The sequence below is a fragment of the Lepus europaeus genome, chromosome 10 (genome assembly GCF_033115175.1).
Source record: "Lepus europaeus isolate LE1 chromosome 10, mLepTim1.pri, whole genome shotgun sequence".
Classification (NCBI taxonomy): domain Eukaryota; kingdom Metazoa; phylum Chordata; class Mammalia; order Lagomorpha; family Leporidae; genus Lepus; species Lepus europaeus.
Window position 1 is genome coordinate 49,139,482 of NC_084836.1, and position 144,179 is coordinate 49,283,660.

Consider the following 144,179-nt stretch of genomic DNA (forward strand, 5'->3'; position numbering starts at 1 on the left):
ACCATGCCACCACTAGGCATAGAGGTCTGAACACTTCTTCCCCTCTAGGTTGGACTGCAGTTTTACCAACTGCCTGAATCTGGTGGGACAGAATACACTCACATGCAATCAGGCATATGAAATGGGTTTATGACTTGTAAACAAGCAGCAAGGGACAAAGAAGCCTAGGATTTGTTCTTTTACAAATGCTTGCACAATTGTCCACTGGCAGGAAAGACTGGGTCATTCTTGTTGGTGACAGAACAGGGTCTGGTATAGTAAACCCAACACTGTCACATTTCCCATAGTGGCCACAGCTAGGAAAAAAAATAACAAAGGTGTTAGGTTTCCAGGTCTTTGCTGCCATGACCCTGCAGAAAGAACAGATGGACAGGTTATTGTTTCTCTTACCCTCTTTTGGGGTCTTGGATGCTATCTACCTTTCAGACAGGAGTTGGGCCAAATTTATGTAATGACCAGCTTTGTCTTTGGCCCAAGATTATTACCTGTGCAGGTGCCCACTGGCATTGTTGCTTGACTCAGATATTTTGGCCTGAGTCATACAGTCCAGGAAGGAAAGTCACATCCTACAGAAACTGTACATGGCTGATAACATTGTCCATCCCTGTGGAATCCCACAGAATAGCGGTACCTCAGGAAGCATCACATACAGATTAGAGTTATAGTGACTTGGCTAAAGGATAGTGGGGTCCCAAACAACACACCAACCTCAGGATATGGACTTTCTAAGGGAATCCAAAGGGAAAAAAGGAAACATAAAGGTTGAGAACACTGAAGTTGGCATTCCATAAATACAGCCTAATCAGTTGGCTTCTTGGTCCACTTCCACCCTCGCCAAGTTTTTCTTAACATTCACAATAGTGCCATGTCTCTCTTGTACTGGAGTACAGTGTCCAGTGTCCATACTGCCATAGTGAGAAAGTCAGACATTGCTTAGTTCAATAGCTCTATTGCTCTACAGATGACAGGATGCATGGAAAGTCCAGCATATTTCCTGGGGGGTTCTCACTGTTATATTATTGGAGCAGGGAAGGATGCTCTTTGGTCAGAATAAGGTCCTAGTGGGTATCCAAAAACATGACATCAGTTACTCTCAAAAGTGGTTATGTGTCCTGTTGTCCATAAGAGCAACATGTACTTGTCCCTTCCAGGTATCAAGCTGCTGCCATAGTCCTTGTCCCAACACAGCAGATCATTTAGTAGTCTACTTAGTTGCCATTCTCTTGACCAGATGGCTATGGGGCTGTGAGTAGCCCATGACCCAGTAAAAATGTGGCATGATCTGGTGGTTGGGAAGGCCTGCATGGCCATCACCACTGCATGTAATTTGGCATATTAAATAGAATGTCTGTGTTCGGTCTGTCAAAAGATGGCCATATATTGACCAGATGGCAGCCATGGCCCAGTGGATGCCATCTGCTTGTTGTTTTGCAGTTATTAACAAATGATGAAACCATGTTATGCTTTCAGTGGGCCTATCTCTGAATGGTTCTGGCTGGCTATACAAGGAGATAAAGCATCCCTTATGAGTTGGTCCCTTCTGGTAAGCTAACCATTTGTACATGAAGCCAAGTAGTCCACTGGGTTTCTAGGGGGTACAATCTTGAATGTACCATTTCCATTTGATAATTGAGATCGAAGCCTGTACAATTGTATTGGTGGGGTTTGTGAGTGCCCAAGTGAGAATGGGTACTTTAAGGTTACAGTGTCACATGTGGCACCCTGGGCATAGATGCTATCTTTTTCAGGGCCAAATAATAAGCAGAGTTACATTCAAGAGAGAACTATTTGGCAGCTGCCTTATGTGTCTGCAATCTGAGGGCCTGGCATATCCCAGTGGCAGTTTTCTATTCCAAAAGACTGCAGTAAATATTCATGAGGTTGCAAACACCTGTAATTTCATCATGTTAGCAGGTTGTAAAGGATTTAAAAGGCCAAAGCTTGTTGAGAAGCTTCAAAACCTGCTGCTGCAAAGGGTCCCATTCAATGTAGGCAGCTTTGTTGCTCATCTGGCGGCTTTGCTGATTTAAGAAATTTAAAAGAACACCTTGCTAGGCTAAGTGCTATTTCTAGTACTCAAAGAAGCTCAAGTTGTTGGGGTCTCCTTTTTTTCAATATTTACTTATTTAGTTGAAAGGCAGAGTGACAGAGCAAAAGCAAGAACAAGAGAGAGACAGATTTCTGATCCTCTGGTTCACTCTGCAAATGTCTGCAATAGCTAGAGCTGGCTCTGAACCAGTGCCATGGCTCACTTGGTTAATCCTCTGCCTGCGGCGCCGGCATCCCATATGGGCGCCAGGTTCTAGTCCCATTTGCTCCTCTTCCAGTCCAGCTCTCTGCTGTGGCCCAGGAGTGCAGTGGAGGATGGCCCAAGTGCTTAGGCCCTGCACCCGCATGGGAGACCAGGAGAAGCACCTGGCTCCTGGCTTCAGACTGGCGCACTGCTGGCCGTTGCGGCCATTTTGGGGGTGAACCAATGGAAGGAAGACCTTTCTCTCTGCCTCTCTCTCTCACTGTCTAACTCTGCCTGTCAAATTAAAAAAAAAAAAAAATAAAGCCAGAAGGCAGGAACTCTATCCAGGTCTCCCACATGGGTGGCAGAGACCCAAAAACGTGGGCCATCAGATGCAGCCTCCCAGAGTATGCATTAACAGAAAACTGAATCTGAAGAAGAGGTGAGACTTGATTCCAAGGCACTCCTACATGGGATGTGGGCATCCCAAGTGGTGGCTTAACCTGTTGCACCACAATCTCTGCTCCAGGTCTTCTTCTTTTTTTTTTTTTAAAACAAAACAAAATAAAAGATTTATTATTTTATTTATTTTATGTATTTGAAAGGCCGGCACCACGGCTCACTAGGCTAATCCTCCGCCTGTGGCACCAGCACTCCAGGTTGGAGCGCCAGTTCTGTCCTGGTTGCTCCTTTTCCAGTCCAGCTCTCTGCTGTGGCCCGAAAGTGCAGTGGAGGATGGCCCAAGTGTTTGGGCCCTGCACCCGCCTGGGAGACCGGAAGGAGGCGCCTGGCTCCCGGCTTCAGATCAGCATGGCGCAGTGTGCCGGCTGTGGCGGCCATTTGGGGGGTGAACCAACAGAAGGAAGACCTTTCTCTCTGTGTCTCCCTCTGTTTAACTCTGCCTGTCAAAACAAAAACAACAACAAAAAATCCAAAAGATTTATTATTTTATGTATTTGAAAGGCAGAGTGATAAAGAGATCGAGAGAATGTGTGTGTCTTCCATCCACTGGTTCACTCCTCAAAGGCCAGGGCTGGTCCAGGATGAAGCCAGGGGCTTGGAACTTCATCGGAGTCTCTGACATGAGTGGCAGGGACACAAGCACCCAGCTCACCCAGGTCTCCTTTTTATTAGCGGGCGCTGCCAGGGTTAAAGCTTTTGCTAGACTGTAACTGGAATACTTTTTTTTTTTTTTGTCTTCCTATTCAAGTGGCCTTGGCATTCAGCCTGTGACAATCCATTGTTAACTTCATGCCCTAGAGGTCTTTTCTACCAAACTGAGTTGAACCAGTTTTGCTTTGTTAAGCTCTGAATTGACTCAGTAATGTGCTGTTGTCTGCTTAGGACTATTTTGTTCAATAGCCCATTGGATCTCAAGTGGTTTAAGCAGCAGGCGGTACTGCTGTCGAGCTCAAATTCGGGTCATCACATTCTCCCCATAGCTCCAAATATAATGTTTAAGTTTTTTCCCTTTTATCTTGACAGATAGACAGGGACACTGCCTTCTGGTGGGGACCTGGAGACCTTGGCTTCATCTCTTTGGGGGCAGAAAAATGTTCTTCCCTGCCTCACCAACTATCCAGGATAGCCGAATATCACCTATTAGAGGAAAATAAGGTTATAGAAGATTCTATATCTAACTTTTAAAAATGTTTATTTACTTGAAATGCAGAGGTACAGAGAGAGAGGGAGAGATAGAAACAAAGAGACTCTGCTGGTGCTGCTGCTCACTTGGCTAATCTTCCATCTGCGGCACCGACACCCCGCGTTCTAGTCCTGGTTGGGGTGATGGATTCTGTCCTGGTTGCTCCTCTTCCAGTCCAGCTCTCTGCTGTGGCCCGGGAGTGCGGTGGAGGATGGACCAAGTGCTTAGGCCCTGAACCCGCATGGGAGACCAAGAGAAAGTACCTGGCTCTTGGCTTTGGATCAGTGCAGCGTGCTGGCTGTGGCGACCACTTAGGGGGTGAACCAATGGAAGGAAGACCTTTCTCTCAGTCTCTCTCTCTCTCACTGTCTAACTCTGCCTGTGGGAAAAAAAAGGAAAAGAAAAGAAACAAAGAGACTCTTCCAGCTGCTTGTTCACTCCCCAGATGGCTGCAATGACTAGGGCTGGGCCAGGAGCCAGGACCCTGGAACTCTATCGGAGATCATCTCCACAGGTAGCTGGCAGGAGCCCGAGCTCTGGGGCCACCTTCTGTTTTCCTAGGTGTATTAGCAGACAGCTGGATCAGAAATGGAGCAGCCAGGACTCAAACTGGCTCTCATATGGGATGTCACCATCGTAAGCAGAGACTTCACTCACTGTGCTATAATGCCAGCCCTTATATAAAACTTTTTAACCAAGCTAATTTATGGTTTAGTCCCATTAGAATTCAATTTAAACATGGATATTTCAGGCATGCACTTCTAATTTTTTTTTTTTTTGACAGGCAGAGTTGGACAGTGAGAGAGAGAGAGAGAGAGAGAGAGAGAAAGGTCTTCCTTTGCCGTTGGTTCACCCTCCAATGGCCGCCGCGGCTGGCGCGCTGCAGCTGGTGAACCGCAGCCGGCGCACTGCGCTGATCTGAAGCCAGGAGCCAGGTGCTTCTCCTGGTCTCCCATGCGAGTGCAGGCCCCAAGCACTTGGGCCATCCTCCACTGCACTCCGGGCCACAGCAGAGAGCTGGCCTGGAAGAGGGGCAACCGGGACAGAATCCGGCGCCCTGACTGGGACTAGAACCCAGTGTGCCGGCACCATAAGGCGGAGGATTAGCCTGTTGAGCCATGGCGCCGGCGGCTTTCATCTTTAAATTTAGTGGAATGACTCCTGTATCAGTACTAGATCTTACTTCTTCCTTCATATTTAATACATAATGTTTATATTTTACTTTCATATTTAGCTAATTTGATCATGTTACTATTTCACTTTCCCCTCTTCTACAGTTCTATTAAAACTTTACATGATGTTTCAAAAACAGGCATATGTTATTCTACAATTGTTTTGAAAACAAAATTCTAGGGGCCAGCACTGCAGCACAGCAGGTTAAGACACTGCCTGTAGCAATGGCACCCCACATGAGCACCAGTTCAAGTCCACACTGTTCCATTTTCAATCCAGCTCCCTGCTTATGCACCTGGGAAAGCAGCAGAAGATGGCCCACATGTTTGGGCTCCTGCCATCTACAAGGGAAACCTGGAGAAGCTCTTGGCTACCCACTGTGGCCACTTGTGGGGTATACCAGCAGATGGAAGCTCTAACTCTGCCTTTCAAATAAATAAATCTTTAAAAAATAAGAAAACAAAATACCAAATATTGCTCTCATCTAGACACTATTTTACCCACTGAGATTTTCTGTTTCTCCTTTATCTCTTTTTTTTTTAATTTAAACATGTGTGTTTTTTTTTAGAAAACTTTTATTTAATAAATATGAATTTCCAAAGTACAACTTTTGGATTATAGCAGTTTTTCATCCCATAACCACTCTCCCACCCACAAACCATCCCATCCCCCATTCCCTCTCCCATCCCATTCTTCATCACGATTTTCAATTATCTTTATACACATAGGATCAACTTAGTATATACTAAGTAAAGATTTCAACAGATTGCACCCACAGACACACAAAGTGTAAAGTACTGTTTGAGTACTAGTTATAGCATTAATTCACATAGTACAACACATTAAGGACAGAGACCCTACATGAGGAGTAAGTGCACAGTTGATTTAACAACTGACCCTCTTATTTATGACATCAGTAATCACCTGAGGCTCTTGTCATGAGCTGCCAAGGCTATGGAAGCCTTTTGATCTTATTTAGACAAGGTCATAATCAAAGTGGAAGTTCTCTCCTCCCTTCAGAGAAAGGTACCTCCTTCTTTTATGGCCCATTCTTTCCACTGGGATCTCACTCACAGAGATCTTTCATTTAGGTCATATTTTTTTTGGCACAGTGTCTTGGCTTTCCATGCCTGAGAAACTCTCATGGGCTCTTCAGCCAGATCCAAATGCCTTAAGGACTGATTCCAAGGCCAGAGTGCTGTTTAGGGCATTTGCCATTCAATGAGTCTGCTGTGTATCCTGCTTCCCATACTAGATCATTCTCTCCTTTTTAATTCTATCAATTATTATTAGCAGACACTGGTCTTATTTATGTGATCCCTTTAACACTTAATCCTATCTTTATGGTCAATTATGAACTTAAACTGATCACTTTAACTAGTAAGATGGCATTGGTACATGCCAACTTAATGGGATTTGGAGTCCCATGGCATGTTTCTAGCTCTACCATTAGGGGTAAGTCTGAGAGTGTGCCAAACTGTACATATCCTCACTCTCTTATTCCCACTCTTATTTTTAACAGGGATCATTTTTCAGTTAAATTTAAACACCTAAGAATAATTGTGTGTTAATTAAAGAGTTCAATCAGCGGTATTAAGTAGAAAAAAAATACTAAAAAGAATAAAATAGTAAGCTATTCCTCGACAGTCAGGACAAGGGCTGATCAAGACATTGTTTCTCATAGTGTCAGTTTCACTTCTACAGGTTTCCTTTTAGGTGCTCAGTTAGTTGTCACAGATCAGGGAGAACATATATTTGTCCCTTTGGGGGGACAAATGAACATGATGTTTTCCAGATTCCTCCACTTTGTTGCAAATGACAATTTTTTTTTTTTTTACCGCTGTGTAGTATTCTATAGAGTACATATCCCATAATTTCCTTATCCAGTCTTCTGTTGATGGGCATTTAGGTTGATTCCATGTCTTAGCTATTGTGTCCTCTACCTCTTGTTGTTATTGTTTGGCTTTTAAAAAATATTTATTTGAAAGGCAGGGAGAGGGGGATAGAAACAGTGAGATATCTTTCATCTACTGGTTCATTTCCCAAATGGCCACAACAGCCAGGACTGGGCCAGGCTGAAGTCAGAATCCAGGATATCTATCCAGTATTCAACTCAATGCTGCACTATGGGATGCTGGTTTTGCAAGCATCAAATTAATTCACTGCATCACAACACCAGCCTCTGTTTCTCTTCTGCTTCTCTTCACCAATGTTAAAATCATTGGAATAAGTCCATTCTCCTCTTCCATCCACTCACTGGGCCTTAGGAACTTTTTCTTTCTTAAAAAATTTATTTATTTATTTGAAAGGCAGAGTTACAGAGGAAGAGGCAGAGACAGACAGAGAGAGAAATCTTCCATCCACTGGTTCACTTCCCACATGGTCGAAACATCCAGAGCTGGGCTGATCAGAAGCCAAGAGCCAGGAGCTTCTTCCAGTTCTCCCACGTGGGTGCAGGGGCCCAAGGACTTGAGCCATCTTCTACTGAATTTCCAGGTCATAGCAAAGAGCTGGGTTGAAAATGGAGCAGCCAGGAGTTGAACCAGCGCCCATATGGGATGCCGGCTCTGCAGGCCAGGGCTTTAACCTACCGCACCACAGTGCTGGTCCCCTTAGGAACTTTTGATTCCCCTCTTCACCATTCTCTTAGATTTTGAGAGTTCCATACCTTCAGTTCTACACTGTGAGGACTGTTTGTTCTTTTGAGTTTCCTTATATATATACTCCACGCGCCCAATTGATACTTATCCCTTAACATATAACTATACATATGCATTGGAAAATGTTTTGTTCATTCTGTTTCTTCTATCTTCATTGTTCATTATTTCAAGGTGCTTGGACAGAATTTGTTTTAATATTTTTCTCAGGTGAACCATGTGAGTGATATACCCTCTGAATTATTGCACACTCTCAAAGATCTTTCTCTCCCAAGACAAATTAATTATATAATAAGTAACAAATCCTGCCTTTTGTCTCTACAGTTGCCAGTCTATTAGATGCTTCCAGCATTAAAGACATGAAGCCCAACGCAAATCTGATGTTTTTCTTGCAACTTGTTCTAAATGGTATCAAACAATATTTGCTCTTCATTCTTAAAATTCTGGTAGTTTACCTGATTGTGTATATACTTTTTCACATGAACTTACTCTATCATGGAATTCTGGGAGCTCCATTAGTTTACAAAACTAGGTCTTATATCTCTCCTGAAATGTATTTTTCCTACCTAGAATGCTTGTTGTTCATGAGATCTCTTGCATTTTTCCTCCCTATTATCTTCCTCCTGTCCTGATTTCCATCTCCTTTTTTAAAAATGCATTTATTTATTTGAAAGACAGAGTTAGAGAGATGGAGAGACAGAGAGAGAGGTGTCTTTCACCCGCTCGTTCACTTCCCAAATGTCTACAATGGCTGGAGCTGGGCTAGGCAGAGGCCAGGAGCTTCTTATGGGTCTCCCATGTGGCTGGTAGGTGCCCAAGCACTTGGGTTATCCTCTGCTGCTTTCTCAAGCATATTAACAGGGAGCTGGATCAGCTGGGATTCAAACTGGCGCATATGGGATGCCAGCACTGCAAGTGGAGACTTAACCTGCTGTGCCACAGAACCGCTGTATCTCCTTGTGTGCTTAAGAAGTTCTTGCTTTATCTTCTAGGCCACTATAGTAAATAATCTCTTTTTAAATTTTTCTACCAAATTATTTGGGGATTATAATGTTTTTACTTTCTGGTAATTTTTCTTTATAGAACCTTGACTGTATTAAGTGGCATTTTTTAAAGTGTGATTTTTTTCCCCTCTTTTTGAAAAAATAATTTCATTTATGATTTCCTACATACCATCTCAGTGTATCAATACCCCCCCCCTTTTTTTTTAAATTAGGGCTAAGGTCTGGTTTTTGGAGGACCTGAAGTACAAACTAAGACCCTTATGCTGGCAATGGAGCAGGCAGGTTGTCACCTTCCTTTTAACTCCATAAACATAAGTTTTGTAATAAAATACATGAGAATTAGGACTTTGGATTTCAAATACCAGCTCTTCTGTTTACTTGGGGTGTGGCCTTGGCAAATTTTGTAACTATCTTAATTTTCGCAACTATCCAATTAAGAAATTAAGAAAATTCTTATGGGGTTATTGTGAGAATTATAATTCAAACTTTGTGAAGTACTGAGAATAGTTCCTGGCAAACACACTGGCTGTTTTTAAAAATTCTTCTTTTTATGGATGCATACATGTTGGAATAAAAGCTGTTAAAACTCTGAGCTTTCTAGCTTCCCTTCCTAAGGACTCTCAACCTTGGCTACACACTTGAATCATTGAGAAGCCTTTAGAAATTCTTCTACATTATCTCAGGCAAGTGAGATCGAGTCTCTCAATCAAGGGGCCAATGTGGTATGAGTTTACAAAACTTATCAGGAAATTCCACTGTGAAGCCAATGTTGCAAATCACTGCTTTAATCTCTCTTCCAAAGAAAATTCAATGTTTGCCTGTGGATCTACTCTTGTACTAATCACTCCAAATGAGTTTCCTCAGGCCCTTTTGCTTTGTAGAATATGTATCTTACAGAGAGGACTTCAGATTCAAGGCAATCTGGACCATCCTTCAGTGACTTCCAGCTGCCCTGAGACAGAATCCTTAATTTCAATAAGGCAAGGTTTTCTTGGGCTCCCACCACCTGGAATCGCCATTCTCCTTGCCCTGCAGGCTCCAGCCTGGGCAGCCACCTTTCCTCTTCTGCCCTCAGGGCTTTTGTACTGGCTGTTTCTAGTTCCAGGAATGTTCTACTTTTTGCCCTCCTCCACCATCCTTTTTCTGACTACTGCATACTGTCATTTCCTCAGAAAAAAACTCCTTAACTTTCCAATAAAATCAGGGACCCCTAAGTCTCTCTATTGTATTCATTCACCAACACCAAAGCTTCCTTCACAACACCTATCACAATGTAAAATTATTTATTCACTTGATTGGCCTAATGCCTAACTCCTAGCTAGACTGTAACTTTATGTTTACTTTATTCAACTTCTTTATCTTAGTACCTTATGCCTAATTCTATGAGTATGCCAAACAGCTCATGAATAAATACTTAATGAATGGAGATTTATTAGTTGTTAATCTTGGTCAGTGATTAAACAATTAAAATATAGTCTTCAAAAGAATTATTTTTGGATGACTGGATTCAGATTGTTTGATATTGATGTAGAAACTGACCCTTGAGTATTTAAGTAATTTGTCCCAAATCATTCAGCTATTAATTAGTGATAGAATTAGACTGCTAGTTTATTTCTATAGATTTGCTACTGCAGATATAACAGAAGAGGATCAAGAAAGTAACTCAGACATATAAACAATACATAAAATGAATGAAGGTTTAATATAGTCATCATTCAGAAAAATAATTTTTACTGCACAGTGATATAAAATGAATGTCAGAGGCATTAGAAACTGACCTGAAATTCAGTTTTCAATTGAAAATCTAAATGTTTGGTTTAACTATTGTGAAAGGTTGCTAATCCTCAGTCCCAGGTCCTCAGAAAACTATGCCATGAAGCAATAATAGAGCTACCGCTCACTGAATTCCTATATCATGTTGAGTGATTATATACACAAAGCCTAAATCTTTGCAAATTTGCAAGTTGGTATTAACTACTGACAGATGAGAAAATGAGACTTTGTCACACAATTCATCAACCTTAACACCAGGATTCAAAACCACATTGGTGACTTCCAGTTTCTTATCTGATATGTAAAGAGCTTGAAGTCATCATTATACTTTTTAAAAAGCTGGACAAACTGAAAATCAATAAGTCTTATTAGACCCCTCAAAGGAACTAAGGTCACAAGGCAAACTGCTGCCTACAAAATTGGAGAAACAGGTAGACAGAGAGAACTGCTGTTTACATGGAGGTGAAGCACATGAATAGACGCCAGCAGATCGAGCCAATGTCAATAGGAACACTGTAACCTACAATTAACAAATCACCGCCAGTTCAGTGTAGACGAGCTTCAAGATTAAAAACCCCTTGAGGGCCCAGAATTAAAGGAGTTCCAAAGGTTACAGAATTTTACTTTCAGAGGTCATTTCAAATTTTCATTGAGAAGATCAGAAAAACAATTCCTCCAAGGGTAGGGGAAAAGCAAACACTTTTCTTTTCTTTTTTAAAGATTGTTTATGTCTTTGAAAGGCCGGGATACAGAGAGAGGGAGAAAGACACACAGAAATTTTCCATCTGTTGGTTCACTCTCCAAATAGCTGCAATAGCCAAGATTTGGGCCAGGCCAAAGCTAGGAGCCAGGAACTTCATCTGGGTCTCGCATATGGGTGGCAGGGGCCCAGGCACTTGGGCCATCTTCTGCTGCCTTTCCTGGCACATTAGCAGGAAGCTAGGTCAAAAGTGGAGCAGCCAGGACTAGAACCAGTACCAATATGGGATGCTGGTATTGCAGGTGGCAGCCACAATGCTGGCCCCAAGAGTAAACACTTTGAAATAGGCCCACAGCTCTCTGCTCTCCTTGATAAGTCTTTCTCTCAAAATAAATTATTTTACCAGAGTGTAACAGATGGAGTTTTTCTGAAGTCTAACTGACCCAGGAAAAGGAACATACTTACCTCCAACCACATCTATCCTTTGAAATGTGGAAAGAGAAATATCCAATTCAGGCTCACTAAAAGACTCAGACCTAATTACAGGATGATAGAATACTCCTCCTTACCATACCACCAAATCAGTAAGTCCATGCCTATGGGGCCAGTGCTGTGGCATAGAGTGTAGAGCCACCACCTGCTGGCATCCTATATGGGCACTGGTTCAATACCCAGCTCTTTGCTGTGGCCTGGGAAAGCAGTAGAAGATGGCCCATATTCTTGGGCCCCTGCATCCATATGGGAGACCTGGAAGAAGCTTCTTCCTGGTTTCAGATCGGCACAGTTCTGGCCATTGCGGCCATCTCGGGAGTGAACCAGCAGATGGAGGGCCTCTCTCTCTCTCTCTCTCTCTCTCTCTCTCTCTCATTTTGCCTCTGCCCCTCTGTTACTCTACCTTTCAAATAAATAAATAAATTTTTTTTAAAATAAAATAAGTTCATGCCTAATATCACAGAATTGCAGCTAAAAGAATTGCGAGCTTTAGGAAACCCAAGACAACAGAGAAGACAGAAACAATACCAGAGGAAATTTTATCCTTTCACATCACATCACAGCAAACAGGAAACAGAGCTTAACTCTTAGCCAGATAACACTTCACACCAAAAGCCTCAATTTCTGTTTCTCAATGCATCAAGTCTGGCTTTTAACAAAAAAATTTTGAGACATACAAATAATTATCAGAACCAGACTTAAATATGGCAGATATTTTAGAACTATAAAACCAAGAATTGAAAATAACAAGGACCGGGGCCAGTGCAAGTGGTGCAGTGGGTTAACGCCCTGGCCTGAAGCGCCAGCATCCCATATGGGCGCCAGTTCTAGTCCCGGCTGCTCCTCTTCTGATCCAGCTCTCTGCTATGGCCTGGGAAAGCAGTAGAAGATGGCCTCTGCACCCGTGCAGGAGACCCAGAAGAAGCTCCTGGCTCCTGGCTTCGGATCAGCACAGCTCCGGCCACTGTGGCCAATTGGGGAGTGAACCATCAGATGGGAGATCTCTCTTTCTCTCTCTGCCTTTCCTCTTTCTGTGTAACTCTGATTTTCAAATAAATAAATAAATCTTAAAAAAAAAAAAAAAGAACAAGGACCAGTATGCTGAGATCCAATGGAAAACACGAACAAAATGGAAGGATTGGCAGAATAGGCCGAGAGATGGGAACTCTAAAGGATCAACAGGAAATGCCAGCAATAAAAACCGCTAATATAAAGTATGCCTTTTATGGGCTCATTAGTAGACTGGATATGGCTGAGCAAACATCACTGACCTCACAGATATGTGAGGCAAAAATGGATAGAATTGCAAGGAGAAACAGATAAACACAACATTATAGTTGCAGACTTCAACATCTCTCTAAATGCAACTCACAGATCCAGCAAGCAGACCACTACCCATCTAATTCTTTGCTATGGCCTGGGAAAGCAGCAGAAGATGGCCCAAGTCCTTGGGCCCCTGTACCCGCATGGAAGACCCAGAAGAAGCTCCTGGTTTCAGATGGGCCCAGCTCCGGCCATTGCGGCCTACCGGGGAGTGAACCAGTGGATGGAAGACTCTCTCTCTCTACCTCTCCTTCTCTGTATAACTCTTTTTTTTTTTTCAGCCCTGATCCATAATTTAATAGCTGTGCAGGTCCTGGTCCCTCATTTCGGATGTTCCTGGGCCCACTGCTCTGGGGTCAGAGTTTTCTGCTCAAACGCGTGGATGTGCGGGAGCTCTTCCGCTAGGCACTCGTTCACCAGCCGGTGTCTCTGAAGCAATGGCTTCCCCTTGAACTTGGTTGACACCACCAGGACTCAGAAGCTGGTGGTGCAACGGTTTAGAGTCGTGTCCTCCACCTCCATGTGCTCCGCCTCCAGGTCGCACTGCAGCTTCTCTCGGAGGTAGTGAGAGCTCAGCTCCATTGCCGTAGCCCAGAGCAGGCAACAGCCCAGCGGGGACAGAAGCCCCCTTTCAAATAAATAAATAAATAAATCTTTCTATATTTTATTTAATTTTTTTTGGACAGGCAGAGTGGACAGTAAGAGAGAGAGAGACAGAAAGGTCTTCCTTTACCATTGGTTCACCCCCCAAATGGCCGCAATGGCCAGCAGTGTGCTGATCCGAAGCCAGGAGACAGGTGCTTCTCCTGATCTCCCATGCAGGTACAGGGCCCAAAGACTTGGGCCATCTACCATTGCACTCCCGGGCCACAGCAGAGAGCTGGCCTGGAAGAGGAGCAACCGGGACACAATCTGGTGCCCCGACTGGGACTAGAACCTGGTGTGCCAGCGCCGCAAGCGGAGGATTAGCCTATTGAGCCACGGTGCCGGCCCAAATAAATAAATAAATAAATATTAAAAACAAAAAACAAAAGAAGAGATATGGATCAGAAATCTGAATCACTCGGACAACGAGGTTGGTGAGAACTTCAATGATGAGGAGCTGCAGAAAATGACTGAGGAACTTGATGATGGCAGAGAATTCATGGTCAAGAGTTCCAGAACAACTTGAAAGTGATCAGCCTTTATTAAGATCACCATCTTCTTTTCTATTGCAAGTATATATGTTAGATTTAGTTCTTCTATTCTACAGAATTTAGTTATTCTATTGCAAGCATATATGTTTAGATTTAGCCACCACTGTGAAATTGGCTTTTGAAAACACAAACTATATTTTGCTTCACTGCTCACCTATAGAACTTTAGGAGTAACCTGAATCTATTTTAGACTTTTGGACATGTTCCTTGGTATTAAAATCTTTATAGAATGACCCACTGATTAATTATCCAAAGCAGGAGAATACATTGTAGTGTAGAAAGAGTCTTAAAGTTTTGACTACCTGCTACCTTCCTTGTATTTCTCCACTCCTATCATGTTTTCACATAGATGAAAACATACAACAACCTCTTAGACAAGCACACACTGCATACATGTCACCACAATCAATGGTCATTCCTTCAGAAGCTCCAATTTATAGTTTGATCCACGTGCAGTTTTCTTTTTCATAAAACCCACTGAACTCTGTTCTTTGGACATGTATCAGTATTACATGTTTTACCTTAAAAGTAAAACCTTTATTAGTTTGAAAAAATACTTTAAAAATATAAGTGGCAAATATTAAGGAATCAATGATATTCAGTGTTTCTGGGGTTGCTGTGAGATGAGTACTCTCATCCACCAGTGGTAGTTCTAGAAACTGTTAAAATCTTCCCAAAGAACAAATGCCTTTGACTCAGTAATTTCTTTTTATTCTTTTTTTTTTTTGACAGGCAGAATGGACAGTGAGAGAGAGAGACAGAGAGAAAGGTCTTCGCTGATCCGAAGGCAGGAGCCAGGTGCTTCTCCTGGTCTCCCATGGGGTGCAGGGCCCAAGCACTTGGGCCATCCTCCACTGCACTCCCTGGCCACAGCAGAGAGCTGGACTGGAAGAGGGGCAACCAGGACAGAACTGGCGCCCCAACCGGGACTAGAACCCGGGGTGGGCGCCGCAGGCAGAGGATTAGCCTATTGAGCTGTGGCGCCAGCCATGACTCAGTAATTTCACAAACCACTCAGACTTTTTTACTATTGGGGGAAAAATGTAAAAGCCTCAAGTAAGAAATTGGTGATCTCCAAGCTGGATAGCCTAGTCATTAGAAATATATTCAAATTGTTTTGAATGGCAGGAAAAAAGGTTATACCACAGGTTAATTAATGAAAGCAGATGTAAAACTGTTTATAGTAATTACATAGCATATAAATTATTATTTTTTTTTTTACAGGCAGAGTGGACAGAGAGAGAGAAACAGAGAAAAAGGTCTTCCTTTATGGTTGGTTCACCCTCCAATGGCCGCTGCGGCAAATGTTCAGACCTAAGAGACAGAAAGAATATATATACTAAAGCATAAACCTTGAATTATCTCTGGTCTCTGAGTAGCACTATGAATCTTTTCTCCCCTTCTACATTCTTCCTATTTCCTATATATAATCAGAGTATTACTTTAAAAATCTGAAAATGGCAGGTATTGTGGCACAGTGGGTTAAGCCATTAGTTGGAATGCCTCTATCCCATATCAGAGTGCCTGGGTTCTCATTACTTCACACTTTGTATTTAGCTTCCTGCTAATGTGCCTGGGAGACAGCAGATGATGGCCCAAGGTCACCCACTGGGAGACCTTAATCGAGTTCCTGGCTCTTAGCTTTGGCTTGGCTTAGTCCTGGCTGTTGTAGGCATTTAGGGAGTAAACAGCAGATGAAAGCTCTCTCTCTTGGGGTCGGCACCATGGTGCAGTTTAATTCTCTGCCTGCGGTGCTGGCATCCCATATGGGCACCAGTTCTGGTCCCGGCTGCTCCTCTTCTAATCCAGTTCTCTGCTGTGGCCTGAGAGGGCAGTGGAGGACTGCCCAAGTCCTTGGGCCCCTGTACCCACGTGGGAGACCAGGAAGAAGCACCTGGCTCCTGGTTTCCGATGGGTGCAGCTCTGGCTGTTGCAGCCACCTGGGGAGTGAACCAGCAGAAAGAAGACCTTTCTCCCTGTCTCTCCCTCTCACTGTCTGTAACGCTCTCTCTCAAAAAAAAAAAAAAAAAAAAAAAAAAAAAAAAAAAGATCTCTCTGTGTCTCTCCCTCTCTCTGACACTCTTTCAAACCGATAAAGAGTTTTTTAAAAAATCTGAAAAGATTATCTTAAAATCTATTTCTATGTATGACAAGGCACGGGGTGTGAAATTCAAGAAGCAATTTTTGCCAGTAATTGAAAAAATACACTTGTGAATGGTCAGTATTTGAATATAATTTGGTGCATCATTTTTAGATAAAAAATGAAGTAATTAACCTTGTTAAAAGAATTCCAGGCATAATGGACACTGCATGCAAAGATAAGGAAGCATGAAAGAGAAAAGACTACACTGACTCATAAGATGGTATATGTCCTTCTTAGTTTCAAGTCTGGGCAATGGAGTGAGGAGATTCCTTAAAGTTCTTTGTTCTAGAATTCTCTTACAATGCATTGAGAATTTTGACATGCAATCAGATGTTTGCCCTGTACAATTCCAAATGTAAATTACTAAGCAAGGTCAGAAGAATTTGAAATGTAAGCAAAAGCTCAGTATCAAACAAGATTCACTACTCAGACATGAAGATATGTGATACTTGTGTGAATTTCTAAAATGATCTGAAACTCAAGGTATCAAAAGATTCTCGAGTATCCATTGTTCTTTTCATTATGTTATACTAAAACTCCATTTTATCACTATTAAGGTACTTTATAGGCCGGCGCCGTGGCTTAACAGGCTAATCCTCCGCCTTGCGGCGCCGGCACACTGGGTTCTAGTCCTGGTTGGGGCACCAGATTCTATCCCGGTTGCCCCTCTTCCAGGCCAGCTCTCTGCTATGGCCCGGGAAGGCAGTAGAGGATGGCCCAAGTCCTTGGGCGCTGCACCCGCATGGGAGACCAGGAGAAGCACCTGGCTCCTGGCTTCGGATCAGCGAGATGTGCTGGCCGCAGCGGCCATTGGAGGGTGAACCAACGGCAAAGGAAGACCTTTCTCTCTGTCTCTCTCTCTCTCTCACTATCCACTATGCCTGTAAAAAAAAAAAAAAAAAAAAGATACTTTATAAATAGAAGGACTATCATTTAAAATAATGATGGAGAGGGGCCAGCACTGTGGCACAGTGGGTAAAGTTGCCGCCTGCAGTGCCAGCATCCCATATGGGTGCCGGTTAGAGACTTGGCTGCTCCACTTCCAATCCAACTCTCTGCTTTGGCCTGGGAAAGCAGAAGATGGCCCAAGTCCTTGGGCCCCTGCATCCATGTGAAAGACCCAAAAGAAGCTACAGGATCCTGGTTTCAGATTGGCCCAGCTCCAGCTGTTGCAGTCATCTGGGAAATGAACCAATGGATGGAAGACACCTCTCTCTCTCTCTCTCTCCCCCTGCCTCTGCCTCTATGTAACTCTGTTTCAAATAAATAAATAAATCTTTGAAAAATATAATGATGGAGAGAGGTGGATAGGAAGAGTAATTCTCAGAAATTATTTTAATTACTTTGAGCATTTCTTATTCACAGAAGAAATATATTTGTAGACATTTTAGAATATTTAAAATTAACTGTATATATTTTAATGTTTATTGAGAAATAATTCATACTACTTAAAATACTTAAATTATTTCATTAAAAATTGAAAACATTAACATTCTGGTGTATATCCCTCTTTTTCTTAGATGTAAGCAACTAACTTGAAGCAACAAGAATATAGTATTAATAATAAAAATTTCATTGATGTAGAAAAATGTGCATTAAAACATACTCAAAACACAGGTGGGTACTAGGGTACAGTGGGTTAAGCTGCAGTTTGTCATGCCCTTGTCTCATACTGGAATATCTGGTCGAGTTCCAGTTACTCCATGCTTCTGATACAGATACAGCTTTCTGCTAATGTGTCTGGGAGGCAGCAGATGATGACCCAAGTCAAGTAGTGAGGTTCCTGGCAGCCATGGAGGAGACTGGCTTTGGTCTGGCCCAGCCCTGGCTGTTGTGATGGAAGAGCTGTCTCGCTAGCTTTCAAATAAATGAATATATCTTTTTATACACACACACACTCAAAACAAATACTATGTAAAAAATATCCCAAATTTCTTTCAGTACCTATCTTTTAGAATATAAGAAGGGGTCAGGGTTATTGAGTGGCAATGAGGGAAAAAGAATAATTTAGCTTTCATCTGTAATATTATAAATTAAAATTATTACTTAAAAGCTTTAAAATTTTGAGAGGCAGAGAAAGAGAGAGGAAGAGAGAGAGAAAGTGAGCATTCCCATCTGCTGTTTCACTCCCCAAATACCCACAAACGCCAAGGGTGAATCATGGCAAAACCAGGAGTCAGGAACTCAACCCTGATCTCCCCCAGAGGTAGCAGGAACCCAACTATCTGAGCTATTATTGCTGCCTCCCAGAGTCTGCACTGGAAGAAGTTGGACTCAGGAGGCAGATCCAGGAATTGAACCTAAGTACATGAATATGTGACATAGGTGTCTTAACCACTAGGAAAAACAGTAACTCCCTGCAATGTTCTAATTCTTAAAAAGAATCGACTCCATGAATTACCTAAGTAATTAAACATTTTAATAAAATGGAAAAACACAAACATAAAAAAATTGCCACATTGCAAAACACATTTTTAAGTGCAGTTAATGATAAACAGAAGAGAACTGATGCTTAGTCTTGGAGGGAAAATAATTTCAGGGACTATTCCTTCTACAATAATTTCCTGACTCAATTTATTCCAAAACCATTAATATTGTTTCACATGACTGAGAAAAGTTGTAATCATCACAGTCCTCAGAAAGGTAGGTAGCCAAATCGTTTTTTTTGTTTGTTAGTTTCCTTTCAGGAATATGCTCCAGATTATTAACTTTTGGAGACTTGTAAGGGAAATCCTGATTAGAGTTGAACAACTTAATTCAACAAACATGTATTGAACACATTTAAAAAGCAAACTCGCCGGTGCCGCGGCTCACTAGGCTAATCCTCCGCCTTGCGGCACCGGCACACCGGGTTCTAGTCCCGGTCAGGGCACCGATCCTGTCCCGGTTGCCCCTCTTCCAGGCCAGCTCTCTGCTGTGGCCAGGGAGTGCAGTGGAGGATGGCCCAAGTGCTTGGGGCCTGCACTCGCATGGGAGACCAGGAGAAGCACCTGGCTCCTGCCATCGGATCAGCGCGGTGTGCCGGCCACAGCACGCCAGCCGCGGCGGCCATTGGAGGGTGAACCAACGGCAAAAAGGAAGACCTTTCTCTCTGTCTCTCTCTCACTGTCCACTCTGCCTGTCCAAAAAAAAAAAAAAAAAAAAAAAAAGCAAACTCATGACAGCATGGAATTACAGCTACAAATACTCCATAGAAGATTAAATAATTCAGTTGCATTACTTCCCTTGCATTTTTAACGCACACACAATTCACCTGGGTTTGGCGGCTAGTATAGTTCATTCCCATTGTGATGGCACTAGGAACATCAGCTGAAACTTCAGGAATTTGAATGGGCCCTCACCTAAGTGCTGGGCCAAAATGGCAGGAGCTGTTCATACTGCAGGCATGTATTAAAGACTAAAACTTCTCATTCCACATGATGTTTCTCTATACTAGGTCTTTATGAAATTGAGGTGAAGTTGGCATTGCTGTGGCCAGCATCCTACATATATAGCAACTAGGAATCAATACCTAGGCTCTACCCAAGATCAAATAAAACAAAATTTTGGAGTGTGAAGCCCAGATACAAATTAAAAAAAAAAAAAAAACACAAACAAAAAACAAAAAAACCTGTCCAGGTGCTTCCAACATATATCCAAAATTCAAAAGCAATGGTTGTGATCCAACACAGACTGGCTTAAAGATTAAGGGTGTGAACTGTTTTTTCTTCTTGAACCAATTCAGCTCTAGATTATGAACTACTTGGTGGTGCCTTATTCATGGAATCCTTTCCAAATCTCTTAAGAATACAGAAAGTATTGGGGGCAGGGGGAAGGAAGGTATGGAGAAAGAAACATTTTAAAGTATGTTTAGCAGAAAAATCTGTACCATGTCAAAACTCGTTTAGTACACAGGAAATCAGTGAAGAACAAAACAGAAAAGCAGAATTCACCTTAGTTGAGGTTATAACATAAAGGAGAGCATACTGTAGAGGAGGTATAACAAAATCACAGTATTTTCCCACAACTTACAGAACAGTAAATAAAAAAATTTAAAGTAATTTTCCAGTGACGTTCAACTGTTTAGGATGCCAATGTTATATCAGATTCCTACACATTTTTAAAAGAAAGCAAAAAATAATGAACTCAAGATAGTTTCTATTCAGAAAACAACTGTAATTTATAATAAGGTGCACATTTTTAGAGATAAATTTTTAAATTTCTAGTCAAAAATAATTTTATGCTTCCTAATGGTCATATGAAAAAGATATTTACTTTTTCTTTTAAAAAAAAATCACTTACCCTGAGAAAGAAAAAAAAAATGTGCAGTAGGCCACATAATTCATAATCTCCACACTTTTCACAATTGTGAATGGCAAGGTAATAGAAGTCCGGTATACTACACTTACTGAGGTTTCCATACACCTTACCTTGAATCATTTAAAACAGGTATTGCACTGGACTAGTGGCATTTCTCCACTACAACTGAAAACAGTTTTAAAATATCATTTTCAGTTCTTATACTCATTTACACAAGCAAAATAAAACTTACATTGACTTTGTAGGATCTTTGAGTTCAATTTACAGCAATATATAGGGTAAATATACTCTATTGTTGAAGAAGTTCCATTCAGCAGGAAAAAAATATGTGAAAATTCTCTGCATTCTTCTCTTGTTAGCTGTGACAAGATACTTGATGAAAGGAAAATGTGGAATTCCATCACAGTGGAATATGGAAGGAGCTAGCATTTCAAATCTCTTCCATTACAATTACTCTTTGGATGAAATTTGGAATTACAAGGTTAGCTGAACTCACTAGTGGAAATGAAATGAAGTTCATTCCCTGGGCCAAAAACCCCAAGCAACTGTTGGGAGCAAGAGGGCAATAAGTACAGAAGAAAACAGGTTCACTGCATTGTTATCAAGAATAGGTTTTCCTGATATGTGCTTTGCCTCATTCGTTGGGCTGTTGACCACCATGCCAGTGGTTTCATCCAAACCTGGAGTGGAAAAGAAGCAAAAGAAGTAGAAAATCCAAATGACTTGATTTTAAAAAATCAGTTTTCCTCTCAAAGAGACAATCTTTGAAAAATTCTCAGTGACTTATAAAATGACTTTAGTGGGTAATTTATATGATAGGGAACTGTTGATTATAAGAGGTCCCTCTGAACAAATAAGTTTGAACACACTCTCGTGCTATTCTCTCAATGTCTCTGAATTTGCTTCAGAAGTAGAACAGAACACATGGAAAGCAGGGATGGCTTGAAACAGGCAGGCTAGGCCCTCCTACTGGTTTCCCTCCAGGATCAACTACAAGGCCTCTTAGAGTAGGCATTGTGTCTGAGCCCTCAGCACTGGATTCAAAGGGTCCAGCATAGTGTTGGCATAAAGGAAGCTCCCATGGTTTGAAAGTTTGTGTCTCTCCAGAATTCATGCGGGAATGTAAAGCCCAACAGAGCCCTCTGGGGAAGTGATTAAATCAAGAGAGCAGAGCCCTCATGAATGTTAACGCCTTTAAATAAAAGGACTGAGCGAGCTGCCTTGGCCTCTGCCTTCCTGCCCTGTGAGGATGCAGAGACAAGGTGCTATCCTGGAAGCAGACAATGTGCCTTCAGGAGAATTCATCCTGCTGGTGCCTGGATCTTGGGCTTCTCAGCCTTCAGAACTGAGAGAAATAAATTTCTATTCTTTACAGCAGCATAAATGGCCTAAGACAGTGGCACACAAAGATTCACTAAATGAATTCACTGAATGAATTAATTTCGTCCATTGCCCACTTTCTTTTTTTCAATGCACTGTGTGTGAATATAAAGTTCCCTAGTTGGACTACAACTTAGAGTAAAACCTAGGCTCCTTAAAAAACACAAACACTGTATGTGTGTGTGTAGTCATTAATCCGTTAATGTGAATTAAAATCAGATTACTTCCTCCTTAGCAGATAGATGACATTAATGAAACTTAGGTGACAAGCATTCTGATTGGTGGGCAGGGTAGTGAAAGGGCAAGTGGATTAGCTTGGAGCATGAAGAGCACTGGGAGGACTGTCCTTAAGAGACCTTTCCCTAGCCTCTTCATTATGTCAATCAAAGGAGAAAACAAAGTTGGTGAGAGTGTGGGGCAAAGACACTTAACATAATATGTCAGGAGAGCCTCAGAAATAAAGCAAAGATTATTCTGAAAAAATGTGAGTTGGCTTGAGTGGGGTTAAATACTCAAAGGGCAAGAACAGCAAGTGAGATTATCACAGAAGGAGAAAAAGATGTGTGTATGTGGTCAGATTAGTATAACAACTATCTCCCCAAATGCCTTAAAAAAACAAATGGATGGAAGGAGATACATTAAAATGAACCAATCCCAAATGCCCTGTTTTCCTGGGATGACTTGTTGGCAAAAGCATCTGTTCCCTGTGCTATCACAGCCTTCCCACACAGCTTCTAATTATTGCTCCACAGGGTTAATTCTCTTTCACTTATTGTAATACAAAAGAATAAGCAAACAAAACTGTAGAAGAAACTTTGGCCTATCATTTCTGCTTTCTCAACAACATGTGTCTTTGGGTTTGTTTCATTATCAGAACTTTTTCCCCCTTTCCTGTATTTCCCCATTTCTTTAAAAAACCAGAAAGTGCTCTTACCAGAAAACTGCATTGTCGCTCCTAAATACGAGTCCACAATTGATCCTAGTAACCCAGCTATACCCCCAAATGCAATAATTGGCCACTGGGGAGCAGATAAGTCCAAATCATTCACAAAAATCAACTGCGTGAGGAAGTATGCAATGCCCACAAAGGTACCACCAAGGAGACTGGAAGCAAGGCCCACCATGGTGACTCCTCCATTTGTCCCTACGGAAGAAACAAGCATAAAATCAACAATCAGTAAACACACACAGTCAAGAAAAGCAACAAAATTTGGAGCTACCTAATCAAGACTAGGGAAAGGACTCCCTTTAATGCAATCTGCAGACAACAGACTATTGAGAAAATGGTCTTTTCTGCTCAGTAATTCCTATGTCTAAGTCTGGGGAACCTTTTCTTCTGCCAAGGACCATTTGGGTATTCATAAAATCATTCGTGGGGCAGACACAATTATTAACTTAAAAATTAGCCTTGGCCGGTGTTGCGGCTCACTTGGCTAATCCTCTGCCTGCGGCACTGGCACCCCAGGTTCTAGTCCCAGTTGGGGCGCCGGATTCTGTCCTGGTTGCTCCTCTTCCAGTCCAGCTCTTTGCTGTGGCCCGGGAGTACAGTGGAGGATGGGTGCTTGGGCCCTGCACCCCCATGGGAGACCAGGAGGAAGCGCCTGGCTCCTGGCTTTGGATCAGCATAGCACAGTGTCTGCAGTGCTGCGGCAGTGCGGCGGCCGTAGTGGCCATTTGGGGGGTGAACCAACGGAAGGAAGACCTTTCTCTTTGTCTCTCTCTCTATCTAACTATGCCTGTCAAGAAAAAAAGTTAGCCTGCTATAGATTTACTGAATTTCACTTCTCACCTGCAGTTGCCTTGGCAGGGCCAGACCAAATGATTTTGCGAGCCAGATGTTTCCCACTCAACTTTTGTTATCTCTTGTGATGAAATAAATGATAAACTAAACCACTACTCAAGTTAGTTCTCACATAAAATTAATGTTTTGACAGTCTAAACAACAGATTTTCATTAAAAGCTTTTGGTAGGATGAAACAAAATTTCCATTTGGAGCATTGTAGGCTTTTTTTTTTTTTTTTTTTTTTTTTTGACAGGCAGAGTGGACAGTGAGAGAAAGAGACAGAGAGAAAGGTCTTCTTTTTTCCGTTGGTTCACTCTCCAATGGCCGCTGCAGCCACTGCGGCTGGCGCACAGCGCTGATCCGAACCCAGGAGCCAGGTGCTTCTCCTGGTCTCCCATGCGGGTGCAGGGCCCAAACACTTGGGCCATCCTCCTCTGCATTCCCGGGCCACAGCAGAGAGCTGAACTGGAAGAGGGGCAACCAGGACAGAATCCAGCACCCCGACCGGGACTAGAACCCAGTGTGCTGGCGCCGCAGGCAAAGGATTAGCCAATTGAGCCCTGGAGCATTATAGGCTATTAAGAAGTATTTTATTGTTCCCCTTCATTTACTTTCCCACTGATATGTCTGTGAGTCATTCTCTACATTCCTGTATTGTTTATCTAGGTCTTGTTCACATTTCTTGCAAATATTATTTATGATTACCAATTTCATAGTCAAATGCAATTTGCCAATTAAGGAGGCAGAATTCTTAAAAAGATTCTTACATAAGAAAAGCTTAATATTCAGAGCTTTTGTTTTTGCTTTTTGAAGAAACTAAGACTCACCAACGGGAACTTTCTTCCAGGTTGTTATCAGCCTTGGCGGGCTTTTACTCAGAACCGGGCCAACTTCGGAAGCCCACGTGTCTCCAGCAGAGCAGGCCAGTGCAGCCAAGAGAGACAAACACATCCAGGAAGCAGTGTACTGCTTGGAGAAATCAATTGGGATTTCCCCGGGCCCATTTTCTATCATGAATAGTAGGGCCAGCTCTGTAGGCACGGCTCCATTACAGAACACCTGAACCCAATTCCTTTGCCCTCCTAGAAACAAAGAGATGAAAAGGACACGCTTGAAAAGGACATGTATTCTCTTCAGAAGGAAAATCATATACTTATATTTGAAAGTTTAAAAAAAGAAAAAACATGACTTAAAAAATATTAAGAAAACTAAAAGTGGTATGGCACTTTTGCTCACATTCTAAATTGTTATTAATAAATCTAGAATAATTAAGGATAGATTCTAGTACTTCTATAATTCTGCTGTTACTTCCTCTTGTGATGAAATAAATGATAAACTAAATTGGGCTACTCAAGTTAGTTCTCACATAAAATGAATGTTTTGACAGTCGAAACAACAGATTTTCATTAAAAGCTTTTGATAGGATGAAACAAAATTTCCATTTTGAGCAATGTCATAGATAATTCATTTACCTTCCTTATATTCTGAATCTAGACGCTTCTTTGTTTCTCCTTTCCATTTGGTGAGTTTCGAAGAAGAAAGGAAAAACATCAGCAAAGAGGTAAAGAAACTGAAATTTGCAATGGTTAAGATAAATCCAACCACTAGCCCTGGAAGAAACACACATAAACACAGAATTATACTTAACCCATATATTAACACTGTTAAAAAAGAATTAATTTTTCCATTTATTTTCTCACTATAACTGGAAATGTAAATTTCTTTCTTTCTTTCTTTTTTTTTTTTTTTTTGATAGTCAGAGTGGATAGTGAGAGAGAGAGACAGAGAGAAAGGTCTTCCTTTGCCGTTGGTTTACCCTCCAATGGCCGCCGCAGCCGGCGCGCTGCAGCTGGCGTACCGCACTGATCCGATGGCAGGAGCCAGGTGCTTCCCCTGGTCTCCCATGGGGTGCAGGGCCCAAGGACTTGGGCCATCCTCCACTGCACTCCCTGGCCACAGCAGAGAGCTGTCCTGGAAGAGGGGCAACCGGGACAGAATCCGGCGCCCCGACCAGGACTAGAACCCAGTGTGCCGGCGCCGCAAGGTGGAGTTTGCATTTTTATTAAATCATTACCAAGCAGGAAAGTGAATGACATTTTAACCAAATGGATACTTTTAAGTCATATTTTGATCTTTCAAACAATGCTATATGAAAGTAGGAAATTACTTTAGATACACTTTTTATAATCAAGTTACAGAATAGTAGTGATTTCATTATTACTGAACAAAATGAAACTGTATATATAGAACAAGCAAGATTAGTCTTTCCTTACTGTAACAATCAAGTAAACAAAAATTATTCATTATGTGTATGGACTCAGTAATTCATATATTTTTAAATATTTATTTATTTATTTGGAAGGCAGAGTTACAGAGAAAAGGAGAGGCAGAGACAGAGAGAGAGGTCTTCCATCCACTGGTTCACTCCCCAGATGGCCGCAATGGCCAAAGCTGTGCTGATCCAAAGCCAGGAGCCAGAAGCTTCTACTGGGTCTCCTACAAGGGTGCAGTGGCCCAAGGACCTGGGCCATCTTCTACTGCTTTCCCAGGCCACAGCAGAGAGTTGGATCAGAAGTGGAGCAGCCGGGACTTGAACCAGCACCCATATGGGATGCTGGCATTGCAAGCAGAGGCTTTACCCTCTATGCCACAGTGCTGGCTCCTGTTTTTTTTTCTTTCCCCAAATAGCCTATGTTATTGAACTTAGTTGTTAGCACTTAAATTGTCCCAGATCTAGACAAAGGAGTGGGAAACCCAGAAGAAGCTCCTGGCTTCAGATCATCCCAGCTCCAGCCATTGTAGCTATTTGGGGAGTGAACCAGCAGATGGAAGACCTCTCTCTCTGTATCTGCCTCCCCGTAACTCTTTCAAATAAACAAATCTTTATATGTATACATAAAAAAACTTAGCTTATGGCCGGTGCCATGGCTTAATAGGCTAATCCTCCGCCTTGCAGCGCTGGCACACCGGGTTCTAGTCCCGGTCGGGGCACCGGATTCTGTCCCGGTTGCCCCTCTTCCAGGCCAGCTCTCTGCTGTGGCCCGGGAGTGCAGTGGAGGATGGCCCAAGTCCTTGGGCCCTGCACCCGCATGGGAGACCAGGAGAAGCACCTGGCTCCTGGCTTTGGATCAGTGCGGTGCGCGCGCAGGCCATGGCGGCCATTGGAGGGTGAACCAACGGAAAGGAAGACCTTTCTCTCTGTCTCTCTCTCTCACTGTCCACTCTGCCTGACAAAAAAACCCAAAAAAACAAAACAAACAAAAAAAAACCCTAGCTTTTCTGCCCTTGTGACACAACCCTACCACTTTCTGGGTGTATGGGGGAGCATTTCCTTTCTGTTCTGTGTCACTGTCCACATTGCCTGCTGTTATCCTTAGTTGTTTTTTTTTTTTTTTTCAAAGACTTATTTATTTTACTTGAAAGTCAGAGTTACAGAGAGAGAGAAGGAGAGGCAGAAACAGAGAGGTCTTCCATCTGCTGGTTCACTTCCCAATTGGCCGCAAAGGCCGGAGCTGCGCCGATCTGAAGAAAGGAGCCAGGAGCTACTTCTAGGTCTCCTACGTGGGTGCAGGGGCCCAAGGACTTGGGCCATCTTCCACTGCTTTCCCAGGCCACAGCAGAGAGCCGGATCGGAAGTGGAGCCGCTGGGATGGGAACCAGTGCCCACATGGGATGATGGCACTGCAGGCGGTGGCTTTACCTGCTACGCCACGGCGCTGGCCCCAGTTTTTCTCTTTTACTTACTAGTACAAGCTATTTCACCTGACTTACTACTATGTGGTTGACAATTTTTCTCTGTTAACTCTCAACATATATATATTCTGTTCTGCTAAATAATTTCATTAAATAAGAATCTTTTAAATAAAAATTGATATTAAATAATATAATCAATATTAAATAATGATTTCAGATAGTTTAAAAAAATCTTGGATTTTCTGGCTATCTCAGCCATGTCTAACTTTTTAGATTAGTAACTGCTATTTCCTGTTCATATCTATTCTATCTCTCCACTCTACCCTGTGAACCTCTAATGACCACTGATAAGAGGTTCATATATAAGAAATAGGTGCTCCCAAAAGAGGTTGAAGACTTAAAAGATTATGGCTGCCTTCAAAGCCTAGAACAGGTAAATTCCATCCCACACAGATGTGATCTGGTGAGAAAAATACAATTCACAAATGTCTGATAGTAAAAGATGAGTTATACCCTAAATTCCAACTAAGGTCTCCTTAGTAATCTCTGGGAGTCAACAAAGAGGAAGGTAGGGATAGAATTTCATAGTAATAAACAAATCTATGTTTCACACATAACAAAACTACAAAAAAACTATGGGAATAAAAAGAAGGGTGGTTAGCCCAAAATGTAGACAGTGAAGGCCAAGAGAACCAGAGGCTGAAAGACATGTTGAACCCTGTCCAAGGGAGGAGACGCTTTGACCTGTGCACTTGCGTTACTGTTTCTCTCAGACTTTGTACTCAACAAAGCAACCATCTAATTATAGCTAGATTTCTCAAGCGGCCCGACTACAGGAACAGGGCATGCCCGAAGAATGAGTTTCTATTCCAGTCTTCCTGGTAGTTCCACATTAAATCAGACCAATAAAGTGCCATCCTGGCTCATACATTAACCCCTTATGACAATGAGCAACACTAAGCCAGTTTTCTTGGCTCTCATCAGCTCTGGGTATCTGACCAGGTGAGGTTTCTACTTCAGGAGACTAACACCAGATGTGAACTGTGGCGGCTAAAAAGAAGTCAGGCAATCTGTGAGAATTTGAAGAGCCCACCAACCACTGGCCTTTTCTGGCAACACCTTCTTTTCCTAGGCTCCTCTCTTATCCTTACAGCATAGTCCTACAGTCCTTCTGGGGGGATCACATGAATTCACACTTGCTTATTATGTCTCCCCTGATTAGAAATATAAGCTCTGGGGCCAGAGCTTTGGCATAGTGGGTAAAGCCACCACCTGCCAGTGCCGGCATTCCATACAGACACCTGTTCGAGTCCCGGCTCCTCCACTTCCCAACCAGCTATCTGCGATGGCCTGGGAAAGCAGTGGAAGATGGCCCAGGTCCTTGGGCATCTGCACCAGTGTGGGAGACCCAGAAGAAGCTCCTGGCTTCGGATCAGCACAGCTCCAGCCATTATGGCCAATTGGGGAGTGAACCAACAGATGTAAGACCTCTCTCTCTGCCTCTCCTTCTCTATGTAACTCTGACTTTCAAATAAAATAATTCTTCAGGCCGGCGCCGTGGCTTAACAGGTAATCCTCCGCCTTGCGGCGCCGGCACACCGGGTTCTAGTCCCGGTCGGGGCGCCGGATTCTATCCCGGTTGCCCCTCTTCCAGGCCAGCTCTCTGCTGTGGCCCGGGAGTGCAGTGGAGGATGGCCCAAGTGCTTGGGCCCTGCACCCGCATGGGAGACCAGAAGCACCTGGCTCCTGGCTTCTGATCAGTGCGATGAGCCGGCCGCAACGGCCATTGGAGGGTGAACCAACGACAAAAAGGAAGACCTTTCTCTCTGTCTCTCTCTCTCACTCTCACTATCCACTCTGCCTGTAAAAAAAAAAAAAAAAAAAACAAAAAAAAAAAAAACAAAAAAAACACACAAAGTCTTCAAAAAAAAAAAAGAAATATAAGCTCTATGACAGCAAGATTTCTACTGCATTTACTATTAAAATCCTATGTGCACAGGACAGTGCCAGCACATAGGAGACCCTCAGTAAATATGTATTAAAAATGAACATGGGGCTGGTGTTCTGGCATAGCTAGTAAAGCCACTACCTGTAATGCTGGCATCCTATATGGATACTGCCTGGTTTGTGGCTGCTCCACTTCATTTTTTTTTTTTTTAAGATTTTATTTACTTATTTGAAAGGCAGAACTAGAGATAGAGAGGGGGAGAGACAGAAAGGTCTTCCATCCACTGGTTCACTCCCCAAATGGCTGTAACATCTAGAGCTGAAGCCAGGAGCCAGGTCTCCCATGAGAGGGCAGGGGCCTAAGGACTTGGGCCATCTTCTATTGCTTTCCCAGGCCATAGCAGAGAGCTGGTCAGAAGTGGAGCAGCTGGGACACCAATGCACCCATATGGGATGCCAGCACCGCAGGCCAGGGCTTTAACCTACTGCACCACAGCTCAGGCCCCCTGCTCCACTTCTAATCCAGCTCCCTGCTGACAGCCTGGGAAAGCAGTGGAGATGGTCCAAGTACTTGGGCTCTTGCACCCATATGGAAGACCTGAATGAAGCTCCTGGCTCCTGGCTCAGTTCTGGCCATGCAGTTGGTGAGTGAAGCGGAGGATAGAAGATGTTCATTCGTTCATTTTCCTTCCCTCCCTCCCTCCCACCTTCTCTATAACTCTGACTTGCAAGTAAATAAATCTTTTTTAAAAGAGAAATGAAAAAAATGGTGAAACAGTAAACCTATGGGTCTTAGTAAATAAAATTAAATTTAAATTTGCCAGTGACAACTAACCAACCACAAAAAAGGAAACCTGTTGAAGTGAAAGGGACACTATGAGAAACAGTGACTTGATCAGCCCTTGTCCTGACTGTTGATGTACAATTTAATACTTTATCCCTTTTAGTATTTTTTTGTTCTAGTTAATACTATTGGTTGAACTCTGTAATCAACACACATTTATTCTTAGGTGTTGAAATTTAACTGAAAAGTGATCCCTGTTAAATATAAGAGTAGGAATAAGAGAGGGAGGAGATGCACAATTTGGGACATGCTCAATTGGACTTGCCCCAAATGGTGGAGTTAAAAATGTGCCAGGGGATTCCGATAGAATCCCATCAAGGTGGCATGTACCAATGCCATCTCTCTAGTCCAAGTGATCAATTTCAGTTCACAATTGATCACTCTGATAGGTCTAAGAGTCAAAGGGATCACACAAATCAGACTAGTCTCTGCAAATACTAACTGATAGAATCAAAAAGGGAGAGAACGATCCAACATGGGAAGCAGGATACACAGCAGACTCATAGAATGGCAGATGTCCTAAACAGCACTCTGGCCTCAGAATCAGCCCTTAAGGCATTCGGATCTGGCTGAAGAGCCCATGAGAGTATTGTAGGCATGGAAAGCCAAGACACTCTGGCAAAAAAAAAAAAAAAAAAAAAAAAAAAAAAAAAAAAAAAAACACCTAAATGAAAGATCTCTGTGAGTGAGATCCCAGTAGAAAGAATGGGCCATCAAAGAAGGAGGTACCTTTCTCTGAAGGGAGGACAGAACTTCCACTTTGACTATGACCTTGTCTAAATAAGATTGGAGTTGGCAAACTCAAGAGGCTTCCATAGCCTTGGCAACTCATGACAAGAGTCTTGGGTGATTACTGACGCCATAAACAAGAGTGTCAAATTGTTAAGTCAACAACAGGAGTCACTGTGTATTTACTCCTCATGTGGGATCTCTGTCCTTAATGTGTTGTCCAATGTGAATGAATGCTATAACTAGTACTCAAACAGTATTTCACACTTTATGTTCTGTGTGGGTGCAAACTGATGAAATCTTTACTTAACATATACTAAATCGATCTTCTGTATATAAAGATAATTGATAATGAATCTTGATGTGAATGGAATGGGAGAGGGAGTGGGAGATGGGAGGGGTGCGAGTGGGAGGGAAGTTATGAGGGGGAAAAAGCCATTGTAATCCATAAACTGTACTTTGGAAAATTATATTTACTAAATAAAAGTTTTTAAAAAAAAATTTGCCTTGGCCGGCGCCGTGGCTTAACAGGCTAATCCTCTGCCTTGCGGCGCCGGCACACCAGGTTCTAGTCCCGGTCAGGGTGCCTGATTCTATCCCGGTTACCCCTCTTCCAGGCCAGCTCTCTGCTATGGCCTGGGAAGGCAGTGGAGGATGGCCCAAGTGCTTGGGCCCTGCACCCGCATGGGAGACCAGGAGAAGCACCTGGCTCCTGGCTTCGGATCAGCGAGATGCGCTGTCCGCAGCGGCCATTGGAGGGTGAACCAACGGCAAAAAGGAAGATCTTTCTCTCTGTCTCTCTCTCACTATCCACTCTGCCTGTCAAAAAAAAAAAAAAAAAGAAAAAAAAAAGAAAAAAAAAGTGCCAAGTCAAAAGGTTGATAATGAATTGTGCACATTTAACAGGTTTTCAGGAAAACTTCCAGTGACTAGATAGGACAATGTATTAAATAATGAGGAGACAACATGCCTTGGAATACATTATCTACACAGTGCTTCAGTTTACAAGCACTTTGCCCACATACTCCCTTGTGTAACTTCTCCTTATTTTAGCATTATTCTGTCTGCAGGAGACCAGAGTCCTCCCTTTCGGGGTATACATTAAGCAATGCTTCATCCCCTCCCCTCTCTTTCAACACAGAAGGAAGTGTTTCTGCAACATGGAGGGCTCTAAACGCTGAAAACCAAAGGGAGCTCTGTAACTCGTACCTCTCCTCACAATCCTAAACCAAGATGTGGGAAACAGTAGAAAAACTACTTTTGACTGTGAGCAGTAGTGAAAGAAAAACATTAGTGATAACTACATTTATAAAATACTTGTTATTATGTGCCAGGCATGGATGATGCCTTAGGGTCTCTCCATTCTCAGATTTACACTATTATGCCTTTCCATTTTACTGATGGGAAAAGTACAACATGGAGAGTTGAAACAATTTGCGGTCATACTCCAGGACAGTATTTCCAAGTACAGTGATATACTCTGATATCACTATATGTGCACTATAATGTTTTATCTTAAAGGGAAGAAAGTTCTAAACAGCAAAATACTAAGATTTCATAGAATGAAATGATAAGTAGGTGCCATATGGGCACCAGTTCGGATCCTGGCTGCTCCATTTCTGATCCAGCTCCCTGCTGATGGCCTGGTAAAGCAGTAGATGGCCTGAGTGTTTGGACTTCTGTACCCACATGGGAGACCCAAAATAATCTCCTGGCTCCTGGCTGCTGGCTTCATATCAGCTCAGCTTCAGCTGCTGAGGCCATTTAGGAAGTGAATCAGCAGATGGAGGACCTTTCTGTCTCTCCCTCTCTGTCTGTAACACTGCCTCTTAAGTAAATAAACAAATCTTAGAAAAAAAAAAAAAAAAGAGAGAGAGAGGCAAAAGTATAGGATATACTTTGGCCCTCAAGGGGTTTTATAATCAAATGGGGGTCCTTTAGTCTCAAGCAGGTCAAGAGGCATATTACAGTATCTGGATACTTTTGAGATACATGTATAGTTTTTTAAAAGATTGATTGATTGGGCTGGCGCCGCGGCTCACTAGGCTAATCCTCCGCCTTGTGGCGCCGGCACACCAGGTTCTAGTCCCGGTCAGGGCACTGATCCTGTCCCGGGTGCCCCTCTTCCAGGCCAGCTCTCTGCTGTGGCCAGGGAGGGCAGTGGAGGATGGCCCAAGTCCTTGGGCCCTGCACCCCATGGGAGACCAGGATAAGCGCCTGGCTCCTGCCATCGGATCAACGCGGTGCGCCAGACGCAGCGCGCCTACCGCGGCGGCCATTGGAGGGTGAACCAACGGCAAAGGAAGACCTTTCTCTCTGTCTCTCTCTCACTGTCCACTCTGCCTGTCAAAAAAAAAAAAAAAAAAAAAGATTGATTGATTGATTTAAAAGGCAGAGTTACAAAGAGGCAGAGGCTGAGAGAGAGAGAAGTCCTCCATCCACTGGTTCACTCCCTAAATGGCCACAATGGCAAGGGCTGGTCTAGACTGAAGCCAGTAGCCAGGAGCTTCCTCCAGGTCTCCCGCATGGATGCAGGGGCCCAAGGACTTCGGCCATCTTCCACTGCTTTCCCAAGCCATAGCAGAGAGCTGGATCAGAGTGAAGCAGCTGGGACTCCAACCGGCACCCACATGGGATGCCGGCACTGCAGGCAGCGGCTTTACCTGCTATCCACAGCACGGGCCCCGAGATACATGGGCTTTTGCTACCTGACTCTAGAACTATCAGTTACTACAGAAAATAGGAAGTTAACAACATACATCTACACACTGCCATTTGATTATGTCCACCTTTTTAGGACTGACTGCAAAGTAATAAGTTTATCAGGTCGAATCATATTCAGTGTGAGTGTCTCATTAGGTCCTAAACCACATAATCTTTCTGAGTGGAAATGCTTCATTCAACCTTACTCTAGAAGAGATACTTTTAGTATTTTGCAACTTACAATTTTTTAAAATTATTTTCATTTTATTCAAAAGGTAGAGAGAGAGAGAGAGAGAGATCTCCCTCCCACTGATTCAGTCTCTAAATGCCCACAATAGCCAAGCTGGGGCAGGGTGAAACCAGGAGCCGGGAATCCAATCTAGGTCTTCCAAGTGGATGGGGCAGAGATGTGAACCATCACCTGCTACTTCCCAGAAAGAACACTTACTTTGGAATAAAATACTTACTGTGGTCTATAAACTAACATGTATGAGGTGCCCTTTGCCTACTTCAACAACTTATCTCTCACTGCTTTGCTTGTATTTTCCATTCAAGTGAGCTTTATGCTCACTCTCCAACAAGCCAGGCTTGTTTTTTCAGAGTTTTTGTCCTTGTTATTCTACAGAAGAATGCTCAACATCTTCCAACATACCCATTTCATTATCTTTTATTTTTTTCTCATAAACTTCGTTATCTGAAAAAGTTTTACATATTTTAGTTATTATTGATTTGCCTTAAAAAACGAATGCTCCTTGAGAAATGAAACATTGTCCTTCCTCACAGCTATATTGCTAGCTTCTAAAACAGTGGCATTGGGCCGTCACTGCAGCATAGTGGGTAAAGCCGCCACCCGCAGTGTCAGCATACCATATGGGTGCCAGTTCGAGTCCCAGCTACACCACTTCTGATCCAGTTCTCTGCTGTGGCCTGGGAAAGCAGCAGAAGATGGCCCAAGTTGTGGCCATCTGGGGAGTAAACCAGCAGATGGAATATCTCTCTCTCTCTCTGCCTCTGCCTCTCTGTAATTCTGCCTTTCAAATAAATAATCTATAAAAAAACAGTAAGTACTCAACAAATAGTTACTGCATAAATGAATAAACAGCCTCGCCCAACTCAGATCTTAAGCTAGTTCACAAAAGACAAATGGCATATTTTCTCTGATACGCGGTTAGTTAATATAGAATACAAAAAAAAATGTATAGGAACGAAACAGACATCTTGTGATTTCATTGTTGGTTTTAGTTCTTGTTTATACTCCTGTGGAATTGTTGTCTACTTGTTACTTGATGAATATTATGATTAGTGGTACATTAAGCTTGTTATTATAGAGCGAAATTATGTTTTTGCAAAAATTTAAAATAAATTAAAAAGGAAGGAAGGAAAGGGATTGAGGGAGGGGGAAGGATACAATGATCTTAGAATTGTACCTATGAAATGCAAGACATCTGTTCTCTTTATATGAATAAAAAAATTTAAGACCTTTCTCTCTGTCTCTCTCTCTCTCTCACTGTCCACTCTGCCTGTCAAAAAAAAAAAATTAAAAAACTAATCTAGCACACTAACTTTTCACTGCTCTGGTTGAGATTACTAACATAAGTTCCAGAAATTATTCTTTCCAACCACTCTTCTGTTTTATACCTAAGAGAAGTGCTCCAATGTTTCTGCTAGCACAAGACTAATAAATCCCACAAAAAGAATAGAGTAGTCAATGTTCTCAAAAGCTTATCTGATTAATATAGTTTATATTAATGGTAAACAAATTTGTATGCTACATTAGAAATGTTTCTTAGTTTTTGAAATTTTGAGAGAACACAAATGCAAGGCAATGTACAACCTTATGATTATCTAGTACATACAACATGATTTGTAGTCTCATATATCATAGTCCCCCTCAACCAAGGAGAATATGTTCCAACACTCCCAATGGATTCCTGAAAAGACTGATCATAACAAATCCTACTTTTTCCTCCTATACTTAGGATAAAGTTTAATTTATAAATTAAGTGCAGTGGGAGTGGATGTTTAGCCTAGCAGTTAAGATGCTCAAATTCCACAATGGAGGATCTGGGTTCAATTCCTGGTTCCAGCTTCTGATTCCAGGTTCCTTCTAATGCAGACATTGGAAGGTAGAGGGGATGTCTCAAATAATTGGGTTCCTGCCACCCACATGAGAGACCTGCATTGAATTCCTGCCTCCTAGCTCTGGCTCCAGCCAAGACTGAATAGCTGCAGATATCTGGGGAGTGAACTAGTGAATGGAAGCTCTCTCTCTCTCTCCCTCTCTCTGTCTCCCTCTTTAATACATTTTTTTTAAAAACAGAACAATTATGTCAATATACTGTAATAAAAGTTACATGAATGTGGTCTTTCTTCCTCTCTGGAATTTTCCACTTAATATTTTGAAACTGTAAATACAGGTAACAAAGAGTAGGAAAGCATATCTGTGGATTGGGGGCTGGGGATTTTTACTGCATTCAGAATTTAGAAAGCATGAGTGAGACCTGCACTGTGGCTTAGCAGGTGAAGCCATTGCCTGCAAGAAAACTTGCATAACAAAAATGATTATTTTAGAATCCGGCTGTGGTGCTGTGGCATAGTAGGCTAAGCCTCTGCCTGCAGCGCTGGCATCTCATATTGGTGCCAACTAGGGTCCTGGTTGCTCCATTTCCAATCCAACTTCTGGCTAACTGGCATGGAAAAAGCAGCAGAGGATGGCTCAAGTACCTGGGCCCCTGAACCCATGTGGGAGACCTGGATGAAGCTCCTGGCTCCTGGCTTGAGATCGGCCCAGCTCTGGCCATTGCAGCCAATTGGAAAGTGAACCACTGGATTGGAGATCTCTCTCCCCGGCCCTCCCACCCCCATCTCTAACTCTGCTTCTCAAATAAATCAATCTTAAAAAAAAAAAAAAAAAAAAGGGCCGGCACTGCAGCTCAATAGGCTAATCCTCCGCCTAGTGGCGCCGGCACACCGGGTTCTAGTCCCGGTTGGGGCACCGGATTCTGTCCCGGTTGCCCCTCTTCCAGGCCAGCTCTCTGCTGTGGCCAGGGAGTGCAGTGGAGGATGGCCCAAGTGCTTGGGCCCTGCACCCCATGGGAGACCAGGAGAAGCACCTGACTCCTGCCATCGGATCAGCGCGGTGCGCCGGTCGCAGCGCGCCGGCCACGGCGGCCATTGGAGGGTGAACCAACGGCAAAAGGAAGACCTTTCTCTCTGTCTCTCTCTCTCTCACTGTCCACTCTGCCTGTCAAAAATTTAAAAAAAAAAAAAAAAAGTGTGAGCTTAAATTGTGTAAGCAAACGTTTATTATACAGCTATTTTAAACATTCAAATGAAAACATACCTCCGAGAGCCCCGCTGTGATCCAGACTTTTCTTTTTAATGCCATTAGAGACTATCAGAACAGGAACAACAACAGAAAACAGCCAACGCCAAGGAGAAATAGGCCGCAAATTACCTGTAGGATTAGAAAGGTGGAGCACAAATTGTGTGAAGTCTGGATAGATTAGTCCTAGCAGTAGACTTTGATAACTGCTTTTCGGATTAAAACAGTACCATAAATACTGAAACCAAATTAGTCACCACAGTCAAATACTGAGGCTGAGAAGTATATTTTCAGAAGGGGCAATCTTACTGAGAAACAGTAACATACATTATGTTCAAGTTTTAAGAACAATTTAGGGGCTGGTGCTGTGGCGTAGCAGGTAAAGCCGCCGCCTGCAGTACCGGCATCCCACGTGCGTGCCGGTCTGAGTCCTGGCTGCTCCACTTCTGATCCAGCTCTCTGCTATGGCCTGGGAAAGCAGTGGAAGATAGCCCAAGTGTTTGGGCCCCTGCACCCACATGGGAGACCTGGAAGAAGCTCCTGGCTCCTGGCTTCGGATCGGCACAGCTCCAGCCGTTGCAGCCAACTGGGGAGCGAACCAGTGAATGGAAGAGCTCTCTCTCTGCCTCTTCCTCTCTTGGTGTAACTCTGACTTTCAAATAAATAAATAAACCTTAAAAAAAAAAAAACAATTTACAGCTAATTATAATGATGGGTATTTCAAATTGGGTATTTGGAGATTTTAAATGAACCTGTGCTTCCTCCTTTCCTGGGAAGGAGGCACGTATTAAGTTTCAAGGACTACAGCGAACAAACTCGTTTCTTAAGAAAATCTAATTACTAGATTTCTGTCTTTGCCTTTCAGATAGGCTTTTCTAAATCAAGTAACATGTCTTGATACACACCTGATTTAATGGTTAGATGCAGGTTTTTTTCAATTGTTCTATCTAGCTCACAGATGTTTGGTTTGGCTGGCACAGTGTTTCCAAACAATTTAAAGATTAGCCTATTTCATATAAAAATCTAGGCTCTTGGTTTGTTTTAAAAACTGAAAGCTCTAGTAGAACTAACTAAAAGTGAAGAGAGCCACCTTCTCCAGACTCCACAGCTTTCCTGTTTGAAGTCCCTGCCACTCACAGCAAAGACAAACGTGAACTGTTGCATGTGTCCATGTTTCTATCAAAAACATGAAAACAGCACACAAAAAGGGCCGAATGTCCAATACAAATGGGAAAAATCCCATTTCTGAAAGTGAAAACCACTGCTGAGTTTCATATGCAAAAACCTGTATCCCCTGCATTCTTTTATATCAGGGGCCTGGCCCCAGGGGCACATTTCTGTTTACTGGCTTATTCTGTTTAGGTCAAGTTAATACTGACACCAGCAAGAATCTTCTCTCATCCCCATGATCCCATCCCTTACTGCAAAGCACTCTGAATGAACGGCCCCGAGGGCTTCTGGAACCTGGAAAACACCAACTGGATTACTCACTCACATCTCTCTGCAAAAGGACTCAGGTCTGAAAAAATCACTTCTGAAAGTTTGCTTTTTACTTTCTTTTTTACCTTTTCCTTTGTTGTGAACTGACGGGTACTGTTTTCAGAGAGGTACCACAGCAGTGTGCACAGGCTTATGCTCTGAGAGCACCCTAAATTTATGCAAAGTGCTTCAGGTTTTAAAAGAAGTCTATTCTTCTGAAGTGACCAAAACCAAAAGTCATTCAAAGTCCCAAATGTAAACATTATACTGTCTTTTTGTAGTTTTTATAGGGTACGTGAAACTGATATATTTTTATTCATAATTAAAATCTCACTGTAATTACTTTACAAAACTGCATTGCACCTCACTTGTTAAGGACATAAAACATTAAGACAATTTGTATAGGTGTAAGTATTCTAACAAAAAAAACATTTATTCAAAGCTTTAAAATGTTCAAGGCACCGTCTCTATGTCACCAAGCTAGGGAAGCCTCATTCAGGTTGTGGAAGTTCACACAACCATTCAGGACAAAGTGAGTTTTGGATTTTACAGTCATACCATTTCAAATTCCACCAGATTACAGAAAAACACAGAACATTCACACTTACCATAGTAGGTGCTTGCCGTCATTGACATAATCCAGAAAGCCAAAGAAATGCAAATGATCAGGCTCAATATAACTATATTTGTTATCATCCTGACGTATCTTTCGCATATATTGTCGTCAAGATCTGTCATGGAAAACAAGATACGAGCACCTGAGGGAGAAAACAGACGGCGTTTCTGAAAGAAAGAGTCATTGGAGTTGCTGGCGAAACACTCGTTTAGAAGCAAACACAGACGCCGTCTTCCACCGACCGAACGCGAAGAGAACAGTACCAGGTTAAACTCGGCTGGTGGTGGTTAAGGCATCGCCGGAAAAGCAGAGCGCATCCCGCGCGCAGCCCAAGGCCGATCGCTCCACACCTGAACCTCGAGACCAGGAAGCAGACAGGAGGAGCCGCGGCAGCCAATCGGCGCGCCCGAGGCCCGCGAGCTCCGCCCCCAGCGTCCCCGGCCTGCCGCCCCACCCCAGCTACCGGCCGGCAGAGCGCCACGCGCTGACGGGCCGCGTGGGCCTTCGAACCTGGGCAAGTCTTGGGAGACTCCCCGCCTGGCCGAGCGTGGTCCCGTCCGGAGAGCCACCCCCTGCCACCCGGGGCCCGGGGCTGAGACCCCCCTGGAGCCCAGTACGCGACCCGCAGGGCCGCCACCGCTCGCGCGCATGCGCCGCGGCCGCCCGCGCTCCGGGCGCAGCTTACGTCACCATTTAAAGGGCAAGCTGGCGACGCTGGGTCCACCGCCGGACTGCGGGCACGCGGGCGGGCAGCGCTGGCGGTAATGCCCTCCGTAGTCCAGGCTTCTGGAAGCCTAGGACCTTGCGGTTGTGGGACGTCCTAAGTGCCAAGAAATGAAACCACCACCAGGGTAGTAACAGGATAACGAAATAAAGTGAGTTTAGACTGAGTTAAGTCCGTTACGTGCATATTTGAATACTTTTTAATCTATGAGGGGTTCATACCAAATGGTGTAGTGGATTTGGGGAGGAAGGTAGGGGATAAATTGTAATTTAAAACAGCTTAGTGGCCGGCGCCGTGGCTTAACAGGCTAATCCTCCGCCTAGCGGTGCCGGCACACCGGGTTCTAGTCCCGGTCGGGGCGCCGGATTCTATCCCGGTTGCCCCTCTTCCAGGCCAGCTCTCTGCTGTGGCCCGGGAGTGCAGTGGAGGATGGCCCAAGTGCTTGGGCCCTGCACCCCATGGGAGACCAGGAGAAGCACCTGGCTCCTGCCTTCGGATCAGCGCGGTGCGCCGGCCACAGCGGCCATTGGAGGGTGAACCAACGGCAAAAGGAAGACCTTTCTCTCTCTCTCTCTCTCTCTCTCTCTCTCTCACTGTCCACTCTGCCTGTCAAAAAAAAAAAAAAAAAAACCCCAACAGCTTAGTACCTATAATGGGCCAGATTTTGCTGGCTGCTGGAAAACAGATAAAGCTAAATATAGTTACTGCTATGGAGCCCTCACATAATTGTCATTTGTCCATCTCTTACATCTTACATGGCAGATATCTGTTGCCACATCCCTCATGTTTAAAGTCTATGCATTCAGCGGTGCGTCGGCCGCGGCGGCCATTGGAGGGTGAACCAACGGCTCTGTCTCTCTCTCTCTCTCTCACTGTCCACTCTGCCTGTCCAAATAATAATAATAATAAAGTCTATGCATTCAAGCAATTGAGTTAGAAAGCCAAACGTCTTGTTACCATTAACAGTCCAAGCATTGTGACTGCATGCTTTATTTGAAATTTGTGCGCTTGATTAACAGTAAATAAACGATATTATCTTGTATTTCTGGAAATTTTCAGTCAATTGCTGACAGCGTTAAGTGTTTCAGGGGCCCACGCTGTGGAGTAGTGGGTAAAGCCAAAGCCTGCAGTGCCGGCATCCCATATGGACAGTCCCAGCTGCTTCACTTCCGATCCAGCTCTCTGGAATGGTCTGGGAAAGCAGGGGAAGATGCCCAAAGTCCTTGGGCCCCTGCCGCAGCATGGGAGACCGTGAAGAAGCTCCTGGCTCCTCATTTCGGAAGGGCTCGATTCCAGCTGTGGCGGCCATCTGGGAAGTGATCCAGTGGATGGAAGACCTCTCTCTGCCTCTGGATCTCTGTAACTCTGCCTTTCAAAATCAATCAATCTTGGCCAGCACCACGGCTCACTAGGCTAATCCTCCGCCTGCAGCACTGGTACCCGGGGTTCTAGTCTCTGTTGGGGTGCCGATTCTGTCCTGGTTGCTCCTCTTCCGGTCCAGCTTTCTGCTGTGGCCCAGGAGTGCAGTGTTGGATGGCCCAGGACTATTGGTCCTTAACAATTGCAAAAAGCATTTACTGTTTACTAGAAAAAATTATCAGTTGGGGCAGGCGCTGTGGTGCAGCGGGTTAATGCCCTGGCCTGAAGCACTGGCATCCCATATGGGCGCGGGTTGGAGACCTGGCTGCTCTACTTCCAGTCCAGCTCTCTGCTATGGCCTGGGCAGTATAAGATGGCCCAAAGTCCTAGGGCCCCTGCCCCAACGTGGGAGACCTGGAAGAAGCTCCTGGTTCCTGGCACCGGATCAGCACAGCTCTGGCTGTTGTGGCCATCTGGGGAGTGAACCATTGGATAGAAGACCTCTCTCTCTCTCTCTCTCTCTCTCTCTCTGCCTCTCCTTCTCTCCGTGTGTAACTCTTTCAAATAAATAAATACATCTTTAAAAAAGAAAAAGAAAAAATTATCAGTGGATTCTATGTACAGTGCTTCTGAATCTAACCCAAAATTTATATGTCCTGAAATCTGCTAATGAATTTCATACATAGTTCAGACCCCTGAGGCTCAAAAACAAACAAACAAACAAAAATCACAACAGTCTTTCCCTTGGAGAAATAAAGAGCATGGACAGTTACATTCTAATAAGACAACTTTAGCCACGTTACACATCAAAAAGGACACAGGAGAAAGGCACTTCTGTCATGGTGGTATGTTTAGGGGTCACACAAGGAGATTGCTAAGTGACCAACCTAAGGGAAGCACATTTGTAAAGATTTGGTTGTAGAAGAGCAGTACAACAGAAATTTTAAGTTAAAGATGACAGTTTAGAATAATTGCTAAACAGTTTCTAAAACTGACCATCAGAAGTAGGTACATACCTCCCTGTCTTCTTGACATTAAACCCAAAGATTTTTTTTTTTTTTAGAATTTTGGAGCATAAATTTTGAACAGCTAAGTAGCAATTTGAAGACTGAGTTGTTCTCTCAATTCATACTGAAGGACATTAGGGAGCAAGCGGAAAACAGTGAGGGCAGGAGTAGTATTTCCCATAGCCTTAATAAGGACCATGTTTGTCGTGTTCATTTTGGTTTGCCCAATGTTTCTTAGTAAATGTTAAGATAGTATTTCTTGAATTATTAAAAACACTAATTTAATATACCAGAAAAAAACCACATTCTCACTTCCTGTTTGCTATTAAAATAATGCTTTGATAATCACATCTAAATTTTTGTGTGAGCCTCAAATTACTGTCAGGAGAGACTACTACAGAGAGTCTGTATAGCCCCTCATATCCAGTCTAGACTGCATAACCTGTATTTAAGACAGTGAAAATAAACAGTAATTCTCATTCAGATATAACTTGAGCAATAAAAGTGAAAATACTTCCCCTTCAAGGCTTTCATTATATTTATTTGGTTTACAGTTTGCTTCATTTTAGGGAGGAGTCCTTGTAGAAGTCTTTTTGGGAGTTATTTAGGGGGAAGGACTTCCACAGAAATGTTTGTGAAGTTTTTTGAAATAACAGACATGACAGTAATTTCCTAGGAGAAAAGTTTTTAATATCAACATTCTTGTAATACATTTTTAAGAATACAATATGTAACTGTTTAATATACACTACAAAATCCTTAATTTTAGAAATTTCCAACTGTCTAAATACCAAAAGAATCCCACATGAACCATTTTCTTCTATTATACCAAAATTAAAATTAACCCGTATTCTAACATTGAGAAAAGAGATAAAAAATACCAACCTTATGAAGTCCACCTAGAAAATATCAACAGTGACCTCAGATGTTACCTTTATGTATTCTATCTTGTTTTTTGGGACACATGATTTGTCCTATTTTTAAAACATTATCCATATGTTAAAAGGATGGTTAACTATAGAGGGCTGAGATTTGGAGACAAACCGTTGTTCAGTTCAGAACTTTCTGAATCACAAGGTATTTCTAGTCCTTGTGCAAGTAGGTATATAAGTGAATAAATAAATTACAAAGATTTCTTCATGTCTAAGTCAGAAATAATACCACATAGACTGTTTGTAAGAAAGAGGAGAATGAGTGGGTGCCAAAATGTTTTCTAAGACTGAGTTAAATTATTTTTAAAAATCTGCATTAATAGGGTTTGTTATGTATAAAGTATCAAATTTTAAATAAACTCTAGTACTGGGCCTTGATGTATTATTTTATTAATAGGTATGTTTTCCTTTTAACAGATACCAGTAATAAAGTTCTTCGTTTTTTTTTTTTTTAAGGATAAAAATATACTGTGACTTATTAAAGATAACACTAGTTCACATCAAACACCAATGTCCTATTTCCTTTGGTAAATCATTGTAAGACATCTGTTTATTTTTAAAAAATCATTTGATTTTAAAAATTTCTGAAGTTTCTGTGTTCTGAGTTCTAATTCAACAGGATTTACCAAAGCATAGCTTGCACTTATTTCTTTTATAGTATTTATCATATTGCATTGTTTCTCTCAGGACACTTTGAGCAGAAAATCATGTCTCATTTTTGTTCTTAGCCTTGGACTTGTTTGTAAGAAGTCATGACACAGGATGAAAGCATCTGTGTTGTGTCCAGCAGAGGACACATGATTAGCTTTATGGTATTTGGTTAGAGTGATAAGGAATCTATCGTGAAACTGAAGATTTTAAGAGACCCCTGTTAGGTTTTTCTCTGAAAATGAAATTAATCTTTATGGCAGACAAATATATGTGAATAGAGTGATCTGATGTTAGTGGGGAGGGTTTGGAGTATGCTGTCAGGATATTAACAATGAAAATGACAAAGAGAAAGCACATAGAAAATTGGCTCTAAAATTGAGTGGCAGTTTATTAAATGGTGTCAAATAATAATGAAAACTGAGTAATTTTGCCAAAAGCTTCCGTATTTTATGCCTTAATGGTTTTAAAAATATTACACAACATAATTATTATAAATGGGAATTGGGCTACATTAATAAAATAGTGTTTGTTTTGTATTTGGGGTAGGAGGTAAGCCACATGAGTGTCCTGGAAAACACAGTTTATGCTAAAATGATTATTGCCCCAACTTAAATTTTGCCTATATTATAAAGCAGATGCAGTTAGTAATTGCTGATGAATTTATACCACTGAAAAGGTATTTGAAACCATACTAAAATACATATAATGACAATTTCAAGGAACTACATCCAGTACTTATGACAAAGATAAAACAACTTAAGAAATACCACCCACGGGAGGATTTTCAGAAAATATTTGCTGTAAATACCTCATGAGAACTAAGAAAATTTCTTCCTACCTTTGCATTTGCTTGAGACATTCCTTATTAAAACAGTACTAACATTGTCAAAAGATTGTTGCCAGGATCCAAGCAAATATCATTTTAAAAAAGGGGTAGGGGAACCCAAATTGCTGACCAAAGTTTATTTTTATCAAAGTAGCCATTACTTTCCAGGAATGATTTATACCAATTTATGATCAGCTATATGCTTTCATATGGTAGCATCACAAGTTTGAATTAGGATTAAATAACTTGATGATATACTAATGCATTTTACATGATTGGAACAAAGCTGTTTGAAGGAAAGAATTTTTATTAAATATTTGGTGAAATAAGGCAAACACTTTAATAGTCATGTGGCAACCACAAAAGAGTTGTTTTATAAAATAATTAGCATTTGCACAGCTTTATCAAAAACATATAAGAACTACATTTCATTTCCCAAATGCATTACAGTTGCTCTATTTGACTTACTGAAAAAGGAAATAAAAAGCAAAGCTTATGTGTAAGATAGATCCTATTTTTGGTTATGAATTATTTAGATGTAATACTGTAAGTGCTGCTGGTTTATGAAAAGGGAGGGGAAAAAGTCTACTATGCAGATATGTTATTTCTGAGATACAGAATGTATTTAGAAAGTTAAAAAGAAGAAGAAAAAAAAAGCTTGAGTTTTAGTATCAACACTTATAGGAGCAGAAGTACCTAATACAGAATTTGCTAACACATGTGCTTACTAATACATCAATTTTGAAGATGTAAATGTAGTATTTTTATTGTAAGAAGAGTTATATGTGTTTCTCTATTGTTTAATTAAGGTAAAGCTAGATCCTGAAACATGTATATTACATGTTTGTAAAGTCAATATAGTCAGCTATGGATTTTTATCAGTCTGAGGTACTTGAGGCCTTATCAAATTTGGATGATTCAACGATACTACACATTCCAAAATATCTTACAATCCATTTTAAAATTTAATATATTTATGACCAAGGTCATAAAGTCACTTTTACTGGTTAAAAAATATAGAAAGCTTAAAACAGAAAAACTGTACCTCAGTTTTTTCTATAAATTTTTCATACCATAGGCACTGCCAGTAATAATTTAATTAATACAAACCCCAACAGTTTTTTTTTTTTTTAATTTATTTGACAGATAGAGTTAGACAGTGAGGGAGAGAGATAGAAAGGTCTTCCTTCCATTGGTTCACCCCCAAATGGCCACCACAGCCGGAGCTACGCCGATCCGAAGCCAGGAACCAGGTACTTCTTCCAGATCTCCCACATGGGTACAGGCGCCCAAGCACTTGGGCCATCCTCCACTGCCTTCCCAGGCCACAGCAGAGAGCTGGACCAGAACAGGAGCAACTGGACAAGAACCCAGTGCCCATATGGGATGCCGGCGCTGCAGGCAGAGGATTAACCAAGTGAGCCACAGCGCTGGCCCAAACCCCAACAGTTTTAAGATCACTATTTAATGTTGGTTAGCTACTACTTAGCATCTTATTTAGAATTTAATTTTCCAACTTTGGAACTGGACAAGGATTCTTTTTCTAATATAAATTACACATATTATGTGTTACATGCTGTTCTTTAACAGTAGCTTAAATAAATACAAAACATCTTGCAAACATAGTAATTTCCTAGCAAAAATTTTAAGAATGTAATTCTAACATAAGGCACTTCCAATAATTTTCAAATAAAAGTCTCATAAAATTTTTTTTGTAATCAAGTCTTTATAAGTTATACAGTAATGGTACTTCAAGTAAAGCTTTATTAATAATCAACTTCCGCATAATTACCATAAATATCTTTGCCTCCAAAAAGAATGAGGATTGGACATCAAGTTCTGTGCAAGCTAAACTTAAGTGAAGGTGTCCTTCATCTGTGTTAGATTTAGATAACTGCCAGTGTTTTATCTTGTTGCTTTCCTTCAAGAATCTTAAAATCCTCCAAAGGAAGACTACTTAAGGCAGTTGGTAAAATGTGTTCTGATGTGCCCTTAGGTAATATGTTATTTGCTTCTAAATTCTTCACCAAGCATGTGGCTTGGATCCATCTACGAGTTGCTCTACGTTCTTTCTGTAGGCAGGTCTTCATTTTTCTTTTCAAGCTTGCGATTTCTTTTTCCAGCTTAATTATCCTCCTTTTTGCCTCCATTGGATTCCTAAAGGCATAACTGTGTTCAAGTAGTACTTGTTGAGTATTTAGGTTTGATTTTAAATTAGACGGTCCAGATGGAGTACAACTGTTGTTTTTCTTCAAAAGATTCTTTGACTTGAGTTTCTGATTCAAATAAAATTAAAGGATTAAACAAATTATGGATGATACAAATAAGTACATACTGTCGTTTTAGATAAAATTGCTTTTAAAAGTCTGATGGGAAGCAACAGCAGTCCATCTCACATAAGCATTCATTAAGTTTCTCATATAGCTGAATACACTCTAGTCACCTATTTCTTTTTGTCATCTCTGGAGAGGTTGAAAAATGGATTTATAAACAAACAGTGGACTTACGGGGCCAGCACTGTGGTGTAGCGGGTAAAGCCACCGCCTGCAGTGCCGGCATCCCATATAGGCGCTGGTTCAAGTCCTGGCTGCTCCACTTCTGATCCAGCTCTCTGCTATGGCCTGGGAAAGCAGTAGAGGATGGCTCAAGTGCTTGGACCCCTGCACCCACATGGGAAACCTGGAGGAAGCTCCTGGATCCAGATCGGCCCAGCTTTGGCCATTTGGACGAATGAACCAGCAGATGGAGGACCTCTCTCTGCCTCTCTGTAACTCTGCTTTTCAAATAAATAAATAAATCTTTAAAAAAGGAAGGAAGGAAGGAAGGTAGGAAGGAAGGGAGGGAGGGAGGGAGGGAGGGAAAAACAGTGGCCTTCTAAGGTCTCATCCAAAGTACTGAGTGTAAGTCTCTCTGGAGACTAAACAATTGCAATTCTCTTACGAAGGCCAATTTAGAATGCGTGTCAACCTTTTATTTGTGATACAGGTTTAATCCTCTTTTTACTTAAATACTATTCGCTCAGTTTGATGAATATTTCATATCTAGGGCCCTACTTAATAAAAATTTAAGAATCTATAGAAACATATTTTCAAATATCAAGCTTGATTTATCTATTAATTGCTCACAGTAACATCCTCAAGAATTTAAAATCTCAGGGCTGGTGTTGTGGGTAACAAGTTAAGCTGCCCCTGCAAAGCTGACATCCCATATGGGCACTGGTTCAAGTCCCTGCTGCTCCACTGCCAATCCAGCTCCCTGCTAATGTGCCTGGGAAAGCAGCTGAAGATGACACAAGTCCTTAGGCCCCTGCAACCATATGCAAGACCCAGAAGAAGCATTAAAATCTGGCTAAGAACTTTTTGTCCAAATCAGAAACCTAAGGACTCTTTTTTCTTTTGTTATCTTTCATGCAAACAGTCATGAAGTCCTATTATTTCTAAATATTTCTATCATGAATCCTTTCCATTATTCTTCATGCATCAGGCCTACATCCTATCTAGCTCCTGACTGATTTCACCCCCTTATTTTGATTCTCACTAACCTCTATTCTGCCACCAGAATAAGTTTTTCTGTGGATTTGACCTTCCTTTGCTGGTTCAAATCTTCCTTGCCTACCTATTACCTATGCATAGCATATTATACTATTGAGGATCTTGCCCTATTCTGTCATTCACTGTCTTGATTACACTCTAGCAATACTAAACCACTTATAATTACCAGATTATATCATATTCTCTTAAATTTTTGTTTTTCATTCATTAAACATTTATTGAAACATAATATGCATTCCTGCAGACATGATGGTAAACAAGTAAGACAAATATGGTATCTGTTTTTGTGAACTCTTGGTTTCTCTGTATAAGGAATTGGCAGGGACTCTTTATATTTTTTTTGAAAAGTAGAAACACAGATCTTCAATCTGCTGGTCTACCTCTCAAATGCCCACAACAGCCAGAGCTGGGCCAGGCTGAAATCAGGAACCTGGAACTCAATTTGGGGTCTCCCACATGTGTGCTACAGACCCAAATACTTAGGCCATCATCTGCTGATTCTCAAGAGTGCACATTAGGAGGAAGCTGGAATTGGAATCAGAGCCAGGACTCAAACCCTGGCACTCTGATATGGGAAGAATAAATCCAACATAGCAAATTAACTACTATGCTAAATGCCCACACCAGGGACTCTTGATCTTTATATCCCCAGCATCTGACTTAAATTCGGCATAATGTTAAGTTTGGTATTTAATGGATGATTAAATGATCAAAATGTCTTAACTGAAAAGTGATCCCTGTTAAATATAAGAGTAGGATGCCGGCTCTGCGGCTCACTAGGCTAATCCTCCGCCTTGCGGCGCCGGCACACTGAGTTCTAGTCCCGGTCGGGGCACCGATCCTGTCCCGGTTGCCCCTCTTCCAGGACAGCTCTCTGCTGTGGCCCGGGAGTGCAGTGGAGGATGGCCCAAGTGCTTGGGCCCTGTACCCGCATGGGAGACCAGGAGAAGCACCTGGCTCCTGCCATCAGATCAGCGCGGTGCGCCGGCCGCAGCGCGCCTACCGCGGCGGCCATTGGAGGGTGAACCAACGGCAAAAGGAAGACCTTTCTCTCTGTCTCTCTCTCACTGTCCACTCTGCCTGTCAAAAGAAAAAAAAATATATATATATATATATATATAAGAGTAGGAATAAGAGAGGGAGGAGATGTACAATTTGGGACATGCTCAATTGGACTTGCCCCAAATGGTGGAGTTAGAAATGTGCCAGGGGATTCCAATACAATCCCATCAAGGTGGCATGTACCAATGCCATCTCTCTAGTCCAAGTGATCAATTTCAGTTCACAATTGATCACACTGATAGATCTAAGAGTCAAAGGGATCACACAAATCAGACTAGTCTCTGCAAATACTAACTGATAGAATAAAAAAGGGAGAGAACGATCCAACATGGGAAGCAGGATACACAGCAGACTCATAGAATGGCAGATGTCCTAAACAGCACTCTGGCCTCAGAATCAGCCCTTAAGGCATTCGGATCTGGCTGAAGAGCCCATGAGAGTATTGTAGGCATGGAAAGCCAAGACACTCTGGAAAAAAAAAAAAAAAAGACCTAAATGAAAGATCTCTGTGAGTGAGATCCCAGTAGAAAGAATGGGCCATCAAAGAAGGAGGTACCTTTCTCTGAAGGGAGGAGAGAACTTCCACTTTGACTATGACCTTGTCTAAATAAGATTGGAGTTGGCAAACTCAAGAGGCTTCCATAGCCTTGGCAACTCATGACTAGAGCCTAGGGAGATTTCTGACGCCATAAACAAGAGTGTCAAATTGTTAAGTCAACAACAGGAGTCACTGTGTACTTACTCCTCATGTGGAATCTCTGTCCTTAATGTGTTGTCCAATGTGAATTAATGCTATAACTAGTACTCAAATAGTATTTTACACTTTATGTTCTGTGTGGGTGCAAACTGATGAAATCTTTACTTAACATATACTAAATCGATCTTCTGTATATAAAGATAATTGAAAATGAATCTTGATGTGAATGGAATGGGAGAGGGAGTGGGAGATGGGAGGGGTGCGGGTGGGAGGGAAGTTATGGGGGGGGGGGAGCCATTGTAATCCATAAACTGTACTTTGGAAAATTATATTTACTAAATAAAAATTTAAAAAAAATAAAATAAATGATCAAAATGTCAAAAATGAGGCACAATTTCAAATTCAATAAATATCTGAGGGCATACTATGTGCTAGGCACTCTTAACAAATGCTGAGGAGTCAGAAGTGAAGAACAGGAGCAGGCATTGTGGTGCAACACGTTAAGCTACAGCCTGCGATACTGCCATCCCATAAGGGTCCTGGTTCATATCCCATCCGCTCCAATTCTGATCCAGCTCCCTGCTAATGTGCCTAGGAAAAAAGCAGCGGATGGTCCAAGTACTTGGCCCCTGTCTCCCAAATGGGAGACCCAGATGGAGTTCCCAGCTCCTGGCTTTGGCCTGGCCTAGCCCTGGCTGTTTCAACCATCTGGGGATGAAGCAGTAGACAGAAGATCTCACTCTCTGTCTCTCTCCTTCTCGCTCTGTAACTGCCTTTTAAAGCAATAAATAATCTTTCTTAAAAAAATGAAAAACAAAGTTCTCTCCCGGAGCTGTGGAAACTTTTTTATCTCAGCCTCCTCTCACATTTAGACATTAATTCAGGTACATTTGCAAATTTAACTCACACTTAAGAAAAGCAGTGGTTTTTCTTCTCTCAGGGGAACTGTCCTCCTTTTCAAAGTTAAACTCTATTTGTGTTCATTCTACTCCTTCTTACCATTTGGTAACATTCTCTTTCATAGCTTAGCTCTTCCTCGCTGACCAGGTCTTCTCTACCCAGGTAAAACAGTCTGCATTCATTCTGTACCTTTCCTATTTCCTTTCATTTGCTAACATTAGATTCTTTTCTTTTCTTTTTTTTTTTTTTACTTTTTTTTTGACAGGCAGAGTGGACACAGAGAGAGAGACAGAGAGAAAGGTCTTCCTTTGCTGTTGGTTCACCCTCCAATGGCCGCCATGGCCGGCGCGCTGTGGCCAGCGCACTGCGCTGATCCAAAGGCAGGAGCCAGGTGCTTCTCCTGGTCTCCCATGGGGTGCAGGGCCCAAGCACTTGGGCCATCCTCCACTGCACTCCCGGGCCACAGCAGAGAGCTGGCCTGGAAGAGGGGCAACTGGGACAGAATCCAGCGCCCCGACCAGGACTAGAACCTGGTGCGCCGGCGCCGCTAGGCGGAGGATTAGCCTAGTGAGCCACGGCACCGGCACAACATTTGATTATTTTCAACTCATACTTCAACCCACAGGCATTTATTCTACTCATGAAACTGCAACTGTTTTGTGCAAGGTCAAGAACCCTCTTACAAGTTTCCCCTAACTGCTGGAGTTCTATGAACTTTTCTGTTATGCCTCACTCTGAACTTACACACTTTGCGGTAACTCTGGGTGTGCTGCTCTTAAAGTACTTGTTATTTGCTTATCATCTTAAAATCAGAGCAGAGTGATACTAAAGGTTTCATTATTCCTATTTCTCAAATCTTACCAATGGTACATTTATCAATAAAAATTGGTAGCAATGTAAAACTCCAATAGAGTAAAACAGTCTGGATTCAGGAAAGACAATTGGAGTCAACAGATTGAGTTCTAATTCTAGCCTGTACCTTTATTGCATAAGAGCTCAGACTGCAATTTTCTCGTGGCATATCGATATATACATGAATTTTAGTGTACTCTAAGTTGTTGTATAAACAAAAAGAAATAGGTTCTAAAAATGGTACAGAGGAGAACAACATTACCTACCACAGACTTTATATGGGTACAAAAATCAAAAATGGTTGGAACAGCATCCATTTTAAGTCGTCGAGTTTGTCCTGTTAGGTCAAAACAGGAGGCTTCAAAGTGCTTTGAACAAAGAAAGGTATGTTTTCCCGGCACAAAATTTTTGCGCCTAACCAGGCGAATCCATTCCTTTCTTCTTTTAGGATCCAAAGGAAACCTTAAAAAAAAAAAAAAAAAAAAAAAGGAAATTCAAATTCTATCCTACTTGTGTGACTGTACCTGAATGGTTAAAACAAATTTAAAAAGTGACGATTTAAAGTATTTCCCATTTATATAAAAAATTTTAAGCTACATCCAGACACTGGAACAAAATTCATGCTAATTTTTGTAAGCTTGAAAAAATTAGCAAAAAATTAATTTGAGTGCTTTTATTTTTCAGGACTTTTCCAACAGACATGCCTTCTTACTCTATTCCTTAACTTGGGCAGTAAAAGAAAAATGACTGAATTGGCCTAGATGAAGTTTATTTAAACTATTATAAGCAGGAGTAATTTCAAATGCTTTGATTTGCTAATATAAATGGTCAAGAGAAATCATGTATCTAAAGATGGAATTTTATCAAGAAAAGCTGAGGCAGATCATGATTCTCCCTTCTCTGTGTTCCGTTTTTATGACACCTAACATTGTTTTGTTACATTTTAATAAATTTCCAGTGAAATATAAGATTAAAAGTTTCCTCAAGACAGGTATTATATCTTTTCATCTATTTAACACTTAACACATTGCCTTGCAAGCAGTAGAGATTCAATAAACATTTGCTGAATTAATACAAATATCAAATATTTAAACTAGTAATTCACTGAATTTCTTCCATATATTACATATTAAAAAACTATATATATTTAAAAAACCTGTTATGTAGTACAGCAAAAAAGCTTAGTTATAAAAATAGTAAAAAGCTTTGTAGCAACGTCTTCCTTTAATATTTATTCCAAACACAAAATATATTAATATGCCCTCAGTGTTTACCTGTTAAAGATGAAGTGAATGTAAGGGGTTGTCTCTAAAAACTCTACTGGTAACTATGTTGATTGGCTTGGAAACGTAAGAATCAACATTCTAAAGTTCAATGCTTTAGACTACCTTATCCTATAACTATTAATTGTTTAGAAAGAATCATAAATCCATGTTAGAAGATTAAGAAGCCCCCAGTGCAAGTCTTACAAGGCAAAATCTTTGACTCTATCTCATATATAGCTGTCCCTTGGTTTCCGTGGGAGTTTGGTTCCAGGAACCCCATGGATAGCAAAATCTGTCGATGTTCAAGTCCCTTATAAAAACTGGCTTATTTGCATAACCTATACATATATCCTGTCATATACTTTAAACCATCCCTAAATTACTTTTAATACCTAATAAAATATAAATGATATGTAAATATTTGTTATTTGTATTACTCAGAGAATATGACCCCAAAAAAGTCAGTACATGTTCAGTACAGATGCAATTTCTTTTTCAAATATTTTTGACCCACGGTTGGTTAAATTTATGGAACCCTGGTTACAGAGGGTTGACTGTACTAGGTTTGCTCACATTCCTGGCAATGAGAGGCACAAAAGATCAAAGTCCAAATTCACAGTAAACATTTTCCATCTCCTGTCCTCTGAACTCCAAACATACCCTGAGCTGAAGATGCTTAATTATGAAACCAATGCCTCAAACTGAACCTTAACTTGATCAAATTCTACTTCCTTCTTTTCAGACTTTAGGAATCCCCTCAAAGTGTTTCATGATCAGAAGACTACATTAGATGTTGCTATATCACATATCATTAATATCACAGTTCTTTTACAAAAATTGTTTTGTTCTTATTCATTTTTTACTTAAAAGATAGACAGAGGCAGACAGACACAGAGAAGTCTTCCATCCTCTGGTTCACTCCTCAAATGCTCACAACTAAAGCTGGGTTAAGCTGAAGCCAAGAGATCAGGACTCAAGCAAGGTCTTCTACATGGATGGCAGAGATACAACTTATTATTATTACTATTATTTATTTGACAGGTAGAGTCACAGACAGTGAGAGAGAGAGAGACAGAGAGAAAGGTCTTCCTTCTGTTGGTTCACTCCCCAAATGGCCACCACGGCTGGCACTGCGCTGATCCAAAGCCAGGAGCCAGGTGCTTCTTCCTGGTCTCCCATGCGGGTACAGGGGCCCAAGCACCTGGGCCATCCTCCACTGCTTTCCCAGGCCACAGCAGAGAGCTGGACTGGAAGAGGCACAACTGGAACTAGAACTCGGCACCGATATGGAATGCAGGTGGAGGATTAACCAAGTGAGCCATGGTGCTGGCCCAGAAATACAACTTCTTGGGCCTAATCATTATTGTGTCTTCTAGAGTGCACAGCAGCAGAAACCTGGAATTGGAAATGAAACCAGTACTGGAACCCAGGAACTCTCAGGGGCATGTGGGTGTCCCAAATACCCACCTGAACATCACTTTGTTTTAATTGCTTACTTTTCTGTCTCCCCCACTAAATTCCAAGAGAGGAGCTTTTTTTCATGACTCTATCCCTAGGTCTAGCATAGTATCTAGGGTAGTACATGTTATTTAAATAACAGGCCTATGTGAACCAATGAATACTTGAACTAATGGGGCTAATTTGGCATTGCTAAGTCATCTTTACATTACCTATGCAGAAACAGTTTTACATTTGATTTTTTGTTTTTATATGGCATTAATCTTAATCATGTTTTGAATGTACTGTTTAGATTTTTCTCAGTACCTTCAAAGGGTGAGATGTAACTCATAAGCTGAATTTAAGTAATAAAAGATCACTGGGGTGGGTATATGACCAAGCAGGTAAGATACCACTTGAGGCCCGCATTCCATGTTGGAGTGTCTGGGCTTGAGTCCTGGCTCTTCTCCTGACTCTACTTCCCTGCCAATCTGCACTCTGGGAAGCAGCAGGTCACTGCCACCCATGTGGAAAACCTGGATTGAGTTCCACTCCTGGATTTGGCCTGGCAACATTCCAGCTATTGTACATATTTGGTGGATTGAAGCAGCAAATCAAAGTTCTCTCTTTCTCTCAAATAGTAAAAAAAATAAATAAATAAATAAATTAAACATTATTTATTTATTTGAAAGACATTGTGACAGAGAGAGGCAGAGAAGAGAGCTCTTCCATCTGCTGGTTCACTTCCAAAAGGCCACAACAGCCCAGGTTGAACTGGACTGAAGTCAGGAGCCAGGAACTCCATCCTAGTCACCTACATGGGTGGCAGGGGCCAAGTACTTGGGCCATCTTCTACTGTCTTTCCAGATATATTAGCAGGATTGGAAGCAGTTTGGGACTCAAAGCAGTGCTCTGAATATGAGATATCTGCATCACAGGCAGCAAGATTGGCCCCAGTAAAAAACATTTTAAAAGGAAAGAAAAACTTTGGTCAAAAGGGTATATTTAAAAAACACATCCTAGGCCGGCGCCACTGCTCACTTGGCTAATCCTCCGCCTGTGCCTGCGGTGCTGGCACACCGGGTTCTAGTCCTGGTCGGGGCTCCGATTCTGTCCCTGTTGCTCCTCTTCCAGCCCTGCTCTCTGCTGTGGCCCAGGAAGGCAGTGGAGGATGGCCCAAGTGCTTGGGCCCTGCACCCGCATGGGAGACCGGGAGGAAGCACCTGGCTTTTGGCTCCTGGCTTTGGATCAGTGCAGTGCGTCAGCCGTAGTGGCCATTCTGGGGGTGAACCAACGGAAGGAAGACCTTTCTCTGTCTCTTTCTCACACTAACTCTGCCCGTCCAGAAAAAAAACAAACAAAAAAAAAACCCACATCCTATACAAATTAAAAAAATAATATGTTAGTACCAGATGGATATATCAAGCTCTCAGAAACATCACAAATTACGTAGTTTCTGGCCGGCGCCGCGGCTCAATAGGCTAATCCTCCGCCTTGCGGCGCCGGCACACCGGGTTCTAGTCCCGGTCGGGGCACCGATCCTGTCCCGGTTGCCCCTCTTCCAGGCCAGCTCTCTGCTGTGGCCAGGGAGTGCAGTGGAGGATGGCCCAAGTGCTTGGGCCCTGCACCCCATGGGAGACCAGGAGAAGCACCTGGCTCCTGCCATCGGATCAGCGTGGTGCACCGGTCGCACCAACGGCAAAGGAAGACCTTTCTGTCTCTCTCTCTCTCACTATCCACTCTGCCTGTCAAAAAAATAAAATAAAATAAAATAAAACAAATTACGTAGTTTCTTAAATAATGCTATTTTGCTTGTGTCTTTAACAAACAATTGAATGCCTCTTACATTTCTCCAATCACTGTTTGAGGCACTGATGATATGGGTAGTAAACAAAACAGACATGATACCTATCCTTCACAAGCACGTACTGTAATGCGGAAGGTAAAAACAAATAATTTGATGCAATAGCAGAGATAATGAAAACACTGCCTGCCTCTGGACAACCAGGGTTCTAAAGTGGCTCCTTTGCATAATAGTTGGGCGTCTACAGGCAAGTTATTTAACCTTTTTAGGTCTCTTAAAAAAGAATCTGCAAGGCAGAGATAGAGATTTTCCATTCACTGGTTCACTCCCCAAATGCCTACAACAGCCAGGGCTGGGTCAGGCTGAAATGAAGAGAACCTAGAACTCAATCTGGATCTTCCACATAGGTGGCAGGGATCCAACTATTTCAACCATCACCTGCTGCCTCTCAAATGGTGCACTGACAGGAAGCTAGAACTGAAAGAGAGGAGCTGGGAAACCCAAGCACTCCAATATGGGATGCAGTAGTTACAAGTCCCGTCTTAACTGTGCCAAATACCTGCCCCAGGTCTCCTTTTTATCATCCATAAAGTGGAAGCAGGAATGGTTCTAAGGATTAAATGAGAAAATGTTAGTAAATGCTTAGCCTCATTTACAGTATGTGGTAAATTATTAATGGTTACTTCTTATTATAAAGTAATTATAAGTCTCATAAGTTTTTATAAACAGGTAAGTACAGGGTTGTACGGAGCCATAAAACAGGAAGGGCTAATCGAGTCAGGAGCTTAAGAGCAGGAATTAGAAAAGCTAGAGTGAGAGTACTAAAGAGTGTTAAGAGTATCCTGGGGACAAGGAAGAGTGGTAAGACTAGAAATAATGCTGGAGGGCCTTCAACTTCATCAAAAATGGCACTGGTAAGTAATTAAAGGGCTGAATTTCAAGAGCTGACTGTTAACAGAATATTTTTGAACTGGTTATTAAACATAGCCTTTATTAAAAAATAATATAAATTTACATTTAAATAAAACCAAAATACTCAAAACTCCTTACTTTCCTGATGATTTTTACAATTATCTTCACTTAAAAAAATTTATTCACTTCAAAGTCAGAGAGTCAGAGTTCTTCCATATACTGGTTCACTCCCCAGATGGTGACAAAGGCTGGGCAAGGCTGAAGCTAGGAGCCAGAAGCTTCTTCTGGTCTCCCATGTGAGTGGCAGAGGTACAGGGACCAAGTACTTGGACTATCCTCTGCTTTCCCCAGGACATTAGCAGGGAGCTGGATCTGAAGTAGAGCAGACGGGACACGAACTAGAACCCAGATGGGAGGCTGGTGTTGCAGGAGGTGGCTCTACCCACCATGCCACAACATTAGCCCCTACTATCTACACTCTTAAGGTTATTTATGTCTGTTGTGCCTGTATGGTGGAAGTACTGTAGAATAGTGATCAGTGATCCATGATCAGTGATGTATTAGTAACTTGAAATAAGCCTTGGTAGAGTATTTATAATCATAGAAATTGGGCAAACTCGATGTTAAATCAAGGCTTTTTCCCTTCCCCAGAGAGATGGTTGTTAAACATTTAGCAACACACCACTGATAACAGTAGACTGGTTAGAAGAGCCCGAATGGATGCAGTCAACCAGTTAAGAGGCTGTTGTAATAACCTGCTGAAGGAGTGGTAAGAAGTCAAGGAAGAATGGCTTTTAAGTTTCTGGATGGATGGTGTTTCCATTTACTGAGAGAAGGAAGAAAGGAAGTGGATTACATTTGGGGGAATGGCAGTTCATCAGTACCGATGATGAATCTGAGGAACTAGATAGAAACCAGTAACTAAGTAGACAGATATGGACTGGAGACACTGATATGAAAATGAATAAGTAGATATTCATGAGACCACAGGCATAGCTGAAATCATCCTGATAACAGTGTGAAGACCTTGGTTAGGGCATAGGAGAGAAGGGCTGCTGAGGAGATTGAAGACAGGCCAAGAAATAAGAAAATCACAAAATCAATGTTAAATAATTCAAAAGCAGAGACTATCTCAAGGAGGAAATGGTCATATGCCATGACAAATCCATCTAGAGATATGGAAATGTTAGACAAGGGCAGTTTCAGATTACTGGGTAGACCCAAAGAATGGAATGGGTTGAATAAGAGGTAAGAAAAATGAAGATAGTTTAGGTAACACAGGGATGAAAAAGTCAACTAGTGTCATAAAGAGGAGTCAGTTAATGAAATATTTATTTTTTAAGATAGATGTATTTTTATAATTATTGCTGTCTTAAGATCCAACTTTGAGTTTATACATGAATGTGTTAAATTCATAGCTAACAAACTGTATGCATGTCATTGTACCACCATGCATCTCTCCAACATTGTTATTGGTGCCTGGACTTATCTTTCTCATCTTTCAAATGAAATTGCCAAATCCAGAAGTTTCAAGTATTTCTAAAATCTGTCCAATTTTCTCCATCAATACCTCTGTAGCATAGGTCCCTAGGTGATCTGTCCAGATCTTACTACAGCTTCCTAACAACTTTTCCTTATTAACTCTCATCTCCCTTAATCCAGTGCTGACATCAACTAAGCAGGACAGTGTTTAGTTCAGCTGACATTTTGATGGGATTCTTCTGTGAAGGAAACTGTGGGTAAATTAACATTCTGTAAAATTTTTCTCAACAAACTCATCTCTGATGACACTTGCCCAGCACTTTCAGTAACAGTGTAATTCTCTACACTACAGCCAACAGCGCTTTTTAAGATGCTAATCTAACCATGCCACTCTTTTTAAACCCTCCATGGCTTAAGGACCCTTCCAATGAAACAGAGAATACTTAAGTAGATAGAGGACCAGGTCTGTGTCATTCTTTGGTCTCATCTGAAACATAGCATCTTTTGAGAAGTGTTCTTTGACTTTCCAAGGCCTTAGGTCTCTCTGTCTTTTCTGTGGCAATTAACTGTTATTATATATCTTTCTCTTCCCATTAAATGCTGAACTCCAGAAAGGTTAAGATGTTTGTGAAGCCTTGGTAGAATGTCAGGCATTTAGGAACTCACCTATATGTTTGATGGTGAATGAACAATAGCACTATCTTTTTAATTAAGTAGTTTAAATATAGAAGCATTGCAAGATTTTTTTTTTTTCTAAATGGACACTTTGGATAGGGACCACATTGAGTAATAGGTAGGGTAAACATCAAGAATATAAATTCCTATATTCTAACACCATCTAACTTGTGAGGTATACAAAAATCAGAACTGTTTTCACATGACTTCAATATTTCTTTTATTAGGTACCTGCCAGCAACTTACAGAGAAGGTAAACATTTACTGAGTAACCGTTCAAGATAGTGTTCAAAGTGCTTTCAGAAATTCTGATTTGACAGAATTAAAGAATTTTGAACGTTCTTCCAACAAACGAAGGCAAAATAAAACCTACGTTCTTTTTATTAGTCTGATCTAGTAAGAACACTCTTCAAACAAAGGAAAAATAAAATCAGGGTTTTTATTATTCTAATAAGAAGCTTATCTTTTGCACTTTGATTAACATCGTTTAATCCACGGCTATCAATGACGACTCAATTCCTCAGAGTTACTGTGTGTGTGGCTATTAAACATCTAAATACTTCCCATGTGAATTCAGGCATTGAGAAGTTCCTAATTTTAATGGGAACACAGCAGGCTTCACAGATGATTGATTGCTCGCTGTGATGGGGACGATCTCTCACCCTGAGGGCGCCTTTATGTCAAAACCTGATCTAATCTATAGGAGTAAAACAGTAGCAAATCAAGCTCTCCTCCTGTGCCTTTTTCTCTAAGAGGCCCTCACCATCCAGCACTGGCATTTCTTTCAGAGAAGTGAACCTTCCCTGAAAGGAGAAAAAAAACCTGGACAGATTTCAGGACTCACACACAATGGTCCAAATGATGATTCCTAGCTACTCGCTGGGAAAGCTACTCCTTTTCTTCCACGAAAGCAACTGCCAGCCTCGAACTCCCATTTCCGGCCCCACTCCTCTCCGCCCAGGTTACCTGTGGAAGCTGATGTTAATGTGCTTGTTGTAGGTGGTAGCACAGCCCGCGGCGGCGCAATTGGTCGGCATTTCCCTGGCCCCCTCATTCGGCGCTGTTCTAAGCCCGTTCTGAGGAGGCGCCGGCTGCTAAGTTTGCTTCCGGCACAGGTTAGACAATCGAGGCAGACCTACTGCGCTTAGCCTCGAAAGCGGGGGTGGGAAGAAGGGCTTGTGTGTGGGGGCGAGAAGGGGGTCAACCTCCCCGTTCTCGTTATTAATATGGCGGGTTAGAACCCACGGAGCCAACCATCCCGGAGCCGCAGTCGCCTTCGTCTGCCTTCACCAACATGGCTGACAAATCCCGTTCTTTGCTCCCTCCCTCAAAAGGGAGCAGATCTACTCCGTTTCTTTGGCAGCAGTCCTCGGAGCAATTAAAAGAAAAGGCGCTTCCCCCTCCAAGTCCTAAGAACCTCTCAAAGCTGCGGCCAACAGGAGCCCGCCCATCCCGGCACGCACCCAGCTGACCCAGTCCCGAGCTGGCGGTAGGTGTGAGCCACAGGCCGGAAGGACGAAGCCGCTGACTCGAGTACCAACCTCTGAAATCGCGTCACCTGCTTTGTTCTCGCGTGAGTTGGGAGGCCCGTTTCCTGCGAGGCGCAGGAAGTGACATCTCGGGCACGGCCGCTGCTAGAGCCCCTTTCTCGCGAGGCGGAAGCAGCTCAGCCGCGGAAGAGCAAGGGGGCGCTAGGCGAGGGGACGGGTAGCGACGGTCCGGCGAGGAGGAGCTGGGGTGCGGGGAAGTTGGGGAGCAGAGCCCGCTAGGTGTCCGACTCCGGGAAGGCCGCACCGACCGGGTCCGTTAGGAAAGAAGAGGGCCGAGGAGGAAGGCAATTGTCGGGCGGATCCCCGGACGGAGGGCGAAGTGGTGCGGGAGCCGCAGCTGCCCGGATGGCGACCGCAGACACTCCGGCCCCGGCCTCCAGCGGCCTCTCGCCCAAGGAAGAAGGGGAGCTTGAAGATGGGGAGATCAGCGACGACGACAACAACAGCCAGATCCGCAGCCGGAGCAGCAGCAGCAGCAGCGGCGGCGGGCTGTTGCCGTACCCGCGGCGAAGGCCTCCTCACCCGGCCCGGGGCGGCGGATCCGGCGGAGGCGCTGGCTCCTCTTCGTCATCGTCCTCTTCTCGGCAGCAGCTGAGGAATTTCTCACGCTCGCGGCACGCGTCCGAGCGCGGCCACCTCAGGGGACCCAGCAGCTACCGGCCCAAAGAACCGTTCCGGTCTCACCCGCCCTCGGTGCGGATGCCTTCGAGCTCGCTGTCCGAAAGCAGCCCCCGGCCGTCTTTCTGGGAGCGGAGCCACCTCGCCTTGGACCGTTTCCGCTTTCGAGGCAGGCCTTACAGGGGTGGGAGTCGCTGGAGTCGGGGGCGCGGAGGGGGCGAGCGAGGAGGCAAGCCCGGGGGCAGACCTCTGGGAGGAGGCCCGGGATCCGGATTCGGCAGCGGCCAGAGCTGGCGAGAGCCCTCTCCCCCTCGGAAGAGCTGTATCCTTAACGTGGCGGTCTGCCCTGGGTGTGTCCCTGAAGTTCCTTTTAGCGTCATTGCTGGGTCTGTGAGATGAGTGGAACTTTTCTGAACCTGCAGAACCGCTTATTTGGCCCCGTGTCAGTATACTCTTAGAAAGGAAGCTCTGTGATAATTGTCATGTGTCACACCACGGAGATGTGTCTTTAGAATTGCTTGGTTGGGTATGTCGCTTTTTAACGTATTGCGGGTTGGGGTTAGCTGGTAGGCTCTAAGACTGTCAAATCGGATTTGTCATGGTACACCAGACGTCCAACTTTAGTTGGCTTTTTTTTTTTTTTTTTTTTTTTTGCTGGTTCAGGAACTTCATGTGAAGTTGACTTCGATTTTAAGAGAGAGAAAAAATAGTCGTAAATATTTTGAGAAATACTGTTTATTATGTCATGTTGCACTTTGGATTGTAAAGTTTCGTTCCTCATAATTCTGTTCTTGTGATTCGATTTTTACCCTTTCTTGATATATTTTTTCTCATTGCTGCCTTTTAAAGTGGGGTGGGAGAGGGAGGGTGAGGGCAGCAGGAAGAGACCCAGTGTTTTTACCAGCCATGTTAATTCAGAGATTTTAAATTCGTACATTGTTTTAAAAAGTTTTAACTCCTCTATTTCCTCCGTTCACTTTTGGATATTTTATAACTATTAATGTTGACTAGATGTGGGCTAGCCAGAGAAAGATAAATTTAACAGCGTTTTAATAATTAGAGGGGAGAATGTGTAAGTATGGTGGAGATTATGGACAAGTTGAGAAGGAAAACAAAATATTTTTGTTCTCACTTTTCAGTTATCTTTTAGCACTACTGAGCTTCCTTAGGATTTATGCTGAGGAACCAGTCATCAGTTTGTTTCCTGTTTCATCATGGGTTTATAGAACCATGCCTGACTCTGCAATAATTGCATGAAGTAGTTTACTAAGGACTTTCATTACTAGTTGTAATTTCCATTGTGTGGTAATTTTTTATTATATTCGTTACATATGAAGTGTATATGTAATGATGTTTTTTGGGAAGACAATTATTTTTATAGAATACTTAGGGCAAGAATGGTCTTTCCCAGATGTCACGCTATATGGGGTACAAAGAATGTACATTTAGGTAAGAAGTAGCTTTTGGTGCTAGGGCCCTAAAAAAAACTTATGCGATAAAAATTGAGTTAGGAGCATTTCAGGATTGTTTCAGACAAAATTATGTGTATATTTCACTTTATAAAGACAGTAAGCATTCTCTTGAGGTTAGGAAACCACTGCCCAAGGTATTTTTTTTCTCCATGGATTTTTTTGTTGTTATTGTTCTCCATTCAGAATTAAAAAACAGAAAACCTATTAAAACATATGTATTACAGTTTAGTATAAAATGCTCAAATCAAGATAAGTAAAAGGTAACTATGCGCATTCAGAAAGTTTTTTTCTGAATTTGTTTTATGTTACAGAAGGAGGAGGCAAATGTGCTGGCCTTTCTCTGCCCCTTCATTGCCAGTTTGATCCTCTGCTGTGTGCTTTCATTAATTTTTATGCTTATGCTTTTTTATTAATGAACAGGCATATGATATTGCAAAAAAATTATAGGAAAATAACCAGTTTGCCTGTGTGATTTTGACTTCTGTAGTAACCTGTCAGAAATGAGCCATCTTGCTCTTTTTCTTTTCACAGATGCTGCACTTAAGAAAAGGATGCTTGTTTTGACCCTCTGCTCATTGTTTTCCTCCTGAAGTATCACTAATCTATTCTAGAAGTGTTCTTTCTAAGAATTTGAGAAGGAAAATGTTGTTCCCAGTCTCTTGTGTAACATGAGCAAAGAAAATTTGTAACACAAAGTTTTATTAATTTGGATTTCTTTGTCAAAATTTTACTGAGTTTAATTCATATTTCTACTATGTGATTTGAAAACGACTTTTTTATTTTACATATATTGTATAAAGAGTGAGGGTCATTCTGTGGCTCATTTCCATAATCTAGAAATGAAGTAGCTCAAGTAGAGGATTTGGTTTTGGCTTAGTTTTTTTTCTTTCTATTTTTTTGCAATAATTTATTTCTCTGTGATAATTAAGATATGCTAATTGTCACTTTAAAAAATAGAATAAACCAAAATCTGTTGTATTTATTATTTTTGTTATTCATTTTAACTTTTTTCTTAATGATAGACACTTTATTGGTCTATCTTCTTAAGTCTCCCTAGAATACTGCTTTAAACTTTCAAATCTGAGGAGAGTTAACATAATTAGGCCAGTGTTTCTCATCAGTAAAAAGTCATTTCATTTTCACTTAGAGCTCTTGTTTTGTTTTTGAATCAGATTTCAGTTAGAACTTAAATCTTGACAAGCTTAAAACTAAATCTAATGTGTGTGATTCCAGCTAGTCTTATAAATAGTGGTAGGAGATTTCATTTAGCTTGAAAATTAGTCATAGGTCATAATTGCTTTTCTTATGTTCTTGCATTGTTTTAATTTTTGTTAATGTATTGAATCTTTTTCTTTTGTGTATGTTCCTAAGGTCTTTATTAGTCTTTAGTTTTCTTGACTTCAGTTATACCTTCAGATGTTTCTGTTGAAAACTCGGATGTAAGTGTAGATAGTTACTGAATTTATGTACAAAGAGTGCATAACGGGAGGGGAGAGCAAGTAACTCTGGCTTCCCTGGAGAGGTGACTTAAATTTGTGTCAAACTGCAGAAAAGAAACCTACACTCAAAGCTATGTGTAAATTGTGATGAGCAGGGAAAAGGAAAGATTAGGAAGGTAAGCACGTATCAGATCATAAAGAACTTAAAATCTGAGATTTACACAAGGGGAATGATCTGGTTGGATTTGTATTCTGGAAAGATTACTCTGGAAGCAGTATGGAGGATGGCTTGTGGGAAACAGAGAACCCAAAATATCTTAAAACCAGGCCAGACTTTCCTCCTGTGTTATGTGAAACTATTGGAGTGCTTAAGAACTCTCAGAATGAAAAAAGAGGCTAAGTAGAGCTTACTGAAGAGCACTGTTATTTCAGGAGTTGGAAAGAAAGAAGTCAGGAAGACAAGGTAGGGAGACAAGGCATTGGCAGTTAAGGACATTGAAACAGTGGTTTACAGTATCAAGTGCTACAAGTAAAATAAAGTTTGAAAACACTGATGGGGGAACTCCCAGACAGATTCTGTTAATGAATAGGATTAGAAGCTAGATTGCTTTCAGCTGGAGAAGCAAGTGGTCTTCCATAAAGTGGCTCTGTGGAGGTCAGAGATCTAAAGATCTATAAGAAAGTTTTGCTGCAGAAGTGAGAGGATTTCAGTTGTAGTGCTTAGTTTCTCAAATACTTGGTTGTGATTTTCATTGTTGACTTGGCCATCAAGGGAATTTGAAAATCTTTGCTGGCTGCTTGCCTTCGGTTAAATGAAAGGACCATATTTAGGACCCATAGTGTTAGATACTAGCCAGTAAGTTCAAAATGATCCGTAAATGATATATTGTATAAATCCACAAGAGGTACTTATCTTTTCACTTGTTAATTTCCAGGCTGGAAAAGTTAAGTGTAGCAATTCTCATATGCCTTTCCTGTTTTAAATAAAAATTGCAGTTTGGAACTTTGTAGCCATTTTTAATGAAGAAGTTAAGTTCTAAGTATCATGTTAGACAGGAAAATAAAAGTAATTGCCTTAGATAGCCTTGTCTTTAAGGCAAAGTAGTTTAAAAGATACATCTTGAGAACTATTCAAAGGTTTTTTTTTTTTAAGGTTATGTAACTGCCATAATTATTCTAGTAGTAGATATGTTGGATATTAGTATACTTGAGCTCTAAGCTTGTATGTATCAGATTTTTTTAAGTCTCATAAATTAGTCTTTTTTTTTTTTTTTTTTAGACAGGCAGAATTAGACAGTGAAAGAGAGAGACAGAGAGAAAGGTCTTCCTTCCGCGTTGGCTCACCCCCCAAATGGCCACTGTGGCCGGCGTGCTGTGCCGATCCGAAGCCAAGAGCCAGGTGCTTTTCCTGGTCTCCCACGCAGGTGCAGGCACCCAAGCACTTGGGCCATCCTTTACTGCCTTCCTGGGCCACAGCAGGGAGCTGGACTGGAAGAGGCACAACTGGGACTAGAACCGAGCATCCCATATGGGATGCCGGTGCCGCAGGCGGAGGATTAACCAAGTGAGCCACGGCGCCAGCCATAAATTAGTCTTAGCTACCTACCTAGCCATTATCAGTGTTCATCTTTTATCTCTAATTTGTTCACAATTTGAGAAATGAAACTAAAACATTTCCTCCTGATTAGCTGAAATGTAAATTATCCACACCTGTGATAAACCATTCTTTCCTCTTCCTTCAGAAAAGAATCTTTAACATTTAGCGTGTTTTGGGTTTTACTGATACCTACAAAAGGAGGGATGCCACAAAACTAGGTGGACTATGTGTGGATACTACTGGTAATTGCCGACACTAATGATTTTTGTAAGTGGACTATTTATGTGAATCCTTACTAAGTTGAAATATGGGCACAGAGTGAAAGTGGGTTTTATCTATTAATGGAACTTAGTAAATTTATCAAATTTTTCTTGAAAGATTAAGGGAGAAAATTCATCTGTAACTTAGATTCTTTTTGGTTAAATTTAACTGGACAATTTTTGGCAACTGATTTCCTTAATATGCTGTTCAGCCAAAAGTTTTGGGAGATCTCCATCAAGAAAACAGAATTATTCATCAAAAAGTGAAAACTGTGGGGAAGAAACTTTTGAAGATTTACTTTTAAAGTATAAGCAGATACAGTTGGAACTAGAATGCATCAATAAGGATGAAAAACTAGCTTTGAGTAGCAAAGAAGAGAATGTGCAGGAAGATCCTAAAACATTGACTCTTGAGGACCAAACAAGCACTGATGATGTCAGTATTACAAAGGACTCAAATAAAGAAGAAGCTCCTGAGGAGAAAACACAGGTCAAAACTTTTCAGGCATTTGAATTAAAACCACTCAGGCAAAAATTAACTTTACCAGGAGATAAGAACCGGTTGAAAAAAGTTAAAGATGGAGCAAAGCAGCTTTCCCTGAAATCTGACACTACTGAAGCTAATCAAGGTAATGGAATTAAATACTTTAATTAGTAATAGTACATCTTTCTATAAGGGAGTTAACTTCATTGATAGGGTTATAATTATTTGTAAGTGTTTTTGTCTTTCTTCATCATCATATTATTCAATAATGACAAGTTTTGTTTCCATTCTGATCCTTAGCTTATATATTTTTTGGCCTGAAATGCTTGCCAGCACTTAATAATGCAATGGTGAATATAAGTAATAATAATAGCACCTTTGTTTCCTTATTTACAGGACATTTACAAGTAACTTGTGTTAGGTTCTTTGTAGCAATCTTTGAGGTAAAGGAAGCTTTTTTTCCTCTTTTTGGTTTGAGATTTTCAAACATGAATGGATGTTGAAATTTATAAAATCTTTTATTTTTTTAAAGATTTTATTTGTTTTACTTGAAAGAATCACAGAGAGAGGCAGAGGCAGAGAGAGGGGTCTTCCATCCGCTGCTTCACTCCCCAAATGGCCGCATTGGCTGGAGCTGCACCTATCTGAAGCCAGGAGCTTCTTCTGGGTCTCCCACACAGGTGCAGAGGTCCAAGGTCTTGGCCATCTTCCACTGCTTTCCCAGGCCATAGCAGAGAGCTGGATTGTAAGTGGAGCAGCTGGGACTCGAACCGGCACCCATATGGGATGCTAGCACCGCAGGCGGCGGCTTTACCCACTACACCACAGCGCTGGCCCCTCGAATCTTTTTTAAGATCATCAAGAACATCATCTAATTTGTCTCCCTTATTAGTCTAATGAAATATATGAATTTATAGTGTTTTTAAAATTTTTTTTGAAGATTTTATTTTATTTATTTAAAAGACAGAGTTACAAAGAGAGGTAGAGCCAGAGAGGTCTTCATCTGCTGGTTTACTCCCCAGATGGCTGCAACGGCTGCAGCTGCGCTGATCTGAAGCCAGGAGCTTCTTCTGGGTCTCCCACACGGGTGGAAGGGGCCTAAGGACTTGGGCCATCTTCTGCTTTCCCAAGCCATAGCAGAGATCTGGATCGGAAGAGGAGCAGCCAGGACTAGAACCAATGCCCATATGCGGTGGTGGAGCCTCAGGCTGTGTGCCACGGCGCCAGCCCCTATAGTGTTAAAACACACTTGTATGCCAGGTCAAATAGTTCTCGATGTTTCATTTTTAAATCCTGGTTTGGTTTTTTAATTTTACAACTTTTGTACAGTAAAATTCACTCTTTTATGTGTATACTCCTCAGGTTTGGACTAATGCAGGTAGTTGGATAACCATCACCAGTCATCACAATTAATATACAAGAATAGTTCCCATCAACCTCTAACAGTAGAGCAGTCTCCCACTTGGGCCCCTGTACCCACGTAGAGACCTGGATGGAGTGCAGGTTCCTGCTGCCATGTGGGGAGTGAACTAGTGGATAGCTGTGTGTGTGTCTGCCTTTCAAATAAATTAACCTTAAAAAAATAAAATGCCACTGAAGCACAAAAAAAAAAAAAAAAAAAAACCTCTAACAGCTCCCTCCTGCTCTTTTCTAGTTAACATCTCTCACTACACTTTATCCACCTGATAATTACTGATCTGTCCCTTTTGATTCTAGGTTTTTTCTACCTAATGTGGTGTATTTGAAACTCATACTTGTAGTTGTATATATTAGTAATATGTTCTTTTTTTGTTGCTGAGTAGTTTTTCATTGTACAGCTATACTGTATTTACCAGTTAAGGGATAGTTGGGTTTTTCCAGTTGTGGGTTATTCTCATTGAAGATTTGTTAATTTTTACGATTTTTCATCCATGTTCATATGATGTGATTTCTCCCCTTCCTTGCCATTTTTAAAAATTTATTTCCACAAAAACATTATTTATTTGAAAGAGTGACAGAGACGGAGCGAGACCTTCCATCCACTGGTTCTCTCCCCATATAGCTGCAACAGCCAGGTATAGACCAGGTGAGGCTAGGAGCCAAACACTGCATCCTGGTCACTAACATGGGTAGCAGAGGCCCAAGCAGTTGGGCCATCTTCACTGCCTTCCCATGTGCATTAGCAGGAAGCTGGATTGGAAGTGGAGCACCGAGGATTCAAACTACTCCAATATGGAATGATGGCATCACAAGCAGTGTGTTAGCCCACTGCACCACAGACCTGGCCCCAAGATAATATTTTTGAACTTAATTGTTAAGTATTGATTTTAGATTTCTTTTTACTTATAGTTGTTAGGTTTCCTGACTCTGGATTGGATCTTTTATTGGATCTGAAAAATGTATCACTGTCTCTTAAAATCTTGCTCCATTTTCTCTCTTCTCTGCAATTCTGTTTAGATTAATGTATTTTAAGTCCACTTGCTTTATCATTCACATTAATATCTTTGAGTTCCTATTTCTTTGTAGCTGTGTGCTGAATTTTGGAAAATTTCCTCATGTATTTTAATTTTACTGATTTTAGCTGTGTCTGATCTGCCTTAAGACCACCTATTGTCTTAAATTTCACTTTTTTTAGTATTTTATCTGTGTTTTGTTTTTCAGATCACTTTGATTCTTTTATGTTTTCTTCTCCCTGTTTATATTTTCAAATTTATTTCTTTAAACAAGTTTAACCATAGATGTATTTTGTCTTCTGTCCCTGGAATAGTTCCACTATCTTGGGTTTGTTGTGCCTGGTTTCTGATGGGTTTTGTTTCTGCTGGTTTTCATTTTTGGCACTTTGTTTTCTTAAACCCTTAATGATTTTCATTTATTTACTTATTTGGTAGAAATTGTTTAAGGCCTAGGAAAAACATGGAATCCTCAGAGAGAAATTACGTTTGTACTTGCCGGGCACATGAGTAGACTTCTGCTCTGGGGTCACACTATATCTGAAGTGTTCCAAACTACTCATATGGTATATGTTTGGTTTTAAACCAGAATTCAGACTATTTCTGGTTATACATTGTCGGAGAGATACTCTTTGTCTCTTCAGTTTAGGACCACAATTTCAGACAGGCAGTTTCCAAAGGGATAGAAAAGACAGAAATAACCATCTTACGGTATAATAAGAATTATTTATGAAAGCTTGTGGTAACATAGAGGAATGATAAATATCCCCACCAGGATTTGAAGAGTTTTCAGAAATGTTGATATGCATCTTGAAAAATCAGTCTTTTTCTACTTGGGAAGTTAGAAGGAACCGAGTAGAAAAAGGTACAGAGGACTTTTTAAGATTAATTAAATATGGATCAATATGGGATATATATGGTGTATTTTAGAGAGTAGTTGGCAATAATTTATAAAAGGATGGCTAGTAGTTGGATTGGGAAGGACCTTGAATATCTTGACGTTTTTTTCTTTAATGTTGAGTAGGCTGTCAAATATATTTGAAAGGCAAAATGACAGAGTGAGGGAGAGAGACATCTTCCATCAGCTGGTTCACTCCCCAAATGACCACAGTGGCTGGGTCTGGGCCAGGCAGAAGTGAAGAGCCAGGAACTTTATCAAGTCTCGCACATGGGTAACAATCACCCAAGTACTTGAATCATCTTCAGCTGCTTTCCTAGGTGCATTAGTAGGGAGCTAGATTGGAATTAGAGCAGCTGATTCTTGAACCAACACCCAGAGGTATATAAACATGTCAGAGGCTGTGGCTTAGCCCGCTGCACCATGATGCCAGCCCCTAGATCCAAATTTGAAGGTGAGATTTCAACAAAGATTTTGAAGATGAGAGAATAACAAATGAATCTGGGAAAAGAGGCTCCTAGACCAAGAAAATAACTACAGTGGTGATTTGCAGAGCCTGGTCTCTGGGGACCATATAATCTGGGCCCTCCGCAGAACGACTGAATTGTGAGCTCTGGGATAGACAGCATTAAACAGCCCTCTTCTTGATTCTGATACTTGTGAAATTTTGAGAATCACTGAGCTATAGTAAGGACTGTCATGTAGAATGATGCCTGGCATATTTGAGGAATAACAATCAGGCTAGTGCTACTAAATAAGAGAGTAAGGGGGATGAATAACAGAGAGCAGAAATTGGAGATGGCAGGTGGGCAGATCATGTAGCACCTTGTGAGAATTCTGGTTTATTCTGAGGGAAATGGGAAGCTTTTATAAGGTCTTAAGCTGAGGACTGACAATCTAAAAAAAAAAAAAAAAAAAAAGAAAAACACTAAAGATTTATTTTATTTATTTGAAAGACATAGTTACACAGAGAGGTAGAGAGAGAGAGTGGCTTTTCATCCGCTGGTTCACTCCCCAGATGGCCACGATGGCCGGAGCTATGCTGATCCAAAGCCAGGAGCCAGGAGCTTCTTCCGGGTCTCCCACGCGGGTGCAGGGGCCCAAGGACTTGGGCCATCCTCCACTGCCTTCCCAGGCCATAGCAGAGAGCCGGGGCGGAAGAGGAGCAGCTGGGACTAGAACCGGCGCCCATATGGGATGCTGGCGCTTCAGACCAGGGCTTTAACCCACTGCGCCACAGCACCAACCCCGACAATCTAGTGTTTTTCAAAGGATCACTCCAACTGCAAGTTGAATACTTTTCAAGGGGTGAACATCTCTACTCATCTCTACTATATTCACTAATCGCTTCCTTACTTCAAAATTTTAGGATTTCTGTAATACTGTATCCTGGATTTTCTTGTAACTTTCTAATTTTCCTTTTTTTGTATTTTTAAAAAATAAACTTTTATCTGTGTAACTTCTTTTTTATGTCTTTATTGTCCTGTTTTCTTAGGATAATCTCATTATTGTGGTTTATCAAATGGGGAACATTTTTTTCTGCCAAGGGCCATTTGGATATTTATAACATCATTTGAAGTCCATACAAAATTATTAACTTAAAAATTAGCCTGCTGTAGATTTACTGAATTTCGAGTCCTGCCTTGGCAGGGCCAGACAAAATGATATTATGAGCCTTAATGGCCTGCAGGCCAGATGTTCTCCCCCCATGATCTATTTGCTGATGTTTCTGTCTTGGAGCTCACTTGAGAATTCTAGTTAATTTTCTAAATACTTATGAGTGCCCAAGACTCATTTTCATTTTGGAAGTTTTGAGTACAAGTTGAAGAAATATAGGGCTGGTGCTGTGGTACAGCAGGTTAATGCCCTGGCCTGAAACACCGGCATCCCATTTGAGCGCTGGTTTTAGACGCGGCTGCTACTCTTCCAATCTAGCTCTCTGCTATGGCCAGGGATAGCAGTAGAAGATTGTCCCTGCACCCGCATGGGAGACCCGGAAGAAGCTCCTGGCTTCAGATCAGTGCAGCTCTGGCCATTGCAGCCATCTGGGGAGTGAACCAGCGGATGGAAGACCTCTCTCTCTGTTTCTACCTCTCTCTCTAACTCTTTCAAATAAATAAAATAAATCTTTAAAAAAAATTTGAAGAAATAAAAATTTTGTTGTACACATCCATGGCATTAGTATGATAGTACCTAATAACGCCTGTAAGAGAAAAATTGAGTGCCTTCTATATTTATTATTGAAAAGCTGTTTTTATTTTTAACAATTATTTGTATTTTGGTTTCCTTTGAAGTAAAATCTTGTTACAATGGGACATACATATTTCTAAAACTTACAAAACTGCAAAATTACAATAAAACCACTAGAGTGTATGATCAATATAGCGTTAGAGGAACAATTCACAAAAACTTTGTCAGTGGCACGTAAAAATGATAAGAATTGAGGAAAAATTATGGCACATCTTTATACATTGAATGGATTAAAAATGCTTAAGATATTACAACAAATAAGTCACTATACCTTGAAATAGGTCTAAAATGTGCTTGTGGAAATGGAAGATTTGAAGTTTCTGTGTGGTAATATTATCTGAAATCAGTAAGTTGTAACGCCAGATGTGAATGTGTATGGCAATAACAACACAAAAGGAACTGAGGTAACTGATAGATATTTGAAGCATCTATGGTTTATGTGTTCCTACATGGTTCAGGTTACTTGGGTGCAGTTTTCTGTATCCTCTTTTTTTTTTTTTATTTGATAGGCAGAGTTAGAGAGAGACAGACAGAGAAAGGGCTTCCTTCCGTTGGTTCACCCCCCAGATGGCTACGGCTAGTATGCTGCGCCGATCTGGAGCCAGGTGCTCCCTCCTGGTCCCCCACGCGGGTGCAGGGGCCCAAGCACTTGGGCCATCCTCCACTGCCTTCCCAGGCCACAGCAGAGAGCTGGACTGGAAGAGGAGCAACCGGGACTAGAACCCGGCGCCCATATGGGATGCCAGTGCCGCAGGCGGAGGATTAACCAAGTGAGCCACAGCTCCGGCCCCAGTTTTCTGTATCCTCTCAGTGTTTATTTGAAACAGATCACACATAGATAGGAAAATTGTTACATTCTAATTATTTTCTAATATAGCAATCATTGCAACAAATTCACATTTCTAGAATAAGCCTTATGGCATAAACTTATACCTTAGAATTTGATTACGTACTTTGTGTAGGGTGATTGATCATTTATTTATTGGTTACTTATCCTTTCACCAATAGGCCTGCTTTAGCGATCAGATTAGGATACTGGGAAACTCGACAGGTCTGGTGTTAGGGGAAAAGCACTGGGCTTGGTGGGGTTTAAATAGTTTAAGTGCTAGCTTAGCAACTTCAGTTGTGTCATTTTGTGGAAAGGTTTCCAAGTTTTGAACTTCATCTCTATTAACTATAAGTGGATGTATTGCGATACTTTTTTTTTAATAGACTATAGCTTTCTTAAATGATTTGTGAAGCTCTTGTGGATTAGATAATGTTTAAATATAGGTTTATTACAAATTGGGGCCCAGGGCTAGAATTCTGGGAAATTGGGTTGATGCACTTATTTTTGTTAAGTGTCCCCACTATTGCCAATTGCTAATATTTAGAGGACCAATTCTTTAGTGGTGAATATGCAGTACAATATCTCATTGTTGAACCCATATAGGATTGAATTAGTTTAATCATGTAATTTATCAGTGAGGATTCTATTTGGTAATGAAGATTTGCTTGTTTATCTACTCTGCAAATTCTGTTCTTGTTTGAAATGATTTCTAGTTCATTTTATCAAAACAGTTTTATTTAGTACTTTTTGAGTCATTTTGCCTCAAAACTTTCAGAAATTAGACTAATAGGAGAAGGTTAGGTTAGGTTTTCATTTTCTTTCATCATACTCTTCCCTTTTGTTTGAAAGTGAGAAAATGAGATCCTTTAATGACACTCTTAAAAGTAATTACTACTAAATATTATTTAACATTTTGTTTTAGATTGGTTGTGGCTAACTTTTAGAGTATTCAAAAGATGTTATTTTATTTTAAAGGACTAGAAGATAAAGAACAAAATTTAACAAGAAGAATTAGTACCTCAGATATTCTGTCTGAAAAGGTAAGATACTGCTTTGTTGGATTGATTATCCATTGCTGTAGCTTGTCCTTTTGAAAGGGGAAATTCTTTCTTGCTTTTCATTTATTTCCTTTTGTCATTGCTATAGCCTTGTTTGTGACAGAGGCTTAACAATTCTACAGAGATGTCTTGGGAGCCTCTTTCTACTAGATCTTCAAATTTTATTTAATTGAAATACTATACATATCCATAAATGACCTTTATGCTTATTGTTTTTTGAAGCTTTTAATTTTGATCCACAGATTTTCTATTTTTATGGATTATCCTCCGTGAGAAAGCTTTGGCATTAGGTAGACCTTGACCTGGTCTCAAATGTAGCTTCTCTTAGTAGCTGTGTAACCTTGTAAAGCTGTTGAGCTTTTGCTTGCCGTTGTTTTCTTCTGAGTTTTTTTTTTTTTTTTTTTTTTTTTTTGAAAGGCAGAGTTAGAGAAAGAAAGGGAGAGAGAGAGAGAAGTCTTCCATCTGCTGGTTCTCTCCCCAAATGGCCACAGTGGCTGGAGCTGTGCCGATCTGAAGCCAGGAGTCAGAAGCTGCTTCTGGTTCTCCTGTGTGGATGCAGGGGCCCAGGGACTTGGGCCATCCTCTACTGCTTTCCCAGGCCATAACAGAGAGCTGGATCTGAGATAGAGCAGCTAGGACTTGAACTGGCACCGTGTGGGATGTTGGCACTACAGGCTGCAGCCTTACCCTCTATGCCACAGCCCTGGCCTCTTCTTGAGTTTAGAGTAACCTTCTCTAGGTTGTAGAAAGGCTTAATAGAATAAACGGAAGCATCAAGCACTGTGTTTGACATGTAGTGGGCATTCAGTAGCCCAAGTCTTCTCTTTGTTGAATTACAGATAAGAAATATCTGCAGTTTGGTCTGCTTAGTTATATATATATATATATATATATATATATGTATATGTATGTATGTATATAATTTTTGACAGGCAGAGTGGACAGTGAGAGAGAGAGAGAGAGAAAGAGAGAGAGAGAAAGGTCTTCCTTTGCTGTTGGTTCACCCGCCAATGGCTGCTGTGGCTGGCGCGCTGCGGCCGGCACACCACGCTGATCCAAAGGCAGGAGCCAGGTGCTTCTCCTGGTCTCCCATGGGGTGCAGGGCCCAAGCACTTGGGCCATCCTCCTCTGCACTCCCTGGCCACAGCAGAGAGCTGGCCTGGAAGAGGGGCAACCGGGACAGAATCTGGCGCCCCAACCAGGACTAGAACCTGGTGTGCCGGCGCCACTAGGCGGAGGGTTAGCCTGTTGAGCCACAGCGCTGGCTCAATTTGTTTTCATAAGTAAAATGAAATGATTCAAAGACCCTAAAGGCTTTAGGGAAAAAAATGCTCCTGAATTATAGGAATGATACTGTTACAGACACAAATGCCTGTTTTAATATGCTCACTTTAGCCCTATAAATAGGTTTATATTACATATGATTTATAGATAAGGTAAGATTCAGATGGATAGATTAAGTAACTTGCCTAAAATTATTTGGGAATTAAGTGTCCCAGCAAGAAGTTGAATGAAATTCTCTGATTACTAGTGCAGTGCTGTTGGTGTTCAAGTAGGTGCTTCAGGTGGCATGTCGTTGTGTGATAGAATCAGTAGTTTTCTTTAATTCTTGAAGGAGTTGTTGCAAAATAATGAGTTTTTTTAAGTGTCAGTGGAACAGAATGGTAGCTTTATTTTAGTTAAATTGTATAGATCATACTGTCCAATAGAATTTTATACAAATAATTGAAATATTCTTCATTTGCAATCTCTAGTATGGTACCTGTTAAACACATGTGACTACTAGGAACTTGATTAATATGGTTTGGGTACAAACTTTTAAATTCCATTTAAAATGGAAATTTAAATAGATGTGGCTCATTGCTACTATACTAGACAGCACAGCTCTAGGATTTCAGTATCAAACTATAGAATTTGTTGTGTTTGAAGAACTGAGTTAAGAGAAATCATGATCATTTCAAAATGTATTTACATATATTTCCCATCAGTGGAAAAGGTAACTATTTCCCATTTGGTTAAACTGAAATGCTGAAGTGCATATGATGGTAGTTCAGTTAGGAATTTATGGAAGGTTACTTTAAATTAAAACTATTAAATAGGACCTACTATTTTCTTCATACATAAGAACAGAAATAATTGAACTGAATTTCAGAAGAATATATTTCCAATTCATCTATAAGAAAAAATTATAAAGGAGATTTTTTACCCTTTTTTATTAGACTCTTTTTGTTGCCTCCTTAGGCCTTTATATACATACATAAAGGCAAAATACACAATTTGGTATTTAATTTCAGGGTGGGGAGGGCAAAGGGCCCCACCTACCAGTCTCAGCATCCCAAGCCAGTAGACTCTAATTAAGAACCTTTGGTTAGGTAACCTGATGTTTTCAATTGCATTTTAGTAAACTAAAGGGAATAGATTAATTTTTTAAAATTATCTCAGAAAAGAAAGAATAATCACAAGGCTATTTCAACTGGAAAAAAGCAAACTACTTTTTTTTTTTTTCACAGATTTTATTTATTTGAGAGGTAGAGTTACAGTGAAAAGGGGGCAGAGAGAGAAAAAGAGAGGTCTTCCATCTGCTGGTTCACTCCCCAAATGGCCACAATGGCTGGAGCTGGACCGATCCAAAGCCAGGAGCCAGGAGCTTCTTCTGGCTCTCCCACATGAGTACAGGGGCCTGAGGACTTAGGCCATCTTCTACTGCTTTCCCAGACCATAACAGAGAGCTGGAACGGAAGAGGAGCAACTGGGACATGAACCAGCACTCATATGGGATGCTGGCACTGCAGGCAGGGGATTAACCTACTGAGCCACAGCGCAGACCCTGCACATCTACTTTTTAGCTTCCCTGAAGAAAAGTTTTAAGTGTTTAAAATATTTTAAATTTTCAGATATTATCTATGGGTTTAGAACACATAACTTTTTTTTAAAATTTTTATTTTATTTATTTATTTTTGACAGGCAGAGTGGACAGTGAGAGAGAGAGAGAGAGAGAGAGAGAAAGGTCTTCCTTTGCCGTTGGTTCACCCTCCAATGGCCGCCGCGGCCAGTGCACCGTGTTGATCTGAAGGCAGGAGCCAGGTGCTTCTCCTGGTCTCCCATGGGGTGCAGGGCCCAAGCACTTGGGCCATCCTCCACTGCATTCCCGGGCCATAGCAGAGAGCTGGCCAGGAAGAGGGGCAACTGGGACAGAATCCGGCGCCCCGACCGGGACTAGAACCCAGTGTGCCAGCGCCGCTAGGTGGAGGATTAGCCTGTTGAGGCACGGCGCCGGCCCATAATTTTCAAATATAGGCAAATTTCTACATTTTGTTCAATAATTTAAATAATTAAAAAATATAAAGTTTTTAAATTTGAATCTTGATATTTACTTTATCTCTTCTCTGTAATACTCATTAGGCTAGTGAATCACATGATTATGGAACCACTTCATTCTAAATTTCTCATCTTTCCTTTTTTTTTTTTTTTTTTTTTTTAAATCTTATTTGAAAGAGTTACACAGAGAGAGAAGGAGAGGCAGAGAGAGAGAGAAGGAGAGGTCTTCCATCTGCTGATTCACTCCCCAGTTGACCACAACGGCCAGAGCTATGCTGATCCAAAGCCAGGAACTTCTTCCTGGTTTCCCCCACAGGTGCAGGGGACCAAGCACTTGGGCCATCTTCTACTGTTTGCCCAGGCCCTAGCAGAGAGCTGGATTGGAAGTGGAACATCCGGGTCTTGAACTGACACCCATATGGATGCCGGCACTGCGGGTGGCAGCTTTACCCGCTATTCCACAGCGCCAGCCCCATCTTTCCTTGATTCTAATTTCTCCTTGTATTCCCTGCCATTAGATTACTATTCTTTCAGTTTTGGGAACCCAGATAAATGCTGGTCTCTAAGTCTTAAAGTTTCCTTTCTTTAAATCATCTTATCAATTTATCCTCCCCTTCCAGTCCTATGTATTCATAAATGTACACGTATCCAATACAGATTGGTCTTCTGTTTGAATTACAGGTGTTAAATTAGGGGCTTGGACTAGGGTGAGTAAAAATTAGTTTCCTTATTTTATCTGTATTTTCCTTTCAAATATTTGCCTTAACTGTAAATTCTAGTCTTATGAAAGATTTGACTTGCTGAAATATTTAAGGTTAAATAGAATTTAAAAATTCTGTCTCTTTTTTCTTTTAAAGAAACTTGGTGAAGATGAAGAAGAGCTTTCTGAATTACAACTTCGTCTTTTGGCTCTTCAGTCAGCTAGTAAAAAATGGCAACAGAAAGAACAGCAGGTGATGAAAGAAAGTAAAGAAAAGTTGACCAAAACAAAAACTGTACAGCAAAAAGTTAAAACCAGTACAAAAACACACTCAGCCAAAAAAGTTAGCACTACAGGTAATGATTATTGTTAAATTCTTGTAACTGAATTAATTTTTTGGTATGATTTCTAATTTTGTTTTGAATTTGGGGAATTATAGGCCCCTAAAGTGGAGGATAATGCAATTAAGCAGAACTTAAGAGGAGCAACTGTACATATGCTCAATGATAATTAAAGTCTTTTTTGTTAGTTTTTTGTTATTTTTTGACTAATGTTAAACTACTTGTCATTATTCTAAAATCGATATCTAGATTTCAAAAATGGAGAGCACTTTTATTTTCAGTAACAGAGAAAGAAATCAATAAGTTAATCATTTTTAAAAGTTCAATTTTGCCTCCAAGAATTTTAAGCCCTGGAGATGTCTCTTCTTAATTAAAAAAATTAATTAAAGTGTACTGTGTTAATTATTACAAATGCAGTGTCAAGGGTCATTCTACTTAAATCCCTGAGTGGTAACCATTGTGAATTATTCAAAGTTTGTCTACAGGAGAAAGTCATTCTTAAAATAAAAATTAGCTTTAAAATAGCTTTATCTGCTGTAAAACTCTTCAACAGAGGTATGTTTCTGTGTTTTTCATCTAAAGCTAAACAAGCATTGAGGAAGCAGCAAACAAAGGCGTGGAAGAAACTACAACAACAGAAAGAACAGGAAAGGCAGAAAGAAGAGGATCAGAGGAAGCAAGCTGAAGAAGAAGAGAGAAGGAAAAGAGAAGAGGAAATCAGAAAAATTCGAGATCTTTCAAATCAGGAGGAGCAATATAATCGATTCATGAAATTGGTTGGTGGAAAGAGGAGATCAAGAAGTAAAGTAAGAAATGCAAAATATAAAATCAAAACATTATTCGAATCTAAGTGTCTTTGTATTCCCATTTCATAGATTCAGTAAACTAAGCAAAACTAGTTGAGTAAACTAAGAAAAACTAGATATCTTGTGTTTGTTAGAGCTTATTGTATAAATAATTCTTGGGGGAAAAGGAAGATAAAATTCCGAGTGAAAAAGGACACTAAAATTAGCAGAGATTGCTTTTTAGCTTTTTTTTTTTTTTTTTTTTTTTTTTTAACCATTTTCTATTTAGAAGAAAATAGGATTACAAAATTGTGGTAAGGACATATTCTGAAAATGGCTGTTTTCTTAGGTACAAGGGCAGAATTTCATTAGTTTTTCATTTTTAAATTTAACCTAAAAGGATGTCACAAATGACATGGATTTTTTAAAAAGATTTATTTATTTATTTGAAAGTCAGAGTTACTCAGAGAGAGGAGAGGCGGGTGGGGGGGGGGGGGGAGGTGGTCTTCCATCTGATAGTTCACTCTCCAATTGGCCGCAAAGGCCAGAGCTGTGCTGATCTGAAGCCAGGAGCCAGGAGCTTCTTCCGGGTATCCCACCTGGGTGCAGGGGCCCAAACACTTGGGCCATCTTCCACTGCTTTCCCAGGCCGTAGCAGAGAGCTGGATTGGAAGTGGAGCAGCCGGGTCTTGAACCAGTGTCCCTATGGGGTGCTGGCACTTCAGGCCAGGGTGTTAACCTGCTGCACCACAGCGCCAGCCCCAACATGGATTATTTTAAAGATTGCTGTGTCATCATACAGTAATAAATTTAGTGCATATTTTGTATGTAGTCATCAACTGTTCCACAAGTCAGTGACATTCACAGTTAGTATGAGGAAATCAGCTAGAGAGTTAATTCTGATCTAGTGCTATTATCAATGACCGTTATTTTTATATTTCCGAACTTTAAGGATACACTTGTGAATGTGCTACCGAAGAGTTGAGAATATTAAAGATTTAATTATTTAATTGAAGAGAGTCAGGAGTTAGGTTTACCAAAATAAGATAGTCACACTTTGATTTTACAACATATCTTGTAGAATTTTTTTAGTGATAAGTATTATATTTAAGTGTTATTTTCATTTGGATGACTTGCTAGGTTTTAGTATGTTAAAAACATTGTGAATGAAACATTAGTAAAAAAAAAAGCAGAAAAAATCATAAGCACATCAACCCAGAATTATAGTTTTCAGGTATCATTAATTTACTAATATTTAAATTTCATTGGATTTCTTGGGTAAATATTCTTAGTCTTAATGACATCAAACTTGAATTTATTCTAATTTCATACAGAAATCATAAATATTCAAAAACTTGGTGTAATTTTCTAGTGGAATAGCTGATTACCTACTGGCTTAGCTTACTAACTGTAGGGAATTTCATGTGTATAGATGGTACTTTCTAGATATTTTTCTGTCTAGTGCTGCAGTTGTAAAATGTCATCTATAGCATACTTATCATAAATTGAATTTTCGAAATCCGATGTGACAGGCAGATCTTAGTGTCATAATTTTTTATAGTGTGCCGTAGAAGATGTCAGTTTTTTTGTGACATGTAGACAAAATGCTTTGAAACTAAGTAATGTGTTGTGTACTCAGTCTTCAGATCCTGACCTGAGGCGATCCTTAGATAAGCAACCTACTGATAGTGGAGGAGGCATTTATCAATATGATAACTATGAAGAAGTTGCTATGGATACAGATAGTGAAACCAATTCTCCAGGTATGAGTCAAAACTTGAAATATTTGCATATTCACAGAAACTAGCTAGAGAATTATCATTGAACTACTCAAACCTTGAAAAACTATATAAAGAGATTTGTTGATGGATTATCCATAGATAGTATTTGGTATTGTAAATATTTAGAGATTAAATCTTAAATATCTATTATTCACCGTTATTTCCAAATGTTTCTAGATAGGCTTTAAATAGTTTTTTTTTTTTTTTACAACTTTATTAACTATTCATTGATCTAAAAAGTGAGGATTGTAGGAAAGATGAGAACACTGCTGTTTTAACAAAGAATGAATCTGTGATCCTTACATCCAAGATTCTGTCTGCCTTACTCAAAAAGAGAAAGACTTCTTTGTGGTGGTGGGGGGCAGAGAGGGCTCTTTTTGACTCTCTATCCCTGTCTCCTTTCAGTGGTGACACTTTGTAGGTATTTGGAGATGGAAAGTGATACCAGTAGCATCTCAGGGAAAGGCTGGTTAGAGCTGGTCAGGGTTCTAAAGTTGCATAACCTAGAATCTTGCTTATCTTTAGAGGCCATAGATTTGCTTTTGTTGATGTTCAGGGATGGTTGGACCTTTTCTGTCATTAATTTAAAACACAAGACAGAAGCCAATAACAGAATGTAATTGGCATTTCAGAAACTAGAGTACTTGAAAGACCACATTCTTCCTATGTTCATATTATGAGAACATGTGTAAGCTAGAATCCTACTTGGGTATATCTAGGATAGAAACAAAGCAAAATTCCTATGATTTGGATGCTGTTTACCAAAACTGTTTATTTTCAGGTTATTGTTTTAGGTTGGTGTTTGATTATCTTATGTTTTTATTTCACAGTTTAACCTGCATGTACTGTTCAGTTTCTTGTTTTCAGGTTCTTGGGGGTGATTCATTGCAGTTCTCAAGTATTGACAATATTGTTAATACTCTGAATTTTTATTTTTTTTTTTAACTTAACAAATATTTATTCTCACAGTTCTAGAAATTAGAAATCAGAGATCAAGATATCAGCAGGGTCCATGCTCACCTTGAGCTTCTGGCAGAACCTTTCTTTCTCCCTGTCTTACGGTAGCAGTTAATCCTTGACATTCTTTGACTTGTAGATGAATAACCAGTTTCTTCCTCTATTACCAAATGTTCTCCCTGCATGTTTGCCCTCTTCTTGCAAAGATACTTGTCCTGATGGATTAGGGGACTCCCCTACTCCAGTATGACCTCGTCTTCGCTAATTACGTATACAATGACTATATTTCTGAATAAGTTCACATTCTGAGTACTCCAAATTTTTATCAAATAACTTTGTGCTTATAAAATAGTGGTGCAGCAGGTTAAAGCCCCAGTGTATAGCACCCAGCATCCCCTATGGGTGCTGGTTTGAGTCCTGGTTGCTCCACTTCCAATCCAGCTCCCTGCTAGTGCACCTGGGAAAGCAGCGGAAGATGGCCCAAGTCCTTGGGGCCCTGCATCCACGTGGGAGACCCAGAAGAAGTTCCTGGCTCCTGACGTTGGATCGGCTCAGCTCTGGCTATTGCGGCCATTTGGGGAGTGAACCAGCATATGAAAGACCTGCCTCTCTCTGTAACTCTGTCAAATAAATAAAAATAAATCTTTAAAAAAAATTATACAGAAAACATGCTTTCTACTGAGCTTTGTCAAATTTTTAACTTTTTGCTATGTTAGCTATAGATTTACTTTTTTATTTTTTATTTTTTTTGACAGGCAGAGTGGACAGTGAGAGAGAGAGACAGAGAGAAAGGTCTTCCTTTGCCATTGGTTCACTCTCCAGTGGCCGCTGCGGCTGGCGCGCTGCGGCCGTCGCACTGCGCTGATCCGATGGCAGAAGCCAGGTGCTTCTCCTGGTCTCCCATGGGGTGCAGGGCCCAAGCACTTGGGCCATCCTCTACTGCACTCCCGGGCCACAGCAGAGAGGTGGCCTGGAAGAGGGGCAACCGGGACAGAATCCGGTGCCCCGACCAGGACTAGAACCCAGTGTGCCGGCGCCGCAAGGCGGAGGATTAGCCTAGTGAGCCGCGGCGCCGGCCTAGATTTACTTTTTTTAAGAGTTCGTCTTATTTTTCCAAGGTTCTGTTAACTGTTTTTTTTTCTTCAGAGCATGTGTCTATTTTTAAGATAATTGTTATTATTATTTGTTTGAAAGGCAGAGCTACTAAGAGAGGAGAGACAAAGAGGTCTTCCATCTTCTGGTTCAATGGCTGCAAAAGCTGGGGCTGGGCCAGGCTGGAGCTAGAAGCCAGAAGCTGCTTCTGGGTCTCCCATATGGGTGCAGGGGTCTGGGGACTTAGGCCATCCTCCGCTGCTTTCCAAGACACATTAGCAGGGAGCTGGATTGGAACTGGAGCAGCCAGGTCTCGAACTAGTGCCCCAAAAGAATGCTGATATCGCACATGGAGGCTTAGCCTACTCCACCACAATGCCAGCACTGATATTTATGCTTTTAAGAAGTAAAATGTTCTAAAATTCTATGTATGGCACATTATCTTTTAATCCCAGTTTTCCATAAACCTTTTGAAGCCCCATCAATGTCATACATTTAATAGATTCCTAAGGAAGTATTTCTACTATTAAACTCTTACCACTCTTTTTTTAACAGCTCCTTCACCATTGCAACAACCATTCTTCTCTGAATGTTCATTGGGGTATTTTTCTCCAGCACCATCTATTTCTCTGCCTCTGCCTCCTCAGGTTTCTGTAAGTCAGAATTGATAAGATTTTTAAGAAAATTACTGTGTTGCCTTGTGTCTTTTTAAAGTTTGTTTGGAAAAAAATGGCATATAATTAAGGAATGATTAGATGTGAAGGGGGCTTAAAAGATCAGAATTGCTTATTAGAATTAATAGTTGTGAAATATACAGAATAAAAGCTGATCATTTAATGGCAAACTATCCATTTGGTAGAAATTTCTAGTGACTAATTTTTAATTTTGATCAACTTTGTTTCAGTAACTAGCATGTTTCCCTCTTTTCTTTTTGCTTCTCAGCTAGTAGCTACTCAGAAAGTATATCCCAAAACAGAATAACAGTTATCTAGTGTTTTAGATTAGCTCTCTTTTTTCGGAAGTGAGATTTATTTGCATTAAGATGCTTCCATGACTATGAATAAATCTTGCTGTTTAAAATCTCATTTAAAAAAAAAAAAAAGATGCTTCCAAAAATTATCTCCTCTTTTGGTGAATACTGTTATTTTTAACTTGCAAAATTAGCAAAAAAAAAAAAAAAAAAAACCATTGCCTTTGGAAGTTAATTTCTTTTTCTCTGTCTTCTTGAAAGAACTACCATTCTCCCATTTTACAAAAGAGAGGGAGGGGAAAGAAGTGCGTGAAATCACAAAGTAAAATGTTCTGAAGTTATTTCTAGATTGAGAGGACCTAGTGATCAAAGTGAATATCTTTTTAATTTCCAATAAAAATCAAACAAGATTAATATTTTATAAACTATTTCTTTGAGTGCTAGAGGCAGTAAATAAAGAATGAATTATAATATTATGATAAGGAAGCAGAGGAATGACATTTGAAATCTCATATTTTATGAGTTCTTAAAGTAAAAAACATGTTTGTGACATGACAGTATCCTTTAGAGAGAATGGTCTAATAACCATGAAAATCAAGGAATCAGTGAGGCATGTTGGAAATGCAGAAAAGATTAGGGTGGCTAGAAAAAGGAGGCTTCCACTGGGGACCCTGAGGAGGGAGGGTTTGGCTTTCAGAATAAGAGGGAACCCTTCCATTTCACATTTCCTAGGTAGATGTCTGATACTTTCCAGGAAGCTTATGATAAAGGAATGGTAGAGTAGAGAGTGAGAAAGAAAATGACATTTTCTTTCTTCCTTGAAATGTTTTTTTTCGGGAAATGAAAAATGAATGAGCTAACTGCCAAGCGGAATACTAGAAGGCCTTTGAAGCAAAAATGTATCCAAACTCAGGGATTGTGTTAAAATTAGTTTCCTTTATTGATAATCTCTAAGAAGCCATTTTACCAGGAATTAAAGAGAGTAGTGGTGATTCTTCTTGATATTTAAGGTGCTCTGAAATATTATTCCCAGAATCCCTTTGGTTCTTGATTTGTATTTTTTATTTAAATATTATATGGTTTTGGTTTTAGTGTATCTACTTGCTTCAGGTGTAATTTGATTCCTAGATCTTCTAGAATGGTTAATGGAGAGAAAAGAATGGGAACAGAAAAGTTTGTATAACTACCTTGAAATACATAAATGTTTTAAATACTGATTGGTTGAATATGAAATTCAATTAGTTTTAAGATTTACAGCATACTAGCAACTAGAATAATAACCTGTTTACTTTTTTCTAATTTAATATACCTTCAGAAATAAACATGTGGAGTTGATAAAATTTGCCTTGATATATTTTTTTTCTTTCTAAAAAATAGTCTATGCCTCCTTTGAGCCAGCCTTATGTGGAAGGCTTGTGTGTTTCTCTTGAACCTCTACCTCCTCTACCGCCTTTACCACCTCTCCCACCTGAAGATCCAGAACAACCTCCAAAACCACCTTTTGCAGATGAGGAAGAGGAGGAAGAAATGTTGCTTCGAGAAGAGCTACTAAAATCATTAGCGAATAAAAGAGCTTTTAAGCCTGAGGTAATTTAGATACTTTAACCTCTAGGTGGTGCTCTTGAGCTAAGTTTTAGGTTGGTCCTATTTTTTCCAGTCATTTTGAGATTCATTGGGTTTTCCAGGAAAGTAGGAGTTAATTCTAGTATTTTGTTTGAGTTTTTTTTCAAAGGTGACAGAAATTTCTTCTTATGTTTTATATCTGTCTCTCCCTTATTTAGGAAACATCCAGTAATAGTGACCCACCTTCACCTCCAGTTCTGAACAGTTCACAACCTGTGCCAAGAAGCAATTTATCAATTGTCAGTATTAATACAGTATCTCAGCCTAGGATACAGAATCCAAAGTTTCACAGAGGACCTCGTCTTCCACGAACTGTGATCTCGGTAAAAACAAAAATATTACTTTTATTCAAATAGCTTATGAAGCTTTTGTATGAAATTCTGCTTTTTCTCTACCTATTATTTATGTATATGCATATATTCACAAAAATGCAATTAAAATGTTTTATTCATAATTAAAGCAACATCTTTAGTAGAAAACTGGTTAGAATTTGATGATAATGTGATTGGGAAGTATTATTCTCAGAGTGGCATACAGCCATTTCTTCAGCCCCCTCCCTTTTAATAGAAATTGATTCATTCAGATTTTACGTCTTTCCTGAAATCAGTTGTAACAAATTTCAAATGTTTTTATTTCTCTCATTTTTTTATGCTTTGCTCATATTTTTCAAGCAATGACTGTTGTAGTGAAAGAATTTTATTATGCATATTACTTTATATTAAGGAAGTTGAAATGACATTTTCTTTTATTTATTTGAGAGGCAGTTACAGAGAGAAAGAGAGATCTTCCATCTACTTGTTCACTCCCCAGATGGCTACAATGGCTCGAGCTGAGGCCAGGAGCCTAGAACTCCATCTGGGTCTCCCACGGGGATGGCAGGGGCCCAACTATTTGGGCCATCTTCTGCTTTCCCAGGTGCATTAGCAAAGGAGCTGGCTTAGAAAAGCAGTCGGGACTCAAACCGGCACACATATAAGATGGTGGCCTCACCCACTGTAGCAGCCCCTCTATCTTTTTTTGGCTGACTTCAAAGTAAAAGAAGTAGAGCAAAGCCAAGTTAAAATCTTGCCTTTGTTAAATAAGCCATCTTCAGCTACTTATATTCTGTATGTAAGCACATACACTGCAAAGTTTTGTTAATATTATGTAGAATTATTAAAATCATTTTTCTTTTGTTTTTAAAAGAGTTAATTTAGATGGCGATTTGGTTCTTTATGAAAAGCTAGATAAAACAAATTATTGAGGAAGATAATTGTGATAATGTCTGGAAAGACTTTAAGAAAATAGAATATTTTATGTTTTTGGCTGTGACCACTATTGGTGAAATGGAACACAATCAGTTATGTAATATGGATCAGAAGGGAGCCATAGATTACTTACCTCAGGCTTCTGCCTCCATTTTCTTTATGAAACTCAAAAGTGGTTAAAACAGTATAGTCAAAAAAGGAATAGACATTATTTTGTCATTTAGAGTAACAAACATGTTGTCTTTGTAGCTTCCAAAGCATAAATCAGTGGTTGTAACACTAAATGATTCAGATGATAGTGAATCTGATGGAGAGGCTTCCAAGGCAACAAATAGTGTTTTTGGTGGATTAGAATCCATGATTAAAGAAGCAAGACGAACTGCTGAGGTAAGTGTAGTAATAAAATATTAAAAGAAAAGTTTATTTTTTTCTTGAAGATTAGATCTTAGAATTAGAATTTGTAATATTGATTTTGGAAAATGTTTGTGTGCTATTTATATGTGTTATAAAAAGCACATTAAATTCAGATAGATTTTATTATTATATTGTTCAATTGATTAATCCCTTCTTCAGATCAATAAAATTGAGTGGATAATTGTTCTGTATACTGAAGAATTTTTGTTAAGGTTTATTTGAAAGTCAGAGTTACAGAGGGAGAGAGGGAGAGATAGAGAGGTCTTCCATCCGATGGTTCACTCCCCAATTGGCCGCAATGGCTGGAGCCTCGCCAATCTGAAGCCAGGAGCCAGGAGCTTCCTCTGGGTCTCCCATGTGGGTGCAGGGACCCAAGGACTTGGGCCATCTTCTACTGCTTTCCCAAGCCGTAGCAGAGAGCTGGATCAGGAGTGGAGCAGCTGGGTCTCGAACTGACATCCATGTGGGATGCCAGGGCGTTAACCCACTGCGCTGCTACAGCGCCGGCCCCCTGAAGAATTTTATTATTATGTTGTGACTGTGTTATCTTACCAGAAAAGTTTTTATTAACGTGTATAATCTAACTTTTATTTTTTCCCTATTGTACCAGTTATTTAGATACGGTTTAGTTCAATGATATGTCTCCCATAGGTTTTATTTATTTATTTATTTATTTGAATGTCAGGGTTACAGAGAGAGAGGGAGAGACAAAGAAATCTTCCATCAGCGGGTTCATTCCCCAGATAGCTGCAATGGCCAGGGGTAGGCCAGGCCAGAACCAGGAACTAGGAGCTTCATCCAGGTCTTTCACATGGGTGTCAAGGACTCAAACACTTGGGCCATTTTCCGCTGCTTTTACTAGGCCATTAGCAGGGAGTTGGATGGAAAATGGAGCAGCCGGGATGAACTGGTGCCCAAAAGGGACGCCAGCATCACAGGTGGTGGCTTTACCCACTGTGCTACAATGCCAACCCCAACCTATGATTCTTGACTACCTGATGTATTATACAACTAATTAGGTAATTTACAATCAGCTTTTTTTTTTTTTTAGATGTATTTTATTTATTTGCGAAGGCTATTCCATCTGCTGGTTCAGTCACAAATGGCTGGGGTTGGTCTAGGCTGGAGCCAGGTGCTTCTTTCTGGTCTCCCACATGGTTGCAGGGGCCCAAGGACTTGGGCCATCCTCTGCTGCTCTCACCAGGTGCACTAGCAGGGAGCTGGATCGGGAGTGGAGCCACCAGGACTCAAACCGGCAGCCATAAGGGATGCTGGCAGATGCTGGCATTGCAAGCTGCGGCCTAACCCATTACACCACAAAGCCGTCTCCCAACATTTTTTTTTTAAGTGAATAGAAAATGCTGAAGCTATTTTGTTGTTTCTAAATCTATCAGTGTACACTTGGTTGCAATGTAAAATAAAAATTTGGAACTTTTGAAAGCTATTGATGTAATTAACTTCATGTTTGTTTTTAGCAAGCTTCGAAACCAAAAGTACCTCCAAAATCTGAAAAAGAAAATGATCCTTTGCGAACACCTGAAGCGCTGCCTGAAGAAAAAAAGATTGAATATAGATTGTTAAAGGAAGAGATTGCCAAGTAAGTGACATGTTATATAATTCACTTTAAAAGTATATACTGTTGACAAAACTTCCCTTAGTCTCTAAAGTTTATTGATACTGGGAATGAATGATGATGGCTTTATTCTAGATGCAAAGTTAGCATTTTTATAACAGAGAGGAGGAAGCCAGCTGATCATCCAGAGACTTGAATAACAAGAACTATGTTAGTGCCAACTTGGTTCACAACATATTGGTCATCATTATAACTGTTGTGTTGGTTAATATTTTTATTTTATGACAATGAATACAGTTTTCATTCATTCCTTAGTGTGTAATGCATCTATCTTCATTGATTATTTTAGCCGCGAGAAACAGCGTTTGATTAAATCTGATCAGCTGAGGACAAGTTCATCATCCCCAGCAAACTCTGATGTGGAAATTGATGGGATTGGCAGAATAGCAATGGTTACTAAACAGGTTACAGATGCAGAAGCAAAACTTAAAAAACATAGGTGAGCCTCGTTATCTGGTTAAATACTTCATATATCTAATTGTTGCTATCCCAGAGGGATGTATTTTGTGGTGTGTGTCATTAATAACTGACAAGAATTTTGAATTCATTCCTTGATAGAATCATAGAAACTTACCATTTTCTTGTACTGAACATTGTTTAAGATTTTATATAAATCAGGAGCCAGAGCTATGGCATAGTGGGTAAAGCTGCCACCTGCTTTGTCAGCATTGCATAGGGGCGCCAGTTTGAGTGCCGGCTGCTTCCAATCCAGCTCTCTGCTACAGTCTGGGAGGTCAATGGGGATGGCCCAGGTGCTTGGGCCCCTGTACCTGCCTGGGAGACCCAGAGAAGCTCCTGGCTCCTGATTTCAGATGGGCCCAGCTCCGGCCGTGGCAGCCATTTGGGGAGTGAACCAGCGGATGGAAGACCTCTCTCTGTCTCTGCCTCTGCCTCTGTAACTCTGCCTTTCAGATAAATATGTTACCTTAAGTGTTCTTAATTGCTTATGTTTACATTGGAAGCATTATAAAGCTAAAGATAAAAACTTACTGAGGATTCAAAGAGTGTGAGGTTCAGTCAACACTGAGCATTTTATATAAGCTTTTCAACTGTCATATTGACTCATTAATTTTTTTAAAGAAGATTAGACCCATACTTGTTTTCATAAGAAATAGTGTCTGAATACTTATGTGGTTGATGAATAGGAAAATATTCATTTTTAAAAGCCTCACCTTCGTGTAATAGATCGTTTTTTTAAATGTGCTGTTGAAAAAAAACATGTGTTCTAGTGGTATCAGTCCACTAGTTTGGAAAACAATAAGAAATCTTGTTATTTCCCACTTAGGATTCTCCTGATGAAAGATGAATCTGTTTTAAGGAATCTAGTGCAGCAAGAAGCAAAGAAGAAAGAATCTGTTCGAAATGCTGAAACAAAGATTACCAAACTTACAGAACAACTTCAAGCAACTGAGAAAATTCTTAATGTCAACAGGGTGTTTTTGAGGAAACTTCAGGAACAAGTAAATTTATTTTATTAAAATATTATAGTCTTGGCCGGCGCCGCGGCTCACTAGGCTAATCCTCCGCCTTGCGGCGCCGGCACACCGGGTTCTAGTCCCGGTCGGGGCACCGATCCTGTCCTGGTTGCCCCTCTTCCAGGCCAGCTCTCTGCTGTGGCTAGGGAGTGCAGTGGAGGATGGCCCAAGTTCTTGGGCCCTGCACCCCATGGGAGACCAGGAGAAGCACCTGGCTCCTGCCATCGGAACAGCGCGGTGCGCTGGCCGCAGCGCACTACCGCGGCGGCCATTGGAGGGTGAACCAACGGCAAAAAGGAAGACCTTTCTCTCTGTCTCTCTCTCTCACTATCCACTCTGCCTGTCAAAAAAAAAAAAAAAATATTATAGTCTTGTGTTAACCACACATTTTTATAAGCTAGATTTTCTTTAAGAAGAAAAATGTTTAAGCTAAAGCCATCAAAATATATATAACCTGTAGTTTTTCACTAGACATATATTGGAATATTTTCATCTTCAAGTGAATACCTTAATGCTCTTGAGTTTTAAAGGAAAATATTCCTTCTCGTGAGATTTTCATTTATATTTTCAGAAAATTTTCCCATATTTTTCAGATTCACAGGGTTCAACAGCGTGTTACCATTAAGAAAGCTTTGACTCTAAAATATGGAGAAGAGCTTGCTCGGGCAAAGGCAGTGGCTAGTAAAGAAATAGGAAAACGTAAACTGGAACAAGATCGTCTTGGAGTAAGTTGTTTATAGAAAATGTACTTTTGGAAAGCAAAAGTTTTTTATGAACTTTTGAGAGTAAGAGATGTATAAAATAGTTAAGACTTTTCATTTAAATTCAGAGAAACTAAGATTAAATCTTTATTTTTTTTTGAAAAATAAGAGAGGCAGGGCTGGCACTGTGGCATAGTAAGTTAAGAATATGCCTGCAGTGCCAGCCTCTCACATGGGTGCCATTTTGAGTCCCAACTCATTCCTAATGGCATGAGAAAGCAGCAGAAGGTGGCCTAAGTACTTGGGCCCTGTACCAGTGTGAAAGACCCAGAAAAAGCTCCTGGTTTCAGATTGGCCTAGCTCCAGCTGTTGTGGCCATTTGGGGAGTGAACCAGTCTATGGAAGACTTCTCAAGTAAATAAATCTTTTTTAAAAATTGAGAGGCCTATACAGAGACAGACAGATACACACAGAGTTTCCATTTGCTTATATGCTCCCCAACTTGGCTCAGGAAACCAAAGGCAGGATTCAGGAACTCAAGTCTACTCCCACATGGATGGCAGGAATGCAAGTACTTGACCCATCACTGCTGCCTTCTCCCATGGTCTGCATTAGCAGAAATCTGGACTCAGGAGCCCAGGTCAGAAATTGAAGCTAGGTACTTCGTTGTGGAACATGGGCATATTAACTGGTATCTAAAACACTAGGCTAAATATGCCCTCAAAATGCATACCTGTGGATGATTAGTATTTTTTATTTTTATTTGACCTTGGTTTTTTTAGATGGCTAGCAGAGCTGTTGGAGACTTGTGTTAAACTCTGTTTTATTCTTTTTATTGATTCAGTTTTGTAATGTTGCCAATGTATTGTTAGAGTAGCACAATTATCTTACCAAAAACTATTTACAGAATCACAGTGATATACAATATTTGCATCATTTTTCTTCTCCTAGCCAAACAAAATAATGAGACTGGACAATTCTCCAATATCAAGTCCAAGAAAGCATTCAGCAGAACTAATTGCTATGGAAAAAAGACGATTACAAAGGCTAGAATATGAATATGCCCTGAAAATTCAAAAATTGAAAGAAGCCCGAGCCCTTAAAGCAAAGGAACAACAAAACATCGCTCCAGTTGTGGAAGAGGAACCTGAGTATTCTTTACCTCAACCTTCACTTCATGATCTGACTCAAGATAAATTAACACTGGATACTGAAGAAAATGATGTTGATGATGAAATTTTGTCTGGTTCAAACAGAGAACGAAGAAGATCCTTTTTAGAATCTAACTCTTTTACTAAACCTAATCTTAAGCACACTGATACACCCAACAAAGAATGTATAAACAAACTTACTAAAAGTACTGTAGACAAACCAGAACTTTTTCTAGGGTTAAAAATTGGTGAATTGCAAAAACTGTATTCAAAAGCTGACAGCTTAAAACAACTGATATTAAAAACCACTACAGGCAATACAGAAAGTGTCTTGTGTGGTCAGGTAACTAGACATTTTATAATCTTTATAAAATCAAGAATTCACCCCAGCTTTACTTTTTCAAAGAGTTATGTTGTCTTCTTTTGCAGGAGATTTCTGTGGATGTGGACTTTGTCACAGCCCAGAGTAAAACAACAGAAGTGAAGCCATGTCCTTTTAGACCTTACCATAGTCCTCTTCTAGTTTTTAAGTCTTACAGGTAAAAAGAAAAATTCATGAAGTTTGAATTTCAGGATTACTCTCTGGTTTGGTTTGGTTTGGTTTGGTTTTTTTCTCTTTAGAAAGATTCCTTTGTTCGTTTGAAAGGCAGAATTAGAGAGATCTTCCATCCACCGTTTCACTCCCCATACAGTCACAACAACCAGAGTTGCCTTGGTCCAAAGTCAGGAGCTTTTTCCAGGTCTCCCATGTGGGTGCAGGGGGCCAAGCACTTGTGCTACACTCTGCTGCTTTCCAAGCACATTTTCAGGGAGCTGGATTAGTAGTAGAGCAGCCAGGGCTCCAACTGGTGCCTGTATAGGATGCCAATGTTGCAGGCATAGTTTTACTTGCTATGCCATGATGCTGGCCCCACTCCCTGGTTCTTAGTATTTTATATTGAATATTTAATACAGATGGACATCACAGAAAAATGCACTTGTGCCTTTAGGGAAGGCAAAAATTGAGTGTCTAATGGGGCTTGTATCATATAAGGAAATGAGGCTTATCTCACTCTTAGGTTTATTAATAAGATTCTAATTTCTGGTTGCCAGTGGTAATGTGGAGAATTCTAGATTTCTGTCAGAAGCATTGGAAAAAATAGTTAGTCTTAAGAGGATTATTATATTAGTACATTATCCAGCTTCATAAAATTAATTTAAAATTCTCAATTGATTAACTGTGTCCCACAAAGCTTTTAGATTTTTAGAAGCTGTAAGTGAGACTATTTTAAATGGATATGATTTCACTGTAAAATTGTAAAGCTATTACAAGTAGTTTTTTTCCTAGTTTTTTTTGTTGGCTGTTAATCTGTACAAGAAATACTAGTATTAAATAGCATTGTACCATGTAGTTTAAAAAAAAAAAAAACTACTTTGAGAATACAGGGTATTTTGTTTTCTATTTCAAATCTTTTGTGTCTCAGTACAAACTGTATGAAGTGTTTCTATCACTTGATATTCTGACTTTTCAAGAGTTAATTTTTGTATTACCTGGATAAATAATAAGCTCAAAGTATAGTAACTTTGAGATTAAAAAAAAATAAGACTTTCCTAGTTTTCTGAGAAATGCTTATTGAGTGTATGTCTACTATCTTCCTAGATTTAGCCCATACTATCGAACCAAGGAAAAGCTTCCGTTAAGCTCTGTGTCGTACAGTAATATGATTGAACCAGATCAGTGTTTTTGCCGCTTTGATTTGACAGGAACATGTAATGATGATGACTGCCAGTGGTGAGTGGTTTTTATTTGTGAACATTTTATAGTTTAAAAGATAGTGTTCATTGGTTAACTTTAATATGTACATGATTATATTCTCCTTATTTTCATTTTATTTTAGGCAGCATACGCAAGACTATACGCTTAGCCGAAAACAGCTGTTCCAGGACATTCTGTCATATAACCTGTCTTTGATTGGTTGTTCAGAGACAAGCACTGATGAGGAAATTGCTGCAGCAGCAGGTTTTTAGACTTCGTTCTTCCTGAAGTGAAAATTTAAATATTGTGTATTCAATTGTTAACATTTTTAAATAGCTACAGTAATTCAGTACATTCACCCATGGTGCTTTAGCTCTGTGTGTGCAATACAGTAGCCACTAATGCCCTGTTGCTGTCTAAATTTAAATGAACCAATGTTACATAGAAGTAAAATTTACTTTCTCAAACTAGCCACATTTCATGTATTCATTAGCTATAAGTGGCAAGTGCTTACAAATAGCACAGCATGGATTTAAGAGATTTCCATCATTGCTGGAAGTCCTTTGGACAGAGCTCATCTAAATAATTTATTTAGATGAAAATATTAGCCTATTTGTATAGAGATTGTAAGAATGATATTAACGTAGGTCTCTGTTTAGTGTTATCAAAAATAGAGGAGGGCTAGACATTAATATATCTGTAGTTTCAAAGTTTATAATGAAACAGAACTTCCTGACCACTGTAGAAAGCATAGATTACTGTCAGACATTGTGAAAAATGTTATTAAGCTTTTCCCCAGATTTAGGTGTCAGAAAAACGTTTAAAACTACAAACCTTTTGGAATTGAGGGAATTGATATTTACTAAATTTAGTGTTATCACAACCCAGAGTGATTGTAAAGTCACTGAATCTATTTCATCATTCCTGGTCTGGGACTTTAACATTTACTTTTATCGTTTATTTTGTTTCAAGAAATATTTTTTTTTTTTCCCAGCCCAAATTTGGCCCATGTTTTAGTGGGATTTGCCATCATAGTTAGGGTAGGCCTTGCCTTCTCAAAAGGCCATAAGTATTGCTGACTCATAATTAATTCTTAGGCAATCCTTTGCTTCCTACCCTTTAATTCATTGATCCATATTGATATTTTTTATGAAGATGATGATGTTCTTGTTTTAGAAAAATATGTTGAGAAGCTTTTTGGAGTCAACAAAGATCGAATGTCTATGGACCAGATGGCTGTTCTCCTAGTTAGCAATGTCAATGAAAGTAAAGGTCATAGTAAGTACTTCTGTTGTATGTATTTAACAAAGAACCTTTTAGTTTTTGTGTACAGCAAATGTTTTGGCATTATGGTCTAAATATAAACTGGGTGTCATTTCTACTTTTTAAATTTTGTTTGGATGGCCTCCAAAATAAAATACATGCTGTATCAATTGACAATCTTCTTCTGTCTACTTTAGCACCTCCATTTACAACCTACAAAGATAAAAGAAAGTGGAAGCCAAAGTTTTGGAGAAAACCAGTTTCTGAGAATAGCTGCAGTAGTGATGAGGAACAGTCTACAGGACCAATTAAGTATGGTAAGAAATGTAACTAAAGGTCCAAAATTAAAAAATTGGCCAGTGCTGCAGCTCAATGGGCTAATCCTCCGCCTGCGGCACCAGCATACCAGGTTCTAGTCCTGGTTGGGGCGCCGGATTCTGTCCCGGTTGCTCCTCTTCCAGTCCAGCTCTCTGCTGTGGCCCGGGAAGGCAGTGCTTGGGCCCTGCACCCGCATGGGAGACCAGGAGAAGCACCTGGCTCCTGGCTTCGGATCAGCGCGGTGCACCGGCTGCAGCGCGCCGGCCGCAGCGGCCACTGGGGAGTGAACCAACGGCAAAGGAAGACCTTTCTCTCTGTCTCTCTCTTACTGTCTAACTCTGCCTGTCAAAAAGAAAGAAAAAAAAATTAGTAAAATTGTGTTGCTTCATCTTTGTCTAAACACTTTGCTAATCTTCTGGTGTATCTACTACCCTTGTTTTATTTTCTTAAATCTGATGCCGCTGTTTTGTGCAGTATAGTTACTCTTTGTGCAGGATTGCTTCTCACATTGCAGGGTGTTTTGCATTCATGGTCTCTGTCCAGTAAATGCAAGAAGCAGTACTTAAGTAAATGTGACTGCTTCAGGTATTTCCAAACATACACTGGAATGGCGAGAACAGTTCTGCTCTCATTTGAGAACCCTGCTTGGCCTGTATCCTCCTCGAGAGGAGATGTTGCTTTCTTTCATGAAGTAGATTCAAAGTGAATGATTTGTGTGAATGAACAAAATGTGGGTATCTTATTGTCAAGCACATCTTACATTCTGATTTAAAGTTTACATAATTTGTTTACTATTTGTGGGTTAACAAGTATCCAAGTGATATACCTTTTCTCTAGTTTAGATCTAGTAGGATAAATCATCCTCATTGATTATAACTTTGACTTAATGTTTTAGTTACAATTAAATGAACGTGTGTTGGGGTCTTAAGCTTGAGGCTGGCCCCTGACCAGCAGGGGACAGTACAAGCACTCCCCGACAAGGCGAATGGGAGAGGTAAGGTCGACAGGTCAAGCACGCTGCAGCAATCACCCGTGAGTTCTGTCGAAGCAGGAACTACTTTATTGAGGAAGTGTGCAGGCTCATAAGGCTTACAAAAGACATGCGCAATAGGGGAGCCAGTCAGCGAAAAGGTCATGCATGGGTGGACCACCCACAGGGGCATCTTAAGCAAAGTATAGGGATCACGCACTGTCCACGTGTCCGGAACTAACGTGAACCTATCCCTGCCGGTGGTCTTATCTTACGTAGCTTAACCACAGCAGACACAAACACACCCCTCGAACATCCACCAAGCGCCATATTGTAATGGGAGATTTCAGGCAATGCCCAACAAATGTGATTTATCAGATAGGAAACTATACTGCTAGTATGCCAACAGAATCCTAATTTCCTGTGTCATTTTTATTTTATTTTTTAAAGATTTATTTATTTACTTGAAAGAGTTACAGAGAGGCAGAGGTAGAGAGTCAGAAAGAGAGGTCTTCTATCCAATGGCTCACTCCCCAGATGGCTGCAACAGCTGGAGCTGCGCCAATCAGAAGCCAGGAGCTTCTTCCGGATCTCCCATGCAGCTGTAGGGGCCCAAGGACTCAGACCATCTTCTACTGCTTTCCCAGGCCATAGCAGTGAGCTGGATTCAGAGTAGAGCAGCCAGGACTAGAACTGGTGCCCACATGGGATGCCGGCACCACAGGCAGCAACTTTACCCACTACAACACAGCGCTGGCCCCATCCTGTGTAATTTTTAATAATACCTCTTTTCATTCTGAGAAGTATCTAGCTTGGATGATAAATTAAGTGATAACTCTATCTTAAAAGTATGAGCAATTGCATATCATTAGAATCCTTAGCTTATTAGATAATTTTAAAGATGAGACCAGTTTTTTTTTTCTTGGTTTTGCGCATTAAAGAAATATGAAGCTAATGAAACTTCCTTATAGCCTTTAGGCCAGAAAACCGAATAAATGTTCCAGCTTTGGACACAGTTGTTACTCCAGATGATGTCAGATACTTTACAAATGAGACTGATGACATTGCTAATTTAGAAGCCAGTGTGCTTGAAAATCCTTCTCACGTCCAACTTTGGCTCAAGCTTGCATACAAGTACTTGAATCAAAATGAGGGGTAGGCCAATTTCAAATATTTTTGTAAACTTTTGCACATTTGTATTTTTATGTTTAAGGTTTATTTCACCTGTGATAATCACTTCTTGATGTCAGTGGAGTCTTTGTTTTTCACTATTTATTAAAAATTATTAGAAAAGTTTAAGATTAGATTTTGATTTTGTATTCATGCCTCTGTGTTTGGGTAATAAATTATACTAAGTTGTAACTTCAGTAGGCTCTATTTCAAAACAAAAATAGTTAAAAACAATAAAATTAACAGTGACTAGATTAAATTTTATGTTAACTTCCAATGGAGATTTAAAGCTTATCTAAGAACCTCTAAATTCTGATGCATTGAGTATTTAAGTAAGGTAAATAATTTATCTCATAATTGATAGCTCTAGTTGCATATCACACACTCTGACTACTTTTTGGTACACACTACTACTTTTTGGTAGTAGAGATAAGCCAGGAATAATCTTTTTATGATCATTATCTTAAAGTTCTTCTTGGATTTATTTCACAAGGTACTTGATATATCTGACTATTGTAAAACTTATTATAAAATCTTTTAAATAAGGCAGTACTGCATAGTGCTAATAAAACACATGTCTGACTATGGTGCTATTTAACTTTGCTATGTGTCATTTCCATGTTAATGGGGTAAGTTACAGTGTTTTCTTTCTGACTCACTCACTGAGTGAAGGCCAAAAGAACTGTACATTATTTTATGAATAGGATCATGAGAGAAAATTATCTTCTCCAAGAGATAGCAAGCCCTTGACCGTTGAAAAGAACTATTATATTGAAAGCTTTGATATTTTGTGCTGGCAGTAGCTGGCCTTGAGGAGAGAGTTGTTTAGCTTTTCCTGTTCTAGAACAGTGTAAATCATAAAAGATCTTGCTGAATATGGACATAAAGCACATTTGAAGTTGATAATGTTAGTGGTTTTATAACACATTTTTATAACACTGAATATCCACTTAAAAAGGAAATCTGGATCTTTTAGGACAGATGTGATTTTAAATCCTAATTTATTACCCTGTTTAAGTCATTCTGACTTCTTAACAGATTCAAACAGAGAATAGAATTTTAAAAATTGAGTCATTAGACTATTTAACTTTTCAAGCACTTTTTAAAGAATGTTTGCTATTTCTTTTAAACATGTAGGCCATGTTCAGAATCCTTGGATTCTGCTTTAAATGTTCTGGCACGAGCATTGGAAAACAACAAAGACAATCCAGAAATTTGGTGCCATTACCTCAGATTATTCTCTAAAAGAGGAACCAAGGAAGAGGTGCAGGAAATGTGTGAAACAGCTGTTGAATATGCTCCCGATTATCAAAGCTTTTGGACTGTGAGTAGAAAAGATAACATAGCTGTGTGTGTGTGTGTTTGTCCCGATAGTTCTTTAGGTGTTCTTAAATATTGATAGTAAATAAGTTGGGATTAATTTAGACTAGGCAAGAAAAAAATATTTAGTGATGGAGGTGATGTTTGTTAGTAATTTTATTGTTAAGGAAACAAATACAATATCATTAAATATTTTGCCCTTACCTGTTCTTACACAGTTTTGATTTGGGTAAAAATTAAGTGTACTTTTGCAGAGTAACCAAGAAAATATCTTTTAACTTTTTATATTTTATAAAAATTACAAATTCCAGGTAACATTTTGACTTTTCTTATTACTTTAATGAAAATAATCCAAATCTGAAATTCATACTATCAGCTCTTGCCCAACTACAAAAGATATGGTGAAAAAATGTGTTCTCCCTCTTTCTCAGATACTATAATTGTGCTTATGAAATAAAAAAAAGTTTTCATTAATAGCCAAACTTTTTCAGCTGAACTTAAGAACTGTTAAATTCTTAAATTTACACATATATTGGTTGCTATCAGTTCTATCATTTACTTGCTAGCTAAAATTGTGAATCAGATACCTGGTTAACCTTATGGTGAATGAGCTTAGTGCTTTAACTCCTACTGTATGAACTCAAATAGTGAATAGATTTGGACATGTAAATTGTTTGGTCTGTAATGTGTTTTACTTTCTTTTCCTAATATAAATGCTGTCAAATTTTTAATAATACAGTCAGACACCTGAGCGACACAAATTCTTTGTGAGCATAAACATGGGAACTTTTGAGTATCCATCATGGTCTTGTTGTGATTACCTACTGACTCACAGAAAGGAAAAATGAAATTGCTTTAGTGATGCCTCCCAGAGTACATCTGTATTATTTTCTTTTTAATCTGATTCTACTTTACAACATGTGATAGAAGGAGAAATACAGGTTATAGTACTAGAAGATGGGTTTACACATTTTTATAATTACCCTTTCTGCAGAAAATGAAGATTTGCTATTTGAGACAGTTGCTTAATGAAATGTGAAAATCTGTAGTTTTGGCTCATTCTTCTAAAGCAGAATTAACTATATGAAACCCCTTTGGGTAGTTTCTACACCTAGAAAGTACCTTTGAAGAAAAGGATTATGTTTGTGAGAGAATGGTGGAGTTTCTGATGGGAGCAGCCAAGCGGGAAGCATCAGATATTCTATCCTTTCAGCTTTTAGAGGCTCTTTTGTTTCGAGTTCAGCTACACATATTTACTGGAAGATGTCAAAGTGCACTTGCGATTTTACAGGTAAACATGTATTATAGCACTTAATTGTATTTTGTAGAAAATTCTAAAAGGCCTAAAACAGAGACTGGATTGCGGGTGGGAGTATGTGTGGATATTTGGTATAGTGCTTAAAACAACTCTTGAGATGCCTACATTCCATTCCTGAGTGCCTAGGTTCAAGTCCCATCTCCACTCCCAGTTCCAACTTACTGATAATGTGCATCCTGGGAGGCTGCAGGTGATTGCTCACATGGTTGGGTTCATGTCACACACACGGAAGACAGATTGAGTTCCTGCCTCCTGGCTTTGGCCTGGCCCTACTTCAATTATTGAGAGCATTTTGGGAGTGAACCAATAGATGGGAGATTCCCCTCTCTCTGTCTCGCTCTTTGCCTCTCAAATAAATAAATAAACAAAACAAAACAAAAAGCCTACAATATTGTAGGTAGTATTTTTTGCTTAATGGTGTGAGTATAGATTTTGGGTTTGAATTCTTATTTTCCACTTCCCAGTAAGTTACATGACATTGGGTAACTATAACTTTACTTTTTTCATTTTCTTGGTGATAATAGTATCTTTAGAATTCTCATAAGGTTTAAATAAAATAAAAATATTAAAGATAAATTTTAAGTTTCAAATCATAAGGAGAAAAAATCAGTTAATAATGAAAGTCATCTTCTTGGATGTAGGGTTTTTTGTTATTTTACTGTTTTGTCTATCTTACTGGATTTTAAATATTAGGACACTTAAAATACACCCAAAATTTAGTTTTTCATTAATTATGTCATAAACTTTAGTGTAACAAAGTTTGAATAACCTAGTATTGACATTTCTAGAGATCTTTAATCAAGAAAATTAGTGACTCAATTCTCAGATATTTAGAACTACTCCAAAGAAGTATGCTTTAGTTTTCTTTACATTAATGTTTGAATCTTACTGTGAACAGTAATCTTTAAAAAAATGTTAAAAAAAATTTTTTGTCTTACCTAGAATGCATTAAAGTCCACTAATGATGGAATAGTAGCTGAATACCTTAAAACAAGTGATCGATGTTTAGCATGGCTAGCCTACGTACATCTTATTGAGTTCAACATTCTCCCTTCAAAGTTTTATGATCCTTCTAATGCAAATCCTTCAAGAATTGTTAGCACAGAATTATTTGTGATGCCATGGCAAGTAATTCAAGATGTAAAGACTAATCCTGACATGTTGCTAGCAGTGTTTGAAGGTAAGTATAAGTATTCATAGCATCACCTATTATATATTATAAATTATAACATCAATATTTAGAGTAGCAGTTTGCCTTTTATTCTTAATTAGGTGGAATAAATTTATGTGTCACGAGATGTAATTTCATTTTATTGTGTGAATGTTTAAGATTAAGGATTGAATTAAAATACAATTGGCATTCATATCTTTGAAAATTAAGAACCGTACTACCCTGTTATCTCACTTACTTTTCTGATTCTGGTAAAAGATATCAGTTAAATATGTAGATAATATATATCATAGAGGTTTGGTGAGTTGATTGAACCCAATAAGCAGATACTATTTTTTAGTTCATTAGGTTTAAAAGGACATATGTTCTTTTTATTTAAAAGATTTATCTATTTGAAAGGGAATTACAGAGAAGCAGAGGCAGAGAGAGAGAAAGGTATTCCATCCACTGTTTCACTCTCCAGATGGCCGATCCGAAGCCAGGAGTTTCTTCTGGGTCTCCTACGTGGGTATAGGGGCCCAAGGAGTTGGGCCATCTTCTATTGCTTTCCCAGGCCATAGCAGAGAGCTAGATCTGAAGTGGAGCAGCTGGAACTTGAACCGGTACTCATCTGGGATGCCAGCATGCAGATGGCGGCTTTACCAACTACGCCATAGCACCGCCCCAGGCCATATGTTTTTAACTCAGCAATACTTTCTCCATCAATGACTTTAATTGCTATTATATACTAAATTGATATCTGCTGTGGAACACATACAAACTATTGAGTCTGTTCTTCCTGAAAAGAGGTACATAGCCTAGTCAGAAGATAAAATCTATACATTTGACATAATTAATATATAAAGCCATATAACAGTATATTAGTATATGGTTCAAATTGTGTGCTACAGAAGAAACAAAGATCTGTGACTTATAGGTTATTTGGTATAAGCTATGAACTCGAAGGGAAGTGATTATCGTATGTTGGCACGATCAAGTAATTCTTCATAGAAGAATCGAAACTTGGAGTTGAATCTTGAAGCATGGCTGTGATGTGGCATAGTGAATCTACTCAGAGATGTATACCCTTATTTATGTATTTCCCAAAGTTCTATAATGATGTCTGGCAGTGTACTAAGTGCTTAGTAAATGCTTATTGAATAGCCCAATGTAGAGAGGAAGGGGAAAAAAAGACATTACTGTTAAGGGAAATAAGTAAGTAAAAAGCAACAAATAGGAACTGATGCAATGGGTTTGAAGTTAAATTGAAAGAAGGGAGAATCCTTATCGAAGAGAGAACTCTGTGCTGAATAATAGCAGGGAGTAAGCTTGGTGGATGGGATAGGATTATTACATTTTTAGGAACTTGAAAAGTGGTAAACCTGATGGCAGTAGAGATGCTTTTAGAATTAGAGCATGTGCTTGAAGAGAAATTAATAGGTAAGAAAGCCAGTAAGAAGGTGATGGCCATGATTGAGGCACAAGAAAAGTAAACTGGAAAACAGAATTTGTTAGGCACTTAGAGATGTAGGAAACATATTTAATGTCAGGGAGGAAAAAAATGGATAATCCAAGATGATTTTCAGAGTTGGAAATAGAAAGTGTCAGCAGTAGAAAAACTGTTAAATTGGAGGAGCCAGAGCTGTAGCATGGAGGGTGAAGCCACAGCCTGCAATGCCGGCATCCCATATGGGCGCTGGTTCGTGTCTCAGCTGCTCCGCTTCTGATCCAGCTCTCTGCTATGACCTGGAAAAGCAGTAGAACATGGCTCAAAGTCCTAGGGTCCCTGCACCTGCGTGGAGACCCGGAAGAAGTTCCTGGTTCCTGACTTCAGATCAGCACAGCTCCAGCTGTTGCAGCCATTTAGGGAGTGAACCAGCAGATGGAAGACCTGTTTTTTCTTTCTGTTTCTGCCTCTCTGTAACATTGCCTTTCAAATAAATAAATAAATCTTTAAAAAAAAAAAGAAAGAAAACTGTTAAGTTGGAAAGACCAATTTTGTTAGTAGTGGTGGTATTTGAGAATGTCGTTGGTCATCCAAGTGGAAATAATTGTTGGCAGAAGGAAATAAGAAAGTGGACCATAAGTGGATAGTTGTGGATAAAATTTTAGAGTTGTTAACATAGAAATGATTGTATTACAAAGTATTTGCCATTTTCAATGTGCTAGCAAAGTCAATCTTTTCAGTAATTGAGGCAGTATTTTCTCTGAGGAATGATGTTTAACAACATAACAGCAGTAAGGGGTAAAAGAGTAGAGTCAGTGAATGAGACTAAGAGGAAATGTAAACAATATCTGGGAAGCAAAGGCAAGGAAGAACATTGCCAAATAAAATGAGGGTAAAGAGGAGCTTCTAGGTTTGATTAAATATGAATCTTCATCAGTGAACTTCAAGCGCAGTTTTAAGAATGATGCAAATCTGGGAGGTCATACAGCCGTTGAGCAAGGAGGAAATGATGACAGTTGTGTAAAGTAAAACTGCATATGCAGCAAAATCAAATAAAGTGGACGAGTTTGTTTTGAAGGAGTAAGGGATGGCTCTAGCTTGGAGACATTTCAGTGGGTATCAAGCAGTAGAGAGGATCTCCTTTGAAGTTAGTAGGCAGGGAAAAATGAAATGATAATTTTCTGTGATTTTTTTGATTAACTTTAAGATATTTAGGATAATTGCAGAAACACTTTTTTTTTTTTTTTTTTAAGAGAGAGCATTGCTAGATGCAAGTGCTCAGATTATTCTAGTGCTACCAGTAAAATGAAGGCAGGTGATTAAATTTTAGGGGTTTGGAGATACTGGAGTACCGTCTGTGCATAAAATCAAAACTCCAGTAAAGATGATAAGATGATGGGTAAGCAAATAAATAGATCATCTTAGACCTGGAATAGCATACTCAGTAATTTATTTCACATTTGAGTCATGTTGATGTTTTTGGGTAGATGCAGTGAAAGCTTGCACAGATGAGAGCCTTATTGCTGAAGAAAGAATAGAGGTCTGCCTTCCACTTTACACAAACATGATTGCTCTGCACCAGCTCCTAGAGAGGTAAGACTTAATTCACAAGCAGCTAACATTGTGTTAAAAATTGATAGTGTCCGATGTTTATCACTTTTTCTCTTGTTAAGGTATGAGACTGCAGTGGAGCTTTGTAAACATTTATTGGAATCCTGTCCCATGAACTGCCAGTTTTTGGAAGCCCTTGCCAATTTATATTTGCAAACAAATCAGAATGACAAAGCCAGAGCAGTGTGGCTTACTGCATTTGAAAAAAATCCACAGAATGCAGAGGTTTTTTATCATATGTGCAAATTCTTCATCTGTCAGGTAAAAAAAGACTCATAATTCTTAAATACAACATTTTTATGTTCCATATTTCCTTAAGGACAAGTTCCATGTCTTAGTCATATTTATTCCCAACACCTATCACATTGCCAAACACATAATAGACAACAGATAATTAGTAAATGGTTTAAGGTGTGGTCATGTTGCATATTAAGCTATTTAATAATTAGTTGAAATTACTTCAAAGATTAGAATATGGAAATTATCTGGATGTGTCCCAGACTTTCCTCTTGAAGCCTTTATCCACCTAACAAGCACAGTATAATTAGTGAGTTTTTAGGGTGTTTTCCTCACTTGAAACTTTTTCCCTTCTTTAAAAAAAATACATTTTTGGCCGGCGCCGCGGCTCACTAGGCTAATCCTCCGCCTTGCGGCGCCGGCACACCGGGTTCTAGTCCCGGTCGGGGCGCCGGTTCTGTCCCGGCTGCCCCTCTTCCAGGACAGCTCTCTGCTGTGGCCAGGGAGTGCAGTGGAGGATGGCCCAAGTCCTTGGGCCCTGCACCCCATGGGAGACCAGGAGAAGCACCTGGCTCCTGCCATCAGATCAGCGCGGTGCGCCGGCCGCAGCGCGCTACCGCGGCGGCCATTGGAGGGTGAACCAACGGCAAAAGGAAGACCTTTCTCTCTGTCTCTCTCTCACTGTCCACTCTGCCTGTCAAAATAAATAAATAAATAAATAAAAATAAAAAAATAAAAAAAAAAATACATTTTTAATGACAGTTTACTGTGCATATTGATGGAGTATAGTGTGACATTTCATTACATGTACGTTGTATAATGACTGTTGGTTTATCTGTCATCTCAGACATCATTTCTTTGTATTGAGAACATTCAGTTTATTATTTTGAAATAGCCAATTATTTTCAACCATAGTTAATCCTACTGTGCTATACAACACTGCAAGTTGCTCTTTCTTTCCAGCTATACTCCTGTACCCAGTCACCACCCTTTTAAACATTTTAATTAAGTCTTGTTAACCTGATGAATATTATTCTCCCTCTCTTTTAAATAGAATCAAGGCGATAATCTTCTTCCATTTTTGCGGAAATTTATTGCTTCCTTCTTTAAGCCTGGGTTTGAGAAATACAGTAATTTGGATCTGTTTCGGTAAGTGCTAGAACTCTTGATTTGTATAAAATTAAAGATAGAGTACAGTTCAATGGAAAGACTAATTTCTTTATGGATTAGTTACATTTTTAACTGATTTATATACTCTAACACAGAGCTGTTAAGGAGTAGTGTAAATAGAGGCAAGAATAAAGAATTTCTACTATGCAAAAGTGAGGCTTGTATTATCATAGGAACTGTTTTCTTTCACTTTGTTATTGTTAATTTTTGCACTTGATATGATAGCAACTTATACTGAGGCAATATCAGTGGTTTTTGAAAACATGAGTTTTAATTTGACTAATAAAGTGGATGTAAGTAATGCTCAGATGCCTTTTTCTTTCTTTAAATTCTGAAGAAAACTGCTCTAGTTTCAGAACTACTGTTGAGTAAGAAGATCTAGAGGATTCTTTTCTCAGTTGTCAGTTTCGCCATAACCATATAGAGCTCTGTTATTTACTGTCTTTGCTTTGCTGAGAGTTCTTACAGAACATAAGGAGTGATAATCTGGGGAGGCTTTTAACTTATTGGGAGACAGACTGGTTCGCTTACCAAATGGGTTGGATCAGGGAACTCAATCCAGCTCTCCCATGTGAGTACAAGGACTCAATCATTTGAGCATTCCAGGGTACGCATTCATGGAAGGCTAGAATCAGGAACGGAGCAAGGACTTGAAACCAGACATTATGATACTCCATCTGGTTCTCCCACGTGGGTAATAGAGGCCCAATAGTTGGGACATCATCCACTGCTTTCCCAGGCACATTAGCAGGTAGCTAGGTTGGAATTGTAGCAGCCAAGATTTGAACTGGTGCTCATATGAATGCTGGCAGTGGCTTAACCGGCTGTGTCACAATGCTGGCTCCAGTGAACATGACAATTTTCCTTGAGATTTAAGGTCACTATTCCTGCCCAGACTTGTATCTTAATGTTTTTCTAGTTTATTGATACTGTGATTTTGGTGTCATTCCTGAAATTCTGGTCTGTTGCATCCAGATGAATATTTTACAATTAATTACCAACAAAATAATTTTAAATGCAAGTTAGAAAAGAAACTATTCTGTAAAGAATTTACAGACTTTTTAACAACTTTCTTCAGATTAGATTTCTGTACTTTTTTTTTTTCTTTTAGAGATTTATTTATTTATTTGAAAGGCAGAGTTACAGAGAAGCAGAGGTGGAGAGAAGGGCTCCATCTGCTGGTTCACTCCCCAAATGGCCCTCAATGGCCAGAGCTGCGCCAATTCGAAATAAGGAGCCAGGAGCTTCTTCCAGGTCTCCCATATGGGTGCAGAGGCCCAAGGACTTGGGCCATCTTCTATTGCTTTCCCAGGCCATAGCAGAGATGGGAAGAGAAGCAGCTGGGCCTCAAACCAGCACCCATATGGGATGCCAGAACTGCAAGAGAAGGCTTTACTCACTATGCCACCGCACTAGCCCCTTTAGTTCTCAACTCAGGCAGAGGACTAATTCAGGGCTGAACAGTCTGTATATGGACTTGCTGGTTCTGGTGTTCCCTTGGGTGTGGAGGTGGTTGGTTTAGCTTCAAAGAATGTGCAGCCAGTTTCTACCTTGGTAACTCATCAAAGATCTTCAGATATTCTTGACGTCAGATTAATTAAGTAGAATAAATAAGAATAAAAATCTGAAGATGGGTTGCCTCCAAATTTTCTTGTTGTTTATTTTTAAATCATCTTGTCTTCTTAGATTCTTTTACATATAGTCGAAATGTATTAGTAAGAGAAATCAGTGCTCTTAATAGGCTCAAGATACTTTTAAAATTTCATTAGTAGAAATTGTAAAACAAAATGCTTAGCACCATATATTTACCTGGAGTTGAATTCTAACAGCTGTGTGTATGACATTTAATATAAAAATCATAAGCTCTTTTAAAAAAGTTAGGGGGGCTGTTGCTGTGATGTAATGGACTAAGTTTCCACTTCCAGCGCTGGCATTCCCTGTGGGAATCCCAGCTGCTCCTCTTCTGATCCAGCTCTGTTTAATGGCCTGGGAGAGCAGTGGAAGATGGCCCAAGTCCTTGGGCCCCTGCACCCATGTGGAAGACCCGGAAGAAGCTCCTAGTTTCAAATCAGCCCCACTGCAGCTGTTGAGGCCATTTAGAGAGTGAACTGGCAGATGGAAGACCTTTTTCTCTGTCCCTTGCTCTGTCTGTAAATCTTCCTCTTCAATAAACAAATAAAACCTTTAAAAAAAATCGTAAGCCAAGGGGTGGGCACTTTGGTGCAATGGTTAAGACACTGTTTGTGTGACACCTGCCTTCTATATTGAAATGCCTGGTTCAGGTCTTGGCCTCTCTACTTTCTATCCTGCTTTCTATTGATGTGCAGCTTTGGAGGCAGCAGGTATGACTCAAGTATTTGGATTCTTACCACCAACATGGTAGACCCAGATTGAGTTCAGGGTTCCTGACTTCAGCCTGGCCCAGTCCTGGCTGTTGGGGGCATTTGGGAGTAAGCCAGCAGATGGAAGATCTCTCTCTTTCACATAAAATAAGTGTATTTTCTTAAAACATCAGAGGCAGAAAGAATCAGATGAGGTGATTTTCCTGTGTTTATAGTTACTTTGAAGATTAAATACATAGCCAGAGAAGTTAACTCTTGGGGATTCCATTCCCTTTACCTAAGTTAGCTAAGGATTGTAGTCTTATGTAGATTATATTTGAAGTCATCTCTTTTGACCTGTCTCAATATCAATTCAGAAAACTAAAATTTGTAGAAGTCAGTCATTCGTGCTAAGTTAGCTAGTTATGACAAATTAACTTATTAAATTGACTTTTACTCCTCCTAGTTCTTGTGATTGCCCCCCCATGCAGCTTCTGCAATCCATTAAAACTTTGCCCTTGCAATCTTTTTTTTTTTTTTTTAAGATTTACTTTATTTATTTGAAAGAGTTAGAGAGGTAGAGACAGAGAGAGAGGTCTTCCATCCACTGGTTCACTCCCCAGATGGCTGCAATGGCTGGAGCTGTGCTGATCTGAAGCCAGGAGCCAAGAGATTCTTCTGGGTCTCCCATGTGGTTGCAGGGGCCCAAGGACTTGGGCCATCTTCTGCTGTTTCTCAAGCGGTAGCAGAGAGCTGGATCAGAAGAGAAGCAGCCGGGGCTAGAACCAGCGCCCATATGGGATGCTGGTGTTTCAGGCCAGGGCTTTAACCCACTGCACTGGCCCCACCCTTACAATCATTTTAAAATTCAGTGTGTAAATCATTATACTAGATTATCATTTTTGAGATCAGTGTATTTCCTTTAAAAATGCTGTTCTTGAAGTTGCTGGTAAATGTATACAGATTCAGTTATATTGGGAGGAAAATTGTGTTAGCCAAACTCAAGTTTCTTTATGGATAGACCTTTTTTTTTTTTTTTAATCTTACCTTTACTTTTTTAATGGGGATAGAAAATTACATATGTAACTTTCATTACATTTCTTTTTTTTTTAACTTTTATTTAATGCATATAAATTTCCAAAGTACAGCTTATGGATTACAATGGCTCCCCCCCCCCATAACTTCCCTCCCACCCGCACCCCTCCCATCTCCCACTCCCTCTCCCCTTCCATTCACATCAAGATTCATTTTCAATTCTCTTTATATATAGAAGATCAGTTTAGTATATATTAAGTAAAGATTTCAACAGTTTGCACCCACATAGCAACACAAAGTGAAACATACTGTTTGAGTACTAATTATAGCATTAAATCACAATGTACAGCACATTAAGGATAGAGATCCTACATGAGGAGTAAATACACAGTGACTCCTGTTGTTGACTTAACAATTTGACACTCTTGTTTATGGCGTCAGAAATCTCCCTAGGCTCTAGTCATGAGTTGCCAAGGCTATGGAAGCCTCTTGAGTTTGCCAACTCTGATCTTATTTAGACAAGGTCATAGTCAAAGTGGAAATTCTCTCCTCCCTTCAGAGAAAGGTACCTCCTTTGATGGCCCGTTCTTTCTACTTGGATCTCACTCGCAGAAATCTTTCATTTAGGTCATTTTTTTTTTTTTTGCCAGAGTGTCTTGGCTTTCCATTCCTGAAATACTCTCATGGGCTTTTTAGCTGGATCCAGATGCCTTAAAGGCTGATTCTGAGGCCAGAGTGCTGTTTAGGACATCTGCCATTGTATGAGTCTGCTGTATATCCTGCTTCCCATGTTGGATCGTTCTCTCCCTTTTTTTGTTCTATTGGTTAGTATTAGCAGACATTAGTCTTGTTTATGTGATCCCTTTGACTCTTAGTCCTATCATTATGATCAATTGCGAACAGAAATTGATCACTTGGACTAGTGAGATGGCATTGGTACATGCCACCTTGATGGGATTGAATTGGAATCCCCTGGTATGTTTCTAACTCTACCGTTTGGGGCAAGTCAGCTTGAGCATGTCCCAAATTGTACATCTCTTCCCTCTCTTATTCCCACTCTTATATTTAACAGGGATCACTTTTCAGTTAAGTTTCAACACTTAAGAATAACTGTGTATTAATTACAGAATTAAACCAATAGTATTAAGTAGAACAGACAAAAAAAAATACTAAGAGGGATAACGTATTAAGTTGTTCATCAACATTCAGGGCAAAGGGCTGATCAAGTCACCGTTTCTCATAGTGTCCATTTCACTTTAACAGGTTTCCTTTTTGGTGCTTGGTTAGTTGTCACCGATCAGGGAGAACATATGATATTTGTCCCTTTGGGACTGGCTTATTTCACTCAGCATAATGTTTTCCAGATTCCTCCATTTTGTTGCAAATGACCAGATTTCATTGTTTTTTTACTGCTGTATAGTATTCTATAGAGTACATTTCCCATGATTTCTTTATCCAGAATACTGTTGATGGGCATTTAGGTTGATTCCAGGTCTTAGCTATTGTGAATTGAGCAGCAATAAACATTAAGGTGCAGACCACTTTTTTGTTTGCCAATTTAATTTTATGGATAGACTTTTTAAAACCTTTAATGTGCTAGTAAGTGTTGTTACTTTTCTAAAGTGGGCTATAATTTTTGGTATTTCCTAACCTTATTTGGTCATGGGCTTCTCTTTGACAAGTGGCTTATGAACCAGTATGATGAAAGATAATTAAAATAAAGCTAAATAAAATATACATGTATGGATTTATATGAAAGATTTTCAGATACCGGTGTTTGTAAATCTTAAACTTTTTCGTAAGAAATTGCAGATTTTGTGGAAAATTTTCAGATACTTGATAGTCTTGTTTACCCTTTTCTATTTTTAATTACATGGCTATAGTTGTTTGCCTAATTTTGGAGATAAAATAAAAATTCACTCTTAGCAGAGGAGTTGTTTGAGTAGACATAAACCAATGAAATTCTGAAATAAATATGTGATCCTAGAAGTGTGATTAAAGAGTTACAGTATACATATGAGAAGGAATTCATTACTTCATAAAAATATTTCAATAAAATTTAAGTTGAAACTCAAGTTTGTTTTTTTTTTTTTTCTATTTGTAATCGTGTGTGCATAGTAACAATTTCAAATAAAATTTGGAATTTTTTTTTTTTGTTTCAGGTATCTCTTAAATATCCCAGGACAACTTGACATTCCAGCCTGTTTATTTAAAGGGAATTTTGATGATGACATGTTTAACCACCAAGTCCCTTATTTGTGGCTGATTTACTGGTGAGCTATTTTCTTAGGTGGAGACAGAAATGTTTCATTTTAAACATGCATTTAGTGTTCATTACTGAATTATAGTGTCAAAAGTAATTAGTGTTAAAGTCATTAAAGGAAAATTGAGGAAGGTGCTAAGGTTTAAAACATACTAGAGAAGAAAATTCTAAAGAAGAGTTCCCTTGTAGATCAATATCTATATTATATAGATATACATCTATAATGTATAATATATGTAACATATAATATATAAAATGTGCTTTGTCATTCCTTTCCTTTCCCTAATAGAATTGAACTATAGACATATATTTTCCTTCATTTTTTGAACAGTCTTTGCCATCCTCTTCAATCAAGTATTAAAGAGACAGTGGAGGCATATGAGGCAGCATTAGGGGTGGCCATGAGATCTGACATAGTACAGAAGATTTGGATGGAGTAAGTTTAGTTCCTCTTCAGAATGGGATTTTGGAATAAGGGGATATGGTGGGGGGAAAAGGTAATCAGCTTTCTTGGTAAGAGAATTATTGGCTTAATTATTCTGAATTATTATATTTTTCTTTTTGGCAGTTATCTTGTCTTTGCCAATAATAGAGCTGCTGGATCCAGAAACAAAGTCCAAGAATTCAAATTTTTTACTGATTTAGTGAATAGATGTTTGATTACCGTCCCTGCCCGATACCCCATTCCTTTTAGCAGTGCTGATTACTGGTCCAACTATGAATTTCATAATAGGGTAAGAACTGAAAACTCTTTTTCTTAGATATTTTTACAAAATATGGGTACTTTTAAAAATGACAGCAAAACTACTGTTTTATATTGAGAGCTTTTCCTAGGACCTCTTTCCCAGCATTCACTGTTACTCTTGACCATAATTTTTACTTATTTCTCCAAAGTCGAGGAATGGAGCCCTTTAAGGCTTATTGTGATGAAGTGTGAATATTATTTATGTCATACTTAAGAAAATTTAGCATGAAAGCAAAATTGAAGCATTTAATACATATTAAAGTAGAGAGATCAAAGCATTGCTTTGTTAAAATATTTGTAAATGTTTTACTTGAGTAATTAAAAATTTTACTGAGTGAAAAATTCCATAGCTTCAAAATAAAAAGAATGAGTTTATATGTTATAACTGTTTTTTTGTTACAATTTCATCAAATATAGCTATAAACAAGGTATAAGAAAGCTAAAATTAGGTACCTTTTAGAATTCTAAGAGCAGAATCAGATTAATGATATTTTTGAAAGAATATCTTATTCTAGATAATGAAGGAGATTTTTTTGTTCCATTTTCAGAGTTCCCTTTTAGTTGGTGGAATAGGCTAAGAGCTCTTCCTAAAATTCAATCTAGACCAAAAAAATATGTATTTCATTTTTTTGGTGGGGTGGTTTTGTTGCTAATCAGGATAACCAATTACTATGCTTTGTACTTCTATGCCATTCTTTATCCCAGGATCTCAAACCACTTTATGGACATTAAGTCATTTACACACGGGCATTCCATGAGCAAGATGTGGCAGGTATTATTAGCCCTATGACTTGCCCAGCTATACAGCAAGTAAAGGTAGACTCAGGAATGAAAACCCGGCCTTCTGGCTTCTTGTCAGTGTTCTGTACATGGCTCTCATCACTAGACCATATTTCCTAATTCATATTTGGAAAGTCACTAATATAATTAATGGTAGGAACTATAACTCACAGCATCATGCATTATTATAATTTACATATTCATGTCTTAAAGACCATTTTGGTTTTCTCATTAAAACATGTAGGATATTGGATTTCACATTTTAGTTGCATTCATTTTCCCCCCCTCAACCCTTTACAGGTTATTTTCTTTTATTTGAGCTGTGTTCCAAAGACCCAGCATTCCAAAACCTTGGAACGGTTTTGCTCAATTATGCCAACTAATTCTGGACTTGCACTGAGGTAAGAAAAACTACATTGCTTTTGATTCTCAGCTCAATAGTATAGATTTCATTTAAAATTATTTTCTACACCTTAGTAAGAATAGTCTATTCTTCCACTATTTGCTCATGAATATATACTATGATTTCAGTGTTGTTAAGCAATATTTAACTATTCATGCAAAAGTCAGGGTAACGAACTGGTTGCTTCAGAAAACTGCAGGTTATTAAGAGGCAAATCATTCAAGTAAAGGTCATCTGTATTCCCTAACATACCATCTGTCCCTAGCATGTGCATTTTAAGCAGTAATTATGTTTTACATGGCAGGGGAATATTACTTAAGAGTTTTCCACAGGTCAGTTGCTCTCAAATATTAGCACATTTTAGAGTCTCCTGAGATGTTCACTTAAAATGTAGTTTCCTGAACTTGAGCCCTCAAAACATATTTGAGAAGCAGTGATCTCAGGACTTCCTACATCCAATTAGAATAAGGAGATTTCTGAGCATTTCTTTGTGGATTCTCTATATACCCATTTTCATTCTCAAGAACTGTGCTATTTATTTAATTCAAAAAGGCCTCCCAGACAGCTATGCATCTGGATTCCAATTGTGCAGTCATTCCTAATGCATTAGTTCTATCTTGTAATTGATTGTAAGTTTGTTTTATGGATACTAAGATTTATGAAATATTTACCAAATGTTCTCTTTCAAAATATTTACATTCTACTTTGCATCCATGTAGGGAAAATGATATGAGTTTTGTTTTTTTTTTTTTAAATTCAAAGACCTCCTATTGTCACAGCAATAACCTTAGTGTTTTATAATTAAATATTTTGGCACATATACTAAACTTTAGAAGCTAATTATAGAAATTTGTATTATAAAATATCACTTTTGAGTATGTGAAATAGAAAATTTGATCTTTTTTTGGCTAGTTTCAAATATGCTAAGCGTTTGAGTATAGATTAAATGTTGATTTTGTGGTAAATCCCCACTTCTATGTGTTGGTGCTTATTTCCTTGTTGTCATCCCTGTCTTTTTTTCTTTTCAGGAGAATAGAGAACTTAATAATTAGTCATTTATTTACATTTTAGTTCAAGAAACATTCAAGATTGAGTGTACTCTGTGAAAGAAAAATATCAGGAAATTGAATTAATACGAGTATATTAAATCATAACTTTAAAATTTAGGGTTGGAGGGAATGTTATTTGGAGAGAATGCTTCAGTGTCCTGTGGGAATACCTGGACCTTATTTTTGTTTGTTGAAAATATGCATAAATTTTGATTGGACTTCTTGCTAGTTTCTACATTGCTGTCCCAGAGTATTTTGGAATAGGCATTCTACAAATATTTACTGAATGATCTTGAGGAAATTTAGTGGACCAAAATTGATGTGTCTCTTCAGATATTCTGCTCAAATAACACATTTGGGATTCCCTATACTTGCAATGCTTTGTTGATTTTCCTGAATGTACTTTACAGGCTACTTCAACATGAATGGGAAGAAAGCAATGTTCAGATTCTGAAACTTCAAGCCAAGATGTTTACATATAATATTCCAACATGCCTGGCCACCTGGAAAATGTAATGCAACAATCATGTACATGTTTTTGTAGCTATTGCTTTTACTTATAAGGTTTGCTGCAGACAGGTAAATCTAAAATGACATCTATTTTTTTCCTGGACAGATCTCTACTCTAACTTAGATTTGTTCTGGGCACTTGCTGAGTCTTAATACTAAGAGTTCAGTGAGTGCTTGTTAACAATTGCCTCAAAACCAAAAATGATAGGCTTAATTTCCTTGAAGGAGAACATTTAGATAGCAGTACTGTTAACAAAAGCTGTAACACACATCATAAGACCATCTGTTTTGAAAGGTCAGATTTCCCCTGATACAGTCTGATTTTTTTTAACAGATGTTAGAGCCAGGTATTTTTCACTAATTATTGTGAGTATTTTCCTCATGAACATTACTTATGTTCAAAACACCGGTCTGCTTTATTCTTGTAAAGTTGATAAAAATTGTTGAATTTTTCTTTTCACTATAGGTTACCCTCCTTGGAAGTATAGCCTGTTACTTTCAGGAAGTTTTGTACTCAGATTCCCACAGTCAGTATTCTGCCAGTGGTGGTGTTTCATTTTGTTCAAAGATATATAAACTTTTCTTTTCCCTTTTCTATATTCCTTTTTTTCCCTTAGAGCCATTGCTGCTGAGATTGTTCTAAAGGGACAAAGAGAGGTGAGCCATGATTGAATATTAGATGAATCACTTTTGTTTTGTTAAAGGTATTCTACCCATTTTGTTGACTTCTCAACTTAAAAATGTTAAAAGAAGTTAACATTCCACCAACTCTTAAATGTTTGGGAATTCTAAAGCCAGTACAACCATTTTGTGTTGAAGGTTGTACTGTGAAGTACCATTCTTTAAACAGATAGAATTATGAATGTGTTTTTCATCATGTTTTCTGATGAAGTTGTGTGTGTACTCTATCTTATAGGTCCACCGTTTATATCAGAGAGCCTTACAGAAGTTACCTCTTTGTGCATCACTATGGAAAGATGTAATGCTTTTTATCTTTTATTTTACCTTGATGTTTTCCTATAAATTTTCTGCATGTGCCATATCCATTGATGTGGTAATGCTCAAACTCTAGCTAAGTCTTACTTCTATGCTTCCCTGTCTTTTACAGCAACTCTTGTTTGAAGCATCAGAAGGAGGTAAAACTGATAACCTGAGAAAACTAGTTTCCAAGTGCCAAGAGATTGGAGTCAGCCTAAATGAGCTCTTAAATTTAAACAGTAACAAAACAGAAAGCAAGAATCACTGAACACTGGGTGCAGTCAGTTCTAAGTCCTTATAATAATTGCCAAAATTATTTGAATGATTCTTCAAGATTAGGCTGATCCCTGGCTAAGGTCTGTGTAAAGCAGACAGGCATTATTGATCATATCAAGCCCCCTTCAAAATCCTCTCCTCGAAACCAGAAGCAATGAACATGATCCTCTTCGGTTGGATAAATGAACTTCCTGTTTGGCCTGCTTCTAGGCCCTGCCAGATTCTCATAACATCATGTACGTAAGTATAGTTCCTCAAAGTGACTGACATTTATTTTAATTTTACTTTGTTTTTGTTTTTTGTTTTTTTACTTTTCCCCCTTCCTTTATGTTGTGCTATTCCTGATTCACTTGACACTCTCTGATGCCTGAGAGATTCTTGTTTGGGATTTAATTGCCAGGGCTGTGTTTACAGTTAAAAAAAAAAAAAAAATAGCAGGCAGTCCCTTTTAGTTCCTCCTTTTTAAATCTTTTGAGATTCTTCATTTCAGGATTTAAAACTTAAGCAGTCCATCTTAAGGAAAGTGTAACTGCCAAGGCCACAAGTCTGCTAGTTGCACTTGAATGCTCTAACAGGGTTGTTTATTGCCCTTTCTACGCTCTGGACTCCTTGCCGAGACTGTTTAACTTGAAGATTAAAGAAACTATTGCAAATGCCAGTGCATCAGAACCTAAGAGTGATCAAATATTATGTGCAATTTTTTTTGTAAAGAAATTTTAATTTATAATAAAGTTTAACAGTTTAAAGAACAGTTAATATTTGAACTGCTTTGTATTGAAATACTACTTTGTAGTATTAAAAATTGTTTATATACAAAAATATTTTTAATATAAGTTAACTTTGTAAAAAATGGTGCTGTCTTTATTCACTTTTCACACTGTGGGAAAGGGTTTAAAGCAGGGATATGAATATTCATCATAACTATATTAGTACTTTTTTAGTACTGAAATTGCTTTTCCATTGAAGGAAAAATTCCAGTGACTTTTTAATCCATGAGAAGTTGGGTCCTGTTCTGAGGACAGTGGTAGGTTTGCAGTGCCGTTAAATTCTTTGTTGTCAAAACCACAGTGTCAAAACATCCAGGTGTCCTGCATAGGTGGCAGAGGCCCCAGCACTAGGACCATCCTCTGCTGCTGTCCCCAGGCCATTAGCCCAGCTGGATTAGAAATGGAGCAGCCAGGACACAAATTGGCACCCATATGGGATGCTGGCATCACAGGGGACAGCTTTTACCTGCTACACCACAGTGCCATCCTCGACATATTGTCTTACATTGATTGTCAATATGACCAAATATAAAAGACACTTTGCTTTTTGTTTACAGTCCATATTGGGTTGTTTCCATGTTGGGCAAAAACTTACTAATGACACACTTGCAGCTACAAATCTGGTCTTATAGCCACATACCATGTAATTTTTGGAGGCAGAGCAGCAGCTCCATGAAGTACAAAGCAAACTTGTACATCTTTTTAAGTTTTTATATTGCTTATTCAAAATAAAACCATATTTTGAGACCCTGTTTAGTGCCTAGCAGCATATTTGGCTAGTAAGTGCTGTTTGGTGGAGTCAAGCATGGAACCCATAGCATCTCTCAGTTAAACAAAAAGAGAGCTGGAATTTTGGTTTTTCTCTAAAACCAAAAAATGTGGATGGAAAATGGTAATCCCAAAGGAGTACTCCTGCTTCAGTATATACATTTAACTATTTAACTTTCTCCTGCTCTGATTATTTTAAAACAGTGCTAAGTGCTTGGAGACTGTTCTCCCATAGCACAACAGTTTTGATGGTAATTGAAGTTGTCAGTTTTTAGGAGATAGTGCTAAGGCTTGAACTTCTGTTGTGTTAACAATTCCATTGGCATTGACTGTCTTGCCACTTAGAGTCTGGCATTGGTGTATGCAGAGCTCCACTTGTGTATCCAGTTCCAGGCGTCTCCATTCACATGTTGTGCACAGTTGTGCAGGAAAAGGGCCTCTTTCCTTTCTGATCAGTTGTCACATTGCTGTTTAAAACCGTATCTTATAAATATTGCCTTCAAGGTGTCCTCTTATGTCACCTTTTCTTCCTGCCATTTTACAGAGCATTATAACCTACACATAAAAATAACAAACACTGTTTAAGGATGAGGAGGTATAAGTACCTGTTATTCTTCCATGTTCAGTTTTACTTGTTTTTTAATGAGGTGCTTTCAACACATAATTTAAACTTTAGGTTAAAGTTGATATAGTTATTGTAGTGACATGAATTTAATGTGTTTAACATATTGTATGACTTCAGTATTTTCTTTGGGCAGAGAAGTGTCATACAAAGAAAAAAAGACTAGTCACTGAGAACTACAATCCCTTGCTTCTCCCACACCCACTGTGGGGAAAAACACACAAAAAAGGCATTTTAGGCTATGGGGTTGTATCTATGTAGGAGGAAAGGGAGTGGTGGGTTAAAGTATATTTTTATGTGTTTTTCTTCATTTTAAAGAACAGCTTAATATTTCTATTTGCCTTTTAACGGAAAGTGGACCTTGTAACGTTGTTGTCACTGGATTATCTAAGGCGGTTTGCTTTCAATTAAAGGCCATATAAACCTACATCATAAAATAAGCAAGAATTTCCAGGTGCAACATCTAAGAGCCAGAGGCACTAAGCTGACAAGCAAAAGGTGATTAAGACTGACAACAAATGTAGAGGGACTTTATTGAAGATTGTAGTTCAAATATTTATTTTTCAAGGTTGTTGAAAAAGTGAGAACATGTGGCTAGAATACAAAACGGGGTTAATAGTCTCAGTTAAAGCTGTCTCACGTTCATGGATACGTCATTATTTCCTTAAGCTGGCTTTCATGTCTGTTAACATTAGTGTGATGGAAGAAAGGGGAAATAGAATTTTAGTGAACTTTTGGGTATGAGCTATATCATTGTCTCTTTGTGTAAATTAACATTAATTATTACACACAACATTTTTGAACAAGAGCTATTCAAGACAAGACAGAATACTAACAGACATTTCTGATATTTTTCTTTTTGCCTCACAATTTTACAACTGAGTCTATACCTTTATCTTTCTTAACAGGAATCCTTCTAAATGTAGGTGGTAGAGCTGAGCTGAAGGAGGTGTTTTGTTGTATGGTTTTGGATTCTGTTCCATGTGCCACCAAAATGTGCACATACTTTGTGCAAGTGTCCATGGTTTCGCATTTCAGTGTGTGGGACAGGGGCACAGAACAGCTGAGGACATGCTGCTCTGTGCCCTTGTCTTCAACTTCCACCACCACTCACAATAACCTTCCTCAGTAGTAGTTACACAGTGCTTGACTATCTGCCTTGAATATGGAAAGAATTTTTCAATTTTTTTCTGTCAATCTTGAAGGTAGATAATGAAAAGCTGTATCCATTTTTCATGGGTAGTAAAAGGAATATATAATTGAGCTCTGCTTTTCATCTAGTGACCTTCACCTAGAGGGACCCCACAACACTTTTTTGAAGGTCTCCAAGAAGGCCTTCAAAAATTATGTTCCAGGGGCCGGCGCCATGGTGTACTAGGCTAATCCTACGTCTGCAGTGCTGCCATCCCATATGGGTGCCGGTTCTAGTCCCGGTTGCCCCTCTTCCGGTCCAGCTCTCTGCTGTGGCCTGGGAAGGCAGTGGAGGATGGCCTGGGTGCTTGGGCCCCATGGGAGACCAGGAGGAATCACCTGGCTCCTGGCTTCAGATCGTTGTGGCTCCAGCCATTTGGGGCGGTGAGCCAGCGGAGGGAGGACCTCTCTCTCTCTCTCTCTCTCTCTGATTCTACCTCTCGAATAAATGTTTTAAAAACATCTTAGCCGGCGCCGCAGCTCAATAGGCTAATCCCCTGCCTTGCGGCGCCGGCACACCAGGTTCTAGTCCTGGTCGGGGTGCCGGATTCTGTCCCGGTTGCCCCTCTTCCAGGCCAGCTCTCTGCTGTGGCCAGGGAGTGCAGTGGAGGATGGCCCAAGTGCTTGGGCCCTGCACCCCATGGGAGACCAGGAGAAGCACCTGGCTCCTGCCTTTGGATCAGCGAGGTGCGGTGGCCATTGGAGGGTGAACCAACGGCAAAGAAGACCTTTCTCTCTGTCTCTCTCTCTCACTGTCCACTCTGCCTGTCAAAAAATAAAAAAAATCTTAAAAAAAAGTTCCACTTCTGCCTAAATATTGTAGAATTTGTATATGATTAGAAACCTGTGCATTTTTTCAAACTTCCTAAAGTTCTTTGACATTGTGCAAATTCATTCACAACTGACAATTTGTTAGATATGAAAACAGGTAAGATGTGTAGACCCCATAGCAACCTAACTGTCCAAAAGAGTCCTATTGGAGGCACATTGTTCTTTGAAACCCACATGGTCCTGTCTAATCTCAACAGACCCAATTTAAACAACCTTGATATGGAAAGCCTTATAGGAACTAAATTGCTGCTACTAGCTTTTTTTTTTTTTTTTTTTTTTTTTGCTTTTCTAGCTTCTTAGGTAATGTATCAATAAAATACTACTTTCAACATTTTCTAGTATCTACAACTTGGAGTGTACTTTCAGTCCCAGTGACATTACAGTTGTTTTCAGTTACCACCCCCCCACCCCCTTTAGAAAGGAGTCATAGTTCTTTTTCTGTAGAACTACCTGGAGATGACCCAAAGCATTTTCAATGCTTTAAACTGATTTTTTCAAATGACATTTTAGCTCAGTGCCAGAATTGTTTGCAGTCAACTTGGACCTAAGTAAAGCTGAAAGTAGTTATTATGAAATTTGAAGGAATACATGTCTTCTGGTTTCATCTAGAAAACGTTCAAGAATCTCAGATTAATACAATTGGTCTTAAGTGATGTGCCTATGGTGAGAGGTGGAGGGTCTGAATTTTTTCTTCAGTTTAAAGACAAAAGTGCGTGACGGTGATCACAGTGTACAAAATAGAAGAGTCAGTTGTATTCCAAATACTATAGGATAACAGTGTTTTATTCAAGTACTATTTAGTTTTGAAGGCTATTCAAGATATAAACAAATCTGAATCATCAAGGGCCATCTTCTATGAATTAAGTAAAAGAATAACTCCAAGTGAAAACTGTCTGCACCTCTGTTCTTAAAGTGTGTTTACTTCATTTGTCCTTTAATTGGTAATCTGAATGCTTCAAGACTGATGGATCGAATCAACCAAATTCAAAGGTGGATTTACAACATTAGTCAATTAAGCAAATTGCGTAAATATTCTTACCTAATTAAATAAGCCTTTTGAAAGAGAATGATAGCCAACAGCCTGAAGGAGCTGAATCAATTAGCAAGAGTGATAGAGGGCTGGTGAGCTGTTTGCTTTAGTGGAAATAATCAGGACATTTTATGCCAAAGCCAAAAACACATCAAACTTGGCACATCAAACAGTAAAATTTATGAGATTGTTTATAGAATTGGCATTTCATGCTGGTTGAAATGGTGCTACAAAGAAATCATTTCAGGAAATAGAAGAGTGAATGAACCAGTGTGAGTGATGAAAAAGCACATATCCAAAAGATCTGAGTATTAGATTTAGCTCTACCGTTAACTATGTTATTGTGACAGGTCATTTCATTGCTCATTGGCTCTTTCCAGTGTTAAGAGATCCTAATATAGAAATTTTAATGTAAGTAGTGTTTTAGGTTTGGGGTCATTTTCCAGAATGATCAGAGATGCTACAAAGGACCAGTTTACTTCCTCTAGACATAACTTCATTGCTGTCAGTTGATGAAGAGAGTGATCCTACCAGTGCTCAAGCATGGGTTAGTTGCTGTTTCACAACAGAGGGAACTGCCATGTAAGTTTGGCGGCTCGTTCCTGGCATTGTTCCCTAAGAAAACAGGTAAAAATATCTATTAAATCAGAAGAGATCAATACAGAAATCCTCTCAGTAGGATTCCAATGATGATTCTCGTTGTGTTACCTAGACTCCTCTTATAATAGACTAGCCGTTCAGTATGCAGGATTTAAGTGCAGAAGTAAGCAATAATTCAAGACACTTCCCACAGTTATTGAAGTTGCTTATGAAGTACATAACATTGTTCTTGTAGGCAGGAGTAATAAAAGACCTAAGCAGGGAAGAAGACTTGCATACATTTTGCATGGAAGATAAACTCCCCAGGAACGTATTTTTTTAAAAAGAGAATTGTCTTTCAAAAATAGTAGATTGTGCCTGTACTATATTTGAGCTGCTGAAGTTTTGGTCTCAGTGATGGGAAAAAAAAATCAAATTGCAGAGAGGAGAGTAATTGCTAGTGTTCACTTTTGAGAGTTAATGTGGTTCTAAATAGAAACAATGGTGAGGAGATAAAGGTATGAATCAAAATGAGGTTACCAATTCATTGTTAATTAACTGTCTATATTGGGACTGACAAAATAGCAGCTTTAAAGTTTCTTCAGAGCCGGCGCCGTGGCTTAACAGGCTAATCCCCCGCCTTGCGGTGCCGGCACACTGGGTTCTAGTCCTGGTCGGGGCGCCAGATTCTATCCCGGTTGCCCCTCTTCCTGGCCAGCTCTCTGCTATGGCCCGGGAAGGCAGTGGAGGATGGCCCAAGTCCTTGGGCCCCTCTTCCTGGCCAGCTCTCTGCTATGGCCCGGGAAGGCAGTGGAGGATGGCCCAAGTCCTTGGGCCCTGCACCCGCATGGGAGACCGGGAGAAGCTCCTGGCTTCGTATCAGCAAGATGCGCTGGCCGCAGCAGCCATTGGAGGGTGAACCAACGGCAAAAGGAAGACCTTTCTCTCTGTCTGTCTGTCTCTCACTATCCACTCTGCCTGTCAAAAAATAAAAATAAAATTAAAAAAGAAAAGTTTCTTCAGTAGAAGTCCAGGTAGGTGCACCAGGGTTGACTAAAGTGAATTGCATGATGGAGAGCTGGGCACTTTCTGATTGGTTGCTTTATACTGTGTGACCTCCATTTTCAAGAGGACTGCTGCATGTGATATGCTAGTGATGTCCAAAGTGGAGCAGATGGCCGAAGACTGAAATAGTACAGGCTGGAATGCATTCTGTATCAGCTCATCAAGCACTCTAAGGCACTTGTTGAGTCAACATGGAGAAAGCTAGCCTTTTCCTAGTTCACACAAAGGAAACACTTGGACCCTAAGTTCTTATGTGAAAGATGAGTCTTTTTGGTAAATTGGACAGCAAGTGCGGGTTGAGAAAGTGATGATTCTCAATGGCTTCTCATCCTGGTTCTTTGGTTCACATTGTGGTTAGCAGGAGGAAAAACAGGCAGCACAAGAAGCCCCATCTCAAGAGTGTGTTCCGGAATATGAACTACCCTGTCTGCCCTGTGCAGTTGTTTAGCACATGGACACTTAGATACCACAAAGGAACCTGGAGAATCTGGGTTTTGTGTGTAGGGAGCAAAAATTCAAGTATGAAAAAGGTACATATTTGGGTGGCAACTGACTACCACACTACTAAGTAGAGGAAGTCGACTGTAGAATGAAGTTAGTAGCTTGAACCTAGCTTCTTCTGATCTCAAAATATTTTGAAATAGTGACCCTCTAAATTCCCTTCCCATTCCATAACCTTTAGTTTGAAATAGGAAAGCTGAAAGAACAGATAAAGCTGTGGGTATAGGTTCAGGGATGGGCTTTTAATAAGAACCTAAACTTCATGCTTTACATCAGACACTTGAGATTTAATTTTTTCTCAAGAGCCTTAGGAAATACTGTTTCTTCCATGTTACTGAGGTATACTCGGTCACACGTTAGTAACAGCCAGGTTACAATGATTATAACTGGCCAAGCCATTAAGTTGACTCCTCAGTGCGTGCTCTTCACTGACAGTCCAAAACCCCTGAAGTTGATCCACTGAGAAGCAATCCTGGTCCTGCTGAGAGAATTACTGAGAAATTCTCTGTGTTGCTAACCTAGTTATTGTAAACATGAAACTGTGTTAGTGGGCTGACGCTTGGAATGAGGCCCAAGGAGAAAGCAGAGCTGAAAGGTAGAGTCTGCAGATTCACTGTGTCTGAAGTGAGGTATTCCTGGGGTTCTCAGACATTTAAAATTTTCATTATCATCTGTCTCCCCTCCTGTACCTTTAAAAAAATTGTGAGCAGCTGAGATTCAGTAGAATTTCTTGTCCTCTGGAAACACAGTAGGTTAACTAAATTCAGCAAAGCACTTGTGAGTCTGCTTGAAGAATAACATCACTGAAGTGGTCATTTAATGCCAAGGACTGAAAATAGAATAAGCTTGTATAGCCACAAGAACTAAGTGATTTAAGTAGTAATTTTTTAATTGAAATTGAGGTGTAGGAGAATGGGTTGGTCAGAAAGTTCATGTATTTAGATACGTAGGCATGGGGCTGAGAGGAAAAAACATGCGTTAGAGGGGAAAAGCTATTCACAGTACTTAAGTTCTCTGGGTTCCCCTTGGATTCAGAGGTTGGCTATATAATCATAAGAAAGTTCACTTAACATTTCTTCATTTATAAGGAGGGGTTAATATTAGTGCTTATCTCACTTGAGGTTGTGAAGATAAAATGTGTACAAGTACAGATTTTGAAACTACCTGGGGGCCGGTGCTGTGGCAGAGCAGGTAAAGCTGCACCTGTGATACCGGCATCCCATATGGGCGCCAGTTTGAGTCCCGGCTGCTCCTCTTCCCATCCAGCTCTCTGCTGTGGCCTGGGAAAGCAGTAGAAAATGGCCCCAAGTCCTTGGGCCCCTGCACTCACGTGGGAGACCCAGAAGTAGCTTCTGGCTCCTGGTTTCAGATCAGCACAGCTCCAACTGTTTGCAGCCAATTCAGGAGTGAACCACCAGATGGAAGACCCCCCCCCCCACACACACATCTCTCCTTCTCTAATTCTGGCTTTCAAATAAATAAGTAAATCTTTAAAAAAGAAACAGGGCCGGCGCCGCGGCTCAATAGGCTAATCCTCCGTCTTGCGGCGCCAGCACACCGGGTTCTAGTCCCGGTTGCCCCTCTTCCAGGCCAGCTCTCTGCTGTGGCCAGGGAGTGCAGTGGAGGATGGCCCAAGTACTTGGGCCCTGCACCCTATGGGAGACCAGGAGAAGCACCTGGCTCCTGCCATCGGATCAGCGCAGTGCGCCGGCCGCAGCGCGCCAACTGCGGCGGCCATTGGAGGGTGAACCAACGGCAAAAGGAAGACCTTTCTCTCTGTCTCTCTCTCTCACTGTCCACTCTGCCTGTCAAAAAAAAAAAAAAAAGAAAAAAAAAAGAAAAAGAAAAGAAAAGAAAGAAAGAAAGAAAGAAACAGTACCTGAAATGTAACATTCACTAGCCATGGCAGATGTGAGACTAGAAGCCATCTGAGGAAAGAAGACTTGGAAGTATGGGTTGGGTGATGTTTTAGTACAACACAATTCTAGGAGATGTGGTGGTATCCAGTTACTCTAAAACTCTTCATTGAAAGAATGAAGAGCAAGTAGAGACAAAGAGGAATAATCAGGTAAGATGTAGTTTGGACCTATATTTATTTGTCAAAAGAAAGCTCTAACAAAGGTTTGGAAACAAAGCCGTGTTGATAGATGGGGATGGTATTTGGAAACAGATGAAGAGACAACTTTTTTGTTTGGAGATTCACCAGTGTAGAGAATGTGCTGAAAAGATTACATTGATCTGGACCTTTGCTTTTCAGAATTTGTATATTAATAACATTTCCCAATGGTTTTATGCTCATTAAAATGTAAGAAGTGTTGCTCTAGGCCACAGAGAAATTCATGGATTCCCATTGTTTAAAATATAAAACAATCAAGAAATGTACCAAATCACTGAGCATCTATTTTTTTTTTTAAAGATTTATTTACTTGAAAGAGTTACAGAGAAAAGGTTCACTCCTCAGATGACTGCAACAGCCGGAGCTGTGGAGCTTCTTCTGGGTCTCCCACCCTGGTGCAGGGTCCCAAGAACTTAGGCCATCCCCCAGGCCATAGCAGAGAGCTGGATGGGAAGTGGAGCAGCCGGGACTCGAACCAGCACCCATATGGGTTGCTGGCACTGCAGGCGGTGGCCCCTGAGCATCTATCTTGATGTCTGTAATCCTGTAGCTGCAAGTCACATAATTTTTCTTTAACTTACTCTGATCATGAGGTGTGTATCTACCAGATTTCAAAAACACAAAACCACTAATCTTTACTCTCATCAATGCTCTTTAATTCTAAGAAATAATTCTGGCTCTCCAACTTTTAAATAAGTGCCCTTGGAATTTAGATGAATTATAGCTCCTTATTCACAGGAGAGTTTTATTAATTATTCATTGCTGCATGACAAATTACTCCAACACTTGACAGCTTAAAGCAACATTCATTGTATCACACTCTGTGGCCCAAAAATCCAGGAGTAGCTTATCCAGGTATTTTGGATCATAGTCTCATGAAGTTCTATCAGGCTACTGCTGAGCCTGTAGTCATCACCAGCCCGTAAACTTCTACTTTAAGCTGATTCATGTAGTTACTCAGAGGCCTCAGTTTCTCATTGCTTCTTAACAGGGTACCTGATTTTCCCCAGAGGTGAGTGACCTAAGAGAGCCAAAAAATGGAAACTTCAGTTTTTCATAGCCTAATATTGGAAGTGATATACCATTATCTTGGCTATGTGCTATTGGTCACAGAGATCAACCCTAGTACAGTATAGAAGGGGTTTGCTCAAAAGCGAATAACAGAGGAAAAATCATGGACATGCCATCTTGGAACCTGGCTCCTACCATGGTGGAAGAAGCCCTTTCCTCTGAGCGACTAAACTCATCGAAAGCTCCAGGTAAAGCTTGTATATGAGAGCCTCTGTAGTCTCTGGAGAAGAGGGAGCTGAAACTACAGATATTGGCCACATGTCCATGTTCAAACTCTAGGACTCCTGATCTAAGCAGAAATGGATTTTTGTCTTAATTGGGTGGGGAAAATAGGGGAGTATGGAAGCAAAGAAACCTGTTCAGTCAAGGCTGCCTTTACATTCTGAAATATTTGAATGCAGAGCAGTTCTTTAATCCATAGTTATATTAAAAAGTGGGGAGGATGTTTTACCTGAACATGGTCAAACTGACTCCTCTAAACAGGCCACACTTGTTTCTACTGGGCATGCTAGCTTCCACATCAAAGCCTGGCCTGTGTTTGGCGATAGGGAAACAGGTGTCATGGCACAGTGCGTTAAGCTGCTGGTTAGGATGCCCTCATCCCGTATCAGAATGCTGCTACTCCACGATTCCAATCTTCCTGCTAATGCAACTGGGAAGCAGCAGACTGTGGTCTGAGTACTTGGGTTCCTACCACCGCCATGGGAGTCCCAAATGGGATTTTTTTTTTAAATTTTTTTAATTTTTATTTTTTTGACAGGCAGAGAGGACAGTGAGAGAGAGAGACAGAGAGAAAGGTCTTTGCTGTTGGTTCACCCTCTAATGGCCGCCGCGGCCGGCGCACCGCGCTGATCCAAAGGCAAGAGCCAGGTGCTTCTCCTGGTCTCCCATGGAGTGCAAGGCCCAAGGACTTGGGCCATCCTCCACTGCACTCCCCAGCCATAGCAGAGAGCTGGCCTGAAAGAGGGGCAACCGGGACAGAATCCAGTGCCGCAAGGTGGAGGATTAGCCTATTGAGCCGCGGCACTGGCGCCCAGATGGGATTCTTATGACTACATTCTGCTTCAGGTGATACCATCCACTGCTGAATTCGTTCTGTGTGTCTACCCCATGCAATCTCATAGTGAACCAGGCACATAACCAATCCAACACAGTCTACATCCCACAGTCCATACACTATTAAACTTTCAAAATTAAGTTGTACAGAGCAGTTACTGTTCATTGCCAATGAGTTTTTTTTAATGGGATGGATACCTCCAGTTATATATGAGAAATATTTAAACTTTACTTATTGCAAAGTAATTCTGAGATTATGACAGAATCAGCTACACAATCTTTTTCTAATTGTACAAAGGAACCTATCAGGAATAAGTGTTTTTCTTTTTTTAATTTTTTAAAAATATATTTATTTATTTATTTGACAGGTAGAATTACAGACAGTGAGAGAGAGAGACAGAGAGAAAGGTCTTCCTTCCGTTGGTTCACTCTCCAAATGGCTGCAACAGCCAGAGCTGTGCCGATCCGAAGCCAGGAGCCAGGTGTTTCTTCCTGGTCTCCTATGCGGTGCAGGGGCCCAAGCACCTGGGCCATCCTCCACTGCTATCCCAGGCCATTGGAAGAGGAGCAACTGGGACTAGAACTGGCACCCATATGGGATGCCGGTGCTGCAGGCAGAGGATTAACCTAGTGAGCCATGGCGCCGGGCCCCAGGAATTCGTGTTTTTCTACTAGGAAATGTTATTCAGCAATGATGATTCTTTGTCTACTTTAGATCAAAGACCCCTCTGTGTCCCAGGACACAGCCTCGGGACAAAAACCTTGTTTTTTCCTTATTTTTAAAGATTTATTTATTTATTTGGAAAGCAGAGTGACAGAAAAAGAGAGGGAGAGACACTCCCTAACTGGCCACAATGATTGGAGCTGGGCCAGGTTGAAGCCAGGAGCCAGGAACTCCATTCAGGTCTCCTAGGCGGGTGACAAGGGATCAAGCATTTGGGACATCTTCCACTGTTTTCTCGGGTGCATTATTTGCAGGGAACTGGATTGGAAGTGCAGCAGCTGGGACTCCAACCCACATTCATATGGAATGCCAGCACTGCAATTGGCAGCTTAACCTACTGTGCCACAATGCTGGTCCATTGTTTTTTTTATTTTTTTTTTATTTTTTGACAGGCAGAGTGGACAGTGAGAGAGAGACAGAGAGAAAGGTCTTCCTTTTGCCGTTGGTTCACCCTCCAATGGCCAGCGCACTGCGCTGATCCGATGGCAGGAGCCAGGTGCTTCTCCTGGTCTCCCATGGGGTGCAGGGCCCAAGGACTTTGGGCCATCCTCCACTGCACTCCCTGGCCACAGCAGAGAGCTGGCCTGGAAGAGGGGCAACCGGGACAGGATCGGTGCCCCGACCGGGACTAGAACCCGGTGTGCCGGCGCCACTAGGCAGAGGATTAGCCTATTGAGCCGCGGCGCCGGCGCTGGTCCATTGTTATTACCAATGAGTCTCACTGGTTATTAGCAAGTTTTGATCAAAATGTGAAGCAAAGTAGTTTTCTGTTACTATGAAATAAAGTTTCAAAATTGAGGAGTTGATCAGATGAATAACAGATACACATGGACAACAAATCCTCCCAGTGAAAATAAAACTTTTTCTTATATGTTTCCATGACCTATTTTACTCTTTTTTGATTTTTACAGTTAATCAGTTAATACAGTTTTAAGTTGCTACAGCAAAAATGGCATAAATGGGGTGGGTTATAAATGAAAAATATTTATTTCTTTTAGTTCTGGAAGCTGGCAAGCCCAGAGTAAGTAGCCGGCACAGGGGGCTGGCTTGGCTAAGCGGGGTAAGCCAGTTCCTACAGTGCCAGCATCCCATACAGGCGCTGGTTTGAGTCCTGACTGCTATACTTCTTGTCCAGCTCCCGCAAATGCATCTGGGAAAGCAGCAGAGGATGGTCCGAGTACTTGGGCCTCACCACCCATGTGGGAGACCAGAATAAAACCCCGGCTCCTGTCCCTGGCCTGGCCCAGCTCCGACCATTGTGGCCATGTGGGGAGTGATGGAAGACCCCCCCCCCCCTCTCTCTAACTCTACCTTTCAAATAAATAAATCTTAAAAAAAAAATAAAATGAGCTGGCAGATCTGGTGTCTCGTGAAGACCCATTCTTCATAGACGGTGCCATCTAACTCTGTCTTCACTTGGTAAAAATACCAGCTAGCCATCTGGGGGTCAATCTGATAAAGGCACTAATCCTATTCATAGGGGCCCACCTTTATGACCTAGACACCTCCAGAAAGGCCCCTTCTCCTAATAAATACCATTACCTTCGAGGTTAGACTTTCAACATTTGAATTTTAGATATGCAGATAAAATCAGTTGGAGAGTAAGCTTTGTGGATAAGTCTAGTATAATGTAAATATTTTTATCAATTCCATTTTCTAGATGAGAATTCTGAAGAAAGGGAAGAAACATTCCTATGGTCACATCACTTGCAAGTATTGGAGTTGGGATTTTCACCTAGGTTACCCGGCTTCAGAATCAGAACACTCAGTCACTGGTACACTGCTCCTCAAAGTAACTCTGTGGAGCAGTCATTTAGCCTACTGGTTAGGATGCCCATGTTCCACATCACAGTACTTGGGTTCAGTTCTTAGCTGTGGTTTCTGATTCTGCTCTGCACAAATGCAGACCCTTGGAGGAAGTGGCAGTGGCTCAAGTAATTCAGTTTCTGCCATCCACATAGAAGACTTGAATTGTGATCCTGACTCCTGGTTTCATCCCCAGCCATAACAGGTATTTGGGGAGTGAACCAGTAGATGAGAGCATTCACTCACTCTCTTGCTCACTGGCTTTCTCTCTCTCTCTGCCTCTCAAGTAGATAGAAAAGCAACCACTCTGTGCATATTTACTGAATAATTGCTTTAATCTAAATGTGTGTTACATGAATTCAGGGCTTGGATTAAGCTGAAGCTAGGAGCCAGGAATTCCACCCAGGTCTCCCACTAGAGTGGTAGGGACCCAAGTACTTGGACCATCATCCTTTGCCTTCCAGGTGCATTAACAGGAAGCTGAATGGAAAGAAGAGCAGCTGGGGCAAACCAACACTTCAATATGGGAAGCTGGTGATACAAGTGGTGGCTTAACCCACTGCACCACAATGCTGACCCCTGTTTACAGTTTTATAAATATTTGTCCTAGTCAGTGCATTAGCCAGCATATTCATTTGTTATTTTTTTTTTTTTTTTGACAGGTAGAGTGGACAGTGAGAGAGAGAGAGACAGAGAGAAAGGTCTTCCTTTTGCCGTTGGTTCACCCTCCAATGGCCGCCGCAGTTGGCGCGCTGCGGCTGGTGAACCGCGCTGATCTGATGGCAGGAGCCAGGTGCTTCTCCTGGTCTCCCATGGGGTGCAGGGCCCAAGAACTTGGGCCATCCTCCACTGCACTCCTGGGCCACAGCAGAGAGCTGTCCTGGAAGAGGGGCAACCGGGACAGAATCCGGCGCCCCGACCGGGACTAGAACCCGGTGTGCCAGCGCCGCTAGGCGGAGGATTAGCCTATTGAGCCGCGGCGCCGGCCATTTGTTATTCTTTAATATGAAATAAAATTTATCCTATCTGCCTCTGGTACTTTCCTTTTTCTAGATTTATAGCTTCTCCTTTCATTTCCCATTCTCCCTTGCCCTGAGAGTGATAGCTCTAGTTTCTCAAAGACCGAAACTCTGTAGGAGGTAGACTGCAGGTTTCTCAAACCTTGGCCTGTATCAGAAACACCTGGAGGTTAATTGCTGCACTCCACTCCCAGAACTTAGGATTTGTTAACACAGGAGTGAGGCCTGAGAGTGGGAATTTCTGAGTTCCCAGGGATCACACTTTGAAAATCACTAGTGCAACTCTTCAAAGAAATGTCTCTGGGATCCAAATATCTTAGGCAAGTTAAACCTATATGCTACAATTCTCTCTTCTATAAATGGGGATGATAAAAAGACCCATTCCAAAGGCTTATGTCCTGTTTAAGATAGTGTGAAGAAAGCACATAGTATACACCCAGGAGAGACCAAGTCCTCATGATAATTATTATGATGGCCTGGCTTTTCCACTTAAAACATATTTAATAATAAAAGTAGCAACTATTAGCGGTAAAAAGATCTCCTCATTCTTGATACTTCCTTTACTGTAGAGAGCGCTAAACCACGTCTTCTCCCCAAGCGGCAGGAAGGGCAGATCATGTTGGAGCATCTGAGAGAGGAATGTGGCCTGCTTAAGTAAGCCCTTCCCTCTCTTTCTACAATTTGGAACTAGGCTGCCCGCAAAAGCCAGGCGTTCTGCTGCTGTATGGAGTAACTACAGAGAGTTTGGCCTCCACGTGGGGAGGCTATGGACATCAGGGCTCCTTGGGACTAGAAAAAGAGCACGGTTAATTCTAGAAAGCTTCTTTGCCAAGGCAATCAAGATACAGTCTATGACATTAAGTTTATTATTAGGAATTGTGACAAACCTGTAACTGCCACTTTATGTTTTCTTATTTCTCTTTTTTTGGGGGGAGGGGGTGAGACTCAGGCTGAAGTTCAAACCCACCATGAAGTTTGAGCCTTCAACCATGTGGTGTTTTTCCCTTGGCAGATTGCTGAGGTTTATAGAGTCTGCATCCACAGATGAGTATTTGGTTTCATGAAGACAACCCTAGTCTTAAATAAGTCCAGGATGTTTGAAAGAGCCAAGGAAAGACACAGTCTTTTGGGCAGAAGACATCACAGAGCCTTCTGTCCCCAAATCCCCTGTCCCCAGTGGTCCCAAGAGGATGTATCAGGGAGCTGTGGTTGCTGCTGGAGAGCAGCTTTGTGAACGCAGGGGTAGAACTGCCACTGCACACAGTAGAGGAGAGGAAGGGAGAGCCCCACTTCCGGTGGACCACAGTCCTCCAGGTTAATTCTAATAGATGAACTTGAAAGAACAAACCATGGTGAAAGCCAGGGAGAGAAATCATGTTTGTTGTCCTTTCATATGGAGGGATCTCTATTAGACTGCAAGCCCTGGAAGCTTTCCATTGTCTTACTGACTTTTTTCCACATGGAGGATAGTAGGATATTGTATTGGAACTGGGAACTCAGGACAGAATTTGGCACAGTGGTTAGGATGCCATTTGGAATGCACACATCCAAGATCAGAGTGACTGGGTTCAAGCTGTGGCTCTGCTTACTATTCCAGATTCCTCATAGTGCACACTCTGGGAGACAGTAGCAAGGGTTCAGAGCATTTGGGTCACAGCCACCCACATGGGAGACCAGGACTGAGTTCTTGGCTCCTGGCTTCAGCCTAACCCAGCCCTGGCATTTGGTGAGCATTTGGTGAGTGAATCAGTAGAAAGCCCTTTTTACTTTTCTGCCTTTCAAATAATATGAAGATAAATAAGAAAAGGAATTTAGAATTCAGTCTTTTCTTCCCTTTGCTCTTGTCCCCAAGAAGGTTATATTTGCCTCTCATCCCCCACGCTGTTATTTCGCAGAAACACATTTCTATGCAGGGAGGTCTGGGGCCATTGTCCCCTGTGAGTCAACGGACAAGTTCTCCCTATTCTCACAAGCATTAGGAAGGCTCCTTGCTGGTAGAAGAAAGCCCTGCCATCTTTCCTCAGCTTCATCAGTAGTTAAGGTGATTTTTTGAAAGAACAAAAAAAGAGATGAATTTATTATTTGAAAGGCATAGTTACAGAGAAGGAGATACAGGAGCCTGGAACTTCCTCTGGGTCTCCTAGGCGGGTGGCAGGGGCCCGACCTTTGGGCTATCTTCTGTTGCTTCCCAGCACGTTAGCATGGAGCTGGGTCAGGAGTAGACTAGCTGGGACTCAAAACTGGTGCCCATATGGGATGCTGGTGTCACAGGCAGCAGCTTAACCTGCTGTGACACAACACCAACCCCCAAAAGGTGATGTTTTATCTCTGTCTGCCTTACAGGTTGTCTTGTTTTTCAAAAGGTTCAGAGGAAAGGAGGTTCTATTTATTGGGACATCCCAAACTCCTGACAATAGCTACAGTTTTTGAGCTTCCTCCTGGTCTCCCACACGGGTGCAGGCGCCCAAGCACTCGGGCCATCCTCTGCTGCCCTCCCGGGCCACAGCAGAGAGCTGGACTGGAAGAGGAGCAACCGGGACTAGAATCTGGTGCCCATATGGGATGCCGGCGCCGCAGGTGGAGGATTAACCAAGTGAGCCCCAGCTCACAGTGAGCCCCCAACTTATGATGTACTTTTAAATACTTTGTATATGAACAGTTTCTCCATAAGGAGGAAGCTGTGAGCTTATTGCCAGTGTTAACCTCATTTTATAGATGAAGAAATTGCCATTTAGAGAGAGAAACATTGTAAGAGTCACCCTGATGTAAGCAGTGGCATTGGCACTCAAGCCTAGGGCTGTCTGGTCCCAGAGCCCTGCACCTATCTTGACCACTCTTTGTCCAGACCTCCTGCTCAAGAACAGAAGGGAATTTTCAAAAATATAATTTTAGGTTTTAAAAAATTATACCTGTTTGTAATGAATGTAGTTGATGCAAATGCCTACTTCATTTGGAATGTTACAGAAGTATTCCTAATATAATCAGGAATAAGTGATCATAGAAAATGACAGGGAGAAGGATGATTTGTAGGGGGTTGGTGGCTCACTGCCATATTTCCCCCTTGCTAATGGCAACTGAACCTGTGCTGGGGAAGAGAGGTAAAAACACACAGGGATGGGTAGGACATCTGTATTTAAAGCTATTATGGGTTGTGCTCTTTTGGTTGGGGAGGATTTTGTGTGTGTGTGTGTGTGTGTGTACAATAAGAAAAAAGCTCCTCAACTAGTTAAATATAAAGGGGATTTACTCAAAGAATTTAGCCAAATTCCAAGATATATAAGAACAGGAAAAAAAGTATGAGTAAGCTACCCAGGGAATTGAATTTTCTAGAAATATCATCATTCATGATGCTGCTTGATTTCTTCCATTTCTTTTTCTTGCTACTCAACTCTTGTTTTTCTCAGTGGAGTAATAACGTTGGCTTCTCATGGTGTCAATGATAACCAAAATTCTGTTTGATCTTTTGTTTCCAGTACTTTCTCACCCTGATCTGAGTTAGTGTTTCTCAGTGTCTCACTTTGAAATTCTTGGGAAAAAGAAACTGATTGCTCTGGTCTAGTCCACACAGGACTTAGAGGGGTTGTTTCCGAGAAGCGATTGTAAATGTGGAGGAATGAGTTGGACAAGCACTCCCAATCTGTATCCCATAGTAAGGAAAATCAAATCTACCTGAGACTGCATCTGAAATATTGGAATTTGGGAAATTAACTGTTTTAATTGAGTTCCTCATTTAGTATGAAAGACTTTCTTTGGTATCCAATTCCTGGTGAATGAATATTCCTTAGGAAAGCCCAGTACAGTGTCTTAGGTCCTCATCTTTGATCATGGAAATTGACTTTTCCCTCTGACTCTTAATTTCATCATCTGTACAATGACAACTCTGACTTGTTCATTCCTTGGTGTTGTTAGGAAGAAGGAAAAAAGACAGCAATCATTTAATAAATACTTAGGGCTTTGCAGGTACTGTGATTGGAGCTTTATAAACATTGAGTTACTAATACTGCCAACCTGGGAAGATTTTTATATTATTCCCATTTTACTGAAGAGAATGACAAGGCTGAGAAAAATTAAATACTTTGCCCAGAAGTTGCACAGAGTAATCAAAATAGAATTTGAACCCAAGATTATCTGGCAGCTGGTTTGATCATTTACTATTTGGCCTGCTATGAACTATCATTTATTTATTTTATTTTTAAAAAAGATTTATTTATTTATTTGAAAAAGTTACACAGAAAGAGAAGGAGAAGCAGAGAGAGATCTTCCATCCACTGATTCACTCCCCAACTGGCCGCAGTGGCCAGAGCTGCGCAGATCCGAAGCCAGGAGCCAGGAGCTTCTTCCCGGTCTCCCTTGCAGATGCAGGGGCCCAAGGACTTGGGCCAACTTCTACTGCTTTCCTAGGCCACAACAGAGAGCAGGATGGAAAGTGGAGCAGCCAGGACTCAAACCGGCACCCATATGGGATGCTGGCACTTCAGGCTGTGGCTTTACCCACTATGCCATAGCGCCAGTCCCTGAACTAGCATTTAAGAAAACACTTAGTAAATTCCAATTATTCAGCTACTTCAAATGTTTTCTTTTAGCCATTTTTTGTCCAGGTGAAGCAGTGTTTATTTGGTTTTGTTTTGTATTATTCTTGATGATATATCATTTCCCTAACCCTTATATTCAGTTCCACTGTTCTCACAGAGTAGCATATTTTCAACAACCTTCTTAAAGTGTCATAATTAAAACTGAAAGTCACGTCATAACAATGTTGAATAGTGTATTAGTCACCTTTTCATTCTGAGAAGAGCTACTCAAGAAGGAAGAAGACTAATTTTGCCTCAGTGTTTGGAGGTTCACAGTCTAAGATAAGGCAGCACCATTCATCCAACATCTGATAAATGCTGGCAACGACAGAGACTGTGAGGAGGAACAATCACATGGAAGCCAGGGAGCAGAGAGAGAAAAGAACAGAGAGAACATGCCCTGCTTCTATAGCAAGCTCAGTCACAGGAACTATCTTCCTAGGCCACGCCCCTAGTGACCTAAGATCTACCACTAGGACAACTTTCCAGAAACCATAATGGGATAAAGCTCTCACTCTTAATCCACCAACCAGTAACATGAACCCAGTAATTGTTAACACAAAACCTTGAGGTTTAAACATTGGCATGAATCTGGGGAGCCAAATCCTACTCAATCCATGACAGTTATTAGAAGACCTAATTCCATGTGCTTTTGCAACTCATCACATGTATTTTTTACCAGTTTCTGAATCCAGGCAAGTTAGAGTTTTACCATCCTACCCAATACATCTCAAGAGTCAGACTTGCTGGTGCATGTGTTTGAGCTGAATAAATTCGTATAGAGTTAGTTCAACATATTTAGAAATCTTGAGAAGGAGGATATGGAAGTAGGGGTTTGGTTGGGAGTATGGTTAATATAGCCCCCAACCACTTCATTTGCAAGGGAAAGCTACCATAATATAACTGTGTTTTGGGCTCTGTGGCCTGAGAGAGGAAACATTCAGTGTGGAATGGTCTGAAGGGTCTCTTTTATCTGCATAGTTGAACTGTAAAATGAAATCACCCAATTTTGAAGAGCATGAATGGAACTAGTATGGTGGTCATGAGCTCTATTTATCTAGGACTTATTCTCATGCTGCCTCATGGGCCCCTGAGCTAAATATAATGACAAGATTAGCAAAAGAATCAGGATGTTGTTATTTTTTCAGATGTTTGAACTTTTCTGGTTCTCCACGAACAGGGTGTTGCTAATTTTACTTCCTTTTTCTACCTTGTTTTTGTATTTTTGGCCAAAACTAAATGAAAAAAATGTTTTCTATTTCATATAAGAATGACTTTGTCTTCAGTAAGGGTTGATAAAAAAATTATGTGCAATAACAGCCACCTAATATATTTTTCTATTAAAATGTCATTCAAAGTGGTTTGTTATGGGTGACATGAACAAAGGAACTAAAAATGATGGTTTGCTGGTGCAACTGCTTAAAAGCAGGAGCAAAGGCAGCTTCGATTCATCAATAAGGTCTGTTTAGACAATGGCTGTCCTGAAAGAAGCTTCCTGAATTCTGTACCTATGGTAACATACATGTCACTTCCATTGTGCTCCTCAGAATAGCTTCCTCGTTGTTTGTATGAAATATTATTTTATGTTTATTTGTTATCTATCTCCCCTCCCCAGGAATGCAAATTCTAAACCTTGTTTTGTTATCCCCACTGCACAGAACCCTGCACATAGTAGACACACAATGCTTGTTGAATAAGTAAATGTTTTTGAAAACATAAAATTGTTAGCCACTTCTCTAGGCTAACTCACTACTCTGATTTGTTTTATTGTTTGTTTTTGCTGCCGTTCAATCTGTTAGTCTTTATTCCATCTATTTCTTGTCTCAATGTAGTTAATTATGGATATAATTCCAATTCTATCTAATTAGGCTGTATTTGAGTGGAGAGTGTTTATTTGATAATAGAGCAGTGTTTTGTGTGAGGTGCATTATAACTAGTGTTTTGCTAATACAGTAATAGAGCATGTGGACTTTTTAAAAATAAATTAGAGAGTATTTAGATGTTATTTTTATGAAAGTACATTACTGACATGTTTTTGTGAGTGGGAGAGGAAGAAGTGGGCTGCCAGGACTTGTTCCTAACTGATCATTCAAAACAAGTTGTTGAAAAGAAAGATACATAGTTCTGTAGAGGCAACTTTTTGGTCTTGGCTAAGAGAGGTGAGATTAAGAGAACTGAATCCTTGTTTCATCTGAAGACAAGTCACGCATGCACTTCACAGTGGGATTCCATTAACCAGGTTTAACTTATCTAAGTTTAGGCTAAAACATGTGGTAAAGTCTGATGGATGGGTGGGAAACGTAGTGCCAGGGACCCTGGGGTGCTCTGTTAAGAGGCATTGATTTTAGCAATATTTCTGGACTTCCGACAAGTACTTGATAGTTCATTTTACAACCCATATAGAGTGAGAAACACCACTGAAACTGGTAGAGTCTGCATGAGGTATCTGGAAAAATAGTTTTCTCCTTATGTTCTTGGGGTATGGGAACTGAATGGGAACAGTGCATTTCTTTGTGCCCTGGGAATCTTCTGACTCCATGTGTTGGCCTTGATGTGCTCATGGAACACATTTGCTTTAAAGGAGGAATTTATAGAAAGTTCATGTCCATGTTGAGTAATTTAAGATTGATTTGTTATTCATGCATTTCTTTCTAATTGTATGTGTCTGTGTGTGTATGTTTCTTACACTGCAAAATAAGTTTGGGAACAGTGTAGGCCCTGAGTACAAAAATTCAAACCATAATAATGTCATGCCAACATGATTTATCAAAGTTAAAACAATCTAGGAGTTGGTCATGATTTTTTTTTTTTGTTCTTGTGAAAAATTTATTTCTTAAGTTTAATTTTTCTAAAGTATTAACGAATGACTTACATAGCAAATGTACTTATACAAAAACATTCAAAAATAATTAGAAGACTATATACCTGTCTGTGGTTTTAATAAAGAGACTTGAAGATATTTTATTTTATAGTCACACATTTTATTACAAATTTATTTATATCCAATAGAAAAACTAATTTGAAATCTATTTACATGTACTATATATTTACATATATACAGTTAATGAATTTAAAGAAAACAGGCAGAGAAACACAATGTATGTGGAAGAGTATGCCACTGTACATGGTTTAGCATTGTCCTTAATGGTGTTGCATCTTTACTGTAGTAATAAATACAGTTCTATATTTACACATCTTATAGAATATCTCATAAATGTACTTTTTCAATTCCAAGTTAAAACATCTGATCAAAATAAACATGCTTTTATAAAAATAAATCTACCTAATAACCTTTTGCTTTGGATGTTTTGAAGCTAACATAGGGTAATAAAAATTAAGAATTAATCTTTTGATTTTTAATATTTAATAATTTGTCTCTTAAAATATCTAATATACAAATGAATATGGAATAAGTAGAGAAGTAATGTTCCTATTATCAGAGGATTGATCCAAGGAGAACACAGTTAAAACCAAGTGAAATAAACAGGATAACATGTTACCAAACAGGATAACACATTACTGAGTCGCAGTTGAGTCAGACATCTTTGCAAGAGCTACTGGAGATACCTGTTTAAGAGATTACACCAGCAGACATAAATTATGTCATGCCTGCGTTTGACCATTATTGTAAGATGCATATTGGTTTGAATCAAGTGATAAATCTTCTTGCAGAAAACATGCACTCATTCACAAAGAAAAAAAATCCCACATGACCTTCTATCTTTTCTAGGTAGGTCCATTGCCGGCAATGGATTTGCCTTCTAAGCTTTGGGCACCAAGGAATTAAAACTGAATTAGACAAGACTAACTGTACTAGTGTAAAAATTTCACCCAATTTTCCTTTCAAACTATTTGTAAGTTTTATTCCATTAAGGGTAAAACAATCTAGTGCTGATACATAAAACCTAGTTAACTCTAAAAATGATCTGAATATGAGAATGCCTTCCTTACCTTATCCATCTAAAGACTGGTGACTTTGAAGTATCCTTTTGAAGAAATGCAAAATAAGATTAAAACACCTCCGTGTGGTCATTGGAATAAAATCCTATCGGGCACAGCATTTCCTTAGTACTCTAGACTGTTTAAAACTCTTATTTTCCTCAAATCTTCAGCCATCTTTGAAGGGATTTTCAGGTCTAAATAAATTCATTTTGTAAGCAAATGATCTTCCTCTCCCCTACATGAATATACTGGTGAGTTTAAAGACAATGCAATTTTAAACGTGGATTATCTTTTCCGAAGAATTTTCAATCTGTTTTCTCGATTGGGGTTCATCTAAATATTGTGACTGGTCCATCCCTTAGTTGAACAAACTATCCAAGCAGCATTTAGACTTATTTTTCACTCTCAAGTATCAATAGGTTTTCGGCTTCTTCATGCTTAGTTCTGTTTGTTCATTTTTTAACCAAGTTTCAACTCAGCTCTTCTTAGCTACTGCTCTGAGGTGCTCAACCTCACATTTGGAAGCATTTTCTCTCACAAATTATTTAGAGACAAGGGACAAATGCTACTGATGAAAGATGACAGCTCTCTGTCATTGGATAACCTGGTGATGACACAGAATTGGAAGACAGGTCGTAGGCTATGCTGGTGCTGGTGAAAGTGACCAGGGCTTGGGTTGAGTCACAAGACTGCTTTTCGACATCTTCAGAGTTAATAGACATCAGGCTTGGGTGTTTCGCTCTTGTCCACAAGTGGGCGTGCTTTCCCAGGCTCCCCAGATCCTCCTTAAAATGGGGATTAAAGAAGATGTATAGAAGGGGGTTGAGACAGGCAGGCAGTGGGACGATCACCAGAAGGATGAACTTAATTACTTCAGGGCTAATAAATGTGAGGTTCAGTAAAGAGGAAAAGGACAAGAAAGCCACAGGGCAGTAAAGAATACAGTTGGTGAAAAGCAACAAAGCGATGTGCTTCACCATGGAGCAGTCCCAGATACTCTCCAGGTCCCCCTTTTCCAAGTTGCAGTAGAGCTTGGTGTAGGCAATGGTCATCACTAGGAAGCAAAAGGAGTTGAGTAACACGAGAGCCACCATGTAGCCCGTGGTGCTGGCCTCCCCGAAGGGCAGGGGCAGGCAGAGCGGGGAGGCGCTATACTCACTGCCGCCCAGCAGCGGAACGGCGGCGATGGTCAGGGCCAGCAAGGTGCAAAGAAAAATGATCGCTTTCAGGCTAGAAAAAGGAGTTTTCAATTCAAATTTTGCAGAACACTTCACAGAGGACCCACGTTCCAGGGCTGCCAGGGTAAGCAGAAAAACAGATGATTCTGAAGCAAAGATGGACAAAAACCCGATGACTTGGCAACTGACCCCATTCTCCCACCACGCTCCGTGTTGTGCAAAGCTGCCAAAAGTGAATGCATCCACGCCAGCCAGCACGATGCTGGAGACCCCCGTGAGCATGTTCACCACAGCGATAACCCCAATTAACAGTTTTATGGAGGAAATGTACAGAGGGGCTCTGAACACTGTGGAGGCCACCAACGCATTACAAGAAAGTGCTAGAACCGCGATGGTCCACACTCCGATTCTGATCATCCAGCTTCCAAACAGGTGCTCACAGGGCTTGAAGGGGCCTGAAAATCCAAGGAAGAAAAAGACTGTATCAAATTATGGTGGACAACTTTTGCCAAATCACCCTTGGGTGGCTCTAATTAGGACATCAAGAGGTAGAGGCCAGTGACGAACTTGGAAACCCATGGGCACACGTGCTGTGCTTTCTCAATCCACTGCTCCAGAGCTTCTGCAGCACAGACTGGGAGAGCCCACCTAGTTCCAGGGGACGCGTAGAGAAAGCAAAATGGGGAATCTCAATCACTTGATTGAGGACTCCCAAATATAACAATGTTGGGACTAGGTAAAAAGTCAGATCTCCTGGGCTTTTGTTGAACTTTTCACAATGCTTCAGTACATTTCTGTGGACAGAAACGATGAGTACCAGGGAAAAATTCTATAACATTAGGAAAAGAAGGATGGGTAATAGGAATATATATTTCATGAAAATCTCAGTTTTAGATTAACGTTTGTTGTTAGGAAGCAAGGGACAATCTAATTGTTGAAAATAAAATATCAGCCATTCTCAATTGTCTTTCATCAACTGATCTATCCTGTTTCTGGGAATGGGTCAAAGAACTAAGTGAATACAACACTGGGGTCTTCTTTCCCTCCCTCCCAACTTCTCTCCCTTTCCTCCTTTCACTTATTTGTACAAACTATTCCAAGTGGTTATTTATATTGAAGACTTAGAATAAATTACTTTCAAAAAAAATCAATGTTTTCACAAAGCAATACTATAGCATACTATTTCAGACTAAACTGCTACTATCCTTTTGAAAATTACATATGCTTCTAACTATATGCTTGATTCATTAACCTGAACCCAAAGTCCCTGGGGAAAAAATCTATTTGTGAATGGAGTACAACTCCAGGGAATTAACTTTTTGTATTATACAAGTTTCCACAGGGAGAGATACTGGTGAGCCACCAGGGTGACACGGGTCTTGCTTCTGCAGTGTAGCCACAATGTTGTGGACAGCTTCAGGGCCAATGGCAGCTGCTGCTGAGCCAGTGTTGATGCCTTTCTCACCTGGGGAAGGTGAACACTGCACTGAATGGAGGGCTTTCAGGTCTTCCTCAAAGTCAAGCAGGAAATCTTCCAGGTCACGCTCATCTGCAGGAATGAGAAGTCCTGGCATGGTTACTTCTGTCTCTCTTTTCAAGGGACCAAGTCCCAGGGAGTAGAGCCCTAGGTCACCTTAGAGACATGAACTGTCACAAGGACTGAAGGCAAGATATCCGGCTTTTCTCTGGGCTCTGACTTTCATGCAAATCTATGATGAAGTTACCTTTGTCATGCAAGTCTGCTATAAAATCTATTTTATATTATATTAAAATTGCTATTCAAACTACAATGGCATACTATTGCAGCACAACTGGGGGTGAGGGAAAGTGACTTTGGACTCCCAATTATAACATCTAAGCTTTCCCATTCTGTTCTTCCTTGGAGCTCGTCATGGCCCAAGTAGCACTGACCTGAATTAGAGGGAGAAAGACTGTGTGCCTCTGTTCGCTGCAGGAGTCATTTTTTTTTTTTTTTTTTTGACAGGCAGAGTGGACAGTGAGAGAGAGAGAGAGACAGAGAGAAAGGTCTTCCTTCCATTGGTTCACCCCCCAGTGGCCGCTGCGGCTGTCGCACCACGCTGATCCGAAGCCAGGAGCCAGGTGCTTCTCCTAGTCTCCCATGGGGTGCAGGGCCCAAGGACTTGGGCCATCCTCCACTGCCTTCCCGGGCCACAGCAGAGAGCTGGACTGGAAGAGGGGCAACTGGGACAGAATCTAGCGCCCCGACCGGGACTAGAACCCGGGGTGCCGGTGCCGCAAGCGGAGGATTAGCCTATTGAGCCACAACCAATTTTTGTAACACTGTGCTAGTTATACTGCAAGTAATCTGGGCTGTGTTCTCTGAGCACAGAGGGTGAACCAGGTGCAATAAGTTTCTGTCTTTCTTGGAGAATTTTTCATAAAAACAGATTTTGCATAACTACTTGGTGCTTGGTTGACTATACATGAAATAGGAGTTTGATGACCTAATATATTTCTTCAAAGCTTTATTTGGTTTTGTGTGGGTCTTGGGCACCAGTACTCTTTAGTGATTCTAGTATGCGTTCAGGGTTGAGAATCACTTGCCTTTGAAAACAAACTCCATAAAGGACCTTGTTCTTCTTGTTCTTTGTGTACTCTCAGGGTCTAATACAGTGCCTAACACTTAGCAGGCTGTTTTCTTTTTTTTTTGGTAGGGGCGAATAAACATGGTAGAAATTAGAGTGGATGAGGCAGGAAGAGCAAAAACTAAAGCAAGAATAAGAGCCAGACACACGCCATGGCCTCAAACAAGTCAAGGGCCAATGTAACAGTTCCTTAAACTGATAGGCAAGCAGGAAGAACTGTTAAGGTGATCTGGAGACAGGCTGAATCACACTTGCTTTGGAATCAACAAATCATTAGGGCCCAAAGGAAAAGCCGGTCTGTTTGGACTCTGTGCAAACTCGC

At 40.3% G+C, this 144,179-nt stretch overlaps 4 protein-coding genes and 1 pseudogene across 5 annotated transcripts in view; 1 reads left to right on the forward strand and 4 right to left on the reverse strand.

The window, feature by feature from the left end:
* Positions 1-10,453: 10,453 nt before the first annotated feature.
* On the reverse strand, positions 10,454-16,025 carry LOC133768561 (bolA-like protein 2; annotated as a pseudogene).
* A 1,787-nt stretch (positions 16,026-17,812) lies between these two features.
* TMEM19 (transmembrane protein 19) lies at positions 17,813-39,767 on the reverse strand. 2 transcript variants are annotated; one of them, XM_062203220.1, is made up of 7 exons: positions 39,648-39,767; positions 39,130-39,279; positions 37,061-37,174; positions 25,274-25,411; positions 24,629-24,883; positions 22,953-23,162; positions 17,813-21,318 (listed from the first exon to the last, which is right to left on the reverse strand). In XM_062203220.1, the coding sequence occupies exons 2-7, from the start codon at positions 39,257-39,259 to the stop codon at positions 21,155-21,157; spliced, it is 1,011 nt and encodes a 336-aa protein (XP_062059204.1). In that variant the 5' UTR covers positions 39,260-39,279; positions 39,648-39,767; the 3' UTR covers positions 17,813-21,154. The 2 variants fall into 2 exon arrangements, with proteins under 2 accessions (XP_062059204.1, XP_062059203.1); XM_062203219.1 differs by lacking the exon at positions 39,648-39,767 and adding an exon at positions 39,401-39,531.
* A 2,577-nt stretch (positions 39,768-42,344) lies between these two features.
* Positions 42,345-60,806, reverse strand: THAP2 (THAP domain containing 2). The gene is made up of 3 exons (XM_062203222.1): positions 60,240-60,806; positions 51,965-52,160; positions 42,345-46,912 (listed from the first exon to the last, which is right to left on the reverse strand). The coding sequence occupies exons 1-3, from the start codon at positions 60,308-60,310 to the stop codon at positions 46,523-46,525; spliced, it is 657 nt and encodes a 218-aa protein (XP_062059206.1). The 5' UTR covers positions 60,311-60,806; the 3' UTR covers positions 42,345-46,522.
* A 127-nt stretch (positions 60,807-60,933) lies between these two features.
* ZFC3H1 (zinc finger C3H1-type containing) lies at positions 60,934-117,165 on the forward strand. Its single transcript, XM_062203221.1, has 35 exons — positions 60,934-61,763; positions 66,422-66,838; positions 74,075-74,139; positions 78,333-78,531; positions 79,099-79,322; positions 80,941-81,064; positions 83,687-83,784; positions 85,479-85,688; positions 85,883-86,047; positions 87,221-87,358; positions 88,861-88,982; positions 89,308-89,457; positions 90,304-90,478; positions 91,087-91,218; positions 92,146-92,688; positions 92,775-92,884; positions 93,985-94,116; positions 94,223-94,344; positions 95,257-95,358; positions 95,541-95,660; positions 97,603-97,786; positions 98,939-99,125; positions 100,224-100,412; positions 101,382-101,619; positions 104,524-104,629; positions 104,710-104,908; positions 105,939-106,033; positions 111,573-111,683; positions 112,005-112,109; positions 112,242-112,407; positions 113,499-113,599; positions 115,061-115,162; positions 115,778-115,817; positions 116,077-116,139; positions 116,269-117,165. Exons 1-35 carry the CDS (start codon positions 61,169-61,171, stop codon positions 116,404-116,406), a joined length of 5,967 nt encoding a protein of 1,988 aa, XP_062059205.1. The 5' UTR covers positions 60,934-61,168; the 3' UTR covers positions 116,407-117,165.
* A 21,911-nt stretch (positions 117,166-139,076) lies between these two features.
* Positions 139,077-144,179, reverse strand: part of LGR5 (leucine rich repeat containing G protein-coupled receptor 5) — a 222,789-nt gene continuing 217,686 nt past the window's right edge. Inside the window, exons 17-18 of the mRNA XM_062203223.1 lie at positions 142,717-142,800; positions 139,077-141,706 (exon numbers count right to left, since the gene is read on the reverse strand). Coding sequence (XP_062059207.1) covers positions 140,619-141,706; positions 142,717-142,800 — 1,172 coding nt within the window. The 3' untranslated portion in view covers positions 139,077-140,618. The remainder of the gene's footprint in view (positions 141,707-142,716; positions 142,801-144,179) is intronic.

Coding starts and splice junctions, on each gene's coding strand:
- TMEM19 (XM_062203220.1), bottom strand. CDS start 39,259: ATGACAGATCTTGACGACAATATATGCGAAAGATACGTCAGGATGATA. Junction 24,884..25,273: donor AGATTCAGAATATAAGGAAG/GTAAATGAATTA, acceptor CTTTGTTTCTAG/GAGGGCAAAGGAATTGGGTT. Junction 21,319..22,952: donor AGCGACAATGCAGTTTTCTG/GTAAGAGCACTT, acceptor TTTCCACTCCAG/GTTTGGATGAAACCACTGGC.
- THAP2 (XM_062203222.1), bottom strand. CDS start 60,310: ATGCCGACCAATTGCGCCGCCGCGGGCTGTGCTACCACCTACAACAAG. Junction 52,161..60,239: donor ATTAACATCAGCTTCCACAG/GTAACCTGGGCG, acceptor TTTTTTTTTAAG/GTTTCCTTTGGATCCTAAAA. Junction 46,913..51,964: donor GTACCCATATAAAGTCTGTG/GTAGGTAATGTT, acceptor TATTTGAATCAG/AAACTCAAGTCAAAGAATCT.
- ZFC3H1 (XM_062203221.1), top strand. CDS start 61,169: ATGGCGACCGCAGACACTCCGGCCCCGGCCTCCAGCGGCCTCTCGCCC. Junction 104,909..105,938: donor GCAAATTCTTCATCTGTCAG/GTAAAAAAAGAC, acceptor TCTTTTAAATAG/AATCAAGGCGATAATCTTCT. Junction 106,034..111,572: donor AGTAATTTGGATCTGTTTCG/GTAAGTGCTAGA, acceptor TTTTTGTTTCAG/GTATCTCTTAAATATCCCAG.